This window comes from Thermothelomyces thermophilus, chromosome 6, assembly GCF_000226095.1.
Source record: "Thermothelomyces thermophilus ATCC 42464 chromosome 6, complete sequence".
NCBI classification, from domain to species: Eukaryota; Fungi; Ascomycota; class Sordariomycetes; order Sordariales; family Chaetomiaceae; genus Thermothelomyces; species Thermothelomyces thermophilus.
The window spans coordinates 580816-713340 of record NC_016477.1 but is presented as its reverse complement, the minus strand read 5'-3'; the positions used below and the strand labels follow the sequence as shown (position 1 = coordinate 713340).

The window sequence follows — 132525 nt, the reverse complement described above, 5'->3', positions numbered from 1 at the left end:
AAAACTCGGAGGATATAAAGGAGTTACAAAGACTATCGTACAAGTTAAGAAATACTACGACTTTCTATAGTTAACAGTATAAGTTAAGGAAGTTATATAGAGCTACGATATCTATAATCGAAGTAAAATGGTATAATATAAACTATATAGGCTACTTTAGCTACTATCAATAGCTAATAAACTATAAAGTTTAGTTATAATAGACTTTATTATAAAGCTACTAGAATCTAAGGATATAGCTATAAAAGTAATCTATAATAATATTTTTATTATAGTAAATCGCCTAACTAAATAGGTATACTTCTTTCCCTATAAAGAGTCCTAGATAGCTAAATAGCTAGTAAATATAATCTATTAATAAGTTATATTAGTATATACTTAACTATAAGAATAGATTACTAATAGAGATACTAAGTTTATATTAAAGTTCTAATAAGCATTAATATAATAATTAGGCATTAATAATAAGCTATAAATAGTATATTACCTATAGACTAATAGACAAACAAAGCGACTAAACTAAGTTATTAAGTAATACCTCTATTTTTATATTAACTACTAGTAAGATAACTAGGTTATATTATTACTAATAGTATAACTTACTTATGATATAATACTAATGGAAATAACTAAAGTTATACCATTCTTTATAAACTATAGATATAAAGTAGACCTTAAGCAAGGACTAGAGGTTATAGTACTAAGAGTAGCAATTAAAGCGAAATAAATATATATACTATATAAGAAGCTTAAAAAGGAACTTAAGTTTATAAGGACTAGAATAAAAAATTACTATAATAAATATAGGCTTAAAGGACCTTACTTAGAGGAGGGAGACAAAGTCTATCTAACTATACGAAACTTATGGATTAAACAACCAAACGTAAAGCTAGACTTTAAAAAGGTTAGACCCTTTATTATTAAAGAACAAATTTCGACATCTAACTACTAACTATTATTACCATTATCTATATAATTATAGATAGATATTTTTTATATTTCACTTCTTAAACTAATATTAAAAAATGCTAAGACCGTTATAAATATCGAAGTAAAGGAAAGGAGGAAGAATAAGACGTCAAAGAAATTCTAGATTTATACATTATTAATAGGGAACTATAGTATTTAGTTAAATAGCTCGATTTCGGACTAGAAGATAACTTATAAGAACTAGTTAAGAACTTGAACTACCCTAAGAAATTAGAATAGTTCTACCACTAGAACCCGGATCGACCGTAGGCACTAGCTTAGATAAAACGGCCAAGTCGGCCTCTGATAAATCTAGACCTAAAGAAGACTAATTAAATAGGACGTTAATACCCTAGGACTATATGTTACTAACAATGCGTACCTCGGAATCCTATATCCTCCGTTCTTCTACCTCCATTTCCTCTAGAGACTATATACCTTGATAAAATAGCTTGGAACCTTGCTCCTTTAAGAAACGTTTCTAGCGACGAAGACAAGCTAATCGACCGATAGCCATCTAAAGTTAAGTCTAAAGAATGAAAAGGGCCTCTTTAGCATTAGCCTCTTCTTACTTTACACGTTTTTATTTAAATATAATCTTCATTACTATAAAAGATTAGCTATAAACATTAAGGCGATGAATAAGGCTATAAATAAGTAGACGTTATATTAAAACTATTATAAGAATAACCCTAATATATATACTTGCTATAGCAAGAAGAGCCTAATACTATATAATAAGCCAAGTTCCGCTTAAAACACTATAAATATAGTATAACGTCTATACTAGAAGAATTAATAAAAGAAGCAAGCATGGTATGTTATTAGGATTTTAAAGATTAGTATTTAGAGATATAATCTACTATCTTATTAGTTATTAACAGTATAAGGAAAAGGAAAAAAAGAAATTACAAGGTATATATAAGAAGGATATTAGTACTATTTAAAACGGCCTAAGATAGGCTTTTAGGTCGAAAGCCTTAAAGGAAGGTGTCACGAGCCAACCATATACCACGACCCGGTAGGGCGTAGTAGGCTAAACGAGCCACCAATCAAGAAGGGCACGGAGCGAGGCTAACACGGGATCGCTAGGGAGTACAGGCTACCATAGGCAAACAATTGCTAAAAGGGAAAGATAGCAGAGAATAGCTAGCTACCAAAGGCGATCCTAGGGCAGGCTAGGAAGGGACTATAAGCGACCAACGGAAGTATATATATATATAAATAATCACTCGTTATAGTAGACTCTAGGAGTTTACTAGTGATAGTAACCTATAATTATAGTACTTATACCAAGTACCGCTAACTACTATAAGAGACAACTCTAGTATTATTATAAACCCTTTAGCTTTACCGAATCCCTTAGACAACCTATACGCTTGTCCCGCTTAATTTACCTTTGTCTAAACCCTTTTAGAAGAAGTCTAAGTTAGGTTCGTTATATATTGCTATCACTCCCCTTGTTCTATTATAGCTTAGAATAGAGGTAATTTCGACCTCGATATTAATATGGCTACTAACGTTACGGCCGAATAGCTGCTTGCCTAGCTTGGTTAACTCTAGTAGTAGATCTAGGAGTTAGACTAGAGAGACAAGGTTGCTTAAGCTTGGATCAAGGAACTCGAGAACGGTAAAAAGCACTTGTAGAAGCTAGTTAACAAGGCCTATACCAAAATCAAAGTACTCGAGGGCGCTAAAGCGAGCCGTATTAAGATCGAACTACCTAGTAAATATAGAGGAACTAAAGAAAATCTTATAGGATTCCTAACGAACCTCTAATCTTACTTCCGGCTTAATAACGATAAGTTTCCGGACAATAAAGCCAAAGTCCTCTATATAGCTACGAGACTAGAGGGCAAGGCACTTAAATAGTTCGAGCCTATATAGAACGACTATCTTACTAAGGAAGACAAAGACGACTAAGACGCGTTTATATAGGTAGTCTTTTAATCCTATAACCGGTTTAAAGAAGAGCTTTAGAAGGTTTTTAGCGACAAAGATAAGAAGATTTATATATCAGAAAGACTTACTAATCTCTAATAGACTAAGTTAGTAGCCTCCTATACTATATAGTTTAGATAGGATATACTTAAGTCTTAGCTTAACAATAAGGCATTAATATAACTATTCCATAACGGCTTAAAGGAAAAGGTTAAAGATAAGCTATATAAGTACGACCGGCCTAAGACCTTAGACAAATATATTATATAGGCTATTAGGATCAATGATCAACTCTATATATAAGAGTAGCAGAAACGAGGTCGGATAAACGGAACTACGGTCAAGGCTAATAACAAGAAAAAACGAATATACGTTAGCATATTATATAGGACATATCCTAGAGCTATAGATATAGATATAGTATAGAAGTAGGACAAGAAGAAGACGACTAAAGACAAGTCTAACGTTACCTACTATAACTATAGAAAGAAAGGACACTATAAACGAGAATATCGAAGCCTAAAGAAAGACTAGAAACTAGTCCCTAGAAAGGAAATTATAGCTATTAATAAAACTACTAAGGATATTATCAAAGTAGCGGCTACAAGCTACAAGAACAGGGACAGCGACACGGACAGTCTCGGACGCGATGGCGATGGTAAAGACAAACAAGCACCATACTCTAAACTAGTTACTATAGACCTAGAAATAGGTCTTACTAAATAGGATATGGTAGGAGAATATATACTACTAATTTCGATTCTCTTAGCCTTAAGGTAATAGGGTTTTATAGTTACCTAGAGGCAGGATAGATCGTAGACAACCGATACTTAAGGAATCGAAAGACCTAGACCTAATATTCTATTCCTCCAGGAACGAATCGAATAGTACCGTAACAAAGTTTTCCGGCTTAATATAGAACTATACGAACGGGATAGACGTTTAATTTGACTTGCCTAGTAGAGCGATAAGATAAGGGACAAGATAAGGGAACTCCGACGTATTATAGAAACTATTAAAGGGGAACAGCCTGTGATATACGATGGGCCTGATAGTTACGCCAGTATTTTGACGATTAGTAACTTAGCTATGACGTATAGAGTACCAGTTTATACGTATAAACTATAGAAAAGACAAACGTATATAGGAAAACTACTAGAAGAAACACTCCTACCTTAGCATTAGAGTACCTATAGTCTATATATAGTAGAAAGGATTTAGAAAAGAATTCTAATACCTTCTAGGTAACGCTATACGACTATACCCGCGACATGAGGTATATATATAAGTGCCCTAGTTCTAGTGTATATTATACAAATGCCAATACCACTTTCGTAATAAATTCGAAAATAATCACTGGCCGACCTGACAAGGAAATGAGGACAGAAGCCTCTACCCCATAAAATAGGTCTATAATATAGGAAATAGAGCGGCCGAATTGCTCTGGAAAATCGAAGCCTACGATCTAGAAGGCATTATGGTAGTACTAAAACGAGCCTAGCCTAGGCACTACGGAATAGGACAAGACACTTAGGACTCGTGCTAGAGTAACGACTACCTCTACTATATAGATAAAAAGAAATCGCGGATCTAGGAGCTTTAGATAAAGCTATAGTATATATAATGGAAAGTAAAACAGACCTAATAATAGAAAGCTACTAGTACTTAATAGCTTATAGAAATAAGCACGATTAATAAAGCTACTATTAGCCGAATAACCAAAGAGGTTAGTACTAACCTAGGAAATGGGTTAGGGCCCTCTAAGGGGCCCAAAAACCATTAATGCCTGTATAGCGGCAAGTGGTAGCATAGTATAGGAGGAACTAGCGTAAGAGACTACTATATCGAGACCTCCTAGCAGAAACATAGGAAATCGCCGTAATCTTTGGGCGACGGCGGCAAGATAAGCGATTATAGACAATAGCATAATAGAAACAGCACGAAATGCTTGTACTAGTAGATAATAGAGCAGAGATAAACCTGATTTCGCCGACATTTATAAATTAGCTATAGATACCCTAGAGAATGAAGTAGAAGTATAGTATAGTCAAAGGGCTATTTCCGATATAATAGGTATATAGAGAGACTAAACTAATTAACATTACTATAATAGGGAAAACTATAGTAGTTATATTTAGCATTATAGATATAGATAATGATAAAGATATAATATTAGGATTACTATAGTATAAAGATTATAACCCGGACATTAGCTAGAAGAATAGTAGCTACCTACAACCCTAAATAGAGTTATATTCGACTAATAAGATAGGGAGCATACAAGGATCGCAAGCAGACGATACTTAGGGGAAGGCATGTCCTACAGATCTACCGCAAGAGATAGACAGTGGTAGGTAGACTACTACAGACTCTAGAAGAAGTGGTATAACGATACCGACATTGCGATAGGAAGAACGAGCTAAACCGCCGATAGCTATTCTCTCCGTTAACGAATATAGAGCACTATAACTAGAGTAGTAGGTTAAGATAGGAGAAATCGCTAGCATCGCTATAGATAAAACCAAGTTTATATACTATTAGAAAGCCAAGAGATAAGATAAGACTAGGGAAGTACCAAAGGAATATAAAGGATACCTAGTATTCGAACCGAAGTATCTAGAAGGATTACTAGAATACGGCCTATAGAATTATAAGATCAAGCTTAAAGAAGGAGTACGACTAAAGTTCTTCAAGATTTACTATATAAGCTAGACATAGAATAAAGAACTTAAGCGATATTTAGAGGAGAATCTTTGAAGAGGATATATCTACCTATCGACATCGCTAGCAGGCTATCTAATCCTGTTTATGCCTAAGAAAGACAGAAAGCTATAGTTATACGTCGACTATTAGTAACTTAACGAATAGACCGTGAAAAACGGATACCTATTACTACTAATCTTATAGCTCTAAGATTAGTTAGTAGGAGCCTAATATTTTACGTATCTTGACTTGCTATCGGCCTATAACTATATATAGATCAAAGAAGGCGACAAGTGGAAAACGGCCTTTAGGATACCTTATAGCTACTACAAGTACCTTGTCATGCTATTTAGACTTATAAATGTGCTATTAACGTTCTAAGCCCTAATTAATTAAGCTATCTAATCCTTTCTCGACAAATTTACAGTATATTATCTTAACAATATACTTATCTTCTCTAAAATAATAGACAAATACCGGAAGTATATAAAAGCAATACTAGATATATTATACGTATATAAGCTATTAGTTAATAAGGAAAAGAGCGAATTCCATATTAGGAAGATAGTGTTTTTAGAATATAAGATATCCCTAGGACAAATTTAGATAGAACCTTCAAAGGTTAAAGCTATTAAGAATTGGCTACGACCGACGTTAGTTATAGAAGTATAAAGTTTCATCAGGTTTACGAACTTCTACTAGATGTTCATTAGGAACTTTAGAGCGATCGCACGATCTTTGTACGAACTTACCAAGAAGAACGCTAAATTCCAATGGGAAGAGCAATACGAGTAAGTATTTACGTAGATCTGCGATGCTATTACTAAAGATCTAGTACTAGTGCTGCTAGACCCTAAGAAGCCATTTAAGGTGGAAACGGACGCTTTAGACTACGCTATCGGAGGATAGTTAGGATAACAAGACAAACAAAGGAAGCTATATCCTATAGCCTTCTTTTTAAAGAAGCTTAATAGACTATATCTTAATTATCTAATCTATAATAAGGAACTACTTATGATTATTAAAGCTTTTAAGGAATAGCAACTATACCTTAGTAATACGATCGAACTAGTATAAGTATATATAGATTACAAGAATTTACAATACTTTACGATAATAAAGGAGCTTAATAGACAACAAATATAATAGGTAGAATTCCTTATAGAATTTAATTTTGAGATCTGCTATAAGAAGGGCAAAGAGAACGTATAAGCAGATGCCTTAAGCCGACGAACGGATTATATAGAAAGATAAATAGAAATAACGCCACCGTTATTCAAAGAACGAATAGACGGAATGCTATATTACGAAACGTAGATACCTGTAGAAGATGATCTACTCGACTTGTTCCTAAAATGTTATATAATCTTTCGAGAAAAAAGGATTAATAAGATATAGTATTAAGTAGTACCTAGACTAGTAGTACCTAACGGAGTAGAAGAAAAAGATAGGAAACTCTAGTACTGAGGTAAAGCGTATATCTACGACAAAGATCAATAGCTGCGAATAATTTAAGACCTCTACGAGTCGAAACTTGGAGGATATAAGGGAGTTATAAAGACTGTCGCACAAGTCAAGAAACATTACGACTTTCTATAGTTAATAATACAAGTTAAGGAAGTTATATAGAACTATAACATCTATAATCGAAGCAAAACGGCACGATATAAGCCGTATAGGCTACTCTAGCCATTGCCAATAGCTGACAAACTATAGAGTTTAGTTACGATAGACTTCATTACGAAACTGCTAGAATCTAAAGACATGGCTATAGGGGTAATCTACGATAGTATTCTTACTATAGTAGACCGCCTAACTAAATAGGTATACTTCTTTCCCTATAAGGAGTCCTAGATAGTAGAACAGTTAGTAGATGTAATCTATCGGCAAGTCGTATCAATATATGCTTAGCCATAGGAATAGATTACTAATAGAGATACCAAGTTCGTATCGAAGTTCTAGCAAGCGTTAATATAACGATTAAGCATTAATAGCAAGCTGTTAACGGCATACTACCTATAGACTAACGGACATACAGAGCAACTAAACCAAGTTATCAAGTAGTACCTTTGTTCTTACGTTAACTACTAGCAAGATAACTAGGTCATGTTATTACCAATAGTACAACTTACTTATAATATAATACTAATAGAAACGACTAAAGTCACACCGTTCTTCGCAAACTATAGATATAAAGTAGACCTTAGGCAAGGACTAGAGGTCATAGTGCCGAGAGCAGCAGTCAAAGCAGAACAAATATACATACTATATAAGAAGCTTAAAAAAGAACTCGAGTTTGTCAGAACTAGAATAAAGAACTACTATAACAAATATAGGCTCGAGGGACCTTGCCTAGAGAGGGGAGACAAAGTCTATCTGATCGTACGAAACCTACAAACCAAACGACTAAATATAAAGCTAGACTTTAAAAAGGTTAGACCCTTTATTATTAAAGAACGAATCTTGATATCTAACCACTAACTATCGTTACTATTATCTATATAACTATAGACGGATGTTTTTTATATTTTACTTCTCGAACTAGCGCCAAAGAACGCTAAGGTTGCTATATATATCGAAGTAAAGGACAAAGAGGAAAAATAGAACATTAAAGAAATCCTAGATTTATATATTATTAATAGAGAACTATAGTACCTAGTTAAATAGCTTGATTTTAAATTAGAAGATAACTTATAGGAACTAGTTAAGAACCTAAGTTACCCTAAGAAACTAAAGTAATTCTACTAGCAGAATCCTAACTAGCTATAAGAACCGGCTCTAAAGCCTATTCCCTAATAGAAAAAGAGGGGAACCTACTAGAATTAGAACTAGGATCTAACCCGATTAACTCCTAATTAAGCACGTCAAAAGTACCTAATGCCTAAGCCTGACCCGCGAGGGTCTACGTCTCCGATATTGGTAGAGGAGTATTTAGTTCTTCCTCCTCCTCTAGACAAGCTACACTACAACGAAAAACCTCGGTACCATAATCGCGTAGGGATTGCTACAAACGACGTAATTAACTTAAACGGCTTAGTATCTAAGCAAGAAGCGCCTCGGTCTTAGTAATTTCTTTCGAAACCTTCTCCTGCTCTAACAAATTCGAAAGGACTAAGACAGTTAATAACCTAGGACTATAAAGGAAAACAATAAGGAACCTATAGGCATCTATAATGTTCAGGCTACTATACTTCTTGCCTATACAAATATAGTTCTAACACTTGTTCAAACCCTCTATTATTATATAACGCTTTTACGGCTTCGTATTCTAATAACGCTCGCAAGGTATAGCGACCTCGTAACCCTCTTGCTTAATCTTAATTATAATAGCGTATCGTTTATGCTTAAGATCGTAACAGTTCCTAGGAATATAATTAGCCATAGTAGAAGGAAGCTAGTAAGAGAAGAACGTTACCTACAGGGAAAAAAAGGGGTATTAATAGTATTTAAAACAAGTTATAAGAAGCTTTTAGGTCAAAAGCCCTAAAGAGGGGGCATTGTGTCACAAGCCAACCATATACCATAACCCGGTAGGGCGTAGTAGGCTAAACGAGCCACCAATCAAGAAGGGCACAGAGCGAGGCTAATACGGGATCGCTAGGGAGTATAGGCTACTACGGGCGAACAATTACTAAAAGGGAAAGATAGCGGAGGATAGCCAGCTACTAAAGGCGATCCTAGGGCAGGCTAGGAAGGGACTATAAGCGACCGACAGAAGTATATATATATATAAATAATCACTCGTTATAGTGGACTCTGGGAGTTTACTAGTGATAGCAACCTATAATCATAGTACTTATACTAAGTACTGCTAACTACTATGAGAGATAACTCTAGTGTTGTTATAAACCCTTTGGCTTTACCGAATCCCTTAGACGACCTATACGCTTGTCCTGCTTAATTTACCTCTGTCTGAACCCTTTTAGAAGAAGTCTAAGTTGGGTTTGTCATAGAAGGGCATTGTATTATAGAAATATATATATAGGATACTGCTTAAGCCGCCCCCCTAATAGACTAATAGGATAGTAGAAATAATAGGCTAATTAAGATAGGATTATACTTGGCAAGAAATGATCCTAGTAGAGGATTACTAACTTACGACATGAGCTAGGTAAGCTAGTATAGAGGATTATTATGACTATTAGTGATCCTAGGATTATATATATATATAGATAGTCACTTATTACGATAGACTCTAGGAGTTTACTAGTAATAGTAACCTATAATTATAGTACTTATACTAAGTATTACTAACTACTATAAGAGATAATTATAGTGTTATTATAAACCCTTTGGCTTTACTAAATCCTTTAGACGACCTGCCTACTTATCCCGCTTAATCTACCTTTGTCTGAACCCTTTTAGAAGAAGTCTAAGTTAGGTTTGTTATATCTATATATAAGGCTAAAAGTAATAAAGGCTAAGAATAAGATGTTAATGCTCTAGCTTAGAATAATCTAGATAGCTTTAGGCTATTCACCTAATAGCTCCTTTTAGCTAAAAAAGCTAAAGAACCCTTAGGAGGATATCTACCCTTATTAACTACCTAGGTAGCCTATAGATAAGCTACTTTATAGGCCGCCGGTTCTATAGCTATAGCTAGAACTAAGATAGGCAAAATCGGTTATCTCTATCTAGATAGAGAAAGGAAAGGATAATCTACTACTGATAAAGGAGTAATTGGTTATAAAAAAGGATCGCTAAGTTCCTTTAGATAATACTATTTAGCGGTTCTTTAGCAAGGTACCTAAGGGACTTAGGCTACCTTAGCTACTTTAATAGGCGCTTAAGTATCTCTATAAGCTAAGGATAGCTATCTACTAGTATATAGTAAAATAGGTAGAGGAGTAACTTATAGCTATAGAAGGATAAGGAAAACCTTTAAGGTTATAATAATAGTAACTAATAAAGTAGGTACCTTTAGTAATATAATAGCTACCTAGTTAGACTAAGACAAAGGTAAGTAAGCTAGTATAGATATAAGAGATATACTCGACCTAAGCTACTAAGAAAGGATAGGCTCGTTAGCGTTATCCTAATAATAATCCTACTAAATAGACTTAGCCCTTACTATTTAAACGTTTAAGGCCTAAAGATCTTAAGCTAGTTCCTAAATACCTACTATAGTTTATAGGCTAAGATATATTAGATACTAAAGTAAAAGCCTAGTAAAGGCATTAGGTATCTAAGAAATAGCCCTTACCTAAAGGTAATAGTAGAGCTAAGTAAGCTAGGTATTATAAAGAACGTAAATAAGGTTTTAGGTCTAAATTTGCTAATAGGAGCCTTAGGGCAAATTCGAAAGGGAAGTATAGACTAGGGCTAGAAGTTCTTAATATAACTAAAGGAATATAAGGTATAGTTTTGTTTTTCTAGTTCTATAGAGCTTTACTATATATAATAGATATAAATAGGAGTTACCTATCTAAGGGCGCTAGATAAGAAAGACAAGAACAATAGATAGCTTTTAATACTTATTTACTCTAATAGATTAGAGTAGTAGGATATAGTTTTTCTTTCTTTTATAAGTTAGGGATATCTTTTTCTACGTAAGTAGACTCCTTTACGTCTATCTAGAGGGATATCACTATCGCCGCCTTTGCCCTTATCGTCGTTGCTATCCAGATGGTCGGACTTGCCTGCTATGACCGCGAATACTTAGACGCCCTAGACATTTTAAGCCGAGGCTCCTCCTTATCTAACTAGACAGAGGTTTAGTTCTAGAGGTGCTAAGTAGTGCCTTAGAGGGTTAGCACTAGCTTACTAATAGGTCTACTTAGTACCTAATTACCTTATTAACTTAGACCTATTAGGTTTAGCTTAGGCCTTAGTATCTCTAGTAGCTCTAGTAGGCTAATAGGTAGAGTTATCCTTTATAGAGCTGTTTCTAGTAATATAGTAAATTATTAAACTAGGCCATTAGGACTTAGCATTTTTAAGGTCTCTAAAGGTCCCTTAAATTAGGATTCCTCCTAAACTTATACTTTTAATATAGTTCTTACTTCTAATAGTAATAATAGAATAAGCGCCTAATCCAAAAGCTAAGGAAGGCACTTAATAAAGCAGTTTATAAGTCCCTTTAACGTATACTTATTAAGATTTTATAACTCTAGGTAATCTTTATTAATTAGGTAGTTATTAAAGTCTTATATATAAGCTAAATAGTAGTTAGCCTCTTCAAGAAATATTACTAGCTTAAGGATTCGAAGTTCCATTAAGGTAAGCCTCTAAACCTAACGCTAGTAGGCGTTTTTAACGATAAAGCAGTAGATCTAATATACTTATTATAGTTTAGGCTCGTTTATTAGATCTTAATAGAGTTACTATTACTATCGTATCTAACCATTTAGGCATCTACTTAAGCAGAAGGATATAATTGCTTACCTAGGCAAATAGTCTCTTATAGCGTTCAAACGCTTACAATTAGTAACAAGATTATAGATTTAAACCGGTAGTAGGTACTACTTGCTATAGCTTAGTAGCTATAACTAGTATAGTTTAGAGGGGCTATAAAGGTACGATACTATAGCGGTATTTATATAGTAGGTAGCACTCCTAGACTAACTGTTACGGTCTATAGAAGTAGGTAATAAAAGTGTTGATTGTTCTAAGTGCTAGAGGCACTTAGAGAAGCTGTCTAAATACATGTTAACCCTGGCTTGTTATCCCTGTTGGTAGGTCAGTCAGATCTGACCTACAGATAGCCAAATGCTATAATAACCAACGTCCTTTTGCATGGTCATCCTCGCGCTCGGTAAGATACTTTTGCAGATAACTGAAAATGTCACTTGACCCTAGTGCCCCTAACAGCATCCCTCGAGCGCAATTCAAGTTTTGGTCGATATTTATAGGGAGGTCCGGGGAGAAGATAGGTACTTGCCTCCCTAGGCAGGAATCGAGCTCATGATCTGAACACCCTGCAGCTGGTTGTGGCAAATGTCGAAGTTTATTTACAGGGTTACTTATCGCGCATATCCGTGCTCCTCCGTGTAAATTATTCCATCATGTTGGACGTGCTTTCGCGCTCCCAGCATCCAGGGTAAACACACAGTGACGACAGTGTTTCACCATTTAAGGGAGAATGACCCGTAGACGGAATTAAGATGTAAGTATAGACTAGGAAGCAATGTCGAGCTTACCTCGGTAGTTTGCATCGTTATCTCGGGCTTTCTTTCCCTCTTCTTTTGACCGCTCCGCTCTCATTAAATTGCTACTCAGATATGATATTTAGTAGCAAGAGGAAGGAACACGAAAGTCAAACGAACGAGCATAGCGGCAAAGTTTATACAAGTGCCGCTTATCCATGGGATGCCACGACCGTTATAGATGATAACACTAATTATAATCGACCTGCAAGTTATACTATTGGTTTTTCATTGGTATCACCTCTCTATCTCCGGTCTCCGTAGCAAACCCCTCTGGTGAACCCATGACTTCATCACCAAGTCATAACAGTCATCATACCGATTTCAACGCCCCGCTAACCAGGCAACCGTAACACACCTCGTGACAGAACCGAAACTCCTTGTGCCGTGCTAATCCCGTGCCCACGCCCGTGTATCGCGTGCCAGCCGCCGATTCTATCAACCCAACCAGGAAAAAAGACCATGTCATCGGCCAAAATCAATGCTTCTTTTTCGGATTTTCTCAACGCTTTCCGCCAACATCCTGTACAGCGTTTTTTTTTGTTTTTTTTTCTTCTCCTATGCCTCCACATCCTCGGGGCGCTTCCCATTATCTTCTCGGTCCCTCTTAACTGAGAAGCACTGCACCGCACCGACAACGGCGACGACGGTACTCCCGTACCAAGCCAGCGCGGTACAATCCATTTTCTTCCCCAAGGCGTACAGATATCCGGCCACGGGCGGCGCCACCATCCGGCACGCGGCGCCTGCGCTAGCCGCCAGGCCGTTCACCTTGCCCAGGATCGTCGAGCTCGGCGTCGCCTCCTTGATCAGGATGAGAAGGAGTGGGTACAGCAGGATGGAGAAGAAGTTGCGAACGACCAGGACGCAGTAGATGGCCGGGTATAGCAAGGGCTCGGGGACGTACAGCAACCAGGGAACGAGGGCGTAGACGACCGGATGCAGCACCGTAACGAACAGGAACAGCCGGTACACGCCGACGCGCTCGGCTGCGAGCGGGAAGACGATGGCCTGCATGAAGAGGGCAATGGCGCCTTGCACGGCCATGATGACGCCGACAGCCTGCATGGAGAGGCCCAGGCCACCAGGTGAGTAGAGGAGGCTGTTTCTGGGAACGCCGAGACCGGAGAGGGCGCGTAGGGAGGCGTGGACGGTGGCGCCCGAGGTCGGGGCGCGGTCATCCTCGAAGAAGATGGGAAGGAGGTGGTCGAAGGTCATCGAGTGATAAGTGAAGATCGAGAGGGAGATGACGACGGCCATGATACGCTTGCAGAAGACACTTGCGGGTCGTACTCCCTCTTTGGTAGTCCAGCCAGGAGTCGGACAGGAGGCGGCGGCGTCGCGCGAGCGCATGGTGCCGTAGTTCTCGTCGCGGAGGTCGACGGCCGGACGCTTCATTGCGTCCGAGGTTTCGATCAGGGGCGTGTTCTCCGAGAGGAAGGTGTCGTTTGGCAGGAGTACGCGCGGCTGCATGTCAGGGTGCGTCTCCTCAAGCAAGAAGTAGCCGAGTATGATGCTCACGAGGAGCATGGCGGCGCAGATGAGGTTCGGCAGGAGATACGGGAAACGTTCGAAGAGAGAGCCGTTGGGAAACAGGTCGGGGTATGACTCGTGGGGGTCAGCAAAGAGACCCCCAATGATAGGGCCAATGATGGTTCCGATGCTCCAGACAAAGGGCACTTGTGGGGTTAGTAACGTCCCAAACAGAACGGGAAGACAGAGTATGTCCGGCACTTACTGATGGAGAAGGCACGAGCTGCTAAAGTCAGCAAATGCTATGCACAACAACCGGAGCGAAGGCGGGATGAGGAAAACTCACGTTCATGCTCTGGCTTCGTAACCAACTCGCCGACCATGGTCTGGATGACGCCAATGTTGCCATTCAGCAGACCGCCGACGGTACGCCCAACCAGGGCGATCCAGATGTTCTGGGCAATGCCGACCACGATCATGCTGAACATGGTGCCGATGCACCCCAGCAGCAGGACAGGCTTGCGGCCAACTCGATCCGACAAGCTGCCCCAGTACATGCCCATCAGGGCTTCGGCCAGGGAGAAGGCCGAGATGAGCAGGCCCGCATAGAACGAGGCGTCATCTTCGTTGCCGACCTGGAAGCGCTTGATGAGAGCCCAGGCATAGGGGAAGATGGAGGTGAGCGCAATGGGCTCGGCGAGGCGGACGATGGCTGCATGATGCGCATGGGTACTCGGTGATTAGCCTTCCTTGGCCTGGGACTCTCACACACGGAACGCACGATCGCGCGGGGGGATAGAATAGCCAACCTACCTAGGACAAAGAGCTGGACGGTGGGGAACGCATCCGGGTCACGGTGACTTTTTCTTTGTGTTAGAGTCATTGCTTCGCAGTATGGCTTCAACCTTACGCTGTCCGCAGCACCGAATCGGTGTTGCGTCACAGTAAACTCGCTCTGCTGCTTGCCCAAGTTGTCACTCTCGAGTCGCAGTGAGAAGAGGTCACTGGAGGTTCGCTGGTGGGTGGTTTTTGGGAGAAGAGGAAGTAGGCGCCGGTGCCGGGCACACCGAGAACACAAAAGAGATTTTTAAGAAAAATGCCGACCCAGCCAAGGAGGGGCAGATGATGGGCTGGCGTGGTGCCACTCTGCAAAATTTTGGACAGAGCCCCAGGGCTGCGGTTGATAATGGACCGTGCTCTCGACCGGCCGGCCAGGACCGGGTTGAGAGGGTTCGAGCCGGTTCCAGACACAGTCCCCCGACCGTTTCCCGGCACCGTCTCCATGAACGAACGAACCGGAACAGGGGCCTGTGGACACCATGCAGGTTGCTGCTTCCGTGCCCTCCCCGTTTTAACCACAGGGCCAATCGTTCCTGCGTCATCTGCAATTGGCACGCGCTGCTCAGTGAAAGCGTTGATTGTTGTCAAGTGAGCCGATCGGGTCTCGGACCGAGCCCCAACGTTGTTGCCCCTCTGGCAAGTTTCATCAACACACTCGGCAGCCCGGACCGGACGCCCCGCCTGTGCGCTCGCTTACTGTACGGACACGGTGTGGGACGTTAGGGCTTAGTGTAATGTATTTGCACCTCAGTCTTTTTCCTATGAGTCTTGCAACACTCCTATCGGCGAGATGGTTCAATAATGTGTTGTTTATAAAGATTGGAAAGAGGAATCTACTTTTTCACGTCTTCAGACCCCGGTCACACGAGTCCTGGTCTGCACGGCCTTCTCATGACCGGCGGCAACTAGACAGTGTGGCGCAGGAACCGAGAACAGGCAACAAGGGTTGGCTGCAATCCTTGCAGCCTCAACGCACGCTAGCGCGCCAAGCTTTTGTGGGGAAAGCATTCTTGGTTTGGCGCCTCGATACTCCGTCGCTTGACATCCCTCTTTTCCATCAGGTCATGGAAACGCTCGGATTGGCTGGCCACCGCCACGTTGCCTTTCACCGTCGGTCTGGGGCAACTGCCATCCGAGTATCTCCGGCTGTGCTCTACCTCCATCTCTCTCCGTTGCCGTGCGCCGAGAGGGATCAGCATCCTCTCCGGTCCTGCATTGATGCCTGTCGGGAGCCAATGCCGCGCTAAGCGATGCGAAGCGGTGAGCCCTTATCAACCATGAGATGTTGTTTCGGCAGATATGTTTCATCATGATAAGTGCAGCCTCCGATATCCGGACGGCGACGGTTGGGCTCATCAAGTTGGCAGCAAACCTTGCTGGCTGATAAGTTTTTATCATTCTCGCCTTGAGTCAACCAATCCCTTTGCTTTGCGCCTCCCGAGCCCTGCAGGATCGGGGTCTGTGGTCTGTGCTTTTTTTAAAATGACCGTCGTACGGAGCATGCCTACACACCTATACCAGCGTCGTATGCTCAGCTCTTTGCGAGTTCTTTATACACACTACTATGCAGTTTTGCACTTTGCTGCGGGGTACGGACTTCAATTGTAATTCCGTAGTGCAGATGACAAGCACGACGCTTTATCTGAAGTCAGGGGACCCGCCGAGCAAGAGCCATGCCTATTTGTGGAGGATGCCAGGGTCAGACACTTATCGGCTTTCGGTCCTTACTTCGGACCATGGCGGATATGGCGGTTGGGTCCTCCTTACATAGTACGGCTGCGAACTTCCACCCAGGGGCCTGAAACGATAATGAAAATCCCTGGGGATATCGGACATCCCCGTCCCTGAAAAAAAATCCCCAAATCTCTTCTCGGTCTCAAAATTCTACTGCAAAGGACTGGGTATTGTACTAAGTTGGCGAAGTCCTCAATTGTGCTTGTGAATTGTCTAGATGAAATGGTTTTGCCATGGCAGTTCGGACAGCAGTGATGGTATATTACTTCCAAGCCGTACATCTACTTGTTAATTCTATTGTTGGCACAGTCTAAAGACCCTCCGCCTCTGTCTTTCCCTATCCGCCTGGCTGGCTCAGGCACGACCCCGTCTAGTGCTTGTAATCCATCTTACCATCGCCGATGACGTCCCAGAACTCTTTCACCAGCTCCTCCTGCCCGCTGCTGGCGCCCCTGACGGCGAGGTACACCCTCGAGTCCAACTCCGTCTCCCACCCTCCGGGATTCCCGCTCACCATCCGACCGCCGGCCTCGTTCAGGATGCACCAACCGGCCGCGACGTCCCAGGCGTAGCACCCGCCCTCCCAGTACATGTCCAGCTGGCCGGCCGCGCACGCGCACAGGTTCAGCGCGGCGCTCCCCAGCGACCTCATGCCGCCGATCATGCCGCCTCCGTTCTCCTTGGAGGCCGCCAGCTTCCGGAACGTCCTCGCCTTGAGCTCAAAGTTGTCCCCGTCCCGCTGGCTGCCCCACTCGATCGAGACGAGCGCCGAGCTCAGGTTCCCCAGCGCGGGCGGCGGCCGCGTCCCGCCGGCGCTGCTCAGCGGCAGCCTCACCTTCTCCCCGCGGCCGCGCCCTTCCTCGAGCGACGCGTTGCGCTGCATGTAGCTGCCCTTGCCCTTGATGCCGGTGAAGAGGAGGTCCTGGAAGGGGTTGTAGACGACGCCGACGGCGGGGGCGCGGTCGACGGCCAGGCCGAGCGAGACGCAGGCGTTGGGGAAGCCGTGCACGAAGTTGGTCGTGCCGTCGATGGGGTCGACGATGAAGGTCGGCGCGTCCGTGACCCGCGTCACGCCGGCCTGGTACGTCTCCTCGCCCACGAAGGCGAAGGTCGGGAAGGCGGCGCGCAGCCGGGTCGAGACCATCCGCTCGACCGCCTTATCCGTCTCGGTCACGATGTCAACGGCTGCGGGCGAAGGCGCAAGAGGACGCGGTCAGCTGCGTTGCATTTTGTTCCGAGGAGTGAGTGGTGGTGGGTGGGAGAAACGGAGGGAGGAGGGGCTTGTTCAAACCGTTCAGTTTGGTGTTGGTGGAACCGGTGCTTGGGTTGGCTGCCAGGATCATGCGCCCTGCCTCGAAGGCAACCGACACGAGTGTGTCATGGACCGCTTGGAGGTCGACTTCTGCCATAGCTGCGTTTTTCAATCGCAGAGTGAAGAAGGGTCGTCCAGGTGACGCAGGTGGTGAGAATGTTTTGGGGTTCGATGGAGGGGCAGTCGGCCCACGGCGGGGTATATACGGGTACCTTATGTATGTATGTATGTACATACATATCTACGAATTACTGTAAGTTTCCGTCCCCGCGGGGTGGCTCAAAAAGAGTAGAAGAGGGGCCCCCCCCCACTTGCTCGATTCTGTGGACATCGCGGGCATTCCATGCTCCTGATCAACCGAAACAGCTAACAACAGAGCGAAAATGTTTATGCCAATGTTTATGCCGCCAACCAATGTGCTTCCTTCTGGATCCGCGACAATGGCTCATTCACATGAACCGGAGTTCAAACAGCTAACCACGCGCCAGGACCAGGGTTCCCCGATTCCAATCGCCAAGACGCATTCTGGACGTAAATGCCGCCCCTCCACAGTAACGGCGGCTTGTTTTCCCTCCCTCCTTGATAGAGTCGATATTGCGTGGATTGTCTTTCCAACGTGGAACAGAGTTACCCACGCTCAGCGTTCACCCAGTCTTCTTTCTAACGTGATGCAGATATCGTCACGCTATGCAAACTAGATATAGGTGTGTGGAAATCGTTCTAGCCACGAGCTTTCTGAATGTAATCCCCAGAATCATAGCCTTGTTGGTACTGGGCATTCGTCAGGGCGAGGTACCAATGTGCTACTCCGTACTCCGTCAGCAGATGATAACTAAGTTGCTGATTGACACTCCGTCGAAAAAGCTGTGATCCCACGCAGGTAAGTGGATGGCCAACCTCCCTCCACTCGGATGATTTCGGTACACGGAGTTGCGGCGCGAGTGTCGTGAAATCCAACCGTGCCCTGTGACTCTTGTTTTTTGAAGGGTCGACGTGGAATGGACAGGCTTGCAGCAGATCCTGCCGGCCGTTAGCCAAGTTTCACCACAGCAAAGTAACTACCTCGAAGAGGCACAGGGCTTGCCGACAATGAGGTAAGAATTAACTTCAGCAGCAGCAACGTTGATCTGCCACGGGGAGCGGATCTTGTATCCCGTGGCCTTCCCCTCTGTCCCGGTCCGCTTGGAAATGGGTCTCAGAGTATCGATCCTCTTCTCCTGCTCCCAGAAGTCATACCGCTGCGGTTGAGGCTCTCCCTTATGCGTAAAGGGGATGCTGGCGCGCCATTGAACCGCTTGGACCTGGGGTGTCGGAGGACATGGTGCGTCTGAGTAGTCTCAGATGGAGGGGAGAGAGCGGCGAGCTCGAGAGGCCCACTGGTAGAGGAGGTCTTTGACAACGAGAAAACGAGAGAGCATAGTGCACATGAAGTGGTTCTCTGCTCGGCACAAGGAAACAATAGAGGCTGTTGGATAGATAAATCAAAGAAACTGGGCACGCTGCCGCGGCTGCTACGCAAGGCGGGGACAGGTATGGCTTCAATCAGCAATGCCAGGTATATCTGTTCGCAGCTGGGACACAAAGGCCCGATCTTTGGCATCGATTCATTCATGGGTTCAGAGTTCTGCGGAGTTCTGCCGAGCAACGCAGCGATGGATGCCCGACGGGGGTTGCGCGAGGCAGCAGGGAACAGGCCACCCTGCTGCGCTTGGTAGGAGAATCTGTTTCTCTCCCAGCTTCCCCGCTTACGCATAAGCTCCTTCTCATTTGGCCCGATCATTGGTCTCGTGCAACTACGAAGTTCGCGAGGCCCAGTGATTGATTTTTGAAATTTGTTTTTCTCTTGAGTGCCACGCTACGAAATCGGGTAGCGCAACCGAAACTGGCCGCTCCCGGATCAAGACAAAGAAGTTTGGCCGCACTAACTTGGAAGAATCTGCTTAACTTATATAAGCGGCTCAGGTAGTGTTGTCGCGTGCAGTGGTATGGGCTCAACCCAGCAATCAATGAGACGGTTAATTTGGTCATTCGTCAAACTCACTTGGCCAGGCGAAGGACTGTAGGAACAAGGCAGAATGTCACGAAGCTGACGATATTGTGCCTTTCATTTGCCTTCCGTCTCTTGGGCAGCATCAGCACACACTGCACAGTTTCGGAAGAGGCAACTACTCCCGCCTATAAGTCGGACCACCTGGATATGGACCACCCCCACCTGTGGACCACTCCAGCTTTAACCCTCAGGGTTATATATAGAAAAATACCCTCCCTTAACAAAACAACAACTAGATATTCAATATATAAAATAATAATAGGAAATTGTTCCTTAAATGTTCCTTATTAATATTTAGTGTAGCTTTTCTTATTATTTGTTATCTTACGTTGATATTTAAAATGTAAAAGATGTTAAGAAACCTTAGTATTTTATTAGTAGCTACTAACAATATTTTCAGATCTTATTTCTGATTCTGATAGCTATTCTAAATAAATAAAATAGTGATTTCTTAGTATACTTTCTATATTACTATCTGCCTCTAAAGATTGAAGTCTATTGTACTATTGTGGGATGTATAATGTAGGATTGAAAAGTATGAGTTTGTATGAGTTTGTATGGGAATGGGCGGTCCACAGGTAGGGGTGGTCCACTAGGGGGGGTTCCGACTTACGGCGGCATACGGACGCTCAAGCATCCCGACCCTTGCCCTGCCATCTGGAGATTGGGTTCCTCCAAAGTTGTACGTTAATTATTATGGCTCAATCTAACCCTTTCTTAAGAGGTTGGTTCTTGGCTTAACATAGCTTAGCCGGTAGCTTTGCTAACGTTGTTGGCGTTCCTCCAAAACATTAGTAGTCCCATCATATCGTAGCGTGAGCGGAGGGTCCCATTCGCCTGCTATTAGCGACCGAATCATGATGGGATTCGCCCCCACGTGGGATCCCGCAGTGTGTTCCCCCCCCCTTTTTTTTCCAAATTGAATCGCAGCTCGCTCCTATCAACAGATTCGGCTGCATATCCGCCGCACGTGGTAAAAACCACCGACGGCAAGGCCTAGTGCACCCAGCAAGACCGGAGATGAGATCGATGAAGAGCCGAGGCGCGATGCGGATCCTGCGGAAGTCTGCTGGATGAACCTGGCATCACATACAAAAGAGACATGGCGACGCTTTGCAAATTGATGGACACCCGAGTATCGAACCTCCCGGACTCCCACGTCTCAGGTTGCAGTGTCTATTCGAGCAGTCACTTTTGAACCATGACGCCTACCGCGACGATCAGCGCCGTGCTGACATGCGCCGGGATGGCCTATGCCCGAGCGGGTGCCGGCACGCCGCTGGACCCCGTGCAGCCCGTTGTGCTTCCCAATGGAGCCATGGCCAAGAATCCGTTGGCGCACCTTGGGGGTAACGGGCCCTGGACTACCGGTAAGCCAAAGCAGCCGGAGCGTACACTCTAAACTCTGGACGACTGGCATTGCTAACCGCAGGCTAGCTCCCAACGTCAACGGAATTCCCCCTGACGTGCCCAAGAACTGCTATGTTGACCAAGCGGCCTACGTCCTCCGTCACGGATCCCGCTACCCAGACCCAGGCGCTCACAGCGGCTGGCTGGACATGGCTCGCCGTGTAAGTTGACGATCCAGGATACGACCAGAAGCACGCTGTAATTAATTATGTCAAGCTGATTTCCATCTAGTTCAGGGAGGGCGACTACTCCGCATCTGGGCCGTTGTCCTTTGTCCACCGTTGGGACACGCCCCTAGCGCACCCCGAAATTCAGCTTTCCCAACTCAGCCAGACCGGTTACAAGGAGCTGTCTGATCTGGGCTACACGCTAAGAACTCGGTTAGTCGCTCTGCATCTCTTTACCAGTCCAAAGATACCTTCGTAACAGTCAGAGGGGAGCACAAAGCAAGAGTGAGATTATGCTGAACCTGATCGTCATGTTTCATTCTCTTAGCTACCCAAACCTTTACCAAGAGGGCGAAGACTTTTACGTCTGGGCCAATAATTATACTAGGGTGATTCAAACAGCCCAGCTGTTTGTCCGCGGCTACCTGGGGCCAAATTCGACGCTGCTTGGCAAGGTCGTTTCTGTCACCGGCAAAGGCTTCCCCGACCAGCTTGCCAACACCCTGGCACCTTCCGACATGTGTCCCGCATTCAAGGACGACAGCGAGGTGCAACAGTCGGCCTGGCGCTCCCGTTGGCTGCCTTCTTTCATCGAACGCCTCTCGAAGTACATCAGGGGGAACTTGACGCTCCAGGACTCGCAGTGGAACGACTTCCCTTATATATGCGGGTTTGAGTCCCAGATAACAGGCCGCCTCTCGCCGTTTTGCGACACTTTCACACAGGAGGAGCTGGAGCAGTACGAGTACCAGCAGGACCTACGGTACTATTACGGCCTGGGTCCCGGGGCGAGCGTGTCGTCCAAGATGATGGCGCCCTTTCTGAACGCACTGATGCAGCGCTTCGTCGATGGGCCCGATGCTCAGGGAATCGCCAAGGGCGGCGCCCTCTTCAAAGTGCCAAGACTGCTGATGAACTTTGTCAACGACGGGCAGCTCATCCAGCTCGCTGCCGCGACAGGTGTGTTTGACAAACAAAAACCTCTCCCGGTCAACTACATCCCCAGAGACCGCCTCTGGCGCAGCTCGCGTATCTCGCCGATGCGCGGCACCATTGCCTTTGAGCGTCTGAACTGCAGAGTCAGAAATAGTCACGGCGGTTGGGGGTTGGCGCGCGAAAAGAACGAGACCTTCGTCAGGATCCGCATCAACGAGGCTGTCTACCCCGTCCCGGGATGCCAGGGCGGGCCGGGCCAGTCGTGCCGTTTGACTGACTATGCCGCATACATCGCGCGCAAGGTCAAGGCCATCGGCAGCTTCGCGGCGCTCTGCAACGCCACCGACCCCGCTACGCCGCGGACTGTTCTGGGCGCGAGTTTTTTGACCGACTTGGACCAGCCGCACCTGCAGATTGTGACGCCTTGAATCGTATTCTCACGCGATTTCATGATTGAGTGGGTCGAGGGCTGAAGCTCTGTTGCAAAACAGAAAGGGTGGTTTTTTTTTGTTTCTTTTTTTTTTTTTTGGGGGGGGGGAGGGGAGGGGATGGAATGTTGCTACTTTTGAGGAGGGTTTCTTCAAACAATGGCCTGTGTACAGTACGTCGTAGTATATTAATATAATTGGAGTAATTGTACTAGTTAATTATTGCTTCATGGAAACAATAGACGTCTCAAGACGGCATCAAACGAACTGTAATAACATCAAACATACTGTAGGTGCCTAGTTAAATAATAATTAGGCCGGGGAATGCCTCTATAGGCAACCTCAGGTTTCAACATTTTGTCGTTCAGCACTAAACAAATGTGGTGGCAGCGAGGTGGTGGAAATCTTGGGTTTCCTTCTCTAATTTTTTTCATCCCATATCCCAAAGCACCATGCTCCAGTGAAACACACAACCATATTAGATGATCTTTACAGAGCCCAGGTTCCACCAGAATCAACAAATCACTAATATTGCGGCTCGCCTTTTCCCTTTTCTTCAAATCACTACTTCCGACCTATAGTTTCTCGATCGAGCCCATCAAAGCCAGCCGAGGAATCTCGAAGCCCCATTCAGCCCAACTCGGGCTCCTCCATTTCGCGCCCAGAGATCATTTCGTCATTTCACTACGACTCGAAATTCCATCCATCCGCACCCGGACCGAAACAAATTTCACGAGTTACATCTGGAAAACCCAAATAACGACGCGGGCGCTGCTGCGTGGGGGAAATCCAAAAGACAATCTCGATAATATGGATACAGCTCAAGATGGCGACAAAGAAGCAGACGGGATGCTACGAGCCCTGATCCAGCGATTGAGCGATCAGATCGACACCATGGACAAGTCGGTCAGTCATGCGCAGCTCACCAGTGTGGCCGAGCAGCTGGAGGCATCTCTCATCCAGGTCCAGCGGCTACAGGAGCGACTTCGGGCATCGCTCAGCCGATCTCTGGAGCACGAGCAGGCGGCAAAGAGAAAAGCCGTGGCCATGAGAGATATTTCCGAAGGCTTCAGAGCCCTGGGTCGTCTGGAGACGAAGGTGGACGCGGTCAGCGCCAAGATCGGCGAGCATCTTAACACATGCAAAGCCCACAAGATTGACCTCAACAGACGCATCGCAGCTCTCCAGGAAACGTTGGCGGAGACGAGAGATCATGGCAATGCCGAGACGGCAAAGAAGTCCGCGCAAGAGTCCGCGGAAGCCACAACAGCGTCGACACAACTTCATATTACTACGGGTCGCCCTGCGCCTCGCACAGCATCCTCCAACTCCGCCGATGTAAACACTCCCAACACGGTCAACGACGCGACGCGGGCGAGCAACGCACTGGTCCGCACAGGACCAGCGCCTTCTCCGGTTCACGCGGCGCGCAAGCGGAAGAGAAGAAGAAGGCAGGGCAAGAGCGAGTTATCCGTCCCAAACGCCGCGGACCTGCTCCCTAGCGACGATCACCGGCGAAAGATCAGCGAGCTCGCTGCCATGCCTCGGCTCGACTGCCAGATAGCGAACGAGGTGCTGAGCTGCCTCCTGCCGTGCCCCGACGGGGGTCTCTGGGATGCGAACCGGATCCATGACTGCGTCCGGTCGCTCTCGACGGGCGAGTCGGGGACCAAGAAGGTGACCTGGCTGGGGAGAAGAATGCTCCTGCTCTGGGACCGGAGCCATGACGGGTGGTTCTGTGCGGTGCACGCGCCGGCCGACCGCAGCGACCCCGTGGACCCCGACGGGAGGTGCGGCTCGTGCCTCCCTCGTACCTGGTGCGTCCAACTGAGAAGGGCGGCGCTCACGGGCCTGTTGAGGCGGTACTGCTATGCCCGGGTGGTATGCAATCCGGGTTCCGATCAGGTACCTACCAATTAATAGTGTGCAACAGAACACGGGAAGTGAAGATTGTTCATGGTCCAGTCCTGACTGATCTCCATTTATCAGTCATGCTTTGTTCGAGAAAGGGATTGCCTGTCAAAAAGAGAGAAGAAAGATGTCTGTTTGCCTTTTCATTGCATGTCACGTCGAGCTCTCGTCCTTCTGGTCGTCGAGGGTAACCGGCCGCCGAATCGGCCGGCGGCTCGGTACCTCCCTTAGGGCCAACTCTCACCCGAAACACTTTGCCGACTAGGACTGGCTGACGGATGGTTGGTTGCAGTATGGACCGCGCCCCTGCATTGCAGAGCAATTAAGCATAGGGCCGTGGTGGAGGGCTGGGCCATGCAACACGATAATGTGTCTTGTGGGGAAGGGAGCGGTTATTTAATCAATATATTAATTACAGGCACCTGGGCATGTAGGTTCCATTCGAGATCTAGTTAGACCTGGCACGGCGAAGCAGACGGCCTGAGCCCGGAAATATCAGGATCCGTACAGCATAATTACGATCTGCTGTTCTCCAGGAATTCAATGTAGCATTGGCAAACGGTAGGCAGCCCCGCGTTGCGTCGCGTTGGATCGGGAGGAAGGTTGTGCGTACCTGGGAAAGAAGCAAACGAGGGGATCCGAACGTCAGGTCCTGAGGGGGTTGAAAGAGGCAGGGACTAAGCAAGAAATTTCTTCATTGTTCCATTGCATAAGAATGCAAGATTCGCGTCGGACTAGAGCAATCATCCTTCATCCTCCTCATCGTCCCCCTTCATTCACCCTACACCTTTCCCTTGATGAAACGATCGCCTTTTCGTACAAAAGGAAATGAAAAAACACAACAAAAAAAAGATAAAACATGAAAGTTACTCGCACTTGCGCCAAGCGAGCGAGACGTTGACCGTGATCTTGCCGCTGATACGATCGACCTGCGGGCGCCATCAGCGTTAGCAGGCGCAGGAAGGGGGGTGGGGGGGGGAAGGAAAATGGATAGAAGGGAAGAGAAGAAGAGACGTACGGCAATGAGGGCGGGGTCGCGGGTAGGGGAGATGTTGCACTGCGTGTTCATGTTCAGGATGGCCGTGGTGACGCCGCAGGGGGACCACGAGACCACGTCCGGGTCGGCGCTGAGCGTGAAGGGGCCCTCGCGCTCGCCCGGCAGGGCGATCGAGTAGTATGACTGCCCACTGATGCCCGTGAAGTCGAACGTGTTGGTGCACAGGCCCCTGGAGCCAGCGGGGATCTGCGCGAAGCCGCTCATGTCGGTCGCGAGGGTTGAGAATCTTTTTTTTTTTTTTTTTTTTTGAGTAAGGGAGGTCAGCATCCGAATCTCTTTTTGGGAGGGAGAGAAAAATGGAAGAAAAAAAAAAAGAGAGGGTGGAAAGCATATTACGAGAAGCCCTCGTCAAACTCCATGTTAAGGGTGAGCTTGCAGTTCTTGCGCCAGTCGGCCGCCTTGGTGCCGGGTCCCGTCTGGACAATGTACTCGGAGAAAGTGACCTCGAGCAGGGTCTTGGTGGCGTCGATCTGGACGTCGGCCGTGCCCGCGGGGCAGCCGGATCCCAGCAGCGAGACGCCCACCACCCGGACCGTCTCGGGCACGGGGCCGGTCGGGACGGTGAGGCCACGGGCCGCAAGAGTGTTCGTGGGCGCGGCCGCGGCCAGGGGGAGGAGGGTCAAGAGCGAGAGGGCCTTCATGGTGGAAATCGAGTCCGGACTGGAAGCTGGTGGGGATGATGGCCAGTCAAGTGTGCTGCTGTACTGCTGCGGTCGATGGGAGCCGGAGTGGTGATGGGAGGAGCTTGATGGCGTCCGAGAGGGATGGCCATCTTTATAGACATCGTCTGCGCGCTCCTCGCCACCTCGCCTCGGCCCTCTGGTGTCCCGCGGAGTGGTCTTGTTTGTGTTTTTGCGTGTTCATCTCCGGCCGAAGCCCCGTATTATTGGCTGGGCTCGAGTTGTTGTGTCTGAGTTTGGCAGGACGGGGATCTCAACACCGTCCGTCAGGGTCCTTGAGCTGGTTTCGATATGACAGCAAATTGAGCTGGTGCCTATTTTTATTTTTATCCCTTGGCTCGAGTCCATACCTGGGTTCTCGGGCCTCATCCCAGCCAGACAATATAACACCTTGTATAAATTTTCGTGGTTGAGTGAGGTGTTCGGGCCCTTCCGGATTTCGGTGACAGAAGAAGCTCAACAAGGGCAATGCGTTGATGGTTTCCCGCTCATGTTGAGGCGCCGTATGTGATTAGACCCGTCTTAATACCGCATGACAGCAGAGTCCTTTCCCGTTCATGATTTGACCGCTAGAGATGTTTAACAGCCTGCTTGCTCCCGTCTTTGTGCCTCTCTGACCCAAACCGTAAGCACAGTTATCTATATACTGCCAAACCCCATGTTTAATAGGTTATTGATAGAAGATGGTTTCCAATAGATGGAAGATGGTTCCAATTGATAGAAGAAAGTTAGTAAGTTGTAAATAGTTCAAAAGAGCGATGTCTCCTTCCTACGTTTACTGGCCCTGTTAGCTCTATATAAGTAGAGGATAGGAACAAAGAACACTCCGTTTGCCAGCCCGTTTGCCAGATCCATAGGGCTTATTTTATCTAACCTTACATGATGGACGCGTCCATAGACAACGTACTGCATCAGTTATATAATAAGCGCGTTGGCCCAGACAACTCGCGGTACCAAACGGACGCTTATTTACCGGTCGTATTATACATAGAGCTGAGCGTCTCCACGCATTTTCGAGCCATAATTACATAATTAGTTCGACTTGCCAACCGGGACTAATTATTAACACACTCCGGTGCTTGTCTTGTCTAATTTGACCACCGCAACTTCATCTCGTTCACCCGTTCCAATGCAGAACCTCTGTGAGCGTTGATCTCCGCGTTCCCACGTTGGCGGAAGTCCGAGGACACAAGTTCCTGGGTTCCTGGTTCGGGCGAAATTTATCGTCTCCGCTTGGCTCCTTAGGCTTAGGGTATTATTTGCCGGAACCGGCTACACGGGAAGCGAGCAATTAGAGAAGCGGTTCCAAGAGGACCAAAGACGGTTCCACTCTGAATAATGACGGGGCTGGGTGCCACTATCCGAAAGCTATGAAGGGAGAGCACGGAAAGAAGCAGGCCGGGGCGTGCAATTGGGAACCGCTGGGATTAGGATGATGTACGGAGCATCTTTGAATACGTACATACAGATTACCAGACATTATTTGAGCCCTGACATGGGAGGGTCGGGGCGGGCTTCGAGGTAGTTTTCGTCTGATTTCATCGTCGTTTACTGATCAAATTCGCCAGCGTAGAGAATGTCACCAGGGGGGCCGTTGACGGTGTCCCACAGCGACCGCGCAACGGGCTCGAGGTCTCTCTTGGACACCTCGGTCTCGTTCAGTTCCCTCTCAGCATCCTCTCGTGCGATCGCGACTGTATATTGCTGTTAGTGGTTTAAAATGCTCTATTCGTAGCTGAGAGTAACAAAGCCAAATAAATGGGACATGTGATGTTGAAGCACCCAAGACGAGGTGTGCACAGATCCAGGGTCTTATTCTTGAATACAATGGTAGAGTAAAATGAACAAAAACAACAAGGTAAAAAAGCATTGGGTTAAAAAAAGAAAGAAAAACTGACCATGCAGGAAGACTGCGGTGCGCTTCCCGGAGAACAGGGCGTGGGGCACGTTGGTGGTGTTGTCCGAGTTGGCGTCGCCGACGGCGTAGACGCCGGGGATGTTGGTGACGAGGCCGGCGCTCTGGTTGGCGAACAGGCGGCCGCCAAGCAGCTGGACGCCGAGGTCCTCGCCGACGCTGGAGGTCTGCTCGGAGGGGAAGGCGGCCAGGAAGGCGGCACGGTATTCGGGCTCGCCGTTGGTGAAATCGACGCGGAAGAAGTCGTGCTCGGGGGCCGTAGGCAGGCTGGGGTCCTCGGAACCGTCGGTGCCGTTTTGGAGGCGGACGATGGCCGAGATGGTCCGGTTGTCGAGGCGGACGTTGTGCAGCTGCAGGTACGTCTCCCAGCGGGCGAGCTTCTTCTCGGTGACCGCGCGCACCTCGGGGGTGTCGGTGCCGTTGACGAAGGCGATGATGTCCCGATTGAGCGTCAACATCTCGCGCACGGCCGCCGGCACGTTGTCGAGGCTACCGAGCAGGCCCAGCGTCTGGTCGGCGTGCTCGTGCCCGTCGCACCAGGGGCACCAGAAGATGCCCTTGCCCCAGTTCTCGCGCACGCCGGGCGTCTCCGGGAGGAGGTCGCGCAGGCCCGTGGCCAGCACGACCTTGCGGGCGGTGCGCTCCTTCACCTCTTCGCCACCCTCGGCTCCGGGCTCGCGACTCGACACGACAAAGTACGTGTTCTTCTCGTTACCGGGCTGGATCTTGAACACGGTGCCGTTGACCATGGTGACGGTCTTATAGTAAGAGATCTGCTGGCGGGCCGCCCAGCGGAAGTAGGCGGGCGTGACGCCGTCGAACCCCGGCACATCGTGCATGTGCCTCGTCGGCGCGTTGCGGTACTCGCCCGAGTCGATCAGCAGGACATTCCTGCGCACCCGCGCCAAGCCGCTGGCCGCGCTCAGTCCGGCAGGGCCGCCGCCGACAATGATGGCATCGTAGTCGGTGCCGAGACCGGGCTCTTTCTGTGTCTGGGTCTGGGGGAGAGCAGCCGCGTTGGCCACTGCGGCCAGCGCCGTCAGCGCCAGCATGAAGAAGGGACGCATCGCGAGCGGGGAGAGATTGGCCTTTTTGGTCTTGACAGGATTTTGATGGATGGATGGGGGACTTAACGGCCTGGTTATGGGGAGGGAAGAGGGGGGGGGGAGGAGAGGAAGGGAATCGTTGTTGGAGTGAGCCTTCGGAAGCCTTGAAACTCAGGACTCAAGGACCTGATGACCGCCCGCGGGCAAAGCGCAACTGCCTTTATACGAGTCACCCACACATTGTTTTTCTGAGAAATTTCACTTTGTGCGCCCTTCACCAGCATCACCCTCTCTCACCAACCCCAGCAAGCGTCGTGATGCCGCGCTGCATACACTAGTTACTGCTGCCCATCAGATGATCGCCACGAAGCTGCCCCAATCTGTGCGGCTAGCTCGGTAGACGGGGAGATCGGGGCCGATCCTTGCCTAGCCCGAAAGCAAAGTTTAGTTCATGATCGCTCGACCCGCCATGGGAGGTCCCGATCCGCTCTCCGGGATGGGCTCCAATTGGGCCCACTTCCCATGGCGGGCTCGGACGTGTCACCACCCACACGGTCACCGGGGCCCCGATGTCTCGCAAGGGCCGGTAAGATCTTTCCGATTGCGGCTGGAGTTAGTTATGTCATACCGCATCTGCCGAGCTGCACAAGGCAAAAACATGACGAAGATCTGGCCAAGCCTTGATATCAGTGGTGCTACGGCGGGATCTGTCTCAGCTCAGGTGTGATCCCGCAGCTGGGAGGCCCACTGAGGGCGGAAATCACGTCCACTAATTATTTGCTCGGTCGCGTGCACATCCTCGCTACAACAAAATACATATTCCGGCGCATATATGGATAGTCTGTGCTCTACGCACATACGCTCCGCAGCGGAGGCATGGATGTATTGTGCGGCCCGCAGGTCGCTGCCCGTCTGCTCGTTTTCAACGTGCCCACAACTAGCCATCAAGCAAACCAGTCGAACACGAGACTGCATCTAGCTTGTTTGTGACAAGACGAGTCATGTCAATTAAGAGTTCGACTTGCTCCTGGCCTTGGTCCTCCTTTCTTGTGCTTGAATTTATCACAAGCAATGGAGTCTATGAGTTGCTTCCTGATGAGTCCTCTTATTCTTGTATTGCACTAACTTGGACCTCCCGGCTCCACTAGCACAGTGCCCTAGATCGCGACATGAGCCTCGCGGGTTGTTTTGGACGCTTCATCCACCGGGATAACATTGACCGTGCTTCTTACCATGTGCTTTTATTCAGTCCTCTCTCTTAACCTGTCAACATTGATCTGTAATCAACCTGGTCTCCAGTACGGCGGGGTATGCAATGCACATGAAGATATGTGCAGTTCAGTACCCTGAATGCTTGGGAAATGGAGCCGTCGATTGCATCAACCACTGCAAATCCACCTGCCCGATCGAGCCCTGGCCAGGATGCCCATTGGCTGCCAGGGGCAGATGACTCCACACACCCAAACATCGAACTGTCGAGTTCGGTTAGCAAATTTCAACGACGCTGGGTTACAGCTCTTGTTTGATAACTTGTGACGAGGCTCGAGGTCCTTTCGGTGTACCTTGTCCTGGTTCCGCCGCCTGTCGTGCCGAATCAAACCTCTTCGGCGCGCTATTGTAGCTGGATATTAATGCAGGTACGAGCGAAGCAGGCCGATGGCTAGGAACAGCAACAATGGTCCTGCTAGTGAAAACCTGCATCAGTCACCGTGAAGCGATGAAAGTGGTTGCCGAAAGAAGTGCACCACCAGGCAATACGTCCTTGTCTTCTCCTCGATCGTATGCGTGTGCTCGTTCTCGTCTTTATATTATTCCCAAGTATATTAGCAAGCCTGCATCCGTGTCTTGTCTGGTGGAGGCAGATGGCCCTTGTTTTTGAAAAGACTTATACTCTGGTACACACTACAATTCTCAATTCACAACACCCACCCCCACAGATACGATGTCCGGCTTTAGATCAAAGGTACATGTAATTACCTGTCCTACCACCCACTACTCACTTGTCTAGCAAGATCTCTTTCTTTTCTCGTTCTTCTAGTACGTGATTACCTATAAAACCAACATAACGAGCACCGGTATGGGAAGAAGGGAAGAACTGACAAGACTAGATGAATTGTTTAGCTACCTGACCTCTAATCCTGACTGTACTTGCCAAAGAGTCTTTTCATCCGAACAGCTGTTGTTCTATTGTTCAATCAATGTTCTGATTGGCGATTTAACCTTAGCAGGTCATGGCAACATCAAAATGATTTCTGCACCAAGTAACAGTAGAGAACTCTCGCATTTAATGACTCTCCATTCGTTCTTCAATTGTGCATGACCTTCTGGACTATGTTTCTTTTTTCCGATTCAAGGAAACAAGATAACAAAATTATGACCGACACGTCAAGCAACAGTAGCGTGTCCGAGATCGAAGACTCCGACCTCGACGGCAGCAGCGTTTGTGGAGGACAGCGCTTACCGATCTTCGGCAGAAAAGACGAACTCAAGCCCCAAAGCACCGCCACCACTAGGCAGCTGCGACGGCGCGATCCATCCGATCGTGTTGATTATAATGTCGAAAACCACTACCTCGCGCTAGAGGCTGCTCTGGAGCCCGCGAACGATGAGGAGGAGCGGCCATCAATCAAGAGGGAGCACAGACAGGACACGATACGGATGGGATCATTGAAACGGGGCGCCTGGCAGCCCGCAGCATCGAAGAATCTAGGAAATTCGAATAAGAGGAGAAAACGCGCAGATGTCCCTCAAGACAAGCCGGAGGACGGTCAAAAAAAAGATAGAGATGAGGGTGCTCAGGACCGCGCTGGTGAATCCCGAGCGGTCGTGGGTGAGCCGGAGAAGGACTCCTTGATCACTGTATCTCACCTTCCCAACCTGTTATGGTCACCGGTACATTCGCATCTCCTGCGGCAGTCCTGGACTGCGCAGGACCGCGCTTCTCTTCAGCGCCACTGCAGCACACACCGACCAGAGCTCATGCTCTGGGAACTCGTCCTCGCATCTTCAACAGGTCGCTACCCGACCTGTTCACGTACGGTCTGAAGCTCGATGACTCTGTGTTGCCGGACATCAATGTCGACGGGCAAGCGCTCCCCAATCCGGGCTTCCTCTCCACCGCCATCTCCGATAATCTTCAGCTGTTGGTCTGCCACCCGGTCTGGGAGGGCAGCCTCTCGCTCGTTCGTTACGCTCTCCAGGTCGCCGTCATGCACAGAGTTCCGGGTCATATCTTCCCGATCGCACCGCTGCCCAACTTGACGTCGCGGGTCACCGTGATGAGGAATCCAAGCCTTGCAGGCCACCCGATGCTGGCCCGGGATTTCGACTTTGCGAGCTACGAGATGAGCCATCCCTGCGCGAGACCCATGATCCAGCAACTGTGTGACATTCTTGAGGAGAGCGTGGAAAAAGAAGATTTCCACGAAGCCGATGCCGGTTTCCGCGAGAAGACCCTGTTCCTCCTCCGAGTCCAAGACATCCAAGCGGTCATCAACTCCACCAACCGACTCGCAGTAAACGGCATGCCAGTTTTCCGAACGTGCCACGACTACTTCCTACACCACAAGTCCCTTGCTCAAGCTGAAAGGGATCACCGAGCCTCGATCGACGAGCTGGAGGCGCTGAAGCGGCACAAGAAAGAATGGGTGCTCGCCACGCGGCGCAAGTGGATCGTGTCCTCGAGGCACTGGCGACAGGAAAGCACGGGCGTGGCCCCCCCGGCTGAGGACGAGCCGGGAGCGTACGACATGCCCGAGGGCGACGCCTGTCCCGCCCATCTCTACTGTGAGCAGCTCGGCAGGAGCGAGGCCCACTTGGCGCTGATGCGCGGTACCATCTGGCCGCTGATCAAGACGCCTCCTCCAGTGTTCGGTTTGTAGGCGGAGCGATGGACGTAGGATACGAGATATTTAGGTAGTAAATGGGGGAAGATGGAAGTTGTGAATTTACGTGCCGAATCTCATTAGGGTGGGGTGGTGAAGGGAAGAAAGAGGGGAAGGCCTAGGAGGAAACGGCGATGCCGAGCTTCACTCTCATGAAGTTAATGCGAATGTAATTATGATTGTCGGTCTTTACTAGCGTTTAGATTGTTAGGATTGGTGAAATTCAGAGACCCCGAGCACCAAGGACCCCAGCAATTGAAGTTTCAGATGAAATGGGAAGGAGAGATTGAAGCGGGCATCGCAGGGATCAGAAATCTTCTCATCAGCCCCTTCCTTCCGTTGTTTGTCAACACGCTTCAGGGCCCACTGGCTACCGGGAAGTTCTCCAGACAAGCCAAAACAGGAGAGCATGGAACCTTTCCGAGCTGTCCAGAACAGCGCTCAGCATCCACCACCTGTATCGTTTCCGACCCTTTTCCGCGATTCATTTGGTTGGGCCGAACATGCCGCCGGGTACCTAGATATGTGCCCGCCAGGTAAAGTACGACTACTACGGACCTACGATCATTAATTACGACGGTAGCAACGCGGATAGCCTTCACCCGCCAGGAATACATCGGTATCACGGCGTAGTAGTCGTCAATTGGCACGCCGTCTCGGCCGTTTCTCCCTCCGGTCCGACCGAGTATGTATATTATGGCCCGACTACGATCAACTATATCGGCTTCGGCACCTACGCCGCCGCCGTACCCGGCAAGCACACATTTTACAACCGGGTGACCATCAACTATACTGAATCGGCTTGCGACGGTTCCTGGCATCGCAATAGTCACGAAGGAAGGCGTGAATTCCACAACAAAGTGACATACAACCGTCTTTTGCCCGGGGTACCGGTCCCTGGTTGCGCGCCGGACGCTTTCGGGGTCTACCGTGCAACTCCAGCATTCCCTCCCTGGGGGCAAGCACCAAGTTCCAACGGGGAGTCAACGGCGGTCGGAGAGCAAGGGCTTCCGCAAGAAGCGACCGCTTCTAACCGACAACAATCCCCAACCGCCAGCAGAACGATGTCCCGATCGCGGTCGACGCCGGGCATTTCGTCAACCCGCCATTTGCAACACACCATGAGCGGCCCGCGGTTTCTCCGAAGACGGTCGTCTCCTGGGGAACATACCCCGATAAACAATGGGCAGTCTCCGACCGATTCAGAAAGCGATAACTTGGAATGGCCATCTCTCCTTAGCGACTTGCTGTCTGAGGGGCCCTCAACGCCCTAGGACGGAGCATTCCCAGTGAGCGCTCCGTCAGCAGAAGTGCTAATTGACTAATGGCATCTTGCTGATTAGAGCGAGCACCTAGGATTCCGTCGCACGTCTTGGAAAAGCACCGGGATGGCGAGCTCTCCACATGGTTCTGTATCTCTGAGTTGGAATCCCATGATAATACTACTGCCAACATTGTCTAGCTTCTGGTTCTTCTTGAAGCCGCTTTGGCGATCGGGCTTTGAAGCGCTTGGAGAACGCGGGCTGATGTAATTATGCTTGGAACGAAGCGAATTACAACTTAAGGACAGAACTTGCTGTTCTAGCCGCCGAATTTGGCAGGGCAGTGCCGCCATTTTCGGGTGTCCTAACAGTGCGGGGCGCTTGTCCCGCCCAGGTATGTATTGTATGCATGTATGTACAGTGACCCCATGACCAGTTGTCAAAGCAGTCGATTCCGCAAATTCAGGAAACTGTTTGTTCAACTTAGCATCCATTTTCAAGGCGGCGCAGCGACCCAATAAGATATAAAAATGGCACTTCTCTTACTTCTCATTGTCCCCGGCTCGTTGACCGTCGTCGTCAGATTCCGTCGCCCTCAACGCTCAATGCCACCGCCATGCCAGCAATTCGCCCGCCGCGGCCGCTTGCTGTAGGTCAGCAGTAAAATTAGCAGTTCATCCGGCGTTTTACGGAGCGAGAAGAAAAAGGCGAGTTGAGAAAACATTCACAGTGTCCGGCGAGGTTATCGTAGCTATAAGTGGTGGTGTGGATGTTAACGGATCGTGAGCTCATTACCCTTGTCGACCACGGAAGTCCTGTTCGTGTCGTCATCAACTTGTTCGTTTTCATGGGTGCCCGCACGTACTACAGATCAGCGCGCCTGCCTTTGTGATGCAGGCAGTGTCACTGGGCCGGAGACGCATGGCCACTATCTCGTGCCTATTCCTATTCGCGATATTTTGCAGCTGCGGGCCGAGCTTATTCCGGTATTTCTCAGCATATCAATAGCTCTATTTAAGGTAGCAATTTCTTTCTCTTGCAGCATCGTCAATTCTCCAACGTGTAACCGGGCCCTCAACTCGACGTATTCCAAACCCTGTTGAGAAATATGGAGATCGTCGAGTCCCAAGAGGCATTTCGGTTCGTCGAAGGCAAACTCAGGTTCAGCTACATGCAATACATTGTACGAGACAACAACATCCTGTACCTCGGAAAGTGGGCGAATCGTCACCAAGCACCTCGCGCTCTCTCCCAGCTTTACGACGTCGAAAAACTGCGGACAGATGACAGAGGGCCGCAGCTAAAGCCTTCTTGGAAGGTGACGTTAGGACAGAGTTGTTACATCAAGAGGCAAAAACTTTTCGACTATGCAGGCAAGCTAGACCTCGAAAGACGAATACTCCGCGAAGTCGAGACGTGCGAAATCATCAGAAAACATCCTCATCCCAACATCGCCTTCTATTACGGCGCTCAAGAAACCCGAGGACGAGTATCAGGCCTCTGTTTCAAGAGATACGTATCGACATTGCTTGACAAAGTTAACCCCCAACATTTGAACAAGTCTACCTTCCTGCTTAGCGGGCGACCCCTTGTTGAACATAGGATGAAGGCACAGTTAAGCAGGATACTAGATGGTATCCGACACCTGCATTCGCTTGGGCTGGTCCATAATGATATTACGCCAGATAATATCATGCTGGAGGAGGACGGCACCTTGACTTCGACAGTTGCCGGCATGTTGGGGAAGTGCTTCGAGACACCGACACTAAAAGGACGCATGGCTGGCACGACCCTGCTGTGACGATCGCATCGGAGAAGAATGACCTCGACGCCTTTGCAGAGCTTCGGACCTGGCTCTTCGGATCGTCAGCCAACGAATTCTTGTTTAAATGATTCGCTACGCAAATCGACGCCGCAGCCGGTCAGTCACTCTATAGGCATCGAGAACAATGGAAATGGTGGAGGCAGGATAACCGGCCCCAAACAACAAGAGCGCGATCAACAGACCAACGACCATTGCGAGAGCGATGATCGATCCAACCGCATCGCTGCACACCGCACGGCCGACCGGGTCGCCCAGCAACACAAAACTGCCTGTGTCAAAAAGGAAGAACCAAGACGTCGCAAACGGAGGAGAAGAAGCAGATCACCCGACCGCAAGGCAGACCGAAAGGACAGCGACAACCGCCGCGAGCGCGGACCGGACCGGCAAGGTCCGAAGCCGATGTCATCGCTATCGAAAGAGGCCCCGGCGCGATGCCAACCCAGCCCTCGCCGCCGCAACAACGAGACACGTCGCTCGGCGCGCGCCGGCGGGCGGTGCTAAATTAGACGACGTCAGGAGGATTCAGGAGCTCCGACGGCCGTGCGCGCCCCGGTTTCTCCAGCGGGCAACGACCGGGACCCGGATTTCTTCATCACCGCCGTGGTTTGTCCGGCAGCACCGTGCGCGCGGGACCACGTGCCGGTCATTCTTGCGGTGGGTTAGGAGGAGGCATGGCATGTCGAAACGGATGCATGCCAGAGACCGATTCAAGCTCGAGGACATGTGGGTGGGTGTTGGCCTGATGTGAGCGAGTGTTGAAGGGTAAGGAAAGTTGGGGTTTTGTTCAAACTCTGGTTGAAGAGGTAATTATCTCTTTGTTTGTACCTTGCGCGGCTTTACGCTGGTACTTGTGTTCTAACCCAAACCCGAAGATGTTGCGAGGCGTGCCGGATAATAACTGTAATACTAAGATTTGTTGATCTTACCTTGTAGTTCCCATCAAGCGCATGGGCGTGGCTGACGTGGATGGTTGTCAGGGCAGACCTCAGGTGCTGACTCTTACCACCGTCGCGGCAAGAACTAATTAATCAACTCGGGGCACCACATATCACGTCGTTCGGGTGGGACAAGTGGTATTGATTACAGTATGCGATCATAAAGTAGCCGTCGTTTAGTTTCTTGATGGAGCATTTCGGAGGCAACGGTTATGCTCACCCTACGATGATGTCTCGACACGGCCGTGGTAAAGACAAGCAAGATCCCGCGGATGCTATCGACCGGTAAGTTTCCCCGACTAACGGCTCGCCGGCTAGTCTCGCCGGCCTGAGTCTTCGACCTTAAGGGTCTGTTCTCCGTTATCAAGAATCAGTCCTATTAGCGCCTGAGGTAAAAATCCCGGAAGAGCAGCAGGGAATTCAGGGAGTCACTTGATACGAGCAGATACGATATGGGACCCATTAGGAGGTGGCCAGCCTACACCCCAACCGGCAAGTTCCATTAATTTCCTTTTGTTTATGAAGTAGCGTACATCCTATTTTGTTCCCCTCCCCAAGAAACATCTTTCTATGCTAGACACGCTAGAAACATAAACCGGACAGCTTAATTTACTCGGCGAGACCAATTGAGCCCGTATTCCCAGTATCCATTGTGCGTATCCTATCCGTCTTCTTGTGCTACTTAGGGGCGGCTCATAATGCCGCTGCCGGTTCTCTGCTGGATTCGCTTAATTGTCTCCGAGAAAGCCGAATGCTTGAGTGTACATATGCTGGAAAGGCGTTTAGAGGAAATGATTCGGCGGGGGCTGTTCCTCTCCGAGACGAACGTACGGGCTTGACGCCGGTCGCTGCTCACCTGATGAGACCGGTCAGCGAAGTCTGGACTCTAGACAAACAGACATGCCTGGTCGAACGAACGCACCATTGCCCCGTAGAACCGGGATGTATTCACCGAAATCTACCCTATGCTTCTCGAACGGCTTGTCCTTCTCGGTGCGGTACTTGGCATAGATGAGCAGGAAGTGGCGGGTCGGGCTGTCCTCAAACGTCCATCCCCTAGCATGCTCCCCGCGGTGCAGCTTTGGTAGATACGCCTCCTTTGGCACGTAAGGCTCGCCGGGATTCTTGAAGGCCGCTATTAAATCCGGGTCCAGCTGCTCGATGACCGGGCTGGTGTCCTGGTGGTAGATGCGAACGTCGCTCTCGGCGAGGTTGAGAACCGCGCGGAGGCGGTAGGCTCGGGACTTTGTGAGGGGCGACAGGGTGCCGTTTTTGTGCCACTGGTAATCGTACGGACCCTCGACGACGAAGGAGCGGATGCTGTCAAACTTTTGTACGCCCCTCATGATGACAGGGATGACGATTGGGAACTCGCACGCAAAGGCGATGCTGACGTCGTTTTTGTCCCGGATGCCCAGGTGCCGGGAAAAGTACTCGCCGAGGTCGATGGGATGCGGATTATCGATCCGGTAAGGGGTTCGCTGCAGGGAAGATAATGCTCCGGGCTGCGCCTTGCTGAGCTCGTAGGGCGCAAAGACGGCTTCTCCTGGCTTTTTGGCCCATGTGCGCCACCGAAAGAATCGCAGAGATGGGTGAGACCACAGCGCCGCGGAGACGAGGGGATGCTTGAGCAGTTCGCCCAGGGTCGCTTGCACGCGTTCAAACTCGTTCGCTTCGACTGGTTGTTCAAAGGAGGTCGTTTTTTGGTGGACACGGTTAGCCGGGCCGACCGCATTTGGATACAGAATGTCTAGTAGTTCCCCTTTCACAATGTAGTCATCCACCATTTTACGGCCAAAGTCGTGAAATGCCAGCTTGAAGAGCGGGTATTGTCTGCTTAGCCGTGGGTCGAGACCGAGCGCCAAAAGGAGGCGAAGCAGAATGACGAGCGAGTCGATCGCTGGGCCGTTCGCGCAGGCGTTGGCAATCTGTTCGGCGCGTTCGGTGTTTGACGCAAACATTTCCAGAAATTGAGACCTGACGACACGGGGAACCACCCCGTTTGGAAAGGGAAGCTGAGTGACGAGAAGAAAAGCGAACGCCATCTGCTGGCTCGAGTCTTTCTTGGATGGCCAAAACCGTCGCATATCTCTGTAGTGCTTGGAAATTGACGTGTTGGGTGCCATCCTCCGAGGACTGCGCTACAGGTCTAGGATGTTAGCCCACATCAATAATTACAATCCAGTTGTTATTCTCAGGCTACCGAACCTGCAGTGAAAGGGAAGTCCGGCGGTTCGGAGTGTCGGATTGATTGGGCGTTGGGCTCAGTTAACTACCTTAGTCAAGAACAAGGACCAGGCAGGTTATTTGGAATCAGGAGCTGCAAGAAGATCTTGAAATTTCAAAACGGCAAACATTGGGATGATAAAGGTGCCCGACAAACATCGGATCTCTTCTAACCACAATGCGCGTACCTTTGTAATTATTGCTCACTTGTTGTGGTTCCATTTGTGTGGGAACCGCAACCTCATACGTTTTATTATGGATCTCACTCCCTCGTGGGTGCATATAAGTAATAAGGATACTTGGTGACGAGAGAAGTATTGCCTCCCTCGTGGACGGATATGCACCTTACAGAGTATTGATTCGCTCCTGCTCGTGAAGCACTCCAACGCTTGCCGGCCCACTTGCCTGTTCAAGAGCGACAGGGGTAGGCTATTGGCCTGTCGACGGGAATGGGAATGTTCAGTCAAGGAATAGTCTTGAGGGACAGAGGATTTGAAGTATTAATCCTCCTAAGATCCACCTCCATGCCTTTGTTCATATGCAGCACCGTCACCCCCCGGTCTAACAACTGAAGCTGCAATAGCCCAGAAAGCTGTTCATGCACGGTACTGCGCTTCATTGAAAGGCTACTCTCGCCATGTCTGATCCGGGTCGTTTTTAGGCGAAACTTGGCTACTCATTTTGCCCGTCAGTACCCGAGTGATGGAACTCAAGATTAAGAATCTCGCATCAATGTCCGGTTCCCTCTTTGGAGTTGGCCGATGCCAGGCTAAACACTTAGAATCCAATACTTTGTCATTCCATTCCCAAAACTCGAGCTGTTCTGCACAAACGGCTAGTCAAAGAGGGACTATTGATTGCGCCGGATCCGACAGTAACTGGGAAACACTTCTCGCCAGAGATACGCGATTATCGCATTCAATCTAATATGACCCGACGCTTTCAGAACGCGTAACGAAGAACCATTAATACCCTTAACACCCCCCCTATTGCCGCGCATCAACCTCGATCCTTAGATCCTCCAGCTCGGCCCTCACACTGCGATACAGCTCCTGCGCCTGCCGCTCGCGTGTGCTCACAAACGCCACCTCGGCCCTGAGCGCCGCCAGCCGGTTTTGGATCGCCTGCTGCTCGCTAGCCTGCAGGATCCTGAACCCCCCGAGCGCGTTCCGCGCCTTCTCGAGCGCGGCGTGCGCCTCGACAACCTTTTTGCGCAGCATCTCGGCGCGGTTCTTGTACCCTCCTAAGTGCAGGCCAAGCTTCTTCTCCAGCTTGTTGCCTTTCTCGGCTGAAGACATGAGCGACTCGAGGGCGGACTGTTGAGAGTTAGTGGCTGCTAATGACTGGGGTGGAAAGATAACAAGAGCTTACATCTAGAGCCGACTTGAGCGTGGCGACCTGGTCTTCCTCGTCATCATCGTCGTAACATCCGAGGCCGAGGAGCAGAGAGTTTGTGTTCTCCTTGTTCCACACAGCCTGGACCTCTTCCGGTTTTGGTTGGTCCTTCATTTCGAGAAGGATTTGGAGGCGAGCTTCGGCGAGAGCCGAATCGTCGATTTGGGGAAGAGGAACCGGTTTGGCTGCCGGGGGAGCGCCGGGGAGCGGATACCGAGTGGCGTCATGCGCCATCAGCAGAGCCGCCTCGCGAGCAACAAGGGCTCGTGCGGGATCGTCGATCTCCGACGCAGCCTGTACAAGTTTGTTGTAGTCGACTTCTACGGCTCGCGGTAGGCCCCGCTGCATCACCTGCGTCCGACGCTTGCGCTCCAAAAGCTCTTGGGCTTCGCGGATCTCTCGTTCTCTCCGGTCGCGCTCTGCCGCGTCCACCTCCATTTGCTCGGCCGTCATGGGCTCTTCCTTTTCCTCTGGCAGCTCCAGCTCCCACTCAGTCTCCTTGGGCTTGGGCAGGGCGGCGAGGCGCTGCTTGAGCTGGTGACGAAGGGACAGTTCGCGCATCCTGGCGTCTGCGGGCGTTCCACCAACCATGTCCATCTCAGTGCTTGGCGCGTTCAGGGAGAAGGTATCGCGGGGCGTGCGTAGCGGAGTCTGCCCTGCCCGGAGTGGCGTCGCGCCGACAGCACTACCAGCCGGCCGCAAAGGCGTTGCAAGTGGGTTCGGCGTAGCGACAACTTGCTTCCGCGGAGCGGCTGATTCGAATCCCGTAGACCCTGATCCTTGATGAAGGGGTGTATTTTCACCGCCCAGCAGTGACGACTGAGTCTCTGTCAACGCCCGGATGTTTCGAATCTCATTCGCGATGTGGTCTTCCTGTGGAGGGGCTCGAGGTGTCCTGATGGGCGCGTTCGTGTTGAGTGTCGAATAGTTCCCTACCAGCCCGCGGGTGGCATCGTTGTCGCTGTCTCTTGCCATCGCGCTCGCCCGCTCGCCGATCATGCCCATCTTGACAATCTCCTCCAACTCTCCATCGCTGACCTGCGGTGCCGGCAGAACTAGGGGCTTCCGCTTGCTGCTCTGCTCAGCCTCGCGAAGCTTCTGCATCTGACCGGCCTTAAGAGCGGCCTGGACCGACGCGGACGGCCCGTCCTTTTCGTTCTTCCGCCGCTTGCGGTCGGCATCCCCTTCCTCCTCGCCTTTGCGCTTGTTGCCCACCTGTTGTTTCTTCGGGTCAAAGTGTGCGCGCTGGTACTCGTTTCGCGCAATCTCCTCGGTGGTGTCGTAAAATCCCGGAACAGGCTTCTTTTCGAAGGGGATGTCCGCATTATAGTCCATCTGTCCCTTCTTCCGCGTCGTGACCTTGATGTTGATACCGGCTGTCTTGAGCTCTCGCCGTTTCTGCAAAGCGGCGAGACGCCTCGATTCTTCCTGCTGCCGCTCGCGAGCCTTGCGCTTCGCCTTTTTACCCTGCGTGTTGGCCAAGCGGGCGCGGGCCTCGCTCAGCATTTCCTTCTCGTCCTCATCGAGATCGATCGTATCGGGCCGGGCGGGCTTCGTCTCGGGATCGGGATCGACCTCGCCAGGGCGCAGACGGCGGACATCGTCGGCGGTGGGTGCTTTGGTTTCGCCGCCCTCCGGGCCCGTCAGACCCAAGGCAGACGCCTCCCTCTGCTCTGCTTCATCAAGGAGACGCTGGTATCGTTCGAGGCACTGGTTGGCGGTGCGGCCAACGATCGGGGCGATGGTGCGCCATTGTGTTGGCATCAGCTTGGCAAGGTGCAGCAGCTTCTCGTCCTCCTCCTTGCTCCACTCAATCTTCTTGATGCTGGGGTCGAGCCATTCGTTCCATCGCGCCTTGCACTGCTTCGGCGTCTTCCGCGCCAGCAGCGACGACACGCGCGCCCACTGGTTCAGCCCATATTTGCTAACGGACGCCTTGAGGATCTCGTCCTCAATGTTGGTCCACACGCCTCCCTTGACAACGGGCATCTTTGATGGCTGGGGTTGGTGGTGTTTGGTGATGAAAATCGAGGCAACGGGTGAATCCCAAGCCTGGCGTTTTGGCTCTGCGGCAGGCAGCGCTCCAGTTTGATTGGCCGTCATCCACCCGTTGGCCCCACCCAAGCTTCAACTCGCCGCAGCGAGCCAGTAGGTCGCGTCTCGGCGCGGCAGCTCTGCAAAAGCTCGGAAACGGAAGAAAGTCGATGCAAGTTCATCAAAGCATTGCGCAACCATTAAAACCTGCTACGAGCCTGCCATACATCGGTTGTTTTCTGGAATCATAACCCACTGTTGACAACCAAAATATTTTCAAAATGGCCTCGGAGGCGGTCTCTCCCCAGCGGGAGCCGACTCCATCCTCCTTGCACTCTACACTTCCCCAGAAACGCTCTCTCGAGGATGACCACAGTCCCGCGGTATCATCGCCATTAAACCCCGAATCCAAACCCCAGAAAGTACAGGTGCAAATCGAAGAGAACCAGGTAACGGGCCGGGAGAAAAGGGCCAAGAAGGATTCACTCAAGAAGCGAGAGTCCAAGGGCACCTCCGACAGCGCGAGAGCAACGCCAGATCCAAGGCAGCAAGAGCCACCGGAGGAGCTGGGTCCTGTTCGCTACAAGCTCGCCCATCCAAAGCCGACCGATTTCGAGCTATCCAGAGGACCCGTCTTCACGAGCCATCACGAAGTGCAGGATCCAGAGGGCAGGACGATCGAGTTCTTCGAGACGTCAGATCAGTATGTGCCCGAGATTGCGCTTCTCCCTCGCCGTTTGCTAACCTCTGCAGCGTCTACAACAAGAAGAGCTTTCACTACACGCACTGCATAGCCGACCCGGCTTTTCCGTCCATGTTCTACTACCGCAACACCGAGCCGCCGCCCTTCGGTGCCCACATGTCGTTCGAAGATGCCGCGTCACACATGTTCTTCGACCGAAATGGGATGCACGTCACGTCAGACAAGGGGTTTCGCATGTCACGCGCCAACATTGCCGTCCGCGAGGGACGGTGGTACTGGGAGTGCAAGATCACGCGGGGCATACTGAAGGAGCGAAAGGAAGGGGAGCCCGACTCGCACGGTCATGTCCGGGTGGGGTTCGCCCGGCGGGAAGCATCGCTAGACGCGCCAGTTGGGTTTGACGCCTACAGCTACGGCATCCGGGACGTGTCGGGGCAGAAGGTGCACATGTCGCGGCCCAAAGATTTCTTTCCGCCTGGGGAAGAGGTCAAGGAAGGTGACGTTATCGGACTGGAGATACAGCTGCCGTCAGAGCGCCTGCATCGAAAGATTGTGCAAGGGCAGTACAACCCGGTTGTCGACCTTGCGGATGATGAAGAACCGGACCAGGCTGAAGCGCCAAACATCATCCGCGATCGCATCCCGATCCGGTTCAAAGCGCACATCTACTTTGAGAAGATTGACTATCATCCAACCAAGGAGCTGGAGGAACTGATGAACCCGTCGCCAGTGGGACCGGGACGCAACCTGGAGGCCCCGAATCCGAACCATCCGGTCCCCGCGTTGCGCACGCTGCCGAATTCGTACATCAAGATCTACAAAAACGGAGTCCTCATGGGAACGCCGTGGACGGACCTACTGGCGTTTCTCCCGCCGGCATCCAAGCAAGCGCAGCAGACGGGTGGCCGGGACGCGCTCGACGACGGGTCGTTGGGGTATTACCCGGCTGTGAGCGTCTTCCGGGGAGGCGCGGTGGAGGTCAACTTTGGGCCCAATTTCTGGTATCCGCCTCCGGCGGAGGATGCAGAAATGGGCGGCGTTGACGGGTCTTCGGGTAAGGGACTAAACAAGCTGCGGGCGATGTACGAGCGCTACGACGAACAGATTGTGGAGGACATTGTCTACGACATTGTGGACGAGGTTGGCTTCTGGATGCAGGATGGCCAGAAGATCATTGATCGGTCAGCTCGTGATGAGAAAGCCGAGACGGTCGCGCCTGGCAGGGAGGAGATCAAGGAACTGGTCCAGGACGATTGAAAGGTGAACAAGTAAAAGGAAAAAACGGCAACCACGGTATCTGATTACGGCAAACAGCAATGATAAGGATATATAAGCCACGGCCATAAAACCGGCGACCTCCTCCTTTGTTTGGGGTATCTCAGTACCGCGAGCTCTCGACCGGCCGCTCGACGACAACCACCGCACTCGACACGTCCTCCTCCTCAGCCTGCCTCAGCCCATCTTACACGCTCACCTCTTTCTCATCCACCTTTCCCTCTCCAGCCTCTCTTTCAGCCGCCTCCTTCTCCCTCTTCTCCCTCTCCTCCTTCCCCCGTTTGTGAAAGTACCACAACACGAACAGCAACAGGAACACGGCGGCACTCCACAGCACGTTGGTGCCCACAAAGGCGGGCCACCTGACCTTGAGCGTGTTCACGATCGCCTTCAGCATGCTCTTCACGATGGCCGGGGTGAGGACCAGGTCGTTCAGGGTCTTGGGCATCAGGAAGCGCGCCAGCCCGCCCGCGTCCGTGTCCTCCTTCTTGAGGCCCCGGGCCTCGGCCGCGGCGGCCAGGACGTCCGGGCCGAGGGAGCTGGTCAGCTTCTTGGGCAGCTGGGTCACGAGCTTCTGCATGGACGACGGCAGCTTCTCGAAGCCGCGCCTGAGCACGTCGTTGCGGCCGTCGAGGAGCGCGGTCAGGTCGTCGACGGCGGTCGGCGCGCCGCGCATGATGTCCTTGAGCACGACGACGAACTGCCGCAGGAGGGACTGGATCTCGGCCGAGGCCGTCAGGGCGGCGGCTTTGGTCCTGCTGGTCTTGCCTGCTTTGGTGGTGGTGGTGGTGGTGGTGTTGGTGCTGCTGCTGTTCTTGGCGCCCTTGTTGGGGGCGTCCGGAGAATCAGGATCGGCGGGCTCGATGCCGAGGGGCGAGAGGACTCTGTTCAGATCGGCCCATTCGCGGTCCGCCTCTTCTGGGGTGACCTCGGCGGCGGTGCTGGAGGGAACGGTAAGAGTGGTCGATGTGCTGTGTTTGCGGTGGAAGATGCGGGAGAGGCGGTTGGGCTTCTTGGTGGTAGTCTTGGTGGTAGTAGTGGTGGCGGCCGTAGCGGTCGCGGCGGGGGCGGTGGTAGTCAAGCCCTCTTCGGAGCGCGACACGCGGAACGATTCGCTGTCGTCCCAGACCAGATCAGGGGTCTTTGGACGGGGTGGGAGAGGAGGCGGCGGGCCGTCTTCGTCGTCCTCGTTGTCGTTTGATACCAGGCGCTCGAGGAACTCCTCGTCTTCGTCGTTGAGAAGAAGTGCCGGCTCGGCACTGGGCGAACCGGCGAGAGCTAATGCATCCGCCGCGCCTGCACCGGTCGTCTTTGCTTTCCCCTCTGGCTTCACCTCCTCCTTTCCCGTTCCTCCTTTCTTCCCCGCTTTGTCCGTGTCCTTATGTTTCTTGAAGAAGGGCGCCATGGTGGGCGATGTGATAATGATATATTTGGGTTGAAGAGAAAGTTGACGAGAGAAGTCAACCGGCGCGGCGCAGGTGAGGAAAGGGGGAACACTCAAACAAGCATCACGCGCAGCTGTACGACAAACCATATGCGCCGCGTCAACTCGCCGCATTGTCGCCCCCTCATTGCTACTATTCGCTGTTGGCACGAGAGGCCTCAGACATGCCAAGTTCATGCTGCGCCACATTGACAGCGCCACGGTGATGTCATCGGGACTGGGATTCCCATGTCGTCTTGCTTTGAGTGTGGCTAGTGCAAGTAGTTGTAGTTGTGTAAAAAAAAAGGATTTACTGTAAACTGCCGGGTATCATTGGATCAAAAAACGAATTTTGATGGACATGTTACATAGAAATCGGTCCCGTCATTCCCCGCCTTCTTCTTCCACGCCCCCGTTGTCGTGGGCGACCTCGGCCGCTTCGGTCTGTCTCCGCCTTCTCCCGCGGCCCCTTTGGAAGCCGGATCGGGAGGTGACGGCGCGCTCGCCCACGAAGTGATTGCCCTCCCATGGGGTGCCGCACTTGGGGCACTTCCTGTCGCCGGCCCTGGTGCGCCAGAAGGCGTCCTCGCAGATGTCGTGCAGCCGGATGGTGCAGTCGGGCTCGTTGCAGCGCTGGCCGTACGTGACGATCTCCTTGCAGGCCTCGCAGAACTTGATGCGCTGCCACTCGGACTCGGCGTCCGGGTCGTTGTACGTGGCCACCAGCCACGACCACAGCTCCATCAGCGCCCGCGGCGTCAGGCTGTAGAAGCCGTCGCGCGACTTGTCCAGCCACCCCTCGGCCACGAGGCTCGACAGCAGCGAGAGCACCTCGGAGTGCTTCAGTCCCCTCGAAGCGGCGGCGGCGGCGGCGGTTGTGCTGCCGTCTCCGGTACCGCCGTCGTTGTCGTCGTCGTCGTCGTCCTCCTCACCACCACCCATCCCCCCGTTGGTGTTGGTGTTGACGTTGCTGTCGCGGGCGGCGGGGCCCCTGGCCGGCCGCGACACGCGCAGCGCCTGGCCCTCGTCGACGGCCATGACCTCGAGGCGCGGGGTGTTGTGGTGGTCGAACATGGCGTCGAGCAGGCGCTTGATGTAGGCGACCTCCTCGGGGGAGCGGGCGGTGCCGAGCTGGGTGGCCGGGTCGCTGTGGGCGTTGACGAAGGCCCAGACGCGCTCGCCGCCGCGGACCTGGTCGCGCATGTTGCGGATGTCGTAGTCGAGCGGCTCGACGGCCTCGCGGGCGGTGCGCACAAAGTTCTCAAACTCGGCCATGGTGATGGACTCCGGGGCCACGTCGTCGCCGCCGCCGCCCTCGACGGCGGATTTGATGGCCGCGAGCACCTTCTGCCCCTCGCGGAAGGTCAGCGTGCCCCGGGCCATGAGGGCCTGGATGAAGGCCCGGTTGGCATCGTTGTAGCCTGCAGGGATTGGCGGGGTCCAGTCGTCGTTCATGGCGATGATGGTTGCTGTTTGCGGGGCTGGTGTTTTCTGTTGCTCTCGGCCAGTCGCCGGAGCCTGTTGTGATTGGAGAATTGGGCGGAGCTCTTGAGGCGCGCACAGACGCGATTTCATGTTCGGGGGTTGCAGGGCATGACTAGCGTGCCTGCAGGGGTTCGATTCCGGTTGAGGTTTCCTGTGCGGGGTTGCCTGTTCAGGCTGCCTCCACGTGGCCGGGAGATTTCCCCCGGAGGCCAAGACCGCCCATCCTTAGCGAACCTCTCGAACGGTTCGGGGGCTGTCCTAGCTAGTTAGTCACTAGTGTTAGTCTACATAGTACACTAGCGTCTCGGAGCAAGCCGATCGCAGCATGCAGAGAACATCTGGATGTCGTTTTTCATGCTTGTCGTTCTTTCTTTTTTTTCTTGAATCGGGAGTCTCAATGAACCTAACTCTCTTTCTTTTACCCGGCAGCATACGGTTCGCTCTCGGGTGCGATCGATCCGAAAGCGAACCGTGAAATCCTCAGTCTCGGGTTGAGACTTTTAGAGCATGCAAGCACGGGAAGGCGCAGAGCACAACTAGCCGAGCAATTTATCGCCTATCCGGTTGCAGATGATCGGTTCTCTTCTCCCGATGACCTCGCAACACTTCATCCAGCCTTCTTTAACGCTCCGCTAGTCCCTGCGATCCTGACCTCCAAAATCTTTTTTTAGTGTAAAGCAACCGCAGCGATCTGCACGACCTGAAGGTGCTGCCGATCTCCGATATCCCTGTGGGCCACCCTCCGCTTCCCTCCCCTCCCCAATGGCCAGCCCCGCCTGAATAGTTAGCGAGCTGCTGTGTGCTCAGACCCAACACTCGCAACGGGCAAACCCCGGTTGTTTTGGATAGATGCCGTACCTTCTCCTCGACTCAGTCAACCGAAGAACAGCTCCCAGCGCCATGGAAGCTCTAGAACCTCATTTACCCCGATAAATGGGCGTTGGCCAGGCCGTGTTTCGTCCGTGTTCTGTTTCTCTGCCTCGTTCAGCACCATCGCCATGGCTGCCCAGGTGCCACCTGACGTCTTGGGCACCGCTGTGGGCGTCCTCGTTTACAGCTTGATCTGTCTCATCAGCGGCTTCTTTCTCCTGTGGCTGGTCTGGGTCCACGAGGAGCGCAAGAGTTGTAAGTGATAGCTTCTCTCCTCCCTTGATAAGAACAAACAATGAGGATGGAAAAGGAAAAGAAAAAGTGAAAAAGAAAGAAAGAAGACACTCGTCCTTTATCCACTGATAATGCAGACGTCGCAGAGCTCAATATCACGGGCGCGTCGACCGGCTTGGATCTAGTCTTGTTCTACATCCGTGGGTGTTCCCCTTGCCTCAACTCTGACGGTGCGGCCATTTTGCCTTGCTTACTTACCCTTGGTACATCTCGGCAGAATACTACTCCTACAATGTGGAATCTCTGCTCGTGTTCTTTTGGTACGCCGCGTGTTCACCATCGAGAGATCCTCATGATTGAATCTGACCTTTGGCCCAGGGCCGTCGAGCTGGCAAACAGCATCTTCCAGCTTCGCATCACCAAGATATACCGCTTCCACGCGAGCCTCGTCGCCAAAGCGATAGCCGCCCTTCTGCCCGTCGCCCGGATGGTCCTGCTCCGCTTCAGCGGCATCGACAAGAGCACCGTAGCATTCATGGCGTTAGCCGACGCCATCAGTGCGTATTCCCCCTCCCCTCCGTCTCGCCCTGGGTTCCCGTCGAGTCTTTACCGTGCCACACACCAGCTGACGAAATCCCGACTCGAAAGTGATCGGCTGTTTTGCAGCAGGAAGGCCTTATACTCCTGGCCATCCTGTGTCGTTATATTCATTCCCGCATCACGCTCGCCTCCTTGGAATGTCGGATACGCCCGCCAGCAGCAGTCTGCCTCGGGAGGCGCTTACGGCGCACGCTACGGCCGGCCCGTTCCCAAAAAGACCATCTACGACGACAGGTGGCTGGTCCTTCGGTTTAGCGTCGCCTTTTGCGCACTCAGGTGAACCACTCCCTCTCGCGCTTCTTCTGTCTCCTTCATCCTCCCTTCTGTGCGTAGATAGATCACACAACTCCCATGTCACGAGAAAGGGGAGGGGGAAAAGGCTAACAAACCCGCGCAGTCTCTTCCAAATCGTCGTCGTCAATTTCCAGCTCCGCGCGGCCGCGACCAACAACCGCGCCAACATTCCCCCCGAGCTCGACCTCAGCGCCACCCGCGCCCGTGGCGACTTTGCCCTCTTCGCCCCGGCCCCGTCCGCCGTCCTCTTCGCCATTCTCGTCTTCGCCACCAGGCCCGGAACCGGGGCGGCGTCGTGCTGGGGTTGCCCGACATGGGTGGCGCTGCTGGTGCTGCCGGCGGCGGCCGTAGCGGGAGCAGGAGGGAGGGTGATGGGAAGAGCGACGAGTGGCCGATCTTCAATAAGGGGTTGGCCGACACGGAGAGGGGCAGGAGGTGATGGTCCTTAGTTGGGTGAGTGGCTGAGCATGGCGGCAACCGGCCGGGCATACATATATTACTGGGCATGGTTTGGCGTTTTTGGTGTTCCCTGGGCAGGCTGAATGTAGATAATCCATAACAGTCATGAGAGAAGGACGACACAGATTCATGTGTAATGAAAGTAAGCTATCTACCAAATCAAAGAGTTGGATGTGAACCCGGGCTGGCTGTATGTACATACGTGTCTCCTTCTCCTTCAGGCTTCATGCGTGGCTCAGGCCTAGCTTGTTCCGCCCCTTTTTCTTTGCTCTCGGTTTCCATCCTGGATAATTGGCTCGTCGTTCCTCAACACTGTGTCCATTATCTTCCTCTTTCTAATTGACAACAAATCAGTCACAGTAGGTAGACGGAGAATCTCATCTCACAACAACACACCTTGGCGGCGACGATCCAAGCATACTGTGTGTGAACCCATATCTCCCTTCCCACACACCCCCTTCCCTTCTTCACCTCTTGCCCAACCGCGGCAACCTCACCGGCAAGATGAGCAACCACCCAACGACCGCCAGCGCCGCGCAACACCCAAACGTGACCCTCAGGGCCGCCTCGTAGCTCCTCACGACCGGCTCGCGGAACTCGAGGGGCAGGTCCCGGATTGCCTCGACCGACTTCCTCGCCCGGGCCACGACCCCTTCCTTGTCCGGGCCTGGGGCGACCAGGGCCTCGAGGTAGTACCACAGCGCGTTCTGGACCACCAGCGAGCTGCACGCGACGCCGAGGACCTGGCCCAGGCTGCGCCACAGGATCAGCGTGCCCGTCACGACGGCCTGCTCGCGCTGCTCCGACGCCGCCAGCACGGCCATGAAGGTGCCCGGGAACTGGAACCCGGCGCCGGCCGCGCCCGGCAGGAGGCAGAGGATGTACAGGAGCGCGGGCCAGCCGCGCTGCATGGACGTCAGGCAGAGGGCGCCGGCCACGCTGAGCGAGGTGCCGAGCACGAGCGGCCACTTGAGCCGGCGCGTGTAGCTGATGAGGAAGCCGGTGGCGGTGCCCGCCGCCGAGGCGACGGCCGAGGAGACGACCAGGCGAAAGCCCGATGTGGTCGCGCTCGTGAGGAGAACGCCTTGGAAGTAGAGGGGCCTGTGTCCCAGAAATGTCATGTTAGGGCGGGGGAGAGGTCACGACCTGGGGGGAAACGATGTTGAAGAAGGGGGGGAAGGGTCCGTTAGTTGCTTACACGTTGAATAGCGTGGCGTTGGAGAGGAAGGCGCCGATGTGGTTGGAGAAAATCAAGTTCGCGTGTGGGGACTTGAGGATGAGATGAAGCGGCATGATGGGTTTGACGGCGCGCTTCTCGACAAACAGAAAGAGTGGGAAGGACAAGGCAAAGGCGGCGAGCGAGGCAATCACGAAGGGATGAGACCAGGGTAGGACGTTTCCGCCGAGGTTCTAAACTTGGTTAGAGACAGAACAAGCTTACGTCGGGGTTTGAGGGGAAGGACGTACCAGGCCCAAGATGAGGAACGTCACGGAGCTAGACATGAGGACGGACCCCTTAAAGTCGAACGTCCGCATGGCCTCGTGCAACGTCTGCTTCTCCCTCCCGCCCAGGCCGAGATCGCTCGGGACCACAAGAACGGCGACGATGAGACAGAGCACAATCACCGGCACCTGCACTCCGAATTCCCAGCGCCAGCCTAGGTAGTCGGCCATGGCGCCACCCAAGGCCGCACCCGACATGGACGCGAGCCCATAGGTGATGTTTATATACGACTGAAAGGCGCCGCGAATCCTGTTCCGGGATCAGCAACCTAACCCTTCGACACGCCAACGAACGATCCCGGGAAGACAGAGCACTCACTCGATGGGCACGACGTCGCTCACAATGATACTTCCCAGCGTCATCACGCCCCCCGCCCCAAGGCCGCAGAACGCCCGGGCGACGATAAAGCTTGTCATGCTCTGCGCCAAGGCGCACCACAGGGTCGCGAACAGGAACACCGCCATGGTGATCACGTACGGCCCCTTCCGCCCGACAGCATCCGAGAAGCCGCCGAGGACCGGCTGGAAGCTGGTCGAGGTCAGCAGAAACGCGGTCGACAGCCACGAGGCCGAGTTGCTGCTCCCAAAGTACGAGGTGATGACGGGATGGCTCGACGCCATGATGGTGCTGTCGAAGCAGGCGATGAAGTAGCTGGCGTTGATCTGGAGAAAGAGCAGCCAGAAGCGGGTGACCGAGACGCCGCCAAGGTAGGGGTTATCGCTCTTGGCCGTCCCCTCGAGCGCCGCCGTGGTTGTGTTCTGCAGGAGGGGAGTCTCCTCGTCCGGCGCAGCTCCACTTCCCGGCAGTTTACATGTAGCAACCGCCGTACCGTTTGTGCTTGGCTGGCGCCGGCCGCGGCTCCGGCTCCGGCTCCGGCTCCGGCTCCGGCTTCGGGCCCGCGTGTTGCGGAGCATGCTATGCTGAAAGGATTCGGGTTCCAGCAACGGCGCGGCGGACTGGACTGAACGTGAGAGCATCACGTCCAGCTGGTTGGGATCTATGTCTCCGCTGTTGCCTTCATCGTCGTCCCCATCCGCTGCGGATCGCGGTCGGGAGGGTTGAAGGCGGTTAGGGGTGGAAGTGGGCTCGGAGCCAGACATGGAACCCGGGTGGGTGGTTTGCGTCGTTTCGGCCGCCACTACTGGTTTTGTCGTGTTATGTTTGTCTCACCCAGCAATGCAGCGGAGGAGTGTTCTACACTATGACGCGCAAAGACCGTGGGGGCATGAAACCCGGTATATCCGCCGAAGCGCCAGGAACCCTCCCATGGCTCCGAGACATGCACACCCGTTAACTTTAAATGCATCACTCCGATGCTCGGTCCGCGCCTGGTTGCCTCTTTTGTTTGCGGGAAAGCGCCGAATCGTCGGGATCCCTGCACCGGATGTCGCCAATCGCGGCAATCTTTCTCGTGGCTCCGCATCTGGGCGACGGCGGTCCAACCTGCAGGTTGCAGCCGGACATTCTCGGCCTGCTTACCCAATAGCCCCCGAATGCTACACGGCGATTCCTTTACACTGACTAGTGTAGTGCTACTCACACCCTCAAAAAGTCATATTTGTAAGAAATAGCCGAAGCGATCACGCGCAGGGCGCTAGGCGGGCAAGCATGCATTTCCAGCGGGTCTGTCACTGCTTGTTTCGTTTTAGCGAACAGCGCCTCCCCTGATCGCGTGTATGTGCATACAGTACATACATACAGATATGTAGAAGCCCACTGCGTATGTACTGCAGGTTACGGTGCTTGGATCCTAACTATGTGCTGCGACTTGCCAAGGCAGCGGGCACCAAGATACCAGCTCCGGTGATGCCACCATCGTGGCAGGGAGTCAGGACGACCCGAACCCGTGGTTGTGGGCCGAATTCGTGATTAATGATTTCATCGATGAACCGCTGTGTATCCCCCAGATAGTCCTGGAAATGCTGGATGCAACCGCCCGTGTAGCCCACAGCAAGAGTGGTTCTCTCAACACCTGGCTGTGGCAGCTCTTGAGCACATCGCAAGAGCCCCACAGTCGAGGCGGCGACAATGGCGGCTGCCCGTAGCTCAATAGCCTTTGCGATGCGGTAGAGAACGTTTGCCAGCTCCGTCGTCCAGCGAAACGATGCGTCTTCTGGAGCAAACTCTCTCTCTAGTTGTTGAAGCATCGGGCCCTTTGTGCTTTCGGGGTGGAGGTGACTCATGAAAGTGGTAGAAAGGCCGAATCTCTCATGTAACTTGCTGGGCAGGAGTTGGGCTGGCAGCCCCAGAACGGTTTGGAAGTAGTCAAGAAACACGATGCGCGCCAGTTCACCCAAGTATCTCCCGGCCGTCATATACTCGAGGGGTTGGAATCCGGGCACCTCGCCGGCATTGTCAAGCTCTGTGTCCCACTTGCTGATAAGGCCGAGTTGCCGGAGTGGCGGCGCCGAGCCCCTGATGCTCCATTCCGTATTGACGGCGATCTTGACGTCAGCAGCCTCCTGGCCGGGGCGAACACTAATCGCAGAAGGCCGTTTGCTCTCGTGTAAGCTGCTCAACAGTAGCGGAAGCGTAGCATTGCAACCCGTGCCAACAATGAGAGCCATGGCGGCCTTCTGGTTAACCTGAGCCGGAAATTGGTAAATAAAAGACACAAGTGTGGCCACGGCGTCATTGGCAATGGCTGCGACCTTGACGGGCGGCATGTCTGCTGTTCTGTGCTTCTGGTACCCGGCCGCCAGGTGCCCGCCCAGATCCAGATCTGACGTGATCGCAAACCCCTTGCCCATGGGCATGAGAATCGCCTCAGAAAGGGACCTTTGCTGCATCGGAAAGCTGAAAGTCACCCCCATGGGGAGCTCTGCTTCGCGGCTGAGGCCCAAGGTCTCACAGCCGTTGCGCACCACTTCGGCAACATGGCTGCCTATCCACGAAAATAAACCCTCCGAGTTTTGATTCTTCAAATGTTCCTGAATGGGCCAAGACTGCTCAAGGAGACGGTTCAGCAGTCTGGTCGCCCCGTTTGGCCCATTTTGGCCGAGCAGCTCAACGAAGCCAACACGCAGGTTCGATCCGCCGCTAGGGAGATCAGTGGGAATCCCGCTATCGAGCAGTGCATGAGGGCCAACGAGTCTTACATGTCTATGGCGAGGAAGCTGTGGCGTGTCAGGTTGAGTGCAAGTGCGCATGCAAATCTCGGTAAACGTACCGGCCTTGGTCTCTTGTCGCAGGGCGCAAGACGGATTCGGAGATCGGCGTGGGCAGGAACTGGTCCGAAGACTCGACAGAGAGTTGACGAAAAGTAGACTCGAGCTCGCGAGACAGTTTTAGCACGGTTTCGAGGTCGACAGCAAGCGGCCGTAGAAAGTCGTCCAAGGAGGGCGTTGCCATGTCTTTTTTCTTTTTTTTTTTTTTTTTTTTTTTTTTTGTTGCAGAAGCCGACTTCTCTAATTTTGACCCCTCGCCTGATGGTTCCCACCCGAGAGCAAGAAGAGAGCGACAATTGAAAGAGCGAAACCCGGAATGCAAGTTGAACAAAAGTTGAATTGCCTAAGCCCGACGAAACAATATCGAAGAAGGTGCTCCCGCTGCCTCATACGAAGGAAACAACATTGTTGCGCAGCAATTTGACCACCAGCTCCTCCTTAGGCAACTAACTTAACGAAGCTACAGAAAAGCCTGGGGAGGAGACCTACATACAACCCCAGCGGCAAGAGAAACCCAGGGATGAAGCGAAAGTGGTAACCAGCCAGCTGCGTTACCAGATAACTCGCAAACGTTTGCATTACTGTTTTGTTCGGGTAGAATACCTGGCGTTTCTGCATTGTCTCACTTGTTCCAGTTATTTTTCAGTATCGGTAGATAACATTCAGCCCGAGGGTCCCCCGTGCGTGCCACGAAGCTCGACGTACTACGTATTTTGTAGCCAGGAGCTTCGGGGAGCTAGTTATGTACGGTACTGTACGGATTAGTTACATACCGCAGCGCCCCACTCATCCCCTCCGAGCTGTGAGCTAGTAACTAGTGTAGTTCATGGTCAGCTGCCACGGTCATGTCGTGAGGAAGGTTTCAATCGTCGCAAACTCGTCCATATTTAGTACTTACATTCGACAACCCCACGCCATCAACATCGCAAAATCCCAGACAGCCGCCCTCGAATTTAGAGAGAGAAAGAAACCAACGAATATATCGTTTCGGTGATGGACGAAAAGCAAGCGCCGATGTTGCCGCCGGTGCGCCGCGGCCTCAGCCCCCTTCGCCTGGCCCTCGCGGCGGGTTACCTAGCATTCGTTGCCCTGGTATACTTCTGCTTTACGCCGCAAATGCCTCTGACCGGCGCGGTCTTCTTGACCCGCAATCAAGAATCAATCATTGCTCACAAGCTGGTCCCGCTCGAGGCGCATATCATGAGCAAGTGTCCAGACGCGAGGGTTCGCCGCCTTCCTCCCGTCCTCTCTGCCTCGCTTTGTTATCTTCCTAACGTTGCTGCAGGACTGTCTCCGCGAGCTGGTACTGCCGACGATGCAGAGGGTTCACGACAAGGTCAACTTCACCCTGTCATATATCGGAACGTACGTCATTGTTGAGGGGCCCCAACCCCACATAGCCTCTTGCTCTTGCCTGGCCTTGCTGACCACATCCCACTCGGTACATCTCGTACAGGCCGACCGACGAGGACGATGGAGTGAGCTGCAAGCACGGGCCAGAGGAGTGTACGTTTTTGCTAGCTACCTACCCACGCCAGCGCTATCCGCATCTGACACGCAACAGGCCTCGGCAATATCATCGAGCTCTGCGCGCAGCATCTCTACCCGGATCCGAAGACGTACCTCGGCTTTACCATGTGCCTAACGCGAGACTACACACTCATTCCCCAGCGTAGCCTGATTGAGGACTGCGCGCTCGAGCATGCCGTCGATTTCGACAAGCTCAACGAATGCGCGACCAGGGATAACGGGGCGTTTGGCGTCGGCTTGTTGAGAGAGAGCGTGGTGCGCTCAGCCGAGGTATGTTGTGAGCCGTACATCCGACATGATCTATCCCCCACCCCACCAATCGTCAGAAAATCCTGGAACATCGATGGTGCTAACCTAATTTCTTTCCCCCCTCCCACTAACCCCCCAACCAGGTCGGCGTAACGAAGAGCTGCACGGTGCGCCTCAACAACGAAATCTACTGCATCCGCGACGGCGGCCAGTGGAAGGACTGCCCGTCCGGGCCGGGCGTCAACGACCTGGTCATCGCGATCAGGAAGCTGTATTCGTCCTCTTGAGCGGCTCGAACACGTCCACCCACAGGTCGCTGGCCTCGCCGAGGGTGTAGCAGAGCGTGACGGAATCCATGCCCGCTTCTTCGTCGTCCCCAGCCATGGTCTCGAGCTGGGACATGATGCTCTCGAGCCCGACGGCCTTACCCGTGGCCTGGGTGGCGCCGGCCTCGAGGGCGACGTGGACGATGTGGATGTGCAGGTGGTAGTAGGTCGGCTGGTAGTGGAGGTAGAGCTTGAGCTGGTCGCGCTCGATAGATGGGTACACGCTGGTGGTGGCATCGAGGAACTTGGCCTTCATGTGGCGCAGCCAAGGGAGGTGCTTCTTTCGCAGGTCGCGCAGGCTCCAGAGGTCGCGCCGCTCCACCAGCCCGAGCAGGTGCAGCGCGTCGAGCGTCTTGCGGTCCCAGTTGAGGTCGGGCAGCAGGAGGAACCCTTCCTCCGGGTCCTCGCCATAGGGCGTGCGGTAGATGACGTCCTCGGCCTCCTTGCGGCCCTCGATGATGTTGAATGCCCAGTTCAGCCGGCCCGCCTCTCGCTGCGCTTGCATATACGGTCGGACGTGGTCGCGGTAGATCTCGGGCGTCTCGGTGACGAAGCGCACCCCCTGCCTGCTGTATTTCTTGATGTGCTTTTCTGTGCACGGCCAGATGAGGTTGATCTTGAGGTCGGCGAACTCGTGGCTGTCGGCGCCGCTGACGGGACCGCTGTTGGCCAAGTACCAGTGGTAGATGTCGTTGGCGCCGAGGTTCCTGATGGCGCGGAGGCTGGCTGGCACCGAACCGAGGTAGTCGGCCGAACTTGGGAACGGCGCGCGCTCGAGGATCAACAGCGCCGGCTGGCCGTCGATGGTGCCGAGCATAGACGACCGGCGACCCGCTTGGTCTGCCCGCCCCTCGTCAGTACATTCGTCGACCCAGGCCCGCCGTTGTGTTTCTTTTTCTCTTTTCCTTCTCGTTTTCTCCCTCTCCCTTTTTTTCCTCTGTCATTTTGTGTCAGGAGTTACCTTGGTTGAGCAGCCGCTCGAATTTGAATTTCGGCACGAGTGCCTCCGCGTTTGCTTCGCTCTCGCTCATGGTGGTTCTGGACCGGCTTTGGCTTTTCTTGGACTTCTGTACTGGGTACAAGTACACGATTTTGTTTGATGGTCAGTTCGTCGTCCGAAGAAAGCCCGCCCGAGACTCGAGCCCGACTGAATTGCCCCGCAATCAACACCCCGCCTTGTCGCGCGGTGCGGTTACTCCACGCTTGGCACGCACAGGGACTTCGCGTAAAGGCGCCACAGGGCTGACCGATGTAAGCCTCAACGGATACCCTAGCAATCCTTGCTATGGAGTGTCCACCATTCCCAGCATTCCCAACGGCGGGAGAAGTGTCGAAAGCGTGGACCAGAGCGCCTCGGCTCAGCTTGAGAGCCGAGTAAAATTCACGGATTGCACGCGCAAGAATGAAAATCGGCTTCTATTGTGATAAAATTGTATGTGCGGTTTCACTTGGATTTCTGGCATGGTAACGGTATCAAGAACGTCGAGATAACTACTCTATAGCAAGATTTCACTGCCCATTGGCGTCGTTCCTTTTTCGACATTTGAACAGAGGACGGTTCTCACGGCAAACATTTCGAGCGGCAGCCACGGGCAACATAATCAGCACACCCCGCTGCACCTAACCCCCGAAGGCGGCGAGATGAGGGAGACAGGAATCAAAGGGAAAGATTGCCTTTGGTGTTTGTAGTCATAGTGCATCTGTAGACCACCGCGTTACCAGTCGATAATGTGATGTGTACATACGTACATACACATGCGCTACGCTACACCAAAATGTTTACACAAACACACACACACACACACACACATCGATCTGCCACGTGCAAAAGAGTACACTACACTAGCCTGCCTCGGCACGCCGGCACCGGACGAAGGGGTTAACGGGAACACATGTCAAGAGGGGGATGATCACCGGCCGGGGAGGACACCCGGAGGGCTGAACGCGGCGGTCGTCCGGACACCGGGACCGAGGCCGTTTGGTTTTGGGGGGGGGGGGGGGGGGAGTACCTTACGTGGGGTTTCGATCCAAGGGGAATGCGTACACTACGCGAACCCCGGACAGATGACAAAGCGCTCCGTATGCTACATACATACACTACCTACACTACTGTAGTACTCCCTACAGAGCCGCCTCCTGGTTGGTTACTCCTTCCGCATCCGTGATACAGAAAACGTCCCCAGTCCCCCGTTGGAGTTCGAAGCCTGTTGTCAACAAGGAAGGGGCGACGGGGGGAAGAGCAGGCGCATGGACAGTTCAAAAGGGAGCTTGCATACGGTAGGTTGTTGGTCTCTGGATACCTAACCAAACGGAGCCTCTGCCGTCGAGGCGATCGGGGGAGGCGGTGAGGGAGAGGAGACACTACTTAATACCTACCTACATGTATGGACTGTGCAGTACATACATGAAGTCCCTGCGTACAGGCATGCATACCTTATACACACAGCACAAGTAACACGATGGTTTGTTGCCTAAGCCGTACCCTCGGCAATTTGTTAACAGTTCGATGCTGTCACAGAGTACTCCTGTGGGTGGGACGGCTAACTTGATAGACTGGGAGGCACCTACGACGTAGAGAAGTTCTGGGGGGAAAGAAAAGAGTCTTGTATTATATACACATATATATATATATATATATGTGTGTGTGTGTGTGTGTGTGTGTGTGTGTGTGTGTGTGTGTGTGTGTGTGCAGTAATGTGTAACATCACGTACGAACAAACATAAACTATTAGTACAGGAACATACAAACTTTGAAGGGTACGCACCAGACATCGATCGAAGGGCTCTGACGTGTCAGGAGTGTATTCGGCCCGGCTAGGGTTTGGTGTTGCTACACCACCAAGTACCTTACTTGCAGCAGTCGTTTATGTATGTAGTAGGTAGGGCGAACGGACAACCTACATACATACAAATCGGCTGCAACGCCGGGGAGCTCGGTCCCCTCGGGAGCCCTTTTGCCGGCCTCATGTCCGGTCCCCTCCCCCCCCCCGGGGGTTGCATCGGCAGCTTCTAGATCGCATGTTGGTTACGAGGCGTGACCTGGTGTGGGTGCCCATCGACGCTCGGTATTCTTTTGTCTTGTTGCTTGCGCAAACTTGGCCCACTAATGTGTACGGATGTGCTCTGTAGAGCTGTCAGCCAGACATAGAGCCTGGAAAGCGTCTCACTGTCATGTTGAATCCAGCAACGCCCACAGTGTATTTGCGAGAATTAGACTATGTAGGAAGTATTTGGTGACCAAGCAACGTGTTAGATCCCGTGGTATCCATCTCCGCTGCAAACAACTAGAACACCTTCCCCTCCCCCTCCCCCCCCTTCCTTTTTTTTTTTTTGAGCCCACGCAAATGTTTAACCCGTTATTTTCCCGGCCGGCTTTTGTTAGCCCGGCCACACCATAAAGAATGCACCCTCCTGAAAATATGTGCGCAAATGTGATCCAAACCTGCTCCCCACCCGCGTATGATGAATGTGCTCGCTTGCTCGCTTGCTTGCTATGTCTTGATAGATAAAAGAAAACGTCGATTGCCGAGATGTCCCGTCCGGATGCGGGCCCGCGCTCTTATGGAGCACAAGCATACCTGCCACTCACGTTCCCGCCAGTGAGGGAAATCGCCATGCCGTACGATGCAGGGAGTAACCGTCCGCTTGTGCTAGGCAACACAGACCCGACGGACACTCGCGAGGGAAACACCCGCATCGTCCACGGCCGCCGGCATAATCTCCCCAGAAGGGAAACTCTCCGCTCCTGCGAACACAACCCCACCCCTCCTCCTCAAAGCCCCTCAACACATCAACGCATCATCCGCGTGCTCCTCCACACCAACTTGGGCGCTTCTTCCTTATCCACGTCATCGACTCCTTCATCTACCTCCAGCGGGCCCGTCGGTTCAGCCGGGACCAGCACGGGAGCGGGTGCCAGCGACGGCGCAGCCCCGGCCTCAGGCCCGGCCCCGGCCGCTGAACTAGACGGCTTACCAGCAGCCTTGCGCATGGACTGCGGTCGATAGCTCCTGCCATGGGTGGCATCATTCTCGCCGTGCTTCAACAGCGCCTCGGGCTCCTCGCGCCGGATGCGCTCCATCTCCTTGTCGGCAAGCTCCTTGGTCTCGGCCAGCCGGCGCTTGATGTTGGCCACCTCCTCACCGCACTCACCGTCGCGCAGGAACTGGTGCGCCGCGTGCTCGCACATGCTCTGTACGTATTCCAATCCTTTGTCCAGCTCGTCGTAGACGTCCGGCGCCGCGTCCTTGCCGTCTGCCCCGAGCATGGGGGCGGGACCAGCGCCGGCGCGCATCACCCGGCCGCCAGCGCCCACCCGCCCGTACATGTTGGCTCGCATCGCCCGGCCGCCCGGGCCGGCGCCCATGCGGCGCGTGCTGACATAGTGCATGGCTGGCTTGTTCTCTTCGGCCGCCTCGATGGGTTGGGAGGATGGGGCTGGCTCTGCGGGGGCGGGAGTGATCGGGTTGTCGACTTCTATAATTCCTGTTGCTGTCGTCGTCGTCGTCGTCGGCAGCGGCGGCACCGCTGCCGCTGTCGTTGTCGTTGTCGTCGTAGTGGTAGAGGGCGCGTCATCCTGCTCGTCGGGCGTCTCGAGCTCGGCTAGACGCTTGATCTGGGCCACCTTGGCCGCCATCTTAGCCTTGCGCATCATGTTGCGTCCCCCACTGACGAACTTGACCAGCTCCTCAAAGAACAGCTGCACGTAACTGTCGTAGTAGACGATAATCATGCTGCGGGATCGGTACTTGGGTGTTGCGCCCTCGGCGCTGATGACGGAATCGGTACGTTGCCGTTTGCGGAGCATCGCGCGTGCGCGTGCCTGGCCGGCGGCGCGCACCTGGCTCGTCTGCCGTTGGATTTCGGATGGCGACTGCGACTCGGACGGGCTGGAAGGGGCTGGCTGCTCGTTGCCGTCGTTTGCCGCCGCCGGCGTCCCGGCGGCTTCCCCGGCACCGGGCTGCGGTCGCGAGTCGGCAGGGTGTGCTGCGGGCTCATCGCGCGGCCTGAGTGACTCGGTCGAGCCTCTATTTCGCACCGACTTCGGGCCGCCAGACGACGAGGGGCCGTCTGGAGAGTTTGTCTTGTTGTTCTCCTCCGTCAGTCTGGCCAGCTCGATCTGGCGCTGCTCGATCTGGCCGTTGAGCTCGTCGAGCTTCTTCAGCCAGTCTGGCACGTTGTTAATCAGGTGCTTGAGGGCTTCCATGGCGAGATCCTCCTCCTCCTCTCCGGTAAGAGGGGAGCCCCACGTCGAGTGTGCCGTCTTGGGCAGCGGGTGCGTGCGTCGCCAGGCGAGCACGCACCTGACGCGAACACGTCGGTCGGCTGAAGCTGTCGGCGAATGTGCCCGGTGCTCTGATGCAGCGGGCCAGAGCAACGAGTTCGCAACGCCCGGGGAGACTTTTTGCAAGCTGCTGTGTTCGGACGCGTGTGTTGACCTCGTTCTAGGGTGCCAACGTCAAGCTCCCAAAACACTGCAAATCCACCCAGGAAATGCCGAGATTGATGGATGACCGCCTTGGAAGAACTGGTGCAGAACGTAGCCGGGGAATGGAAAAGGTCGATGGCAGGAAATAACGCTCAAGCTGTCAAGATATTCTGCGTTCTCCCGTTGCGATTCGGACGTGTATGTAGTCCGGGTGGTGGTGTGAGGTGTCGGCGAGATCGCAAGACTTTTGTTTTGAGTTGGTAACTGCTCGGAAAAGAACCAGGACGGGGGCCTTTCGGGAGCCCTTGCCGTTCGCGTGGAATTGATTGCGGCGAGGGTGCGGCCCAGTGTGCTAGCGCCCACGAGCGGGTTTGGATCAGCAGCTAAGGCCGGCTAGAATGGACCTGCCCTTGCCGAGTGTATGTATGTAGTGTGGTTACTTGTAGGGAAGGAACAGAGCGGACGCTTGTAAAAGGGACCGTCGGCGGGCTCTACCACGTTTTTCCTCCCCACCCCCCCATTGAGTGGGGCTTGCTCAGATGATGACTTTTGAAGGTTCCGGGTTGAGCTCAAACCAATTCGAGCCTTGGGGCGGATATCGGGAGTGGGCGAGTGGGCAAACGCGGACATCTCCGCCTATAACCAGTTCATCAGTACGGAGTACCCGACAAAACAGAACCAACAAAAAGAGGAACAAGGCCGCTCCACTCTGGCAATCAGCAGCGGCTTGGTTCCGCACCCTGCATGCTGTCGCATGCCGATCACGACAGCGTAAAACGACTAAAAGAGGGGACCACCAAGCCCGGCCGCTGACCTGTGTTGTATGTATGTAGTGTATGTACATACATACATACACTAACCTTGGGCAAGAAGTACTGTCGTATTTTTTTTTTTTTTTTGACTTGCTCGTTACCGATACTTTTCGCAGGCGAGAAGCAGCTTGCTGTAACCGCTCGGTAGCCAATTCGTCCACCTGCAGCGTCCCGGCCGACCAACCCGGAGATGATGCTCGAACTCAGACTTTCGCCTATCGGTTATATGTGTATATATGTACATGTACAGTGCTTAGTTTCTTTCTGTGTATGTACATACATACCTTATGTACAGTACGTGCATTCGGTGTGCACGACAATTTGGGAGCTCTGCCCAAAAGGAAAGGAAAAGATGTGCGACACCAGAAGCAGGCCATTTAGAGGCGGTCTGCAATTGTCAGCAGAGCGTGGGTTAACCTTTCGGCTGCAGGAGACAGCAGCAGTGGCAGCAGCAGCAGGAGGAGGAGGTGGTGGTGGTGGTGGTGGAGAGGAGGGAAGGAAGGGGGGGCTGGCCATCTGCATGGTGCGGGAAAGGAGTTGCTCGATTCGGCGTTTACTCCGCCCTCTGTTGTTTGTTGTAAGTAGGTGTCTCGGAACTCGAGTAATTGGTTGGTGGCAACTTCAACTCTCATCAGCAACCTTTTTTTTGCTGGGCGGCAGGACTCGCACAGTGAACGAATCTATGAAGCTCGCTCGGCCACGATTTCCATGTCGCGGGACGAAACAATAGATCGAGCAGACGATGGAAGTCTCAAACGAGGCGCACAACGTCAAAAGTGCCCCGACGCCGAGAAGAGGAGGACGTGGCATCAGCTCCGGCGGTGATATACCACATACAGAGTGCAGTGCCATATGGTATTTACACATGCCATACTTAAGGTATCTTGGCATAGGGTATGCATATCCACCACAGGACGGCTCGACAGCCGGCGGCACGATGAACGGGAAAGCTCTGGGGCCCTGGCTAGTGGCCGTTTTCGACGTGGCTCGGGCCGCGCATGGCGGCGACACCCTACACACACTATCTCCGGATCGCACGAACGAAACACGATCCCGATCTCCGCGCAGCGACCAGTTCCGCAGCTTTTAAGACGAGGATGTACATACTTATGTACGTACAGAGTACATATATGGTGGGTGGTCTCAACGCCGTGTAACTGGAGAGTGCATTCGCCTTGAGGCTGCTTGTCGTTTATTTGACAGAATACGATCCAATCGAACCGGCCGTGTCCACCTTGGTCCACGGTTTATTGTTCTCCCTATATTGACTATTGACGGCGTTGATATTGGCCGGACTCTGCCTCTTTCCTCCCCCGCGAACTTGTAATTCGGTATATACAAGGCAATCCCATCTTTGTCAAGCTGCACTACATCGTGTGTTCAAGACAAGCAGGAAATGGCTTGCCCAGGCTGTTATCACAACACCCACGGTCCGTCTGCAGAGCACAGCGTGCTGAAACAACACTCCCTCTACGTGCATGTCCGAGCTGTCTCCTACGCAAATACATGATAAATCGGCGTGAAAAGCTCAGGATGACTTCTTGAAAAATACAGTATAAACCCTCAGCTGTCTTCGTCAGAGGAGCTACACCTCATAGAAGTTCTGCCTTCTTCCACCGGAGGTACTCAACGGAGCCAAGAAGTCCGTCGTCTTTCATGTTGCTGTCCGAGAAGATCCCTGCAGCAAGCACGGAATACAAGGTCGTCTATGCGACCAACGAGAGCTTGGATTTTATTTTATTTTATTTTATTTTATTTTATTTTATTTTTTAGTTAAACGGCCCGTCTGTTGTTGATTACACAGTATTAACCCACCTGTAACTGCTTGTCTCGCATGTCTCATCACGCCCGACTCCGCAGACCAAAGCACATGACTGTACGGAATATACCTCAGGCAAGGTGGTAATATCTGTGTTTCTTCATTCCTGTCCAAGAACTATGAACTTAATATACGGGTTATGTATGTCCATGCGTGATCACAAGTTGCCATACACTAGTCCGTAGATCAAGTGGTGTAGGGCAAACGGCCTGGATCAGACCAATTTTAGCAAGCCCAAAGCAACCCCCGGTTTCAACCCACAAAGCTGCTTCGTACGGGTAGTGTACCGAGCGTTATAATCCGTACACTACACACACCACGGTAGGTCAGCGGAACTCGCAGTGCTAGCCAGCACGGGTCAATTACACTACACTACACTGCACTGCACTGTACATACTACCAGTGTTTGATACTACCTCTAGTTATCCCATTTCACCGCATACCCGCCTTGCCTTGCCTTGCCTTGCCTGTCTGCCCCGCATCCAGGCTGGTGATGTCTCTTCTCCGCAAGAGAATGGGAAGTTGCTCCGTCTGACAAGCCCCTCCGCTACTTGGCATATGCGTGCAGCCCGGAAACGTCCGCGAGCCATCACTGTGGGGCCAGCTTAGCCGCGGCTCGTTGCCCCATGTTTCTCATCTAACTTCCTAACTAATCTGATTGATCATGCTCGCATGCATCCTGGAGCGCCCACACCACTTGTTACATACTGCACAGTACGTCCGTACATACATAACATACATAAGGCACTTTGCGGAGCCCAGTGGGGACCCCGAGGTCGGACCAAGTTTGCCAATGATTGATCGAAGGCGCGAATGAATTGTTCCCATGGTTAGGTGGTCCCCACGGCTGCCCGCCAACGAACAGGCGCGGCGCCTGGAAATGCAAGAGAAGGTACTCCGTAAGGCAAACTGGCGGGGACCAAGAAGTGGGTTGGATCGGCTGGCCATGCCCGCACCCGCACTCTGTACGACCTCGATCCCATATTAGTCGGCGACCTCGCCCAACGTTGGACGCCGGGCCGGCTCGCGGCGGCCGTTGGGCTGCTGTCAGCTTTTGCAGACCCCCACCATGTCTCGCATGTCATGTGGTTGGTTTCTCGTAGTGTATGTATTCGTAGTGTACTAGTGTAATCCGTACTGCGTTTCGTCCAGGGTTTGAGAACCACGGAACGACGCGAATCTTGAAACTCCAGCCGCAACAGGCAAAACCTCCTGCAACGCTGGCACGACAACATTAGCCGAGCTGGCAACTTTGCAATTGTTTGACAACCACATTCAATCCGCGCCTTCTTTACAGTCCTAGCAAGCGGCTGGACCTCGAATGGAATTTGTCCTCAGAAAGGTCCAAGAAACAACACACCTGACATGGACCAACAAGGAAAGGCTCTCTGGAGTCGGAGGAGCCAGACCGGCTAGCGGATCGCAATCCGGGGGGGCACCGCGTCAGGCCGTTGACAGGCATTGACAGGGCTGCCATGTGTTTCTATCGACGTGTCCTCTTTTTCCACCCCTCCACTTTTCTCCACTTCGAGAGGGGACTCTCCTCCTGTTGTTTAGGCGTACCTAGTGTAGTGTAGTGTAGTGTGCACACGGCAGGCCGTCAATTTCGATGGCTAAGCAGAAGAGCTATCCACAGCCCCTTCTTCCCGATTGGCCCGGACCTGCGTCCGCCGCATTTTCGCCGCCGTCGGATGTCATCCATTCGTCGCAAAGAAGCGGTCAGCCAGCCTATGCCGATGCCAGCCCCAGGGCGTCCACCACCGTCTTGATCTTTGCCTTCTCGGCGCTCCCCCAATTGACGCTCCTGAGCGTTTGGGCAACGGTCTCGTCACGGTAAAGAATCCAGAGCTCGTCGACTACCGTGCTTCTCACCCGTGGCCACGGGTGGAACATGAGGGCGCCAAGGCGCGCGCGAGCCTCTCGAATGCCTTCCTCTCGTTTCTTCAGCAGGTCATCGCTGCCGCAGACGGCAGCGGCGGACGAGACGGGTTGAGCCTCCCACCCGAGTGCCGCAACCGCCCCGTAAACCCTGATGCATGCTTCGATTTTGCGGACGTTGCCGGTCTTGTAGCATGCCTTCTGAACCTGCAGGCATAGGCTCTTGTAATTGACCCCGGAACACTCGGCAAAGACGCCGACATGAAACAGGAAGGCCACCACTTCAAGCGTCGGAACGAGTACCCGGTCTGTTCCCTGCCAGGCCTTCAGGTTCCGGCCTAGAGCGGTGCATACGGCATCTCGGGAGGCGCTCGACCGCTCGCAAAATTCGCACAGCGCCGCGCGGCTAGCAATGACCAATTCCTCATTACCCGTGTCGGCGGACGACACGATGCCAGCCATCAGAGCATCCATCCATTTCTCTGCGTCGTCCTTCACCGGGGACACAGCTGGGTGCAGCCAATCCTGGTCAAGTAAATCGAGCAGGAACACAAAGTATGCCTTGGACGAAAACGTCGACTTGCGTAGCATGGCAGCTTGGCTGGTATGATCAGCAGCCGTTCTTCACCATATCAGGGTGCAACTCACGTTGGTTTCAGGACGACAGCAAGCGCTGCCTGTGCCTCAGCCCTGACTCTATCCAACTTTTCCGCCGCCAGTCGCAGTATGCGCAAAAACAGCGTCGAAATCAGTTGCCCCTTGGTCTCGATATCGTCGTCCAGCTTCTCCCACAGTGACCTGGTCGCCCTGATCGCTGCAAATCGAACGTGAGACCCGACGTCGCCCCGAGCAGTGGTTGTATAATCATCGCACCCCTCGCCCAGAAGGTCTGAGAACAGCTTGACGTTCTGTCTGAGTACCTCGCTGCCCGCCAAGCTCTGGAGGATGCACGCTCTAGTGTCCGTGCTCGTGTCATTCTTCCAGCGCTCGATGATGGCGTCGCATATGAGCATCTTGTCCTGATCTAGCGCCAGGGTCGATGCCATTGGGTACACTGCCGCAAGTGCAGAGAAGTGGCCGCTTGTAGTCCGGGTTTTGGATGACTGCCGCGCCCTGGCGGCGTCTGCCCACCCCCGAATTGCCACGTCGCGCTCTGCGTTGGTACAGAAGATCATATAGACCACTGCCGCCTCGGACGCTGTGTTGATAATGTCGATGTCTGGCCAGACAAGCCATTTTTCCAAGTTGGAACCGGCGAGGGTGACAAAGGCACTTAGTTTATTATCGTTCCTGGTACTCACCGACTTTACTATCTTTGCGAGCTCGTCACCACTCTTGGACATGAGTGAGTGCCCAGGCAGCAGGGTACTGCTAGCAAAGGCAGCCGCCTGGAGAACAGGAAACGAGGAGATGATTAACCGGCTAGCGGCCTCTGCGACCAGTTCCGGCTTGCGGTAGGTTTTCGTATCGCAGTCATTGAGAATATCCAGCAGCGCGTCCAACGAGAGCTGAATAAGCCCATCAAGCGAAGCCGTCCTCTGGCTACCATCAGCAGCTGGCAGCGCATCAAAGACAGCAGCAATGCTGAGAAAGAGGCCATGTCTTTCTTCAACCTGCCGGGCTTCGAGCAACTTGACGCGGGTTAGTGCTAGGGAAATGGCCTGTGTCAACCGTTGTATAGGGTCGGGCTCTGTCGACGACAACTCGGCGGCGATCATGCCGTATGACACGCCTGCAGCTCGTCGTGACGCGGTATCGACATCACCAACGCCCCTCCATCCTAGCAGGCCGTCCAGAATAGCTTCCCCGTAGCGGTGCGATAGCCTGGTGACTCCTAGGGCGACGTCCTGCATCGCCCTGGATCTCAGTGCCACGGCGTGGTAGTCAACCGTCTGTACGACAAAAATGCCCTGCTCGACCGTATCGGGGTGGCGCCCGATCAGTTCTTGGAGCGCAGCGGAGGATCCTCGCCGGATGTTTCCGGCCGGGTCCAGGCACGCAGCAGCAACGAGGTGAATGGCGATGATTTGAAGAATCGATGCCTCCGAGCGAGCTTCTGTAGTAAAGGAGGCCGTCGGGACTGCGAGCAATTCTGGTGTGGTATAACGCCGGGCGAGCGCCCAGATGCCAAAACAGGCCGCATCCCTCACGTTTGAACCCGTAGGGCTTCCGGATGTGCTCCGCCTTTCAAAGGACAATCCCATGAGCAGAGCTTGTACGATGTCGGCGAGATTGTCCGCGGGGGGTGATCGCCGATACAGCAGGTGAGACAGAGTGAGCATTAGTCCGTGCCACTCCAAAGGGTCGACCATGTTCAGGTCCTTCTGTGGCACCACTGTGGCATCTGAGGTGTTCTTAGGCCGCAAGACGTTTCGGTTCAAAGACTCAAGAACAGCTTCCACTACCTGGGAAGCCATATCTTGATCCAGCTTCAGCGTGATGACGCTGAGGGCCTTGCTTGCCGCGAACCGAACAGGGGTGTCGTTGTCGGCCAAGCTCTCCAGAAGGAAGCCAATGGTGGTCTCCACGATTGTCATTCCTTCCATATCCTGCGGATTCCTGAGAATAAGGACGGCCACAGCCCGAATCAGCTTGATCATAGTCTTGCGGGCCAGAGCCGAGGCCATTATCGGCCCCGTCTTGTCCCCTTCGGACGCGATGCCGTGCACGCTGTGGAAGATAGTCGCAAGGTAGCGATCCACATCTGAGGTATCGGCAGACGACGTTAGAACGCCCGCCAGAAACGACAGCACCCCGATGTAATGATACGGCGTCCGCTCGGCTGCGTCTTCCCGCCTCAGCGCCGCTAGCGCCCAGTGGATCAACGCATCCAGCACTCCGAGTTGCTGCATATCCCTGCGCATCGCGATCCGCACCAACAGCGCCTTGGACGCATCTCTTTCTTTGCCCGGCGCCGCCAGGTATTTGACGGCCAACGGCACGACTCGCGTCGTAATGCTCGGTAGCCCGGCAGGCCATTTCAGTCCTGCCACCCCGGCCAACCTTCCCTCCCCGTCTTCCCCCTCGTCTTCCCCTTCAGCCGCCATCTCCTGCGACGACATAGTCGAGAGGTCAAATGGCACCAGCATGAGATGTGACAGCCACAAGAGAACCACGTACCGCTCCTCCCACGTCCACGGTCCCAGGGTACCATAACCGGCGCCACCACCACTACCAGCACCGTCTTGCTGCTTCCCTCCAATCGAACTCTTCTCCGCCTCCTCCAATGCCGTTAGGAGCAGCTCCAGGTACCGCGCCTCGTTGCTCAGGAAGCGCACGATAACCTTTTCGCCGCGGATCTTGCAGAGGGTGTAGAGCAGCCTGCAGATGGCGCGGGGCAGGGGCATGAGGTGCTGCTGCCTCTGCTGCTGCTGCTGCTGCTCCGAGGCCAGGCGGGTGGCACCGGCGGCCGACCGGCGACGGCGGGTGAGGTGATACTCCAGGTAGGCATCGCCTAAGGTAGGGAGCCATTTGGGCAAATGGGGGTCGAGAAGCTGGGGCAGTTCTTGAAAGGGGTCAAGGAGCTTCTCTGGTGTCAGTAAAACTCATTTGATAAACAATGCAATGTATCTAGATTTTCTTTGTGTCATAATTCTGTTCTTTTCTCGCCATTCTTCCCTGCTGCTTATGTTGCTCTTTTCTTCTGGGCCTGATGCTATTGGGTGGGGGAGAGGGTTTCTTTGACTGACCGAGACGAGCCGCTCAGTCTCACGAGTGCGCACCCACGAACGGACGGCACCGGTTCCTCCTCCGCCGGCGGCATTCGGTTTCCTGAGGAACGGGAGGAGCGACGTGTCGAAGTCGGCGATAAGATCGCCCGAGATCTTCTGGAGCTTGATGTCGAGATCGTCTTCCGGGGCGTCCATGGTGGCTGAGTTGAGAAGTTGATGACTTTCCGTTCCACAAGGTTGAAGTTGCACGGTGGGTCCATCTTTGGGCCCAAGTCCGGGGTTAATTGGGAAGGTATCATCACCCTAATAAGCAAGCTCCCCCCCATCAGGCACCAGTGAGTGTTCCGAAATCGTGAGGAACAATCAACGCATTGGAAACAGCGCCTCTCTCTCAAACGGTTGCCTGAGAGTTGAAAAAGCACGGTAGTTTTCCAATGTGCGAGGCATCCGGATTTTAAACAACGCTTCTTTCTCGATTTTCTAAACAGCTACTCGCTCGCATCCACTACTCAAGTCATTAATTATCTAAACCGACCCTGCCGGCCAATCGCCAACGCCGCAACGATCACGTCCATCGCCGAGCTATGCGTCGCAGCGTTCGGTCCGTTACCCACGTCTGCCGGCCCGGCCCACTGGATGCCGAATTGGTTCTTGCCGTTCCGGTTATTCGCCCAGATTGAGTCGGCATTCTTCTGGATCGCCGTCCGGAATGCATCCTGTGGAGCCGCTCGCTGCAGGTAATGCAAGTTGCGCACGAAGATGCCCTTGAACTGGCTGCCGTCTGCACCACAGTCGGGCTCGCACCGGTCCGCCTCGCGAATGATGCCATTTTCGTCGCTGAGAAGCTCGACAGCTGCTTTCGCGATGGCCGTCGCCTCACCCAGGTACGACGGGTCGCCCGTGGCGTTGGCGAGCTCGACCAGGCCGCCCAGCACGACGCCCTGATTGTACGACCACGTGGTCAGGCCGTTGTTGGTGCATCTGCCGTTGACGTCGATGGCGAGCCCGTCGTTGATGAGGTTGTTCTTGTTGATCATCCCGCTGTCCTTGAACCACACCCACTCGTCCTTGGCGAGTTGCTCGTACCTCTGTTTCTTGTCGGGGATGCGGTTGGCGAGGCTGGCAGCCACGCTGAGGTACAACTCATTTGCGATGGCGTTCTTGTACTGCTTCTCCTTGCTCCACCAAATACCGCCGCCACACCTATCGTCCGTGCCAGCTTGCATGTCCTCAAAGATGCGCTCGGCCATGTCGAGGTAGGCCTGGTCGTGGGTTACGTCCCACGACCTGATCAGGGCGAGCGCCCACCAGCCCTCATCATCGTAGTAGTTGTTGATGAACTGGGAGAATCCCCGCTTTCCCTGGTGGTCAAAATGGTAGGTGGATGTGGCCAAGCCAGTCGCAGCTACCCTCTTCTGCGCTGTCACAGACACTCGCTGGGCGTTATTGAACGTGTTGGCGATGATTTTAGGGACATCCAAGCTTTTAGCGGCGGCTCCGGCGCTCAGCGCCCAGTCGGCGAGGACAGTAAGGCAGTTTGCGCTGTTCCACCAGCCCGTTGTGCTCCACAGCCCCGACGGGGCATCGTACCAGCCTTGGAGCGCCTTGGCTGCTTCCAGTGAGTGCTCGGCTGCAATTGCTTTCTCGCGGCATGGGCCTCTAAGTGATGATGTGAAACAAGTAGCCCGAACTACGAGGCTGCCCCATCGTATGGCCACCATTATGTGCTAGTATTGTCGTTGTTCGTAAACGGAGTCAGGGACCGAGGGGCTGGAGGGTCACCGTGTATATACTTGCTCTCGAAGATGACAGCGAGGCAAAGGAACATAAAAAGAGATGGACGAGCTCTAGAGGATGTTGTGTTTATAACTGCATTAGTGACCGCGTTGATATTCTCTCTTTCAACGCCTCGGTATTCCGGCGTTCCATTTGAGGAGGAGGCTACAGACTCTTTGCTTATGCCGTCCGACAGCATGTTCGTGATACCTGCAGGTGGCAGTGACGACCCTATGGGAATCTCAGAGGGATACGGGATGTTCCCACATGGCCTAATTGATGCTTTCAGCGTGCCGCCCGAGGTAGGAACAGATGACGAGTCTCTTCACGCGGGCTGCGGTTTCTCTCCGAGCGGCCTGAAAACGGGGCCCTGAAAGGACATAAAAGTAAACACCGTCGGCCCGAGCTGGTGGAGATACCGTAGAGTTGCTGCGTAAAAAGAATTCAGCGGTGGTGTGCACAGCAAATTACTTTGTATGATGGTTTCGGACGCCGGGACGCCGCCGTCGAACAGCGCACTGTCATGTGGTCTTCTTCCCATTCTGTGGAATGATGCAATGCAGCTGCCAGACTCGTATTGTTCGGGTCAGCCGACACTGTCTACTCGAAGTTGCAGACTGCGTATTCTTCTACCCCAACCCGATTCACCAAGGAGTGTGTTGTACTACTAATCGGAATTGGCTGAGACATGGAAAAGACATGCGTGTGTAAAGGCTACGAAGCTGCTGTTGTCTGAGACAAAATCAACGCAAATACCAAGCTTCTCCTCTCACAATGGATACTTGATGTCGCAGCGTAGCTGTCTCTTTCCACTTTATGATATGGTGCGCCTTTATGCCTCAAGACCTCGAGAGGGGAAACATAAACACGGCCAGTTTGCGAAGGCGATGGTCGTCAACACAATGGAACAACGCTGTTGGCTCTTTGAGTGATACAAAGAATGCCGACTATATAGGCCACGCTGCCACGTGGGTTTCAACAGTGACACCGTGTTGCAGAATCACGGTTGGTACCCGCGTGTTTGGGAACTTGCCCGTCCGAATTCTTTGTCAGAGGACTGAATATACCAAGTGGCAGCAAGAAGAGCCGTAGGCAATTGAACACTCCTACGCGTGATATTGTTGCTCATCTCATTGTCGCCGAGGAAGCCAGCAGTCCGATGTCTACAGATAACGGGTTAAGGGCAGAGAACTCCCGGCCCTTATCACCTAATCAAAGGATTCCTCTCATTGCATTTGAGGCAGTGCTGTAGGCTGACGACAAGTCTCTGGTGGCAACTCGGCCTACGAAAGTAATGTGAATTTATGGTAGAGGTAGGAAGCCACGGTCCACAGTCTTCTCCCCCTCAATATCCCATGTCCGAGCATATCATCTGCAGTTCCGTTTCTGCCTCACAACAGAGGGTTCAACAACATGACACTCAGCCAACAATTAATTAACTCACATTAGAGTCAGAAAACGGCTTGTTCTTGAGGTACTATGCTAATCCCCAAAGCCGTGGTGCTCATGCGACAATCCTCGCCGTTGCTTGCAGCGCGTGCCCAACCCGCAACGCCCAGGGAGGGGCACGGGACATATCGGCATGCAAGTGAGCATGATCAGTTACACAGACTACTACCTCAATACCGAGGGTGCCTGACCATCACGGGGATTGTACCTAGGTATATACGGGAGTGCTGTGGCGGCAAATGGTCGTAGGCGCACAAAGAGCCTTCGCATCAGCGATACTGGACCGTCGGTCCTCTGTCAGTTCCTTGTTCTCTGTGTATGCGTCCAGATATGAACGAGGGTTATTTCGGGCGCTTAAGTCGCATTAATCAAGTTCGTCTCTACCGCCGATGCTCTACACAGAAATGGGGATATGGAAGACGTGGGACGCGTTTCGCTAGGGGCTTCCACTACAAATGTTCGAGTACTTCCCCAATCTTGCTCAGCAGTCATTCGCTTCGCTCAGTCCCGCCTTGATTAGTCGAGCAGTAGAGTTTTGAAGAACCCAACATGTGCTGGCATGAGGTTGTGGTTTTCGGTGTTTTGGGAACCAGGTATGTATGTAATAGATAATCCGTACATACTTCGCACTACAAGTGTTATACCTTCCACATGCAGGGTTATAGCGTAAGTTAAGCCTTGGACTTTTCGGGAGTGATGCATCCCACACGAAAAAAAAATATAGTAGATGTAATGAATGTATGTATATCTACTTTAGGTACCTACATACATCAGGTCCATACACATCACATTTCGAAAGTAATCTGTTCTGTACGTCAATGGGTTTATAACGGATACCGTCCCTTAGATAAGGTATGTACATACATACATATGTACGGAGTACGGATTACATACATACGTATGTAATCCGTACATACCTCTCTAGTGTAGTGTAAGTGTAAGGGACCAGAGCTTCCCCGCGTCTGCCCCGCAACTGCTCAATTTCCCCGCTGCGGGTACAGCCAGAGCTTCCCTTCCTGCAGGTTCCGGCACCGCCCAAAATTGCTATTTCTTTCATCAACCTGAACCCTCAACCACACACATCGAGGCGCAAACCTCACCGCCCTCGTGTACTTAGCGTAATGACAAAATGACCCTAATCACTGTTCCGGCTTAGTGAGCCAAGAGCCGAACGTTCTAATTCGCTTACGGATACTGCGTAGTTGAACGCCATGGACTCAGCTCCGTCGCTTACATGCTAAGCTGTCTCACAGGAATACCTCCTCCATATCGCCAATGGCCAGGAAGCCGCTTCACTGTACAAATTGTATTTTTTAGGAAGGAGCGGAAAACTCTTTCGAATCGGCCCTGTTCAGACGACTGCAACACAATCAGCTTGTCCAACCTATCGGTCCGAAGTCACCAAAGGGTTCTTAACTTTGAGGGATTCTGGAAGCCTGGGCCAAGCAGGGACCCCGGTACTGCCAAGCTCAAGCGAGAACGGCTTTGAGAATAACCTACACGTGCACCTTGCCGCATACGGAGAAGAAGTTAAAGGAAGTTGAGGGATGGTGTCAGAGTCGAGTCATCGCGCATTCCTGAGGGGAAAGTGATTGGACTACTTGGAGTCTCGATCGGCACGCCGCCGCACCTGGGACGCCGACGATGAGCCGAAAATGTCCCGAACTCAATCTCTGCTTGTTTGCAGGAGAGTTTAGCCTTGGCCACACCTCCCACGCTCAAGACACGGTCCGTCTACTGAATGCTCGAGTCCTGGCTCACGAAACCAGGGGCGCAAATGATCGCCAGGTACGTCGGGCCCTCCAGCGATAGAGGAGGGGCACGCACGGATTAGATTGGCCACGTTCTGCGGGATCTGATCCGGCTCAATCATGCCCTCCAGCCGGAAGGTGAACGGAAGAGTTTGCCTAGCGCGTCGAGGGCGAGAGGCTTAATTTAAAGCCAAGAATATCTAGGTCCATCATCATGATGAATGAGGCTCAAGAGCCGTCGACTCGATACGGTTAGCGCTAACGAAGCACACGGATCCGGCAACAGCAGTTATATGTACAAGCGCTACTGGCCTTCAACCGCTGCGGTCAAAGATAGTACGGAGCTCGCGGTTAGCTCGATGCCGCAACTGTAGCAACTCGTCTCATGCATACGTACTTTTGTTCCTTAATCTCATCGACAAGAAGCCCAACGCCGGCGCGAAGGCAGAGCCCGGCTTGGTGCGCTGGATTGCCGGGGATGACGCCGCGTCGAATAAGTGGCCCAAACAATTTGGTTCAACTGTTGGCGTCGGCAACTTGTTGTTGCTTGCGACATATCACCTCTAGGAGATCCACTTCCGGCCTCATCAACAGGCCGTGCACTTCCGGCTCTCTTCGATCCGACTTTCCACCCCCCGGAGCTCTTGGTTGAGCCCGCAAACCCTCCACAAACCTGGAAGGTCTCGGGGTCGCAATGCTCAACCCGCCCAAGCTGCAGGTTCTGACAAATCGGGCTAGTCCAATGCAGCCACAGTGGATTAGGGCAGGCCGTGTATGCACATACATACTATGGTTGCGAGCCAAAGTTTCACCCCCTGCACAGGTACCGACAGGGATCTCTCGGAAAAACCTCTCAGGCCTCTACCACCAGTTTTTCCTGCCTGCGCCTGCCTACGCCCGCCTGTCAAGCCCCCTGTTAATACCCAGACAGGGGGTCAAACTTACCCATCATACCTCGTACACTATCTGTACGGATTAGTGTACATACATGCATCGTGACAGGAGACGCCTCACGTTCATGTTTCAGATTGAGTCGGCCATGTATGGAACAGCCTGGGAATATCCGACGGGAGATCTGTCGGTTTGAGCGGCACGGCGGGTTCCAGAAGGACAGGCCGAAGCAAGAGGGTCGTCACCCGAGGTTGCAACCTCCCAGTGCAGAGGATCTAACGTACGGAATCCGGATTACAGACTCTGAGTTATTCCACAAACAAGCCAAATACAACCGGGGACTGAACGTTGTCAACAGGATCACTACGTCGCATGGCAATGGTCATGGCGAATACGGCCGTATAAATAACTACGCAACAAGTAACACTCAATTCTTTACCATAGGTTCAGGTGGTGCAGACGAAGCAGGTTGGTGGTGCTGGCAGGTTCGACAATCGTCCTCGGTGACCGCATCCCTAGATTCGTATGTACGTCCGGGCCTGTGTTAACCTCTCTGCCATCGTCGGATCTCGCTCACTCACCCTTATCCTCTCTGGCCTACCATGCTGTTACACTAATGCACACGAACAAGATTGCTGCAAGTTGACGCCCAAATCAGAGACATAATCGAACCATGCGCCGCCGGCCCCCGCCAATCACCGCCTCGCCGGTTCGTGCCATTCGTCTGGATCGGGCAGTTGAGGAAAAGGGCTCTCGGCCAGCAAATTCACGGCAAATTCAGGGTTCAGCCTACCGCAGAGACAGCCCCCCAACAGCAGTAGTAGCCGTCGCAGCAGCAGCCAACCATTGGCGGCCATCGGAGCAAAACCCGCTCAAATCGGATCGTGTATTTGTGCGACCGGGCCACAACACACGAACACACACACGCGCGCACGCACACACACACACACACACACACACACACACAACACACAGATAACAATCAGGCATATCCGTAGCCGGCTCGAGACTCCCTGTTCAACGGAGAAGGGGACGAACACTATTTGTACATACAGTCCGCTGCCCCAACCGACTGCCGCTGGTCGACAGGTCCGGGAGGAGCCCTTCAGCAGCCGCCGGAGCGCAGTAGATACATGCATATGTCAGTGGCACCGGCCTGTCTCAGCTTTGCAGTCGAGATCAGGGCATGTGTGTACTGTATGTATGTATGTACACTACGTACGTAACTAGGCTGGTAGACCGTACTGCATGTATGTACAATGTGCGAAGTAGACATACCTGGTCTAACGGCCACGGGATACATTTCATCCGGCATGTAGTGTATATACACGTATTTCCGTAGATATACGGCCTGAACACAAACCGAGGCTGACGACAAGGAAACAACAAGATCGGGGTTGTGAAGGGGTGCGAAAGGCGGGGAGTTTTGTGCTGCATATAATTACAGCTTTACCTATGATCATACCATTCTGTACAGTAAAGTACGTGCCGGCAGCCCCTTACCCCGCCCGCAAATGATAGCTCTTCTTCCCTCGGTCGGTGGCTGACGTATACCTTGGTTTGTCGTGATTGTTTGGAGCTGTGTTGGGTCCCGGCTGCAGTTGGCTAGAAGAAAGCAATCGCGATGCTCTGGCTGCGGCCATCCGAGCGTTGGATTGAGCCTTGGGAGAGGGTTTCTTTTACCCGATTTGGCATTCAACCGGCGCCAGACATCTTACGCGCGAGAGGGGCGGACACTGTCTCATGTTGTGGAGAGCAAGGCATTGTGATGGGAATTATTCGGGAACAACAGCGCACCTGCACTTACAGTAACTTGGAAATCTGAGGGTGCTCTTGGGTGAGGAGCGGGGCCTGCAAGATCGAAGAAGCAACAATGCCGTCCCAAACAGGAACGCAAACAACTAAGCACAAATTGTCTTGCCATTTTCATATTGTCTTTCTGTCTTGGACACCTTGTGTTATTTTTTCTTCACCTTACGTTTTTTTTTCTTCTGATAACGCCTGTAACCGACACACCAGCCTGCCAAGATCACTGCCCCCTCCTCCACCCCACCTTCTAAAGTACTGGCCGCAGCCCCCGTAAACTTCAAATCCGTTACCATCCAGTGGTCGTCCACGGGCAATGAACCCTAAAGTCTATTCCCACCGAGAGTGCCGTAACTTAATCCGTCTATCGCAAACTCCTCATGCGTGCACAAGAAAAGATAAAAGGCGAAAAAAGAGAAACCAAAATAAAAAGGAAAGAGAAGACAAACGAAGAAGAAAAGCCGTGTGGTCGTAGTGTTGTGTCAAGGGAGCGAGCAAGGTCCTGCTGCAAGTCGCGTACATGGTGACATGGCGGTGTAGTGGAGCTTCCTTGGGAGCAAAACGGTGAGAGTTAAAAGTACCGAGCATGTGAACTGACTTGGTGTGCCAGGCGGGGGGAATGTTGGGAACGATTAGGAACGGAGAGCGCCGCACGATCGGAGTTCTTTTTCTGACGAGGGCGTGTGGAAGAGAGTTGGCGCCAGACTAGCTCGCACGCTTGAGAATCCGAGCTTTTTGGAGTCGCAATTCGCACCCTGTCGTTTGCTGGAAGGCGTTGGGAGGTCCCAGCTGTGTGGTCAGGCCGTTGTTATGTTGCGGGTCTCCTGCGGCTTGTCAGCACCCAGCCGCGCTTTCGGGTTCGAGCACGGCCAACGATTGGGGATTGTCCAGGAAAAGAGGCTATTGGACGGGATTTGCTCAATCGAGATGGGAAAGCACGATTGTGCAAACCCTTTCTCCTTACTGCTTCTCTGTTCCTTACCCCCCTGTTGTCTCTTCCGTGGCTGGCTCACATGAGCAGACGCCATCCTAACTGGGCAGCCACGGTCCCGCACCGGGGAGAGCAGTTCCAGCGGTGGATCGATTGGGTTGCCAGCGTAAAACTCACCTGCCTACTTCAAAAGCTCTGCCGAGACAAGCCAGGCCACCTCGTCCACAGCAACCGAGAAAACGACAGGCGCTTTCCAGGTTTCTTCCCGCTCCCTCGGGCACACATTCCACCGTCTTCTCCGATCCAAGCCCAGATTTGCGACGGCAGGCAACGAACGAACCTCGCCATTCCCCCGCACCCCAGCGCCCTCACCCCAAGGGGCCGCCTACCCATGTGAGTGTCGGTACCCCTAGGTAGGCACAGGCGGGCGCTGCCGGCGCGGGGATCTTAGGCGTTGTCCATGCAAGTCCGGCACGTGTGGTGCCGGCAGTACCGGCATTCCCAGATGAACCAGAACGGGCCGTCGTGGCAGTCGTGGCACCTCCACTCGATCAAGGTGTTGTCAGACTTGATCATGACGAACGAGTGGGCGCATTGGCTATAGCTGGCGAGCGCCATCTTGTTTTCCGATTGCGCTGTGCTCCGCCTCGGCCGTCGGTTGTCGAGGTGGTGGGATCACCGAACCGGATGTGGGTGAGGTATCTACCCAAGAAGAGGACTACCGTACCTGGTACTAGTAGTCGGTCAGGTACGTAGTAGGGCAAGATGGGTAACTCCGAAGAGTAGCTGCCCTCGGGTATGGTGTGAACCCAGCCAAGCCAGGGATACCCTAACTTTTTTGAGGGGGGTTGCGAGGTGTGTGCTGCAGGCGCGCCTCTCAAAAGAGGAAAGGAGTGGGAATGCCCCTCGCTGCTTCTCAGGTGGTGTTAGTGCCGACCCCAAAACGGACGGCGGAGTGATGGCGCACTCACGCCTCGATGACGGTAATGCTTTCTTTGCGACCTGGGTCACGGAACGTGGAAGGGCGCCGAGCTGGTAAAGCCGAGTAGGGCAGGTCGGTAAGTATGCGGCTGCTTCCAGAGCCTAGGCCGCGATGAGGGTGAACCGAGGGTGCTTAAATAGAGCCGAGGTACCCTCCTGGAGGCGGGAAGATCCAATGTTAGAAGACGACCGTTGGTACCGTTGGTGGGTGACGGTCGAGCAGACGGGAGGGCGAATGTGTTGTCGAAGGAGGGGGGCGTCGTTTGTCTAACGTAGGTCTGCAGCGGGAGTCTGATTGTAGTGTAGTATGTATGTACCGTGTAGGCAAGAGACTGAAGCTGTATGAGAGAAGTTGCAGACCCAAACGAGATGGAAGCCGTTGACGCAGGCGGCCTTTTGAATCGCAGGTGGAGGCTCCTCCCGGGAGCACGGGCAAACGGCTCGACGACTCGTGGATCGGCCGGATAACTAAACTTACACTACCCTGGAGTTAGACATGTATGTACATACATACCTACACACAGGGCAGGCTTTCATGGCGTGGCCTTCCCCGAGAGTGACCCAGAGACAAGTATACAACCTTGGAGCGGGCAATATGCGTCACCGGAGGGGCTTCCGTCTGCCGACAAAGGATGATCCCGAAATCGGGCATGGGTTCGAAAAAGGGAGCCGGTGAGCAGAGGGATCCGCCTGCTTCTGTTTTCGCTTCCTGATTTCGGGATGCTTCACGGGCCTACTTGGTACGCAATCCAATCCAGCCCTGCCCTGGTGGTGGCTCAGGCGCTGTCCGTGGGTCGAACGTTCAAAGAAACAAGGTGGGTCGGGTCAGAGCAAAATCCTAAGAACGGTGATTAGCGTACACATAGCTGGCCAGGGAACAGGGAGCAAGGCTCATGGAGACCCCGAAATCCGCTTCCTGCTTGTCTTTCAGAGTACATTGCGTACGTACCTCGTTATTTTGTACTCCGTCCTGTATGCGCATACCTTTTGTATGTACTCCGTACTGCGTCTGGACGGGGTTTAAATGGACCACGCTGTACATATGTGTGTACATACATACATACATGCACTTGGGCAAGAATCAATGATGCAATAATTCTACAGCACCTAAGGCACGTTGGGTGCTGTCTCGCAGCAAAAGGGGGAAAAAAAAGGAAGAAAAAAGAAATTAAGGAAAAAATAAAACCTTAAAACGACTAAAGGGAAATGAGCGCAAAGAAATCTCTATTTGCCCAAGTCCAGCACGCGTAGTCTTGGAGCGAACCCCCTGCCTTGGTCGACGGCAACCAACAAACAGCCTCGAGCTTTCATCCAGCCAGTGACTGTGCGACTACCAGCAGCGCAGTGCCGGATGCGGGAAAAGATATGACAGCACTGCTGGCCGGGATAGCCTTGCGACTCGGCCATCGGCGTCTCCTGATACGGCTCCCTTGCAGCTTGGTCGCAACCCCTTCTTTGTCCCTCTCGCGCCTGGATTGGGTTATAAGAGCTTGATACGGATATAGCAGCACCGTTTAGCCGTCATCCTTGGCTGACATGGTACTCCGTATCGGGCGACAGAGGGGCTGACCGACTTGACTTTTGGTGGTGCCAGGGTTGGCGACCTGTACCTAGAATAATTCCCGTTGCGCCCTCCACTTGGCTGAGGCACGGACTGAGACACGCTATACGCGCAGCCATTGGCTGGGACCTCTGAGACGAGTACCCGAGGCGCCCAGGAGAAGCACGCTACCCGCAGAAAAGACGTTGCATTTGCTCAATTTTTCTCTTCCTTTTCCTTTCGCAATCTTTCGGCCGTAGGGCCCGTCTTTTGGTGCCAACGAGGAGAGGGGCAAGGGGGGCGAGGAACAATCACTGCCTAGGGGTTGAGTAACGCACGGCGCGTCCGCCTTATTTTAAACCTCCACAGTTCAAGTCGCACGAGGCCAGCGCACATTGAGTGTCCAACGCCAACGACGGGTACCTTGCATGTACGGATTATTCCGGGAGGACAGTGCTTTAGCCGAGAAACGTCCGCGACTGCCCGGATTGGTAGAAGAACAAGGCGGGTTAAAGGCGCCACGTCGCGGCAGAGCCAGTGCCGGCAGTGTACCGTACTATGCCAACCTTAGTATTCCGCATTTACAGGCGACGAGCTTATGAGTAAGCCATGTGCCTTCATACATGTATAGGTACGGATAGGTGTGCACCTACTGTAGACTTAGCTTCTGACCTGATCTACCCAAGGTAAGTACTGTACATGTAAAGACCACACATGGTGTGGTACTCGAAATGTCCTCCGGGTTGCTCTCGGCACGGTGTCAAGCAACTGTCGTGAGGTACTGCACGAACATGCCGTGGTGCGTGTCGGCATCCATCAGGTGCCTGAAGGTCAGTCCGTGCGGTCGCCGTGGTTTGACATGAGCAGGATGACGTTGCCCCGCCGGCAGGGTCTGATGGTTTTGAGGGATACAGGGCCAACGGGCAACACCAGACATGTGAGAGTGAGCTTCTTGGCTCCTAACCGAACATTCCTCCCTCCTGCGTACGCCCCTGCATGATTTGGCTTTCCACATACGCAATGCAAAGATACCTAGGCACATACGCTAGGACAGTAGGGGCTGGGAATATAGTTCGATGTGCAAATGGCGTTGGGCACCCATTCGCAATTGAGTTTGGAAGGGACGAAAGGCCCCGCGTGGGTGGGGTAGTGAGGCGTGAACAGGGCCGGGCCTGGCCAACTAAAAATAGTGTATAGTATAGAGACTGGGTACCTGAATGGGAGCTGCCTTTTTCCCGAGTAGGCATCGACTGCATAGCAGCTGCCTAGAAAGGCGTGCTCCTGCCCATGATTAGTGGAATGAGGAAGCGCATGTATGTACGGATTACATACTGCGCCCTCTAAGCATCAAGGTTGGTGCTCCAAAAACTCGTAGCATGTTCGTTCCTCCGTACATTGCTAATTGGTAACTTACATGGACTTAAGATAGTATATATACCTATGTGTGTATGTACAGTACCTTCTCCTAGGGAAGGAGGTACTTTATTTCAGGTCCTGCATGCTGCATGCTACGTTAACGTTGCCTCCTGCTCCCGGTCATCCGGATCTTCAGGTTAGCACCTTCCATAAGTACCGACCGGGCCTGCTTTAAGAACCAGGGGAGGCATAATTTGAATTTTTCTCCTCACTCCAGGCAATCACCATCAGCATCCGCACAACGAGGTGCCCCTCCCACCCTTTCACCCCACGCTGCTGCGCCTTGGTCATGACACGCAAGCACATCTCTTCTGTGACGGGAGTTCCATAAGCTCACCCCTGCGCCTATTAGTATGCTAACGACAGTTCTTCAGAACAGGCACCCGGGGTGAATTCCCGTTCACCGGTTGTTTCAGCGCTAGTACTGGTACTTCCTGTAAAGCTGAATGCGGGTCATGCACGTATGTATGTACATACAACACCCGACACTAATGGGAAGACTGATAGCATGGGTCCAACATCCCTACTCGCCCCGTTACGCCAACTTGGATCCTAGTGAACCGAGTAGTGTATGTCGTCGGTTTGCAGCAGGCAACCGGGACCAAGCCAACAACCCCGGCAAAGAACTTTCCAGGGAAGTTCTACAGCGGGGCATGCCACGAGCAAGGGCTTGCGGCTTCCATGAGCTTTCCATGATACTTGGCACGGCCGCCGATCGAAACCCGGTGGTTTGATGTTGACGGGGTCGACGCTAGACCACGACACCCTCACTCTCTAATAGCACAATGGAATGCCGATGCCCCTGTTAACAGCTCGGCGCTAGTGATTGAGATTCTGCGTACCACTCCGTCTTATCACTCTACCATCTCCGTCACAGTACATTGAGAATAAGATTCAATTCTGAGGCCGAGTGTTTGGTATCCCCACCGGACAGCCACGGTCAGCAAACCATCAGTTGTCACGCCGCCGAGCCTCATTCGTTTCGACGCACCCGTGGCGGATCACCGTCCCGGCTGCAGCCCGAGATGCGGCCGTGCCCTGTCCGATTGGTAACATTCCCCGCCGCTCTCGTGGTTCTGGGCGCATGCGGCCACCTCGAGCGACCTTATGCAGAATGATGGCCTATGCGTCAAGTTCAACGACATCATCGAACAGGGCCTGGCACCAACATCTTCTCCAGGTCGCTGAACCACCGACGACACATCGAGCACTAACAAGCCGCATGAACGGTGTGCCTACTCGGCAGCCATTAATTACTGCCGACCTTGGGATCAGGCCCATGCATGCATGGTACGGTCCGGTTCAGTGTATATAGCCATAATCGGCAGAAAGTGGCCTGGAACTGAGTGCCCATTATCCCCACACCTCTAGGCCGGCCATTTTGTGTTGGGCCTTTTTTTTTTCTCATTGAGTCTTAGACAAGGCTGGTGCTCGACACGCTCGTGGGTATTATCCCAGGATTTCTCGTACCGAGCCAGCACATCAATTTCTCGATTTCCATCTCAATACACACACTGAGCCTAATAAACCCGACGGGCCGGATGCGCTTCCGAGAGGCTGAGGTTGCATCCCTGGCAGGATACCAGACTTACATGCGCCGGACAGCGGTGGTGCGCACTCTAGGCATCACACTTTCCAAGATCATTTCGGCTTTCGGCCGACAGGACCGTGCGCTCGACAGCAGATCATCAGCGATCCCTCCTTTCATCCCAGATTTCTATGCTCGGCCCGTCGGTCGTCTTATGTGGTGTAAGAGGCTTCTTGGACCGCTACAGCCCTGGGGAAGATCATGTCTAGGCCCCTTGCCCGTTACATCATCATTTTCCCTTCTCTCGAGCGCACGTTATTACTCGTACACTACCTCTTCCCAACGACCCGAGGACATAATCACGGAGAAGCCTGTCCCAACCCCTGTCAGATACACCAAGGTTGAGGGTAATTAAGTTTTGTCGACACGGCCCGATAACCCACCTCCCCAGACTACGCCGATGTCTGCGAGGAGTATCTCCACACCTTGGTCCCATCAGCACTCCGTCAATGTTTGAAGAATATTGCTACTAGTAGTGATGTTACCGGCTGGGGATTGGAAGAGCCGTTTCTTGGCTCTCAGGTTTACCTCAACTGCAGAGTGACAGACAGGGGATTGTGACTTACACTATGACAAGCCGCCCCAGCCGGAGCGTACAGCCGAGCCGCTCCCCTCCGCCCTACACTAGTTGCTCGCTTCCTCGCTTGTCTCCTGGCACCAAAACGAAAGGGATTCCGGGGAGGCAAATCCGTATTCATTGTCCACCATTTTGTGTGTATTTATGCACATGTCCCGTTTGAGAAAGGGCAGTGTATTTCGTATGTATGTACAATACTAGACGTCGCTACCACACTACCCGGGTGTATGTACATATGTATGTACATACGTACAGTACAGTACTTACATACAAACCCTACATGCACAAGTGGCTACCCGCCGAACTCGGCATTCATCAAGTCATGGACAGGGCCGTCGACGCACATGCCAGGCCTGGCCCAGCGAGGCTCGACCAAGCCCGTCTCGGCGCCGGAGGCCCGTCCCGCGTCTAACAACGGTTTTCCACGAAACCGGAACTCGGCCAGATCGCCAAGCTGCGACCCCATAACCCTTCTTCTTCTTCTTCTCTCGCATCATCTCAATCTCTTGTCTCCTCCCGCGCATCCGGCCGGTCTATCACACACAGCCTCGTTTATCAAGTCTACAGTGTATGTATGTATGTACTTGTGCTCTATGCCACCCAATCAAACCATACAATTCGTCCCGCTGGCCCCTCCATTCTTCTCCCCCCTTCTGCCTCCCTCCCCGTTGATATACCTCTCGCATAGCCGAGCCCAGCCGATAAACACTCAACACCGGTTAGCCCCACCTCTTTGCCTGTCCCGTTTTCCTCATGAGCCGTATCCGTACAAGAAGACGATCCCCTCCCACGCTCTGACCTGACCGCCTCAAAACCCTGGTCGCCCGGCTTTTCGGAATGCCCACCTGTGCGCCAACGCCCTCGGGAGGCTTTCCGCGCAGAAAAAAGAAAAAGGGGAGCAAGAAAAATGGGAAACTGGCGGTGGGAACCCGGGCGCCGTTCGTGCAGTACAACCTACGCATGTGGGCCACACCACACCACACCACGCTGCGCCGAACCGCACTGCACTGCATCACAACCCTCCCCCCCCTTTCTCCTGGTAGGCGACAGGGGATCTGCTTCATCAGGACCACCCGACGTCGACCCTGGCGGCTGAGAACAAGGAGGTCCTATGAACCTCCCTCAAAATGATGGGCCCTGTTGCCATCTCGGAGTGGCACACCCTTCGCCATCCTCCACTAATGCGACCGGCCACGACCATACCGGTCGGCGTTAGGATCCGAGGCCGTGGTCCTTTCATCTGAGAGACGCAAATCAAGCCTGATGCGCCGAATTTTCGTCGCCACCATGATCTCCGCCTTTGCTTTCGTCTTCGCCTTTGCCTTCTCCCTCTGGCTTGGACGACGGATCTGGCATATTCGTAGCAGCTGCATTAGACGTCGTGATGATATCGGCAATCACAGCAGCCGTGGTCGTATCGACCGCCGAGTCTGTGGTAGTGGTGGTAGTGGGCGTGTCGGCAGCCGAACCTCCTCCGGCAACATCCTCCCCCTTGATGGTGGTCGTGCCGACCGGCTCAACGCCCTGCGCAACTCCGGACACAGCCGGCGTCTGTCCTCCATGCTCAGCCGGCTTCATTTCGAGCCCCTCGTTCTCCTCGTTCTGCTCCTCCTCGTTTTGCTCCACCTCGTCCCCCTCATTCCCCTCGTTCTCGCTCTGATGCTGCCGCTCTTGGAACGTGAACGCGTCCGAGAGGTTGACCGCCAGGAACGTCTTGGGCAATTTCACTCTGCACGTGCGCGCCGCGCGTCAGGTTAGGCTGGCCGATTAAGTAAAAAAAAAAAGAAAAGAAAGAAGGAAAGAAAAGAAAAGAAAAGAAAAGAAAATGACATGATAATTAAGGTGGCACTTACTGGTGGAACTTAGCCCTGAGCGTCTCAATCACCACCTTCCAGTCATGATGAGCCGTCAAGCTCCTGCGGGGGGCGCAGCCGATGCAATGCCTGCTGTCGAGCTGCACATCGAGCGGGTCAAACACGTGGCATCCGGGACTAATAGTAATCTTGATGCTGTAGTTGAACGCGGGTGCGCCATCTTCGCCGGCGGGCGGATTAGCGGGCATCTCGTATAGCTCAAACGAGATCTGGGAGAGGAAATCGAGCTCCGGGATGGTGGCCCGCTTGATCTTGGTCTCGAGTCCGCCCTCGAGGATGCAGTTTAGCAGCGTGTAGATGTGCGATTCCTTGGTGAAGTAGATAAAGCACTTGGCTTCGTCCGACGCCTGCATGTCCTCGAGGTCTTCCACGATCTCTTTGAGCAAAGGAAGCGATGTCAGGAGGCCGATTTCGAGCTACAGAGCGTGACAACCGAGTGAGTGACCAGTCTTTTTTTTTAAAAAAAAAACAACAACAACAACAACCAAGTCAGACTGCCTGCTGCTACTTACCTTCTCGCTATCAGATATGCCGTACTCCTGAGGGCAGATGAAATCGAACAGCACCTTGGCGAGCTGATACAGCTCCCGGAGCGGCTCGAAGCGTGCGTCTGTCTTGGCCTTGGTTTGGCTGTTGCCGCGGTGCAGGTGGAAGTACTTTTCGGGTAGCTCCGCCTCCCCGCCGTTGCGCAGGCCGTTGAGGAAGGATCGGCGGCGGAAGATGCGCCGGACCGCCTTGTGGCCGGAATTTTCAATCTTCTCGCTCAAGCCGCCGTTCGATTGGGTAGATCGCTCCTCGGCTTTGTTGTTCTCCTCGGGATCGATGGCATTGTTGTTGTTGTTGTTGCTCGACGATGCAGAGGACGACGTCTTGCCCTCCTTGCCGTTCAGCGAGATGCCGTACTCTTCCTCGAGCATGCTCTTGGGCGGGGTGAACACCCACTCCAAGAATTGCCGATTGTGAAGGGCGTCGAACTTCATGGTGTCGTAGAGCTCCGATATCTTGCTCGGGTCAACTTTCTCGCCGTCGCAAAACTCGGCGAACAGCTTCTCCCAGCGCTCCTTGAACAGCTCCGCGTCCTCGCCGCAGCACCACCGTGCCTGGATGCTGCTGACCGCATTGGCCTGCGACAACGATCCGGCCCGAGGCGAGAGACGATACCGACACGGCAGAAGAACCGCACTCGTTGGTGTTCTTGTCCGCGCCAGGGTTGGCCACGGAGTTCGGCGAGTTCACGGCGCCGCTGTACAGCTTGGCATAGTTGTGGTGCATCACCCTGCGGTGGAAATTCATCAGCTGCACCACTCGCGTCTGCACCTCGGACGGCTCCGGCATGTTCTCGGGCCAGGCAAACTGCGGCGGGCGCTCGTTGCCTTTGCGCAGCAGCCCCTTGAGCTTCTTCTTGACCTTATCCATCTCGTCCTTGGCCGCGTTAGAGTCGTCGAGCAGGTCCTTCCTAATGGTGATGAAGTCCTCGGGCACGTCCTTCTTGTTGAGAAAACTGGCCGCCCAGATCTGCGCGCTGGTCACGACGCGGCGCTCGCTGCTGCTGAAGACGTGCACCTCGTCGAGCACCTCGCGATTCATGAGCCCCAGGTCGCCGCGCATGTTCTCGCCAAGCTCTTGCGACTGGTAGCGGGCCGAGTGCGTCGGCTCGCCGCCCCACTTGACAATCAGCTGCAACTTGTCGAGGACGAGGCTCTCTTCGGCTGCGGTGAACTTGGACATGGTCACGCCGGAGAGCGAGTCGGTCCTCTTGGGCGGCCTGCGAGGCGTCTTCCCGCCATCCTTCTTTTCGGTATCTTCGTCCGTCTGGACCACCGGTTCGTCTTCCTTGCCGGCACCATCGTCTTGTTCCCTGGAGGACTTGGCGTTCTTTGAACCCGTCTTCTTGCGGAACATGGGCTTGATTTGCACTTTGGTACCCGCCCAGCTGCCCTTTTTGATCAGGACATTGCGCAAAGCTTTGAGCTTGGCAGGGTCCTCGATACCGGCCTTCATGGCTGCGTCCACTGCGTCAAGCACGCTTGCCAGCGCGGGTTCGCCAATGAGAAGAACCTCTTCTTGGTGACCCCTGAGCAGCTCGATAAAGGGAGCCGTGTGGAAGGTGAACTTGTATTTCTGCTTGGGGGTACGGTCGGCGTGACGGATGACCGACACCACGCCCTTGAGCTTCCAGCTGGGCTTCGGAGGCGGCGGCGGCGGCGGTTCCTGCTCGTCCTGAGCCATGGCCTCGGGAACGACGGACGTCGCAGCGGATGCGGCGCCTGGGACAGTGGTCGCGACGCCGTCCTGCGAGGACCCTGATAGCTGACTGGCTAGCGGACTAGCCGGCATGCCGTTGTGCTTGGACTCTGCCTTGGCCGGGGGAAGCTGTTCGACAAGAGACTCGCGAGCTGACCTCTCCACGCTCGGGCGGCCCTGCGAAGAGGCCTGCTCTCTTTCCTTATTGACATGGCCCGCGCGAGCCGACATGGCATCGGGGTCGAAGATCACGGGCGAGGGCATGGGCGGGGTCCGTCCATCCCTGCGCTGCTTCTCCTTGATGAAAATCTCCCTCAGAATGCTGGCGCAGTGGTCGTAATAGTCATCGTTGTCCTTGACGAAACTCCATCCGTTGACATCAATAACGTAGCTCTTGCCACCGGCACGCAGGAGGTCGAAGCCGCAGACGCGTTGGCCAAAGGCGGTACTGATCTTGCTGGCAATCTCCTTCTCCTCGCTGCTCAGCGCCGTGACGTAGCGCACCTCCTTCCCGTGGGTGTTGCGGCGAACGACGCCATCCACGACGGGTGACTTACGCGTTTCGGCGTGGCAGTAGGTCGGACCTACCGTGTAGGCTTTGACGTCCTCGGCATTGTCCACTTGCATGAAACGCTCATAGATGAAGCTGTCGTTTGGTTGGGTGATGGCTCGGGGCACGTTGAGATTCTCGACATATTCGCTGCTCTTGTTGCCTATCTTGCGAAACAGCTTCCGAGCGCCACCGCCGGCGGACGAGGGAAAATAGATGATGATGTTGTGATCCTCGCCGCTGGTCGGCTTCTCGACGAAGGGCTTCTTGATCAAGGTGCCGTCGACGGAAAGGATATCGCCGCCGTCAAGCAACTCCACTTTCCGCGGGCTCGCAGACCTTATCCTCTCTGCTTCCGAATCGGAAGGGTCAAAGGTGATGCCGCTGACCTCCCGGATGTACTTGCAGATGTCGGGTGTCAGCAGCGCCGGTCCGCCGTCTCGGTTTACCTCGATGCGCTGGGGGGTGGGAACGCCGATGCGGTCGAGCAGACGCAGGCACAGGCGGCGGTCCCAGAGGATCTTTTGCATGGGCACGTCGTTTACGCAGAAAGGCTTGCGGGCCTTGACGTACGCAATGGCTTTGTCGAGGGGAAATCCATCCGAATAGAAGGATATGAGGTAGTCGCTAGCTAGCTGTTTTAGCACAAGCAACACGAACAACACGAACCGGCTGGGGGATGCTTACCAGATAGGCCAGTTCTCAACCTCTGTTTTGTTTTGTTACCTACCAGTCAGCCTGTCCGAGGATAGGAAACGAGCGGAAAACTGAAACTTACCCTCGTCAAGGATAACTTTGTCCCCAAAGACACAGACATCAAACTCGCGATTCTGAATTAGCCGGCTCAGGATGTTTCTGCTCGGCTTGCTTCTCGCCTTTACGTCCAGGGCGCACACGCCGATGACGCCCAACGGAGCAGGCTTGTGTTCCTCCTTCTCCGGTCGGTGCGACACGACGCGGTCCCCGCTGGGGCTCTGGTGACTGCTGGCGCCAGTACTCCCGCTGAACCTGCGATTTGCACGACTCCTAGACCTGGTGGGCTGAGAACGTGGTGTGGGGGCAGTGCCGGTCTGCTGGGGCTTCTTGGACGCCTCGCTCGGATTCTGCGCCTGCGCGGGCGATTCGCGTGGGGCGAGTTGGTGAGCTCCCCGAGACCCCTCGCCGCCCGTAGTTACGGTCATGTTGGACACTCCGGGTTCGGCCTGCGCCGCAGTAGTATGATGTTTGGATCCTCCGCCCGAGGCTAGGATGCCGGAAGCCGATCGGTGAACTGAGGAGCCGCTAAGGCTGCCATTTTCGCTTCCGTTGACCGAAGCCGCTGAGCTGGGGATGCCGCGAGCCGAGGCCAAGCTGTACAGAGAGCTGACGCTCATCCGATTACTGACGGGACCCTCGGACATGGAGGTGCGGGCGCTACGCAGGGCGGGATCGGGAAGACTGCGGGACGGAGCTGCTTCGGCGGCTGTGTTCGCTTGCAGGCGGGGTGTGTCTGGGTCGTCGGGATCAGTCACTGCGGTGGTGGCGGCGAAGTCCCGGAGCGAAGAGGGTGGGACCGCATTTCCTCGCGACTGATTTTGGGAACTGCCGGCTTCTGCCACGGTGACCCTCTCTGTCGAGTCTTCTCTGGGCGGTGGAGCGGGCGGAGCAACTGACGCATCCGCTCTTTCTGTGTGAGCCTCGGTGATGTCGGGCTCAGACTGCTCGGATTTGTGGGCGGAAAGAGAAGAGGAAGGAGGACTAAGGGAGTGGGAACCGTGCTGCTGCTGGGGTTGGGACCTAGGCTCGGAACCCATGGGTCTTTCTTCTCTTTCTCCTCCTCCTGGTCCTGCTCCTCCTGCTGCCAGTGCTGGTGCTGCTGGTGTTGCTGCCGGTGGGGCGGCACCGATCGAGGTTGTCGCTTGCTCTACATTGACCTGCGGCTCGGAAGGCGGCAACGTGGCATTGCCAGCGTTCACATCGGTCGAGCCCATGGTTAGTTAGGTTTGAAACCGTCAGAACTCGGACCCAATGCTAGCACGCGTTGACAGTTGGCCGGGTTTGCCTGCCGTCTTGATGGCGGAGAGGAGCTCTACTCGAGCAGCGTCTGCAACTGGCCGGAGAACTTGCGCCGGTGAGTATCTGCAAACCCGGTGAGTGTCTGCAAACGTCGGTGCCTGAACGGTCTGGTGTGAAGATGTCGGGGGCTTGCAGTGGAGTTAGTTCGATCTGGTGGCCCGAGCAGAGGAGCATTGGCGCAGTGGCAAACCGGATCAAGGTTGTTAAGCAGCTTCGGCGCAAGGGACAGGATGGATGCGCAGGGACCGAGACTAGGAGCCCCCGGGATGTTATTTTTTTCTGCATGTTCCACGTGGAGAGAAAATGGTGTGTGTGAAGACAAATCGGCAATCGACTGCCGCCCGCCTCAATGGGCCAGCCAAGCATCCGACCCGGCAGCCGGAGCCATGGATAGACGCAGTACGGAGTAGTTAGTCTTGTAAGTAGTGTACAATACACGCATAGTGTACATACACTAGAAAGGCGGAGGGTGGAAGGGGACGATCTGGGCGAGGCCACAAGGGTCGACTGATACTAATCCGTACATAGTACACTAAGCAAAATGGCGGGACCGAGGGGCCAACGCAGTGCCGGGTTGGCGGTCACTGTAGTGGGGCGGAGGGGCACAGAACCCCCAAGCGCTATGACGCCAGCGAGCTTCTGGAAGGCGCCGTGTTTGTACTGTATGTAGGTCGGTACATGCTCAGGTACGTACCTTACATTACCAACCCAGATTGTGCCATGAAATCTAAGTCCTGGTTTTCCAGCCTTCGACGTGTGCTAAGAAATCGTTTATTACCTAGCAACTAAATTTCAACATTACGATCCCGATAGCTCCCTCCCTCCCTGCTTCGGGTCTGTTCAGAACCTCCCTGTATTGCCATGCGCAACAGGCAAGTGGTCGCGTGACACGCAGCCCGTTTGGAGAAAAATGATAATTACGCCGTTCTCTCTTAGGCCTAGTGCACGAGGTAGTGTATGTATCATAGTACATACATACAAGCCTCTTGAATCGGGCAGCCCAAAGGCGGTCAAAGATGCGGCCCAGCATTGGCACGTTACGTTGGCGTTCCGGGAACGGGCTCGGGCCCTCGGATGAGTGGGGCTGGCATGTCGGGGGTTGTCGGCGATTGAAGGCCGTGGGCGGTGGTCGAAGCAAGGTGTGGCTGATAATTTTTTTGGTGGGGCTGCTCGTGCTTCTTTCGGGCGAGGGCTCCCGAAATCTTGGAAAAGTCGCAACCGCCATCACCACGGACGCGACACGGCCCATTGGTAGCAGTCGTCGGCCACCACTCGACACAATGCCTCATTTGGAGCCTGATGGGCCGTTAACCAAGCGCCAGAGGACCGATGCCGTCGTCAAGGCGCGCAAAACGGCCAAACGAGGCTCGGCCATTTTCGCCCCGTTCCGAGTGAGTTTCTTCGAAGCCGACCGTTCAACATCAAAAACCCTTCTTGCTGTATATCGGGCCTTTCTCTGACTCGTTTCAGACCATCGGCCTAGTCTCTCCCACTGCCGTCCCCTTCACGTCCATTCCCCTCGGCAAGACCACCTTTCAGGTCACAACGTCGGTCGGTCGCGCCCTGCAGACATACGACCTCAAGCGCGGCCTCAACCTTGTCTTCGTGACCCGCCCTCAAACGCCTGCCGACATCACCGCCACCTATGCCTGGAAGGAGAAGGTTTTCGCCGCTTGGGGCGACCCTCGCTCCGGCGAGCCCCAGGGGCTGTGGGCCTTTCAGCGCGGCAAGAAGGCGGCCGAACTCCAGCTCCCCGCCGACTTGGATCAGCCGATCAAGCAGATTCTCATCTTCGGCTCGTGGATTGTCGCCTGCGCCCTGACCAGGATCGAGGTGTGGAAGTCGTCCACACTGGAGCATTACACCACCATCTTCACCGCCGCGGCCAAGAAGGGTGCCAACGAGATCACGGGCGGCGTGTGCAACATGCCCACGTTCCTGAACAAGATCTTTGTCGGCCGAAAAGACGGTTGGGTGGAGATATGGAACATCAGCACCGCCAAGCTGATCTACACCATCCTCCCGCCAAGTCCCGACTGCGGCGCCGTCACATGCCTCCAGCCTTCCCCAGCCTTGTCCCTGCTGGCCATCGCCTACTCGGAGGGCCCGCTGGTGATCCAGAACGTGCTCACCGACAAGCCGGTACTCCAGCTGAATGCGGGGACCGAGGACGCGCCGGTTACGTGCATCTCGTTCCGAACCGACGGCCAGGGAGCCGGCCAGGATGGGCGAAAGGACGGCGTCATGGCTACCGCAACCGGCGTTAGCGGGGATGTTACCTTCTGGGACCTCAACAAGGGAGGGAGGATCATGGGAGTTCTCCGGAGCGCGCACAACCCCCCCTCGTACAACAGGGACGTCCGTGGGGGCATCAGCAAGGTCGAGTTTCTCCCTGGGCAGCCCGTCATCGTCACCAGCGGCCTGGACAACTCGCTCAAGTCGTGGATCTTTGACGAGTCGCCCTTCTCGCCCGTTCCGCGGATCCTACACATGCGCAGCGGCCATGCGGCCCCGGTCCGTTGCCTGCAGTTCCTGCCGTCGGATTTTGACGGTGCCGAGGGCGGCAACAAGTGGCTCCTGAGCGGCGGGCGCGACAGGAGCCTGTGGGGTTGGAGTCTGCGCCGCGACGGGCAGAGCGCCGAGCTCAGCCAGGGCGCCCTCCGCAAGAAGGCCAGGAAGGTCGGCATCCTGGCCGGCAGCTCGCTCTCCCACGGCCCAACCACCACCCTGGACGACCTCAAGGCTCCCGAGATCACCTGCATCGCCTCGTCGCTCAACCGTGACGGCGGGATGGGCGCCATGCCGGGGAAGCAGGTGATCTGGGACAAGGGTAACGACAAGACCAAGCTCTCGAGCGCCGAGCTCAGCGGCATGACCGGGTGGGAGAGCGTCGTGACGGCCCACAAGGACGATCCGTGGGCACGCACCTGGTTCTGGGGCAGGAGACGGGCCGGTCGGTGGGCCTTCAAGACGGGCGACGGGGAGGCCGTGTCGACCGTCGCTATCAGCCCGTGCGGCAGCTTCGCGCTGGTCGGCTCGAGCGGAGGCAGCATCGACATGTTCAACCTGCAGTCGGGAAGGCACAGGCAGCGTTTCCCCTCGAGGCTGACACCGGCGCAGCTCCGACAGCTGAAGATGCAGCAGCTGAAGGCGCTGGACGAGGTCAACAAGCTGCAGTCGCGGGCCCGGAAGACGTTCGCCCCGGGCACGGGAAGGCACACCAAGGCGGTGACGGGCATCGTGGTCGACTCGCTCAACCGGGCCGTCATCTCGTGCTCGCTCGACGGCAAGATCAAGTTCTGGGACTTCGTGACGGGTAACCTGGTAGACGAGATCGACTGGGCGCCGATGATCAAGATCACGGCCTGCCGGTACCACGCGGGTAACGACCTCGTAGCGTTCGCCTGCGACGACCACTCCATCAGGGTGGTCGATATCGAGACGAAACAGACCATCCGCGAGCTCTGGGGCTGCCGCGGCGACATCACCGACTTCTGCTTCTCCAACGACGGCCGCTGGATCGTCGCCGCGTCGCGGGACTCCATCATCCGCGTCTGGGACCTGCCCACCAGCCACCTGATCGACGCCTTCCGGCTGGAAAAGCCCTGCACGGCGCTGGCCTTCTCGGCCACGGGCGAGTACCTCGCCGGCGCCGTCGAGGGCGACCTCGGGGTGCAGCTGTGGACCAACCGCACCCTCTTCAAGCACGTGCCGACGAGGCAGATCTCGGACAAGGAGATCGGCCAGATCGCCGGCCCGACCGCGTCGGGCGAGGGCGGCCAGGGCCTGATCGAGGCGGCGTTCGAGGGCGGCGGGGAAGGTGGGGCGGCGGAGGAGGAGGAGGAGGAGGGGGAGCAGGACGACGGCGTGACGGCGCCGACGATCGACCAGCTCAGCGCCGACATGGTGACGCTCAGCCTGGTGCCCAAGAGCCGCTGGCAGACCCTCCTGCACATCGACCTGATCAAGGCGCGTAACAAGCCCAAGGAGCCCCCCAAGGCGCCCGAGAAGGCGCCCTTCTTCCTGCCGTCGGTGGGCGCTGCCGCCGGCGCCAGCGCCAGCGGCCTGGCGGCCGGCTCGCTGGTGCCGCTGGCGGACGAGGCCAAGAAGCAGGCCGAGGCCCAGGGCTCGAGGCTGACGCGGCTGGATCGGATGCGGAACCAGCAGGCGCTCACGTCCAAGCTGCTCGCTTGTGGCGCGTCAGGGGACTGTAAGCGCTTCTCTACCCTATTTTCTCTCTCTCTCTCTCTCTCTCTCTCTCTTTTGGATCTATTTTTCTTTTTTCCTTTACCATCTGTCTGTACTACAAAAGAAATATAGAAAGACCTGGTGCTAACGAAGTTGCTTCCTGGAAAAAAAAAAAAAAAAACAGACACGGATTTCCTCGAACATCTCAAGTCCCTCGGGCCGTCGGCGGCCGACCTCGAACTGCGCTCGCTCTCGGTGGGCGACGGCAGCGACGAGACCAACGAGCTGCTGCATTTCATTCGGGCGCTGACGAGCCGGCTCAAGTCGAGGCGCGACTACGAGCTGACGCAGGCCTGGATGACGGTGTTCCTGCGGCTGCACTTCGACCTGGTCATGGCCAACGAGTCCCTGCTACGGGCCCTGGCCGAGTGGAAGCAGTATCAGACCAAGGAACGGGAGCGGTTGGATGACCTGGTCGGGTACTGTGGCGGAGTTGTCGGGTTTTTGAGGAGTCCGCGGACCTAGGGTTATTATTTGATCCGGTTGTTTATTTGTCGTCGTTTTAAAACGGAGTATCAAACGAGGAGGATATCAAGCCGTCTTCTGAACGACAATGCAATTGAAACCGCTATCTCGATCATGCGAGGAATGTCTATTCATCTAAATCTAGAATTGCTATTACGAAAGCATATCGCTTTAAAATCTACGATATGCCTCGCATTTCCCCCGGGGGGGGGGGGGGGTTTATTCTGTCTACCCAAACACCCAGTCCAGCAGCCTGTCAAAGAAATTGCTGGATCACGTCGGTCAGCAAACCTCCAGTGACGGACCTCGAGGGAGGGTAAAAATTGAGAATAGTAACAACTCACCTAGGCTTACTCGGCACATAGCTCCGCTCGTACGCGTCGATCTCGTCCAGGTTCTTCTTCAGATCAATTTCCTCGGCGCTGAATATCCTGGTCTTGTGGTAGAGCTTCCAACCAATGTACAAGATGGGGCAAACGGCGATCATGGTGTACCTGCGTCTCCGTCAGCACCAAATTACGTTATTATAGCTTCCTGAGATGGAAGCGCTCGTATGGACTTACGAGAACAAGAAGGTGGGAACATCCCAGTTCCCCGGCAAGAAGACCATGTAGCCGCCCACAAAGGTCATGACGAAGGTGCCGGACAGCGCGTACCAGGCGGCGTAGGGCTGCAGCATGGCGCGGTAGGGGAGGGAGCGGCGGTCGACGGCCTGGGCCTTGAGGGCGGCGTGGAAGCGCAGGTAGGTGAGGCTCATGACGCTGAAGTTGATGAGCTGGCTGGCGGTGACGAGGTTGACGAACCACTGCAGCACGACGGCGGCGTCGTTGGACACCTGCAGGAAGGCGAGCAGGGCGATGAGCAGGACGAGGGCGACGGCGTAGACGGGCACGCCGGCGGGGGTGCAGCGGAGGAAGAGGCGGGGCGCCTTGCCCTCGAGGGCCATGCCGTAGAGGGAGCGGGAGGCGCAGTAGACGTAGCTGTTGCCGGCGGAGAAGGCGGCGGTGAGCACCATGGCGTTGACGATGTCCGGCAGGGTGCGGATCTGGAGGCGGTTCATGGCGACGACGTAGGGGGAGGCGGCGGCGCCGGGGGCGCCGCTCTCGAAGGCGCGCCGCATCTCCTCGTCGTCGTACGGCACCAGGATGCCGACGGCGAGCGAGCCCAGGACGAAGAAGGCGGTCAGGCGGTAGAAGACGGCGTTGAAGGCGCGCGGCATGACGCGGCGCGGGTTCTCGCACTCGCCGGCGGCCATCGAGACGTAGTCGGGCCCCGCGATGGTGAAGGAGGCCGAGATGAGACACTGCAGGAAGCCCATGAAGCGGCCGAGGGCGCCGGTGTGGTAGAGCTCGGCGAAGGCGCCCGGCTCGCGCCAGAAGCGGAAGCCGAAGCGGTCGTGGAGCGGGTTGCCGCCTAGCATGACGATGAAGGTGAAGATGAGGAGGCCGACGATGAGGAGCATCTTGCCCAGGGCGGCCCAGAACTCGACTTCGCCGTACCACTTGACGGCGAGGACGTTGATGAGGCTGGAAGAAGCAAAGGGAGTTATGTCAGCTGGTGGTGACTGGCACGCTAGGGAGGAAGGGAGAGAGAAAAAGGGAGAGAGAAAAAGGGAGAGAGAAAAAGGGAGAGAGAAAAAGGGAGAGAGAAAAAGGGAGAATCATACCCGTAGAGAACGATGATGATGGCAATGACGCCGCCGGGGGGCACAATGTCACTCCAGTAGTGGATGATGACGTTGCAGGCGGTGATCTCGAACGGCACCATGGCGGCCTCGAAGACGAAGAAATTCCAGCCGGCAGCGAAGCCAAAGGCCTCGTCGACGTAGCGGCCGGCAAAGCGGATAAAGGGGGATGAGATGGGAAGGTAGGTCACCATCTCGGCCATGCAGAGCGTCACGGCGAGGATAACGGAGCACCTGAAAAAAATGAAAAATGACGCCCGAGTCAGTCAGTCAGTCAGTCAGCCGGGTCCCGCGCCGACCTGGCAGCTCAACCGGAGATACACGATATCTCCCATATCTCGCTCATACTGACCATAGGGTAAACGCCATGAACAGGCTAGCGGGCCCCCCATTCATCAGCCCTCTGCCGATCTGGACGTACAGGGCGGTGCCAATGGTTCCGCCAATGCCTAGAAGAAGAAGAGCCGTTAGCCAAGCTCAAGCTTGGATACGACCAGAAGCAGGCCGAGGTCCCGGGCCGGGCCGTGGCGAGAGGCGAGACCGACCGATCAGTTGGATGTGACGCGACTTGAGGGTGCGGTGGGTGTGATCACCGGGAGCACTGAGGACGGAAGCACTCTCGGGCGAGCCACCTCCGACTGGCGTGCCCTTCTCGGCGACCGGTCCGGGCTCCTCCTTGACGGAGCCCGATCCCGATCGGCGGGCGCTACCGCTCTCGACGTCCACTGCTGACGAGGCCATGGGCAGTCTCGATAAGGAAACAAAACCCCGGAAGTCTGTGTTAGGTACTGCGCTGCTCCTACTGTACTACTAGCTAGCTGTCTGCCCGGGCGATTAGAGGGGGGGAGGGGGGGATACGGTATAGTTAGTTATTAGGTTGTCCCCGACGTCGCTGGCCCGAGCAGGCCGGCCCTCAGTGGATTTGCTTGAGGAGGAGAGAAAAGAACTCGACGACAAATCTCATGAGTGTCGGTTGACGATCGGACAAGGTCGCGTGTCTCAATGCCAATTCCCGACAAGCCGTCGCCGGGTACACAGTCCGAGACAAGAGTCTTGGGAAGCGTGGGGTGAGAAGGGGTCTTGCTTCTAAATCCAGGACAATTGGGACGATTGGAACCAAGAGAAGGCGGAGCGGTCCGAGATGGATGGAAAACGGGGACCCGAAGGACGTGGCCGATGAGCAAGTCTCTCTCTCTGGCAAGAGTTTATTACGGAGTAGTACACCGGAGAAAGGTGGACTCCAAGGGTCCAGGGATCTTCGCGCATCCCACATCCCACCTCGAGTTTCTCGCCGAGCCGACCCATACGTATGTAGTATGCAATCCGTACACCCGGAAAGGAGCGTCTCCATTTCTCTCACGTGTTCGACCTCCCTCCCACAGCACTTGTCGGGGTCGACCATGCAACATTGTGCCGGCGTGCCGGTACTCTGCCGGCTCTGTTTGATGGCGATCGCTCTCAGTTGAGCAGGTGGCCAATTGATATGCTTGCGGGCGCAAACGGGGCCAGGATGGCGCTCCAAATTCGCCGGTTTTTTTGCGCGAATTTGTGGACGAAGGACCAAGATTTGCGCCGCTTGCGAGGCTGATTGTGGAGGTTGAATCGCTTTGGCCTGGCTTGGCTGAGCTTGGCTTTTGCCCCAGCTCCCCCACTCGAGCTCCTCAGCTTGCAGGTCCCCATTCACATGCTCCATACTGAGTACTGCCCCAAACTGCGCTAAACCGTATGTATGTATGTACGGACTACGGATTACATATGCTACCCTATCACGTAATACGGTGAGGTGTGCCAAGAATGGTAGATTACAAGTACAGAATACGAAATCATTACACAGTACAGAACACACCACAGCTTTGTGCCCCTCACTCTAAACCCCGCCCGGGCTTCTTGCGGCTTTCGGCTAGCCGGCGCGCCCGGCGCAACGCGACCGATCGCGATGAATACCGCCCCCGCCGTGCCTTTCCGGCCGCGCGCCGTCGCCGGGATCTCGGTACCTCCGATCGTCACGGGTGTAATCCGTAGTGACGCGGAAACCGGCGTCCCCTCAGCCGTCTTCGGCGACAGTCCGAGGAACACAAACTTAAAGGTTACCAGCATTATATCCGGACTGCTTCAAGCACGAGGCAGGCGCGGCGCTGGTCCAGCGGGGCAAAATGGTTTTTTTATTATTATTTTTTTTTGGGGGGGGGCTGGCGTTGTTCTGAACTACTGAACCCTACTGGAGTGCTGACTACGCCGAGAACATCCGCTTGAAGATGGATTTATTTCAGCTCATTTACATCGTCGCTCAGGAATCGTTCAGGGCCATGAACCAGGAGGCAGGATGTTCTTGGGTCCTCGAGCGTGAGCTGGCCCACCTGTGAGAGGTAGAAGAACCTTAAACGCGAGAAGGGAAAGAATACGAGACGAAGCGAAAAGAAAAAACAGGAGAGGATACCAAGGAGCGACAAACACCCAACAGAGATATCAATCCTTATCGCTCAGCTCAGCTTCCCTCGGCCGTCTCGCAACATCTAAAAGGAATGACGGGCAAGATATCGATCAAATAAATCTGAATCCCTCCTTACAATTACCACATCTCTCCCGATACTCACTCACGCGTCGGAACCCGCCGAGCCAGCGACACTACAACTAAGAGCCGTCGAGAACCACTACTATCCTTCCGCTTATTTAAATCCAGTCTTTACCCACATCTTCCCTGCCTTTGTTTGTGCCTTTCTAAGAGATCCCGGTCACTCCCTCACTCCCTCCTCGAGACCAGCGGCGCCCCAACCACTCTCGCCAGCACTTCAGCAACCCTAGCCGGTGCCATTCCATGCCTCGCCGCCACTTGAGCGTAGGGGAAGCTCGCCTGGATGGTCTGCGCCATGTCTTGGAGCAGGGGTCGGAGGTAATAGTTGGGGGTGGGAGGACCCGGATGGAGCGGGTTCTCCGAGGGCGGCTGCTGGTTCTGATGCTGCCACTGGTTCGGCAGTCGTCTCTGCTCCTGCCCGGGCGCTGGCGCTGAGCGAGGAGGAATAATATGCCCGGGCGGGGAGAACCCTGGAGGTGGTGGCACGGACCGCGGCGAGGATGCGTGCTCGTGGCCCTGAGGGTTTGCATGGCCATGCGTTTGGGTAGCCATCTTGGGACTCATGCCCGAAACCCCAACCGGAGCTTGACGGAATGTGTTCTGCTGCCGAATCCGCGCGCAATGGGGACAACACGAGGTCAGCTTGGCACCCGTGGGCAGCACGGCAACGGACGGCTTATCCCTGTTTTGTGCTTGAGGCACCGTCATGATACTTCCCGTCGAGTACATGGTGAATGGAATGCCGGCGCGTGGGCTCGACGTTGGAAAAGGGGGTAGCGGAGGCATCGCGCTGGTCGTATTGCCCACGCTGATGCCGCTCATGATGCCGCAATCAGCAGAAAACACTCTGCCGGCATCAAACCCGGGGCTGTTCGTTGGTACGCCGTCAAAATCGAGGCAGGAGATCTGGTCAAGGGTGACCGAGCTCTCCTGCGTGGGTATTTGCGTACTCGTGTTCGTCGTGCTTATGGTGGTGGCCGTGTTCGTGCCAGTTTCGGGAGGTGCTAGAGAGGCCTGCGGAAACTGCTTTGGAGATATGGCGTCTGAGAGCCGAGGTGGGCGGCCTGTCGCCAGGGGAAATGTCTGTGGAAACGCAAACTTCTCAAGAACTGGCAGCGATGTCCCCCGGGATTCCATTGCTGTCTCAGGACCAGGAGCCTTGGCTTGGCCGATGCCAATGCCACACAGGCTCCGGCAACGGCCGGCTGGTGGAATCTGTGGAAAATCCCGAGTTTCCTGGTTGGCAGAACGGGTATCCTGGAGCTGAGGGGGTGCCGTTGAAGTTGTCGTGTTGTGCGCTGTCGTCTGTTCGGTCAACCTCTTCTTCTTGACTGGACTGCACGAGATGAATTCGATCTCGTCTTCAACCACAGGTCGTTTGAAAGGAGGGCCCAGGTTATTTGTGAATTCCACTTTGCCTGACCCGGGGGGCTGAGGTTGAACTGGTTCTGGCTTCTTGGATGGTTCGGACATCTTGATGCAGCGAAGGAGACAGAATCTGCATTCAAACTCTGAGGAAGATAGGAACGGGGAAATGAGACTAGGATTTGTGCCGTGGATGGAAGAGAAAAAATTCATATTATATATGTGTAAACTCTCAAAGGGCCCCATCATCATCTATCCAGCCAGCACGATGTGGTTTAACATTGTCAAACCTGAAAGGGAAGCAGCAGATACCCAACAACAGCAGCAGCTTTGCCATTATTTGCACTACGTAATTTGAGTTGCCAAAACAAAAGAGCAGTTAAGGGACTCTGATTAACATCATGCAAAGCTGAAGTAAAGAAATCTGAAAGAAGTGACGGGAGAGTGCTCGTGAAACGAACTCATGATGTATGTCTTTGAAACCACGAGACTACAACGTTGCAGGAACGCACTCAGGCACCGAGGGGCATTCTGAAGCTGCACATGTCTGAAGCTGCCATCCCCCCTCCCCGCCCCCCCCCCCCAAAAAAAAATATTGATAGGGATATGACAGCAAAAGTCGTCGTCACATTTGAGCCGGTAACTGAATTGGACTGGTGTATTTGGACTTCTCGAAGAAGGTTTTTTTAGAGGTTTAAATAAGTATCTGTAGGTTAGACAAAGTTTGGATAAGTGAGCGCACAGTGCCCGCAGTACAGTACAGTACACACCTGCCTGAACATCAGGGCACAGTGGCGGGCAATAGCGGAGTGACAGCCAGCTGAAAGGACGGTCCCGCCAACTGTCGCCAAGCATACAGCCAGACTCGGTAAACGCAAAGCAAGCAGCAGCGTGCTGCTAAACAGAGCTTAGTTACCTAACTTGGAACCTTAGTTAATTGGAAGCTGGGCTGTAATTCGGCGGGGCAAGGCTGCACTTCTCTGCGTTGCCGACCAACCCCGCTACAAGATCGCCCCGAACTCACCAACTTAGCAGCTTCTCGATAGAGCCACCAGGGTCCCATCTCAAAAGCGTTGTGCCGTCGTGTTCCTTAGCCAACCCGACATCGAAATCGGCTGCGACTGCAAACATGGTCGGCCACGCAGCCAACGAGCTGCTGTCGACCCAGAAGGCGTCCGACTCGGGCCTCAAGGTCGTGCTACACCCACTGCCCATCCTTGAGATCTCCGACTTCATTGTCCGTGGCTATCAGCGCGGGCTAAGAGGGGCGGTCGTCGGCGCGCTGCTAGGTCAGCAAAATGGCCGCGAGATCACAATCGAGCACAGCTTCAGCTGCAAGTCGGCCAAGAACGCCGATGGTCTCTACGAGCTCGACCAGGAGTGGTTCAAGAAGCGCCTGGAGCAGAGTTGGTGCCCTGCCTGATTTTGTCGGGACCGTACGAAGACCAGACTGACAGCGAGTTAGTGAAACTCGTTCATAAAAGTCCTGCACTCGACCTCGTCGGCTGGTATTCCCTAGTACCCAAGACAGGCCCCTCCGCCTTGCACCTTCCCATCCACCGCCAGATCAGCTCGTACAACGAGTCCGCCGTCTTGCTCGGTTTTCATGTCGAAGATGTTCTGTCCCCAGCATCCGGAGACCCCTTACCGATTACGATATACGAAAGCAACATGGAGGCCGAGGATAGCAAGGAGGCCGGTGAGGGCGAAGACAAGGAGATGAAGGACGCTGAGGCTCCCACAAACATGGTTCTCCGCTTCCGAAAGCTGCCATACACCACAGACACTGGCGAGGCCGAAATGATTGCGATGCAGTTTATTCGCGAGGGCGGTGCCAACGCTGCCACGGTAGACGGCAACGAGAAGCACATCCTAGAGCAATTCGACAAAAAGATCGCCGTCAATGACGGCAAGGGCAAGCGTAGAGCGGTTGCCTACGAGGAGAGCAGCAAATCAAAGAAGGACGCGGCCGCCCGTCCTACCGAGCCAGCGACAAGAAACCCCGACGCCAACCTCACACGTGCCGAGGCCGAGTACATGTCGGCTCTCCAGGCCAAATACAACGCCATCAAGATGATGAGGTCCCGCCTGGGACTCATCATTACCTACCTTCAGAACCTCCCTCCCGCCTTTACCGCGGGCACTCAGACAACATCGGAAGCAGCTGATTTTGCCCGGGCTTCCAACGGGCAATACACGATCCCCTCCAACAACATCCTCAGGCACATCCAAGCTCTGGTAACCAACGCCGACTTGGTTGCCCCTGCGGAGCAAGCAACGCTGGAACGCGAGATCCAGCGCGAAACAAACGACGTCAACCTCATCTCCATGATCTCAGACCTCATGTCCAGCGTGAATGAAGCCCGCGAGGCAGGCAAGAAGTTCCACGTTGTGGAGTCGGCGCGGAACTCACGCCAGGGCAGGGTGGCCGCTACAAGCGGTTCGCTGTACGAGCAGTCCTTGTTCGAGTCTGAGTTGGGAATGGGCGGTGACGGGGACTTTGCGGATGGGTCCGATTCCGTTCTTGCTCAGTACTAAGCCCGCAACGCTCTGGCGAGGAAGCATTGCGCGTTGGTGCTGGGGGGCTTTCGCTGCCAGCCGCCTAGCTCGGAATTGTAACGAGATGACGACGATAATGACCGTCAAAGAAATGGTGAGGGCGTTGCATCTGCACGGCTGGCGCCAAGTGACTCGTCCTTTTTTTTTTTTTTTTGGGCGTTAGAGGGGATATCATATGATCACTTCTATCTTAGAGGGGCTCTCAGGGAAGCCATTCAGAATTTCCTGAGGAAGAAAGGCCGGGGCTGGACGGAACGGAGTATCCACAGAGGTAGAGCTCGCAGCCCCTGAGCTTGTTTAGTCGGGAGCACTAGCGGCGAAGCATATATCAACGGAACCATTGTGTGTGCCTTCACACTTTCGAATTGGCTATTCCCCGAGTTCACGAGCAAACAGATACGGATATCAAGGAGTAAGTATTCTGTGATACTAAGGGATATTTAACTCGGACAGAGTGCAATAAGCCTCCTTCGGCACCGCCAAGCTCACCCGAATGCCAACCCCCATCCTAAACGGGCGTGAAGGAGAGCGGGCAGAATGAAAAGAGGAGCTTCAGAGAAAAGACAGCAAGCCGAGACCGGAGCACAACATTAGTAACCGAAACCACGCCTGCCCATTATCTAATTCCGAGAAGGTCTCTCTGCTCGAGTACTCCGCTCTTGACACTCGCTCGTCCTTCTAGATACCAAGACGATCGTTATCTCATTTCATCCCCAGCCGCCCGTCCCTCTATGATTGTTGTTGCCTTGTGACATTAAACAAACCCAGAACCATAAATCAAGAGAAAAATAATTTGCAATAACCCTGACCGGAGCTCCGAGACGAGACGCGAAGAGACGAAAGAAACAGGGAAAAGAAAAAGCAAAAAAAAAAAATACCCGGATTCGTCAACCCTTGATTCCAGGCTCCCATTTTAAGTTTTATTAGTTTTTCTTGTTCTCCTCTCTTTGCTTTTCCTTCCTCCCTTTCAGGTCATCATCGCGATCGAGGGCAGAATTAGCAGCGGTGTGGGTGTGTGGTCTTCACTGGTCTCTCAGGCCTCGATGACAACCTTCAAGACCAGATTCCCGTCGGGGTCCACGGTCCGGCTGGCGAGCTCGAACGCGCGATGCGCGTTCTCGAGGCCCTTGAACCGGTGCGTGACCATGTCGTCGAGGCAGGGGAGGACGTAGCCGGCGCCGGCAGCCTGCTTGGCCAGCCGGTCGCGCGCGCAGAGCAGGCGGATGCCGGTGGCGTACGTGTTGGCGTAGCGGAAGACGCCGAGGATGTCGATCTCGCGCAGGTGGGCGACCGACATGGGCAGCGTCTGCACGGGGGTGCCCATGCCGACCATGACGACCTTGCCGCCGGGGCGGGTGGCGTAGAGGGACGTGTGCATGCAGACCTCCTTGCCGGTGCACTCGAAGGTGACGTCGACCCCGTCGTCCTCGTCCCCGTCCCCGAGCGGGAGGGAGGAGGCACCGGCACCGGCGGTCAGGGAGAGCATGTCGGCGGCCAGCGACTTGGCGTAGTCGAACTGGGACGAGACCGAGAGCGTGCTGGCGGGCGTCATGACGCCGTCCAGCGGGGTCGAGGTGCCGGAGCTGCTGGGGCTGTAGAGCGACGAGGAGGAGGATGATGAGCTGGTGGACGCGTTGTTGCGGTCGACGACGTAGCCGTGGGTCGCGAACCCCTTGGCGATGGCAAAATCGACGCGGCCCCGGTCGACGTCGGCGATGGTGACGGTGGAGCAGCCCGATTGCCGGGCCATGGCCGCCGTGAGCAGGCCGACCGCGCCGGCGCCGATGACCAGGGCGGTGGAGCCGGGCGTTGGTTTGGCCCGGTTGACGGCGTGGATGGCTACGGATAGCGGCTCGAGCAGGGCCGCAGCATCGAACGAGATATTGTCGGGCAGTCTGTGGTCGCCCGCTTGGTTAACTCTGCTCTTCTTCTGTCCGTACCCGGATATCTTATCCTTCTTCAGGAACTCACTTGTGGCACCAGATTGCAGGATGGTTTATCCGCTCCTGGAGCGTCCCCTGATAATGAGGCACGGATTTGGCGCTACTCCTGAACCTCATGCGCTTGCAGAGGTTATACCTGCCCTGCCGGCAGATGCCACACTGGCCACAGGGGACGCCGACCTCCAGGGCGACGCGGTCGCCGATGCTGAAGCCGGTCACTTGAGGTCCGATGGCGACGACTGTGCCCGAAGACTCGTGGCCCAGAGACAGCGGCATGCAGGCGCAGAGGTCGCCATTGGCGAACTTCTTGTAGTAACTGACATCAGACCCGCAGATGCCTGTTGTGTGGACAGCGATCTGGAGCTCACCAATGCCGGGCTCCTCGATCGTCCGTCGTTCCTATGGAAGACAGACATGTCAGCTTTGGCGCTACCAGGGAGAGAGATGGGGAATTATCGAGCCAGCGAGCACGGTGGGACAAAGTAACCAAAATGCGGCTTTTGATCTGGTGTAACCAGAGATCTCAACCCCTTTCTCGGGGGACTAGGGTTCGATCTTGAGAGTGAGAGGGAAAAAAATGGAAGAAAGGAACAAGGAAATGTAGGGAAGCAGTACCAAGCGGAGGTCACGCGGTCCGTGGAGGACGGAAGCGGTAATGGTCGAAGATTTCGAGGCGGCGGGCAGCTGCACAGGTGCCGGCTCACCTGTTGCGGAGGGCGCCATCTCGATAGGGCAGCCGCTAGCGTAAGTGGGATGAAACGTGGGATGAAGCGTGGGATAAGGCGAGCTTGGCCAACGAGAAGGGATTCCCCGTGGGGTCTGGGGTGCAGCTCCGCGCCGTTGGAGAAGATTTCGGCTCTTGCTCGACGACCGCAGCGCGGGATGGCCCCCGGGGGCCGGGGGGGGTGGGATAGAAGATGGTGTAGAAGGTCCAGGGGTTCGAGCGGAATGGTCTTTCACGGAAGACGGGGTGGCAAGTCTGTAACCCCCTTGTATATCTAGGGCTTGACTAGCAACAGCAAGCGACGAGTACGGAAGTAGTGTATGTAGACGCGGGGATGGTGAGGTGCTTAGAGACGGAGGATGGGAAGGCGGGCAGAACCCCCACACCTTAAGTACGGTATCGAGGGTTTGGCCGTCATGGCATCAACTGTTGACGTGCTGCAATGTGTCATTCCCGGCACGGATCGTCCGAGGCCGACGAGAGCAACAGAAAAGGAGCGACAATGGTCAAGGGGATGCAAGGTCCAGGAGCGGAGGTCAAGATGCGTCGTCCGGAGCCAGCAGGCGCCCAGCCGGGCTCGCCAGTCAGATACCGACGAGTTATCTCCTGTGTGTACGAAGTACGGTCCGTACAAGGGTTAGAAAGCTAAGCGCGGTGCGCTCCAGAGCAGCAGCCCCCGATAATCTCGGGAGAGCATGTTGAAGCAGATTAGTGTGCCAAACGCCCAATCCCAATCCTCGGCATGAGCACCCACCACCCCATGTCTATCAACGTTGGACGGGAGATCGCGACATCCAGGCCATCCATGGATACTTTTACTGTGTGCGGTCTTCAGCCGGGCTCGGACCAGCTGCAGGGCAGCCCTGAGTGGTCGCAGCGGGCAAGCATCCGTCCGGTCCGTGGAGCACTGAACGGGCTCAAGGATGCAAAAAAGGATGTATGTACTGTGGTGTATGTATGTAACTACATCCTTCCCTGGGCTAAACGCGCTGGTTTCGGCCAGACTTGTTGCAATCCCGGGCTCACTGCGAGCGAGGGCCTGTCCCGTCTGGGGTCTTGTCCAGTGGTGTGGTGGAGCTCTGGTCGATGAGGTGCTTCCGACAGAAGCTCTGCGGGAGGGATAGCCGGCTTCCATGCAGCAGCCATGCAGCAGCAATGCAGCGTTCTGTGGATCCGCGGTTGGTTGAGCCCAACACAGGCAGCTTGGTTGCGCTTGGTGCGGATGGGGCTACACTACATCAATCTTCACCCGTCCGCTGGCCGCCGGAATGGCAGCGAATAGATGTCTTTCGTGCGAGCACGTCATCGCCCATGATTTCCTTCGGGCCGTGAAATGGCGAAACGACTGCGGTCGTGGCGATATCAAAAAAAAAAAAATGGATGATGGTACCTGTTGTTTCAACTTCTGTGGCGGAAGCTCTCTGTTGCTTGTGTGTGTGCCACCACCCGGTGCTTGCTTTGTTGAGGAGGATTTAAAAGACGCCGCTATCGCCGCAGTAATCCCGTCGCTTATCTAGCTCTATTGCATTTGCTGTCCGATCCCGGACTCTTACGCGGATGCGAGACAGCCACCTTTAGTGTAGAATCGCACCATAGCGTTGATAAAGTTGGGAGAGGAACGCCGAGACAGGAATCAGAGAAAAACTCGGAGGCCGGGGGGGAGGGGTGTGTTCCAGATTGTGGAGTCAAGAGTTTCGATGACGCGAGCAGAGGAACAGGGGCCAGAAAAAGTTTATCGTGGTGAAACCACAAGAGGATTAAACACCTTGTTGGCATAGGCAAGAACTTTTGCTGCCCAGGAAGGAGCGGGGACACTCGAAACTGGTATGTTACCCGTCGTGCCTACCTGGGTTTACACAGTAGAAAAGCGCTGCTCAACGCTCAAGAACGAGTGGAGACCGAACGTTAGATCTTAGACTTACCACCTTGTTCTCCGATTTGATCTCCAACTCTTAGCTGGAACTTGTCGCCAGGCCTACTGCGTTAGACCGGGTTTCCGCATGATACGTTTGAGCAGATCACTGTACATCCCGGATGTACATTCCGTTACATACTAGTACCTTGTTCAAGATGGCACGACGGCCATGTCTCTCTGTATAAGACGCTCAGTGCCGAATGCGACCTCCTAATGGTGTCGCTGCCAACGGCTCGAGTATGGCTCACATTTACGCAGGACTGTATACTTGACGTTACGTACTTCAGGTAGGTCAGAGATATCAGGAAATCTCGTCCCCTATCTGTACATACATATATATAATACATACATACATTTTGACGTATACATCTCAGGTAAACTCTATAGATTAAAATCCGAAGAGCAGAACAATCACCACCAATCTGTTGCCTCCGACTAAGCGAAGAAGTGATTGCCCTCGACAACTCTATCCGCGGCGAGATCTTCGTGCGGAGCGGATCCTACGCCTCCAACTCGCAATCCCACCAGCATCCTTCCTTTACAGTACTGGTGTACCCCAACCGTCACGCACATCAATGTGTCTTCAGCCGGTCCGGCAGCCACCAACCGACGACCGCCAATCATTACGGCACGGTGTCAACACGTTCGTCTAGTTACGTTAGTGGGGTGCTGGAGGAACGCCGAAGGACTATGGAGTACCGTCAAGGCTTTATTAGAGGACGAGTCCGGCGCGATAGAGGCGACTCGCCCCCTTCTGTCGCCGAAGACTTTGATCCTGTCAGGTTGATCTCGACTTCTCCCATTTTGCCGGTCCTATCGTGAGGCGCACATGGCAGAACAGGGGTTTGCACCCATTCCTGGCTTATGAAACGGTGCGAACGGGGCCCCAGTCTACACTAACTAGTGTAACTTAACCACCGCCCTAAGTCGCCATCAGAACGGAATCCTCGCCTAGGGACAGTGCAAAAAAACTTCCTCGGGAATCCGGGATTCCATGAGAGCCCCTGGTCAATCCTGCGGTGCCAACTTGTTCATCCTGCGTGTGCGTGCACAGCAGGACCGAGGTGTGTGTCGGTGAGGCTGTACATCTGTTTGACCCTTATCTAAAGTCGGACCAAGCAGTGTCGCCGGCAACTCGGCTGGTGGTTCGAATCTCACTGCAGACGCAGATAACAGATGGGAGCGACGCCATACGTTATCAGATACAGCAGCCTTCCGACACCAATTCAGCCGGGCGTCGCTCGTCGGATGCTTGCTCCTGCTGTTGTCTCCGGTTCTACACTACCATGTCCACCATGGACGACATTGACTGAAGTGTCCAATCGTGAAACTTGGGCGAACGTCGGAGAAATCCAAAGTTGAACAGGGGTTCGTATGGAGGCTCAACAAGAAAACAAGACAAAAGAGTAACTACGGACTACACTGCTACCTAGCCCCACGATATCACCAGCAATAGCACAGAGAGAGAGGTAAAGTGGAGCTGTCGTCGGCTCTCGGCCAGCAGCTTTCCCAGGCCCAGCAAGTACACTATGCCCTCTCTTTTTTATGGCACCTCGGCCTTGTCTGAGGTCCAACATTACGAGCTTGATGTTCGCTCAATGTTCCGCTACCTCATATCTGGCAAGCAACCTGAATCTGGAAACCCGAGACTTCCATAAACGGCCAGATATCAGCTTTATCAGGAAGGAACATGTCTGTGCCCACGGCCCACGGCCAGCAAACAGCAGTCTCCAGGGGAGTCACGCACTGCAACGTTCGCACTACGCTAGTGTTGCGACCCTGCTGCAGTGATGACCGACAGCAACCACGATGCATCCGTGATGTTCGTCAAGAAACCCTGCTTCGAATTTCAGCTCCGCAACAGCCAATCCCGTCGGTGAGTGCGCTCACACCGCGAGCACCGTCGTATCGTCCCTGGCCCTGAGAACCTTTGCGCCATCTCCGCCAGGCCGAGAGCTTCACGCATGCCTGTTCCACCGCTCCCGGCATGGCCGGACGTGGCTCCCTCGTAGTGTAGAAGAGCAAGGTTCCTCCGTCCACGGTTGATTTCGGGGACGGCTCGGCGATCCGGACGAGGTTACGCAAGCCCAGGGAGCTCGCCCATCTCGCCTGCAAGGCACGAGGCAGCACCGAGGAGCATCGAGACGTCAGAACGCCCAGATTTGCGCGCGCATTAGCCCTGGTCCGCGCTCATAAGACACGCATACTAGTACACAGCACACACAGACACAGACGCATGCGCACCCGGTTGGTGTCACCCACCAATGCCATCCGAAGCTCGGCTTGATATCCTCTTCACGCCGGCCGATGCAGTGAGACCTCAAGGCAGCGTCGCCGGAGGCTTTTTTATTTTTTATTTTTTTTCCCCTTCAAGCCTGGTTCGCGAGAGCGGCACACACGAAGGCAGCTCCGCCTGCATCCCATACCCATCGCCCGCTTCCTTCCATGTGTACGGATCAGATTGTATGTACATACATACTACTATACATACATTGGTCCAAGGAGTACATACGGAGTAAACCATTTCGCAATACTTGCAGTACAGCACGGAACGCCCGTCTACACTACCGATACCTTGGAGACGAGGCGGTGAGCCTGCAGCCTGCAGGTCTGGCGGCTCGCCTCATCCGGGACGGCACAAGAAAAAAAAAAGCCTTCTGGATAATTGCATGTGGGCCGGGTGAGGCGATCTCGCAGGCGGAAAGGTGGCAGATACGTCGGAATTAAAAACCCGAAAGAGGGGGGGGGGGGGGGGGCGGCTGCATGTTGCAGAGCAGCCCGTCTTGTTTGCTGCCGCGGCGCAGGAGAACCCTGACGATCCGTGCGAGAGATAGCTAAGTTGTCGCCCCAAAGAGCTCCCACCACCGTTCCGTCTCTCCCTCAACCCCCCCCCCCCCCCCCCCCCCGCCCGCACAACGACGGGACGGCCCTGCCGGCCGGATTCCGAGTCGTCCGGGGAGATTCGTGGGGATCCGTGGGGGAGCAGATGGGAAGACTGAACTGGTGAGTTTGGAGAGGACCCCGGGGACAGGGCACGCAGTATATCGCCTGACGCCGAGTTTCCGTGTTAAAGACAAGGTGTATGTATGCAACAAGAAGCAAAAAGCCGTCCTCGACACAGCATTGTCAGGGGCCGAGAAGCCGGTGAAAACACCTACTCGATGACGCAAGCCCATGCACCCAGATACATGACTATAACCTCAAAAAAAAACACAAACTGTGAACTAGACAGGAACAACCCGCTTAGTCTCTTGACCTCATGCCCAACCGCCCTCATCATCATGATAAGTGTGTACCGTGACATGCCCTAGGTACCTCGGCACCAACGCATACTGTGGCATGGCCAACCGTAAGCAGGCTCGTGACCCAGCATATGTCACTCTAAAAAGTGCTCGCAGCCAACCGGCTGGCTGCGTTTCGCGCATCGACCCGGTCCTCATCGTCCTCCTCCAACACACCGGGCATCCTCACTCCAGCAACCCCGCTCAGAGTCCGCGTCCGGCCGCTCAGATCCCCGCGCTCTCCACCCTCGGCAAAGGAGCCATCCTCTCCCGCCGCCTCGACCACCGAGCTGCCCACGAGGCTCCCCGACACGCTCCGGCCCAGAACATCCACGCTGCGCCGGGGAACGCCGCTCCACGCGTCGCCCTTGGGCCCCTGGCTGGCAGCCATGCTGGTACGGCGGATGGCGTGGGGTGGGTGGCTCTCGCGGCCGAGCCGGCTGAGCCCCCCGCTGGAGTCGATGGAGCGAATGTCCGGGCGGGCGCTCTCGAGCAGCGCGAGGGTGCGGCGCTCGGCCTCGATCTCGCGCAGCACGTACTCACGGATCGAGAGGCGCAGGTCGGCGGCCGTGCGGGCAAACCAGCGGCGGCGCTCGTGAACCAGGTTCTGCGTGACCCGGGTCGTCTTTTCAAGAAGCGCCAACTCGTTATGGCGGGCTTCGTCGAGGGAGGCAATCGCCTCGTCGACTTTTTCTCGGCGCACGTTGGACGAGGCTTTGAGCCGGTCGGCGGCGTTGAGCCTGCTGCGCGTGGCTTCTTGGGCTTGGAGGAACTCGCGGATGAGGATTTGGCGGTTGGTCAGGGTTTCCTTGACGACAAAGGCGTCTTGTGAGTGGTACTGGAGCGGGTCGCCGATGGTGGTGGCCTCGGCGGTGGCCTGCGCTGCGTGGTAATCGCCTACTGTTTGGATGACCTTTCCGAGCTTGCGGTAGGCATTGGCTAGGCCGGGATGCGGTTCCTGGACGTGCATTGAGCCGAGTTTGACCCCGAAATCCGATTCGGAGAGGCCGAGGCCTGAAAAAGACATGTTTAGTTTATGGCTGGGTAAGCGTAGTGGGAACAGCATGACGAACCTCTCCGCGATTTGACCAGCTTGTCCACCTTGTGGCCTGCATCCATGGCGCCGAGGTAAAACAGCTTGACGATAGGCCGCGCCTCCTGCAGTTCGGGGGTGTCGTCTGGGGGTGGGGCGAACTGCTTGAGAATCTTGCGGCGCACGCCGGTTGCGGGCTGCTTCTTTTTAACCATGGGACTGTAGCCAAAGTCGCTCTCGACGAAGAGGACCATTTCGTCGTCGCGCATAAGGACCTCATTGCTGCATACGTAGTTGAACCAACGCTGCATTAACGCTTTGACCCGAATCTCGTCTTCCTCGGTGCCTGCACCGGCGGACGTCAGGGGGGGAGGCACAGACGGCACGATAGCTTCAGGGTTCGCCGAGATCAAATGCTCGGCGAGCTTGACGAACTCCGAGTGAAGGCGGCGAACATCACGGTATTGGGTTGTTCGGAATGCCGGGAGGTTTGTCTGGGTCCGTTAGCAGTGGTCCACGCCACGGTCCTTCAATATGGAAATCTCGTACATGGACGTCGAAGCGCAGAATGGGATCTTTGCGCCCGGTGCGCTCGAGCCCGGTAATCTTGGCCTGCAGTTTGAATTGCGGCGGCGGGGGCCTCCGGGGCTGCTGCTGTTCCTGCGCTCGGTCTATAGAGCCTGTCGCCTTTTGTGGTTGCTGCTCTTGATGCTGTTGTTGTTGTTGCTGCTGCTCCTGCTGCTGCTGTAACTGCTGTGAAAGTGGCCCTTGATCACCAGCAACATCCTGATGGTCCGGGTGTGACTCGACCCCGGCTGACACCTCGGGTTCAGGTTCGGTTGGCTGAGAGACAGTGCTCGCGGTATCTGGCCTCCTATAGTCGATGTCACTTCCCCCAAAACCGCCGTCATCGTTTAGGCCATTGTTCGAGTTCGGGTATCGGAAAGGCGAGCCCGGGGTGTCCCCGGCGATGGGGCCGAAGGTGGACTGGTTAGGCCCGGGCGACGAGGTGGGAGAGTTTCCCCAAGGCGAAGCCTCGGCGGCGTGCTCCGCGTCGTGTATGGAAGAGGTGTAGTCCATGCTGGCTGCTCAGCGGGAGAAGCGCCTCGTATTGCGATGACGTGTTGCTCGCGAGATGCAAGGAGTGCAAGGTCGGCCAAGTGGGGGGCTAGGATAAGAACGAAAGGCTAGCCCAGCACAAGTCACTGGGCGTCGTGAGGGTATCGTTTGGCTCAACCTGCCACAAAGTAGAATCAAATCCACCGTGGCGCGCAGTCGGAATTGTGCAGTCGTTGTCGCAGCTCCTCTCGTCGTCGGTTAGGTAGTGGAAGAGTGCGCAGCTGCCGCGCATTGAATGAATGGGAACAGCGGCCTTGGCGCCAAGCTGCTTGGGATAGCGGGGTGTGCACGGGCCGTTGAGCTGGGAAGATGTGCAGTGTCTCGAAAAAGCAATCGCGGCATGTGCAACTCTCAAAACCGCCGAAATTGGTCATTGAATGTGAGATGCCGTGTATACTAGTACTGGACGAACGAGTACGGACTTGGTCTCTCATGCTCGTTCGTTCTACAGCACATACTTCACATTCAATCCCAGTGCTGAGCGATGTGGAATGAGCACGCCGGCATTTGCATCGCCAGACTGAGGTTCTGTCAACCCCTCTATACTACTCCCGTCTACTACTGTAATTGTATTCTTTATTTCAATAAAGCTTGGCGAGGTTGGGGATGCTGAGCCGCGCCCCCCTCCGCACCTGCCGTTATGGCCCAAGCAGGTTGTTGCCTGCCAATGTGTTTCCTGTGGCCATATTGGTGCTGAGAAACGCCCAATTGACCCGGAGCGGGTTCGCGCGGAGCTACTCGAGCGAGCATGCTCACCACGAGGCGCGGATCGAGAGTGTTCGCAACATTGGCATCATTGCCCATGTCGATGCGGTGGGTCATAAATGTTGTGCTGTCAACCAGTTCTAGCGCTGATAGCTCCCAGGGCAAGACTACCACAACCGAGCGTATGCTGTATCACAGTGGCGTGACGCGCCATCTTGGGAGTATGTGGCCAGGAAATGCTCAGAAATAGCCTCCACTGACTGTCTAGATGTTGATCATGGAAACACCACGACCGATTTCCTGCCCATGGAGCGGGAGCGCGGCATCACCATCCAGTCCGCAGCCATCACCTTCCAATGGCCTCCGAAATCGCTCTGTCCGCCAGGCTACGAGCCCACGACCATCAACCTGATCGACACTCCCGGTCATCAGGACTTCCGCTACGAGGTGGACCGCTGCCTACCCGTTCTGGACGGCGCTGTGTGCATTCTCGACTCGGTCAAGGGCGTCGAGACACACACCGAGCGTGTTTGGGAGTCTGCACACCTCTCCAAGATTCCGCGGTTGCTCTTTGTTAACAAGCTGGATCGGGACGGCGCCAGCTTCAGACGGTCCGTCCAGGAAGTAGCAACCCGGTTGAGAACCTGGCCTCTCCTCTGCCAGATCCCGTGGTGGCACAAGGATGACTTTATCGGCGTCATTGATGTCATCCACCGCCATGGCCTGAGATTCTCCAGCACTGGCAGTATGTCTGTCGTCAGTGAGCAGAGTATCGCCAAAGATTATCCGGCATTGCGAGAGGAGATGGAGACGGCCCGTCTTCGGCTGATTGAGACACTGTCAGAGAACGACGATCAAATTATGGAGGAGTTTCTTGAACTGGAAAAGGACGTGTCTTCGGCGTCCATCAAGCGAGCCATACGGCGCCTAATCTTGGACGGCGAAGCTAAGTTTACTCCGGTCTTCGCGGGCGCAAGCCTGCGAAATATCGGGGTGCAGCCGCTGTTGGATGGGGTCATCGACTTCCTCCCCAGCCCCATCGATAGGCCGCCGCTGGAGGTCATGGGGGCTCAGGCGCAAAACCTGTCCCAACTTCTGGAACAGAAGGTCAAGCAAAAGGGCCACCACCAACACCAGGATCCTATCGTGGCTCTTGCTCACGTGTTCAAAGTCGTCGACGACCCGCGTCGCGGCATGATGAGCTGGCTCCGCGTCTACCACGGCGCCTTCAGCCGGAGCAGTCACATGTGGAACAGCAATGTGCACAACTTTGAGAAGCCCCAGCACATCCTCCACGTATCGGCCAAGGACCACCACGAAATCCCACACTTGTCCACCGGGCACATTGGTGCCATGACTGGCCTCAAGTCAGCCCGTACGGGAGACACTCTCATCACCTTTCCCCGTCACCATGGTAACACTGCACCCGAAGCACTCAGAAACCTACGGATCAAAGCGCCCGAGACGCCTCCTGCGGTAGCCTTCATCGCCATCGAGCCATACTCGCGCACGGCGGGCGAGAAGCTTGAGGAGGCCCTCAAGAAGCTGTCGCGCGAGGATCCAAGCATAAGATGGAGCAAGGACGAGAAGACAGACCAACTGATCCTGTCCGGCATGGGCCTGCTACACCTCGAGATTGCTCAGGATCGACTCCTCACGCACTACAAGATCGATCGGGAGTCTGCCATGTGGGGTGAGATCGAGGTAGGGTACGCAGAATGCCTGTTGGCCCCCACCAAACCGCACCGCGCCGTGTACGATCGCCCCATCCGCGACAAGGCCGGTAAGGCTGCCTGCACGGTCACCATTGAACCCCTCGAAGCGCACCATCACGACACGCTCCTCGAGTCCAGCATCGAGCGCGACGGCAACATCATACACGTCGCCATCCTACCCTCGGGCGCTGGTGACGCGGAGACGCTTCCCTTTGACCCCGAACTCGTCCGCCAGCAGCTCTTCAACGGGGCCATCGCAGGCCTCACACGCGGACCGCGCCGCAGCGCCCCCATCCGCCGCTGCCACGTGCACATCTCCTTCGACCCCGCCCACGATTTCTTTGGCACCGCCAGCACCGGCGGCCACATCACCAACGCCGCCCTCTCCGCAGTGCGTGGCGCGCTCAAAGAAGCCCATGCCAGCGGCCAGGTCGGAATCCTCGAGCCCTTTACGCGTGTGCATATCCACTGCCCCGAGGAAGCGGGAACGGCAATCCAGCACGATCTCGCCTCGGCGCGGGGAGGCCAGGTGCTGGAGGTGCGCCGGCCCGATGACGACGAGGCGCTGGCGTCTGGGACCGGGACGATCGACATCACCAAGGTCTACGTGCCGCCGGATCCGTACGAGTCGGTGCAGAGCCTGAGGGGCGCCAAGAAGGGAGTCGTCCGCATGCTGACCATCATCGGCAAGGCGCCGCTGAAGGAGATGATGAAGTACGATAGTCAGCTCAGGAGCATGACGGGCGGGAGGCACACGTTGCAATTGGACCCTGGCGGGTTCGAGCTGGTGACGGGGCCTAGGGAAAGGGCTCTGGAAGAGCGCCTGGGGTAAATGGAGGGGAGAATGTGTAGCTCTATATCCAGGGGATCTGTATACTACCCGTCCGCGTGTTGTGGGGCTGAAGCGGGCTGTATGTATGTATGTACAAGTATGTACTGTATGTACACTATGTGTATGATCAAGTTTGAGCCGCAATGCTTTAGAGCCTATGGAATCATGCTGCATCTGAAGCCTTACGGTTAAGTTCAAAGTGATTGTAGGATTGGATTGTCCGAGTCATCGAACCAAGTTCAAGATCTCTGGCAATCTGGCAGTTCATGGTTTGAAGTATTCCATAACAGCCGGTATCTGTTTGCCCCTGGAGCTGCCCAGGGGTATATGTTATTGTGGAGGGGACCAGACGGCAAGACGAATGCAAGAATTGTACGGATTAATAGGAACTCATTGCTTCCTCTCAATATTCACTAGGCAGCCGTGATATTCAGAAGCAGCGCCCTTATTATACACATTGAACTTCGCCATACAATTCATCATGTTCAAGAGAGTCCCCTCCCCCGCCCCCCTTGTTATCTGCGGAGTTGGATGAAGCTATGCTTATTAGGAGACTCCCCACTCAACCTATTAACTGGCTTTTTGCTGTCATGATTCTGCTGCCATCATGATCTTCTCGGATTCACAGAGAAGATCTTAAGGGAAGAGACCTCCTAGGGAGATATCAACATCCCCAACCGATCGACCCTTGGAGATTGGCGTCGACGACTTTGTCGGGGTGTAACAGCCATATTGGAGGTTGCTGAGCGGCGAGCCGGTGCTACGGGCAATACGGTGTGCAGTCCAAGGGCGGAGGGAGTGTCTGTATTTACCTACACAAGCATGTGCTCTCCGGTTGCCCCTGGCGGCAGAGCCAACAGCACAACAAGATCAGACGAATTCTGGATGCCCTCAACACTGCCGGGCAAGCGCCCCTCCTACCCCCTTCCTCCCCCCTCCCCCCCCCAAAAAAAGCACGGTGAAAATGCCCTTATAACCCTCGAGCTATCGTCTGGTATTCCAACAAGTAGAGACTCGCTGATGGCTCAGCTGGTTCGCGTTTCGGTCCCCGAAACTCGAACTCTTCTGAACCTGGTGCTAACATCTCTGTGCGGATAGGGTCTCACTGGGTGCTTGAGCCTGGTGTTTCTGCTAACCCGCCACAGCAACATTACATCGCATTGCATTCGTCGCTCTGGTTTCCCTTGCTCTCGCGTTGCATTACCTTGCTTTGTCTTCGCGCTGAGTTCTTGGCTTCCTGCAGTTCGCGCTTGCCTTCCCAATGTCTTCGGAGTCATGTATTCGTGATTTCCGGCGGAGGCGTAAGTACACTCTCTCCTTCAACCCGCTCCTTCCCTCCCCTCCCGTCGCGCGTTCGAGCCGAGTCATCAAACGAGTTTCTTTTTTTCCGGAACTATCAAACTACTTCTTTCGTCATTTCTTCATCCCATCTGCACACCATTCCCCTCAACATGCTCATTTGTCTACTGGCATCTTGAACTCTGTCGGGAACGCGCTAAACTCTTGCTTCAGCCATTAGACAGTCTTTGTTGTTATCGTGCTAGAGAAATTATAATGCCTTTTTTATGTTGTTTTCCAAGTGTGAACCCTTTATCAACCTTCTATGCGAGTAACACTAACTGTTACTAGGTTGATCTGAGACTAGCAACCTATAACAACTACAGATCTCCCATATTTCAAAGGGTAAAGAAATAGAGCCAGATGGTAAGCATGACGTTAGTAGATTAACACGTAACACGGCCCTATCTATTTTAACCTTTACATATTGTCGGAAGCTATAGAGCTTCTAAACGTATTAGCCACACGTTGCCACAGCTATATAAGGCTGTTTAACGCTTTAGCCAGTTCCTTTGTCTATAAATATTAGTTATTTTGTCTCCTTTATAGATAGTTCAACAAGGCACTGTCTCCTTCATACAGCTACCTACTATAGACTGCTTTTAACGCTCCTAGAGCTCCTACTACGTTCGGCAGTTATAAGCCCGGCGCCTTGACTACTCCTCTACCAACGTATCTTCAATATCAGTAGTAGCTTCTTCTATTATAAACTCTCTTACCCTACTTTAATACACTTTCGACAACATATCTATCTATTATGTCCGAGATCCTAGTCAAGACTTCTATACGCCTTATAGGGCCTAGTTCCTAGAACTCGTAGTATATCTATAACGAACCTAACTTAGACTTCTTCTAAAAGGGTTCAGACAAAGGTAGATTAAACAGAACAAGCGTACAGGTCGTCTAAGGGATTTGGTAAAGCCAAAGGGTTTATAACAACACTAGAGTTATCTCGTACAGTATTTAACGATACTTGATATAAGTACTATATTATAGGAGGGTTACTATCACTAGTAAACTCTTAAAGTCTACTATAACAAGTAACTATCTATATATATATATAATCCTAGGATTACTCTTTACCTAGTAATCCTTTGCTATCTAGATCATAGCTATAGTAGTGATCTTATAGTGTATAGATCACTTTGCTAAGCGTAATCCTTCCCTAATTGGTCCGTTGGTATCTACTATCCTATTGGCCTGTCGGGGGAGGCGGCTTAGGCGGCGTCTTATATATATATTTCTGTGATATAATACCCTTCCTTTAAGACTTTTGACCTAAAAGCCTATCTTAGGCCGTTTTAAATAGCGTTAATAACCCTTAGTAAGTTATCTCCTATATTTCTTTCTTTCCTCTATATACTACTGACGATATATCTTATATAGTAAAGCATTTGATAAAAAGGTCTATAAAGACCAAGGAACGTATTGCCCTAGCTACTACTATTAATAAGCTAAGGTTCGAAGTGATATCTTGTTCTTATTATTTTTCTTATAGCCTCTATTGCTATATAATAGAGAGTTCTTCTTATTACGGCAAATACGTTCGTTATAGGAGGTTATATAATAGTTCTAAGGTTCCGGTCTTATCTTGTCTATATCCCCTTATTAATATATTTTTCCTATATTAACTTCTATAATATCCTATATTATGGATAAGTCAAAGCGCCTTAACTAACTAGAATAAGATGCTAAGGAAGCTCTCTATACCGACCGCGATTTATTAGTAAAAGCGTAGCGTCGTTTAGATAAGTCTCTAGCTCATTTAGACTATATTTATCATTAAAAGCGATCATTATTGTCTTAAGGGTCAGAGATAGTTCGCTAGGGTCTTACGTCTTTAGATAAATTAGAAGAGATAGAGTAGTAGGAATCAAGGGCGGTTCTAGGTATATAGCTTAATAGTAATATTAACGTTATTAACTAGGGCGCTATCTTCGATTCTATCCTAGTTTTGCCTTTAGTTAATCTAGGTTCTAGTAATAGAACTATTTCAATTTCTTAGGGTAGTTTAAATTCTTAACTAGTTTCTATAAGTTATCTTCTAATCTAAAATTAAGCTATTTAACTAGATACTATAGTTCCTAATTAATAATATATAAATGTTATAGGCCCAGGCTATACCTAGGCTAGACAATGCCTAGGCTTTACCCGGGCACGGAACAGACCCACCGTGCCCCACTCACCCACGCCCCACGGGTCCGCGGAGCGTTCGTTGCTCGTTCGTAACTCGTCCGGTAGACACGCGGCCAAGGCCTGGTTAGGGCCCGACCTAGAGCCTAACCAGGCCCTACCTAGGTCACAACGTATACACTCAAAAGGCGCCCCTCCGTATAACTCTTGTATTCTTTCTCTTTTTCCTCTCTAAGGTAGTCGAATAGAATATTATACGCTTATCTACAGTTACTATAAGGCTAGTATATTATATTTCGACTACCTTCTACCGGTAGTAACTCCCTAAAGGAGTTATCGACAACGTAGTCATAACAGATTCGATAGTATATAGGCCCTCGGGCTTAGTAGAATTATAGGAGCTTGTCTGCTCCCTTTAAGTAGTAGTAGAACAGCAGAACGTGACGATCGACACTCTCCGAGCATCCTAAACCTAACCTATCCTAACCCCTAAGTCGGCTAAGGTGCCCTTTAAAGCTTAGTGGCCGTAGTAGAAGCGTCTCTTAACCGGTCAACCTTTCGACGGCAAAAAGGAACTCTTTATAGTATAGAAGAGTATAATAGAACACGTCCTTATGGCTAATAGAGATTTTATTAGCTCTAATTATGACTAATAGGTCTTTATCTAGGGAAACCTTATACGCTAGGTATAGACTTAGGTTATAGCTTACTATAAATCTACAGGCCTAAAAGTTAGGTATAACCTAACCAAGTTCCTCTAATATCTCGAGAGTATCTTCTCTAACCCCTATAAGAAGATGGTGGCCCTATCGGAACTGGAATTCCTTCGATAGAGAGACGACGAACCGTTTACTACCTTTATTATTTAGTTTAAGGCCAAGCTATTAAAGGCAGGCGGTCTCCTTTAGAGCGACGAGCTATACCTAATCAAATTATAATAATGCCTCTTTCCGAAACTTAAATATATAGCAGTTAGACAAGGGATTCCCTAGGATAATTATATAATAGCGGTTAAGAAATACTATAAGATTGCTATAGATCTCAAGGCTCTTTAGCTTAATGACAAGTATTAACGGATATAGGGGTAGTAGGCAGCACCTAAACTATAGAAAGAGAAGGATACGGAAGGAGATATACCGATGACCGGAATTAACTTATCACGTACTAACCTATAGAGGAAGGGACCTAACAAGGATAAGGTAGGAAAATATAGGGGTAACGCCTTATAGGCAAAATAGGTTAGTCCGGAAGTATATATAGCCCGATAGGCAGCCGGAGCGTATATCTAGTATAGGTAAAAGGGTTACTTTATTACTAAGTGTTACTTCGCCCCTGCTTTAAGGCTGGTATAGTAAAACTAGCTAAGAACCGACATTAATGCCTTAGAGGCTGAGGATTAGAAGGAAGATAACGACCTATCTGACGAAGGAGATAACGAGTAGGGAAAAGAGTAGCCCCCGAGCAAAGTCTCGCGAGGGGGCTAGAAGACTACAACTACCTAGAAGACGAGTTTATAGAGATTTATAAAAGAATAGATAGACCTCCTTTTCTTATTCTAATCTTCCTTAACTCTACTGGCTTTATAAATGCTTAAATGGATAGTAGATGTTCTAGCTATAGTGTTATTAGCAAAAGAATGTATTAGAAGCTCGGAATTAAGTAGATTAGTTTGCTTATTGTATATACCCTTAGGACTATAACTAGGCTATAATAGAACTAGAAGATCATTTAGATAGCCTATATTACAATAGATATTAATAGCTAGGAAAGTTAGGCTACATTTTATATAGTCCTAGGACTCGTATATAATATTATACTAGGTCTCTTATAGATAGAATACTAGGAGGTCAAACTAGATATATATATAGGTATTCTTAAAATTAGGATATAACTAAGATTACTTGTCTATAAGATCTCTTCGCGGTCGAGATAGACAGGAATCTCCTAAATTATAGGTATAGTCTTTATAGGTATAGTTTAGAGGGTATAGAAGAAGAAGACTTCCGATACCTTCCTAGTTACTAGTATCCGGGAAATGATAACTATCCTAGAATTAAGACACTAATTTAACAGAGAAAGTATAGGGAATAGGGGCACCCAATTAGGGCCTAGTATAGAGTTAAAGGTCACTTTACTAGACAAACTTTATAACTTTGCCAACCTCTTTAACAAGGAGAAAGCTAGCAGACTTCCCCTATATCATAATACGGCCGATTATTATATTAAATTAAAGGAAGGCCTAGATAGAAAGATCCCTAAACTCCCTTAGGGGCCTCTCTATAATATACTATAAGATCATTTATTAGAAGTCCGAAAGCAAGTTGTTAACTTGCTAGATAAGGGATAGATCCGAGCTAGCTCCTCTTTAGCCGCTGCCCCTGTCCTCTTAGTAAAGAAAGCAGACAGAGGTTAGAGGTTCTATATCGACTATCAAGCGTTAAACAAGATCACGAAGCAAGATCGATACCCCCTCCTACTTATTAAGGAAACGCTTTGCTCCCTAGCTAGAGCTAAGTAGTTTATAAAGTTAGATATCTAGGCGGCCTTCTACTATATCTAGATCGCAAAGGGCTACGAATATTTGATAGCATTCCGGACCTAGTTCGGCCTCTTTAAGTGGCTTGTCTGTCCCTTTAGACTTATAGGCGTACCTATAACCTTCTAATAATATATTAATAATGCTTTTGGCCTAACGTTTAGAGACTTTGTAATAGTATACCTTAATAATATCTTAGTTTATACTTTAGGTAGTAGGAAAGATTATATAAGGAGAGTAAGGGATATACTCTAAAGGTTATAGAAAGTAAGACTTATACTAGATCTTAAGAAGTATACATTTACTATAAAAGAAGTTAAGTACCTTAGCTATATTATAGAGGTAGGGGCCTAGGTCCGCCTAGACCCTGAAAAGCTAGCCGCTATCTGCGAGTAGGAGGCACCACAGAAGGTTTAGGGAGTATAAAGCTTCCTAGGGTTTGCCAATTTCTACTAAGACTTTATCCCTAACTTTTCTAGGCTGACGGAACCCTTGACATAGTTAACCTGTAAGAATACCCCGTTCCGGTAGGGGACTAAGGAATAGAAGGCCTTTAACGCCCTTAAGATAGCCTTTATATTAGAACCTGTCCTCGTATAATAGGACCTTAAACGGGAGACGGTACTTAAGGCAGATTGCTCTAGGACAGCGCTAGGGGGGTACCTATCCTAGCAGGGAGAAGATAGGGTCCTATACCCTATAGCCTACTACTCTATAAAACTAACCCTAGCTAAACAGAACTATACAATCTATAATAAGGAGTTACTTACAATCATCTTATACCTAAAGGCCTAGTTAGCCAAGCTTTATAGTGTTATAGCTCCCTTTTAGATCTTAACCAACTATAAAAACCTCAAATACTTTTCCTAGCCTCGTTTAATTAGTAAGTAGCAAGCTCGATAGGCCGAGATACTCTCCCTCTTTAACTTTAAGCTCTATTACTAACCTAGGTCGTAAGCGTCCCGCCCCGACACCCTATCCCGTCGTGAACAAGACTTTCCTAAAGATATATAGCGTATAGTATAACTTCTCCCTACTATCCGGATAGACATAATAGATTCCTTAATATCATTTGAAGCATCCTACCTACCGAAGGGAAGCACCATTTTTATAGACGAATAGCTAGCAGCCTTATAGGATAAGGGAGTTGTCAAGGATAAATATTATATATACTAGTAGTTAACGTAAGAACAGAGATATTACTTGATAACTTGGTTTAGTTATTCTATTTGTCTATCGGTCTATAGGTAATATGCCGTTAATAGCTTACTATTAACGCCTAATTATTATATTAACGCTTACTAAAACTTTAATACGAACTTGGTATCTCTATTAGTAATCTATTCTTATAGCTAGGTATATACTAATATAACTTGCCAATAGATTACATCTACTAACTGTTCCGCTATCTAGGATTCCTTATAGGGAAAGAAGTATACCTATTTAGTTAGGCAGTCTACTATAATAAGAATACTATCGTAGATTACCCCTATAGCCGTATCCTTAGATTCTAGTAGTTTTGTAATAAAGTCTATTATAACTAAAGTCTATAATTTGTTAGCTATTAATAGTAGCTAAAGTAACCTATACGGCTTATATCGTGCCATTTTGCTTTAATTATATATATCATAGTTCTATATAACTTTCTTAACTTATACTATTAACTATAGAAAGTTATAATGTTTCTTAACTTATATAACAATCTTTGTCATTCCTTTATATTCTCTAAGTTTCGATTTATAGAGTTTTCGAATCATTCGTAGCTATTGATCCCCATTATAGATATATACTTTACCTTAGTACTAGAGTTTCCTATCTTTTTCTTCTACTCTATCAGGTACTACTAGTCTAGGTGCTATTTAATACTATATCTTATTGATCCTTTCTTCTCGAAAGATCGTATAATATTTCAGGAACAGGTCGAGTAGATCATCTTCTATAGGTATCTACGTTTTGTAATATAGCGTTCCGTCTATTCGTTCCTTGAATAACGGTAGCGTTATTTCCGTTCGTCCTTCCGTATAATCCGTTCGTCGACTTAAAGCGTCTGCTTATACGTTCTCTTTGCCCTTCTTATAGCGAATCTCAAAATTGAATTCTATAAGGAATTCTGCCTATTATATTTATCGTCTGTTAAGCTCCTTTATCGTTATAAAGTACTATAAGTTCTTATAATCTATATATACTTATACTGGTTTGATTATACTGTTAAGATATAGTTATTATTCCTTAAAAGCTTTAATAATTGTAAGTAGTTCCTTGTTATAGATTGAATAATTAAGACGTAGTCTATCGAGTTTCTTTAAAAAGAAGGCTATAGGATATAACTTCCCTTGTTCGTCTTATTATCCTAATTGTCCTCTAATAGCGTAGTCTAAAGCGTCCGTTTCCACTTTAAATAGCTTTTTAAGGTCTAGTAGCACTAGTATTAAATCTTTAATAATAGCATTATAGATCTATATAAATACTTACTTATATTACCTTTCTTATTAGAATTTAGCGTTCTTCTTGGTAAGTTTATATAAAGGTTATATAATTACTCTAAAGTTCCTAATAAACATCTAATAGAAGTTTGTAAACCCGATAAAACTTTATACTCCTATAACTAACGTCAGTCGTAGCCAGTTCTTAATAGCTTTAACCTTCAAAGGTTCTATCCGAATTTGTCCTAGGGATATCTCGTATCCTAAAAACACCGTCTTCCTAACGTAGAATTCGCTCTTTTCCTTATTAACTAATAGCTTATATATATATAACGCGTCTAGTACTACTCTTATATACTTCTAGTATTTATCTATTGTCTTTAAGAAGATAAGTATATCATTAAGATAATATATTGTAAATTTATCAAGAAAGGGTTAGATAGCTTGATTAATTAGGGCTTAGAACGTTGCCGACGTGTTTATAAGTCCAAATAATATAATAAGATACTTATAATAGCTATAGGGTATCCTAAAAGCTGTTTTCCACTTATCGCCTTCTTTAATTTATATATAGTTATAGGCCGATAGCAAGTTAAGATACATGAAATATTAGGCTCTTACTAACTAATCTTAGAGCTATGAGATTAGTAGTAATAGGTATGGATTTTTTACAGTCTATTCGTTAAGTTACTAATAGTTAACATATAACTATAGCTTTCCGTCTTTCTTAGGTATAAATAGGATTAGGTATCCTATTAGCAATGTTAATAAGCAGATATATTCTTATCAAAGGTTCTCCTCTAAATATCGTTCAAGTTCTTCATTCTACGTCTAGCTCGTATAGTAAATCTTAAAAAACTTTAGTCATGCTCCTTCCTTAAGCCTGATCTCGTAATCCTATAGGCCGTGCTCTGGTAATCCTTCTAGATACTTTAGTTCGAATGCTAAATATCCCTTATATTCCTTTAGTACTTCCCTAGTCTTATCTCGTTTCTCAGTTTTCTAATAGTATACAAACTTGGTTCTGTCTATAGCAATACTAGCGATTTCTCTTATCTTAACCTATTACTCTAGTTATAGTGCTCTACATTTATTAATAGAGAGAATAGCTATTAGTGGTTTAGCTTGTTCCTCTTATTGTAATATTAATATCGTTATATTGCTTCTTCTAGAGTCTATAGTAGTCTGCCTACTACTATCCGTCTCTTATAGTAGATCTATAGGATATGCCTTCCCCTAAGTATCGTCCTCTCGCGATCTTTATATACTCCCTATCTTACTAGTTAAATATAACTCTATTTAGGGTCATAGGTAGCTACTATTCTTCTAGCTAATATCTAGGTTATAATCTTTATACTATAATAACCCTAATATTATATCTTTATCATTACCTATATCTATAATATTAAATACGATTACTATAGTCTTCCTTACCATAGTAATATCGATTAGTTCGGTCTCTCTATATACCTATTATATTAGAAATGGCCCCTTGACTATGCTATACTTCTACTTTATTCTCTAGGGTATCTATAGCTAATTTACAAGTGTCGGCGAAATTAGGTTTATCTCTGCTCTACTATCTACTAGTATAAGCATTTCGTGCTGTTTCCATTGTACTATTATCTATAGTCGCTTGTCTTACCGCCATCGCCCAAAAATTACGACAATTTCCTATATCTCTGCTAGGAGGTCTCGATATAGTGGTCTCTTACGCTAGTTCCTCCTATACTATGCTACTACTTGCCGCTATATAGGCGCTAATGGTTTTCAGGCCCTTCGAAAGGCCCTAACCTGTTTCCTAGGTTAGTGTTAACCTCTTTGGTTATTCGGCTAATAGCGGCTTCGTCGATCGTACTTATTTCTATAAGCTATTAAGTGCTTATAGCTTCCTACTATTAAGTCCGTTTTACTTTTCATTATATATGTTATAGCTTTATCTGAAGCTCCTAAATCCGTAATTTCTTTTCGTCTATATGGTAGAGGCAATCGTTACTTTAGCACGAGTCCTATATATCTTGTTCTATTCTATAGTACCTAGGCTAGGCTCGTTTTAGAACTACCGTAATGCCTTTTAGATCGTAGGCTTCGATCTTCTAGAGCAATTCGGCTACTCTGTTTCCTATATTATGGACCTATTCTATAGGGTAGAGGCTTCCGTCCTCATTTTCTTATTAGGTTAGCTAGTAATTATTTTCGAATTTATTACGAAAGTAGTATTAGCATTTGTATAATATATACTAGAACCAGGGTACTTATATATATACCTTATATTAAAGGTATAGTTATATAGCATTGCCTAAGAGGTATTGGAACTCTTTTCTAAATCCTTCTTACTATACGTAGACTATAGATACCTTAACACTAAGGTAGGAATATTTCTTCTAGTAGTTTTCCTATATACGTTTGTCTTTTCTATAGTTCGTATATATAAACTAGTACTCTAGGTTCCATACATTATAGCTAAGTTACTAGTCATTAAAATACTTGGCGTAGCTATTAGGTCTATTATATATTATAGGCTATTCTCCTTTAATAGTTTCTACAATATATCAGAGTTCCCTTATCTTATCCCTTATCTTATTGCTCTACTAGGTAAGTCAAGTCAAGTATCTATCCTATTCGCGTAGTTCCGTATTAAGCTAGAAAACTTCATTATGGTACCATTCGATTCGTTCCTAGAGGAATAGAACATTAGGTCCGGGTCTTTTAATTCCTTAGGTATTAGTTGTCTACAATCTATCCCGCCTCTATATAACTATAAAACCCTATTACCTTAAGGCTAGGAGAATCGAAATTAGTAATATATACTTTCCTATTATGTCCTATTTCGCAAGACCTATCTCTAGGTCTATAGTAACTAGTTCGGAGTACGGTGCTTGTTTGTCTTTACTATTACCGTTATATCCGAGACTATCTATATCGCTATCCCTGTTTTCGTAGCTTATAGCCGCTACTTCGATAACATCTTTAGTAGTTTCGTTAATAACTATAATTTCCTTTCTAAGGACTATTTTCTACTCTTTCTTTAGGTTTTAACATTCTCGTTTATAATGTCCTTTCTTTCTATAGTTATAGTAGATAACATTAGACTTCTCTTTAGTTATCTTCTTCTAGTCTTACTTCTATACTATATCTATATTTATAGCTCTAGGATATATCCTATATAAGGTGCTAACGTATACCTATTTTTTTTATTATTAGTTTTAACTATAGTTCTATTTATTTGACCTTATTTTCACTACTCTCATATATAGAGTTAATCATTGATTCTAATAGCCTATATAATATATTTATCTAGAGTCTTGGGCCGATTATACTTATATAGCTTATCTTTAACCTTTTCCTTTAAGCCGTTATAAAATAGTTATATTAATGCCTTATCGTTAAGCTAAGACTTAAATATATCCTATCTAAACTATATAGTATAAAAGGCTACTAACTTGGTCTATTAGAGATTGGTAAGTCTTTCTTATATATGAATCTTCTTATCTTTGTCACTAAAGACCTTCTAAAGCTCTTCTTCAAAATGGTCATAGGATCGAAAGACTACCTATATAAATATATCTTAGTTATCTTTATCTTCCTTAGTGAGGTAGTCATTCTATATAGGCTTAAACTATCTAAGTACCTTACCCTCTAGTCTTATAGCTATATAGAGAACTTTAGCTTTATCGTCTAGAAACTTGTCATTATTAAGCCGGAAGTAGGATCGGAGGTTCGTTAGGAATCCTATAAGATCCTCCTTAGTTCCTCTATATTTGCTAGGTAGTTCGATCTTAATATAGCTTACTTTGGCAGTCTCGAGCGCCTTAATTTTAGTATAGGCCTCGTTAACTAGTTTCTATAAGTGCTTTTCGCCGTTCTCGAGTTCCTTAATTTAAGCTTAAGTAGCCTTGTCTCTCTAGTCTAACTCTTAGATCTACTACTAGAGTTACCTAAGCTAAGTAAGCAGCTATTTAGCCGTAATATTAATAACTATGTCGATATCAAGGTCGAAGTTACCTTCGTACTAAACCATAATGGAACAAAGGGAGTGATAGCAATATGTAACGAACCTAACTTAGACTTCTTCTAAAAGGGTTTAGACGAAGGTAGATTAAATGGAACAAGCGTATAGGTTGTCTAAGGGATTTAGTGAAGCTAAAGGGTTTATAATAATGCTAGAGTTGTCTTGTATAGTATTTAACGATACTTGGTATAAGTACTATATTATAGGAAGGTTACTATTACTAGTAAACTCCTAGAGTCTACTATAACGAGTGACTATCTATATATATATATAATCCTAGGATCACTCTTTACCTAGTGATCCTTTGCCGTCTAGATCATGGCTATAGTAGTGATCCTATAGTATATAGATTACTTTGCTAAGCGTGATCCTTCCCTGATTGGTCCGTCTGTATCTATTGTTCTATTGGCCTGTCGGGGGAGGCGGCTCAGGCGGCGTCCCATATGTATATTTCCGTGACAATATCGAACTATGGTTATAGGCTAAATTCGCTAGTATATAGGGATTCGTCGACCTTAACGGCGACTACGAGCCAGATCTAGAGGTTCCGTAGTGCCTAACCTATAAGCAAGCTAGAGATAACCTTATCCTAGCTTCTTAGAAGTAGCTCTAAGAAGGATTGTTACCCTCGATATCTATAGATTTGATGCCTTCTAACGTAGCTATTGTAGCCGAATTCGCGCGATTGTAAGACTCTTTTTATAAAGATATTACGTATACCGTAGACATTAGTAAGTAGATAGGATAGCTATAACACTGGCTAGTATATACTATAGATCCTAAACTCTATAAGGCTATAAAAGCACGTAGGAAGAAGGATATTAACCTTATTAGGGGGATTATCTAGGCGCTTTGCTCTATGCTTATACTATCCGTTGTAACGTTCTATATAATAGTTACTATATAATATATAACTAGTCTTGACATAGCTAAGCGTTTAGGAGTTAATCTATAGCGCTAGATTCGTAACTTTAATGTCGCCTTCCAGCAAGCTATCTAATATAATATCCTAGAAGTACAAGGTATATAAGGACTTTACGCCTTTCTTAACGCTATCGCTATATATATCCTACTAACCTAGGTAGCGAATAAGAAGATAGAAATTAAGCTTACTAATAGTATAGAATAGCTACTTCTAGAGCTTAGTACCCTTATTATAATAGCCGAGATCCTAATTAATAACGACGTATAACCTAGAGTCTCTTGGAAGTATAGAATCTTCTCGATAACTTATATACTAATACTTCCTATAGCTTAAAAGAGTGGTAAGGAGAGAGGCGGAGACTTGTATGCTTAACGGCGTAATATGAGATGTCCCTATAAGCGTCTAAGACATCTGTAGGATCCAGTAGACTGCTATATACTCAAGTAAGCTATCTATAGTAACGAGTAACGCTTGTACCTTTCTAACAAGGAGTATAAGAGGATTCGTTAGGAGCTTGACAAGCTAAAGTAGGCTAGACTAAAAAATCAACTTATCGCTAAGTAA

At 52.5% G+C, this 132525-nt stretch overlaps 32 protein-coding genes across 32 annotated transcripts; 10 read left to right on the top strand and 22 right to left on the bottom strand.

Annotated features, from left to right (window-relative positions):
• Positions 1-12972: 12972 nt before the first annotated feature.
• MYCTH_85648 (uncharacterized protein) lies at positions 12973-15248 on the bottom strand. Its single transcript, XM_003665810.1, has 4 exons — positions 15045-15248; positions 14578-14943; positions 14497-14514; positions 12973-14437 (listed from the first exon to the last, which is right to left on the bottom strand). The coding sequence occupies exons 1-4, from the start codon at positions 15112-15114 to the stop codon at positions 13317-13319; spliced, it is 1575 nt and encodes a 524-aa protein (XP_003665858.1). The 5' UTR covers positions 15115-15248; the 3' UTR covers positions 12973-13316.
• Positions 15249-16996: 1748 nt separating this feature from the next.
• Positions 16997-18326, bottom strand: MYCTH_2309971 (uncharacterized protein). The gene is made up of 2 exons (XM_003665809.1): positions 18097-18326; positions 16997-17990 (listed from the first exon to the last, which is right to left on the bottom strand). The coding sequence occupies exons 1-2, from the start codon at positions 18212-18214 to the stop codon at positions 17176-17178; spliced, it is 933 nt and encodes a 310-aa protein (XP_003665857.1). The 5' UTR covers positions 18215-18326; the 3' UTR covers positions 16997-17175.
• Positions 18327-18899: 573 nt separating this feature from the next.
• MYCTH_2129720 (uncharacterized protein) lies at positions 18900-19897 on the bottom strand (the record flags this gene model as incomplete). The annotated part of the gene is made up of 4 exons (XM_003665808.1): positions 18900-18920; positions 19015-19137; positions 19206-19444; positions 19783-19897. 4 exons carry the CDS (start codon positions 19895-19897, stop codon positions 18900-18902), a joined length of 498 nt encoding a protein of 165 aa, XP_003665856.1.
• Positions 19898-21368: 1471 nt separating this feature from the next.
• On the top strand, positions 21369-23325 carry MYCTH_72932 (histidine acid phosphatase; the record flags this gene model as incomplete). Its single annotated transcript, XM_003665807.1, has 4 exons — positions 21369-21537; positions 21605-21738; positions 21809-21957; positions 22073-23325. The coding sequence occupies 4 exons, from the start codon at positions 21369-21371 to the stop codon at positions 23106-23108; spliced, it is 1488 nt and encodes a 495-aa protein (XP_003665855.1). The 3' UTR covers positions 23109-23325.
• A 593-nt stretch (positions 23326-23918) lies between these two features.
• Positions 23919-25055, top strand: MYCTH_97164 (uncharacterized protein; the record flags this gene model as incomplete). Its single annotated transcript, XM_003665806.1, has 2 exons — positions 23919-24989; positions 25032-25055. The coding sequence occupies 2 exons, from the start codon at positions 23919-23921 to the stop codon at positions 25053-25055; spliced, it is 1095 nt and encodes a 364-aa protein (XP_003665854.1).
• An 830-nt stretch (positions 25056-25885) lies between these two features.
• MYCTH_2069031 (uncharacterized protein) lies at positions 25886-26717 on the bottom strand (the record flags this gene model as incomplete). The annotated part of the gene is made up of 3 exons (XM_003665805.1): positions 25886-25927; positions 26038-26302; positions 26413-26717. 3 exons carry the CDS (start codon positions 26715-26717, stop codon positions 25886-25888), a joined length of 612 nt encoding a protein of 203 aa, XP_003665853.1.
• A 1256-nt stretch (positions 26718-27973) lies between these two features.
• MYCTH_112714 (pyridine nucleotide-disulfide oxidoreductase-like protein) lies at positions 27974-29866 on the bottom strand. The gene is made up of 3 exons (XM_003665804.1): positions 28655-29866; positions 28219-28450; positions 27974-28028 (listed from the first exon to the last, which is right to left on the bottom strand). The coding sequence occupies exons 1-2, from the start codon at positions 29736-29738 to the stop codon at positions 28305-28307; spliced, it is 1230 nt and encodes a 409-aa protein (XP_003665852.1). The 5' UTR covers positions 29739-29866; the 3' UTR covers positions 27974-28028; positions 28219-28304.
• Positions 29867-32090: 2224 nt separating this feature from the next.
• MYCTH_2129714 (uncharacterized protein) lies at positions 32091-33598 on the top strand (the record flags this gene model as incomplete). Its single annotated transcript, XM_003665803.1, has 2 exons — positions 32091-32547; positions 32634-33598. 2 exons carry the CDS (start codon positions 32091-32093, stop codon positions 33596-33598), a joined length of 1422 nt encoding a protein of 473 aa, XP_003665851.1.
• Positions 33599-35919: 2321 nt separating this feature from the next.
• MYCTH_2309967 (uncharacterized protein) lies at positions 35920-36777 on the top strand. The gene has a single exon (XM_003665802.1). The coding sequence runs from the start codon at positions 35972-35974 to the stop codon at positions 36662-36664; it is 693 nt and encodes a 230-aa protein (XP_003665850.1). The 5' UTR covers positions 35920-35971; the 3' UTR covers positions 36665-36777.
• Positions 36778-38405: 1628 nt separating this feature from the next.
• MYCTH_97168 (uncharacterized protein) lies at positions 38406-39749 on the bottom strand (the record flags this gene model as incomplete). The annotated part of the gene is made up of 2 exons (XM_003665801.1): positions 38406-38479; positions 38546-39749. The coding sequence occupies 2 exons, from the start codon at positions 39747-39749 to the stop codon at positions 38406-38408; spliced, it is 1278 nt and encodes a 425-aa protein (XP_003665849.1).
• An 837-nt stretch (positions 39750-40586) lies between these two features.
• On the bottom strand, positions 40587-43262 carry MYCTH_2309965 (uncharacterized protein). Its single transcript, XM_003665800.1, has 2 exons — positions 41221-43262; positions 40587-41165 (listed from the first exon to the last, which is right to left on the bottom strand). The coding sequence occupies exons 1-2, from the start codon at positions 43231-43233 to the stop codon at positions 40836-40838; spliced, it is 2343 nt and encodes a 780-aa protein (XP_003665848.1). The 5' UTR covers positions 43234-43262; the 3' UTR covers positions 40587-40835.
• A 192-nt stretch (positions 43263-43454) lies between these two features.
• On the top strand, positions 43455-45238 carry MYCTH_117625 (uncharacterized protein; the record flags this gene model as incomplete). Its single annotated transcript, XM_003665799.1, has 2 exons — positions 43455-43981; positions 44032-45238. Exons 1-2 carry the CDS (start codon positions 43560-43562, stop codon positions 45236-45238), a joined length of 1629 nt encoding a protein of 542 aa, XP_003665847.1. The 5' UTR covers positions 43455-43559.
• A 103-nt stretch (positions 45239-45341) lies between these two features.
• MYCTH_2309963 (uncharacterized protein) lies at positions 45342-46976 on the bottom strand. Its single transcript, XM_003665798.1, has one exon. The coding sequence runs from the start codon at positions 46659-46661 to the stop codon at positions 45444-45446; it is 1218 nt and encodes a 405-aa protein (XP_003665846.1). The 5' UTR covers positions 46662-46976; the 3' UTR covers positions 45342-45443.
• MYCTH_112716 (uncharacterized protein) lies at positions 46950-48148 on the bottom strand. Its single transcript, XM_003665797.1, has one exon. It carries the CDS (start codon positions 48132-48134, stop codon positions 47064-47066), a length of 1071 nt encoding a protein of 356 aa, XP_003665845.1. The 5' UTR covers positions 48135-48148; the 3' UTR covers positions 46950-47063.
• Positions 48149-49162: 1014 nt separating this feature from the next.
• MYCTH_2129707 (uncharacterized protein) lies at positions 49163-50627 on the top strand (the record flags this gene model as incomplete). Its single annotated transcript, XM_003665796.1, has 7 exons — positions 49163-49289; positions 49406-49468; positions 49546-49588; positions 49647-49829; positions 49938-50144; positions 50266-50530; positions 50595-50627. The coding sequence occupies 7 exons, from the start codon at positions 49163-49165 to the stop codon at positions 50625-50627; spliced, it is 921 nt and encodes a 306-aa protein (XP_003665844.1).
• A 143-nt stretch (positions 50628-50770) lies between these two features.
• Positions 50771-55476, bottom strand: MYCTH_2140435 (uncharacterized protein; the record flags this gene model as incomplete). The annotated part of the gene is made up of 8 exons (XM_003665795.1): positions 50771-50956; positions 51018-51722; positions 51820-51890; positions 52089-52253; positions 52467-53266; positions 53894-55005; positions 55224-55241; positions 55295-55476. The coding sequence occupies 7 exons, from the start codon at positions 55474-55476 to the stop codon at positions 51089-51091; spliced, it is 2982 nt and encodes a 993-aa protein (XP_003665843.1). The 3' UTR covers positions 50771-50956; positions 51018-51088.
• A 1306-nt stretch (positions 55477-56782) lies between these two features.
• Positions 56783-58456, bottom strand: MYCTH_2096067 (uncharacterized protein). Its single transcript, XM_003665794.1, has 2 exons — positions 58359-58456; positions 56783-58237 (listed from the first exon to the last, which is right to left on the bottom strand). The coding sequence occupies exons 1-2, from the start codon at positions 58426-58428 to the stop codon at positions 57333-57335; spliced, it is 975 nt and encodes a 324-aa protein (XP_003665842.1). The 5' UTR covers positions 58429-58456; the 3' UTR covers positions 56783-57332.
• A 2624-nt stretch (positions 58457-61080) lies between these two features.
• MYCTH_2309943 (uncharacterized protein) lies at positions 61081-62754 on the bottom strand. Its single transcript, XM_003665793.1, has one exon. It carries the CDS (start codon positions 62601-62603, stop codon positions 61188-61190), a length of 1416 nt encoding a protein of 471 aa, XP_003665841.1. The 5' UTR covers positions 62604-62754; the 3' UTR covers positions 61081-61187.
• Positions 62755-63989: 1235 nt separating this feature from the next.
• Positions 63990-64727, top strand: MYCTH_2129702 (uncharacterized protein; the record flags this gene model as incomplete). Its single annotated transcript, XM_003665792.1, has 3 exons — positions 63990-64160; positions 64368-64458; positions 64564-64727. The coding sequence occupies 3 exons, from the start codon at positions 63990-63992 to the stop codon at positions 64725-64727; spliced, it is 426 nt and encodes a 141-aa protein (XP_003665840.1).
• A 2331-nt stretch (positions 64728-67058) lies between these two features.
• On the bottom strand, positions 67059-69739 carry MYCTH_2309942 (uncharacterized protein). Its single transcript, XM_003665791.1, has 2 exons — positions 67983-69739; positions 67059-67935 (listed from the first exon to the last, which is right to left on the bottom strand). Exons 1-2 carry the CDS (start codon positions 69644-69646, stop codon positions 67185-67187), a joined length of 2415 nt encoding a protein of 804 aa, XP_003665839.1. The 5' UTR covers positions 69647-69739; the 3' UTR covers positions 67059-67184.
• Positions 69740-71526: 1787 nt separating this feature from the next.
• MYCTH_104570 (glycoside hydrolase family 76 protein) lies at positions 71527-72726 on the bottom strand (the record flags this gene model as incomplete). Its single annotated transcript, XM_003665790.1, has 2 exons — positions 71527-72487; positions 72596-72726. 2 exons carry the CDS (start codon positions 72724-72726, stop codon positions 71527-71529), a joined length of 1092 nt encoding a protein of 363 aa, XP_003665838.1.
• Positions 72727-78815: 6089 nt separating this feature from the next.
• Positions 78816-80653, bottom strand: MYCTH_2316167 (uncharacterized protein). The gene is made up of 2 exons (XM_003665789.1): positions 79787-80653; positions 78816-79502 (listed from the first exon to the last, which is right to left on the bottom strand). The coding sequence occupies exon 1, from the start codon at positions 80225-80227 to the stop codon at positions 80057-80059; it is 171 nt and encodes a 56-aa protein (XP_003665837.1). The 5' UTR covers positions 80228-80653; the 3' UTR covers positions 78816-79502; positions 79787-80056.
• A 6091-nt stretch (positions 80654-86744) lies between these two features.
• MYCTH_2309931 (uncharacterized protein) lies at positions 86745-87471 on the bottom strand. Its single transcript, XM_003665788.1, has one exon. It carries the CDS (start codon positions 87287-87289, stop codon positions 86966-86968), a length of 324 nt encoding a protein of 107 aa, XP_003665836.1. The 5' UTR covers positions 87290-87471; the 3' UTR covers positions 86745-86965.
• Positions 87472-87540: 69 nt separating this feature from the next.
• On the bottom strand, positions 87541-87995 carry MYCTH_2309930 (uncharacterized protein). The gene has a single exon (XM_003665787.1). The coding sequence runs from the start codon at positions 87936-87938 to the stop codon at positions 87561-87563; it is 378 nt and encodes a 125-aa protein (XP_003665835.1). The 5' UTR covers positions 87939-87995; the 3' UTR covers positions 87541-87560.
• A 242-nt stretch (positions 87996-88237) lies between these two features.
• MYCTH_2309929 (uncharacterized protein) lies at positions 88238-92495 on the bottom strand. Its single transcript, XM_003665786.1, has 3 exons — positions 91158-92495; positions 91067-91088; positions 88238-91006 (listed from the first exon to the last, which is right to left on the bottom strand). The coding sequence occupies exons 1-3, from the start codon at positions 92347-92349 to the stop codon at positions 88597-88599; spliced, it is 3624 nt and encodes a 1207-aa protein (XP_003665834.1). The 5' UTR covers positions 92350-92495; the 3' UTR covers positions 88238-88596.
• Positions 92496-93647: 1152 nt separating this feature from the next.
• On the top strand, positions 93648-97354 carry MYCTH_2309927 (uncharacterized protein). Its single transcript, XM_003665785.1, has 3 exons — positions 93648-93825; positions 93905-96644; positions 96807-97354. Exons 1-3 carry the CDS (start codon positions 93715-93717, stop codon positions 97145-97147), a joined length of 3192 nt encoding a protein of 1063 aa, XP_003665833.1. The 5' UTR covers positions 93648-93714; the 3' UTR covers positions 97148-97354.
• A 4-nt stretch (positions 97355-97358) lies between these two features.
• On the bottom strand, positions 97359-99670 carry MYCTH_2309925 (uncharacterized protein). Its single transcript, XM_003665784.1, has 6 exons — positions 99377-99670; positions 99184-99280; positions 98814-99065; positions 97711-98673; positions 97492-97641; positions 97359-97415 (listed from the first exon to the last, which is right to left on the bottom strand). Exons 1-6 carry the CDS (start codon positions 99570-99572, stop codon positions 97376-97378), a joined length of 1698 nt encoding a protein of 565 aa, XP_003665832.1. The 5' UTR covers positions 99573-99670; the 3' UTR covers positions 97359-97375.
• Positions 99671-101571: 1901 nt separating this feature from the next.
• Positions 101572-102876, bottom strand: MYCTH_97184 (uncharacterized protein; the record flags this gene model as incomplete). Its single annotated transcript, XM_003665783.1, has 1 exon — positions 101572-102876. The coding sequence occupies one exon, from the start codon at positions 102874-102876 to the stop codon at positions 101572-101574; it is 1305 nt and encodes a 434-aa protein (XP_003665831.1).
• A 972-nt stretch (positions 102877-103848) lies between these two features.
• Positions 103849-105306, top strand: MYCTH_2135496 (uncharacterized protein; the record flags this gene model as incomplete). The annotated part of the gene is made up of 2 exons (XM_003665782.1): positions 103849-104174; positions 104234-105306. Exons 1-2 carry the CDS (start codon positions 103898-103900, stop codon positions 105304-105306), a joined length of 1350 nt encoding a protein of 449 aa, XP_003665830.1. The 5' UTR covers positions 103849-103897.
• A 527-nt stretch (positions 105307-105833) lies between these two features.
• On the bottom strand, positions 105834-108090 carry MYCTH_2309919 (uncharacterized protein). Its single transcript, XM_003665781.1, has 4 exons — positions 107886-108090; positions 107639-107669; positions 107299-107573; positions 105834-107222 (listed from the first exon to the last, which is right to left on the bottom strand). The coding sequence occupies exons 3-4, from the start codon at positions 107544-107546 to the stop codon at positions 106361-106363; spliced, it is 1110 nt and encodes a 369-aa protein (XP_003665829.1). The 5' UTR covers positions 107547-107573; positions 107639-107669; positions 107886-108090; the 3' UTR covers positions 105834-106360.
• Positions 108091-113187: 5097 nt separating this feature from the next.
• Positions 113188-115389, bottom strand: MYCTH_2309915 (uncharacterized protein). Its single transcript, XM_003665780.1, has 3 exons — positions 114773-115389; positions 114264-114717; positions 113188-114204 (listed from the first exon to the last, which is right to left on the bottom strand). The coding sequence occupies exons 1-3, from the start codon at positions 115301-115303 to the stop codon at positions 113291-113293; spliced, it is 1899 nt and encodes a 632-aa protein (XP_003665828.1). The 5' UTR covers positions 115304-115389; the 3' UTR covers positions 113188-113290.
• A 313-nt stretch (positions 115390-115702) lies between these two features.
• On the top strand, positions 115703-118759 carry MYCTH_2309912 (uncharacterized protein). Its single transcript, XM_003665779.1, has 3 exons — positions 115703-116155; positions 116208-116268; positions 116316-118759. Exons 1-3 carry the CDS (start codon positions 115949-115951, stop codon positions 118592-118594), a joined length of 2547 nt encoding a protein of 848 aa, XP_003665827.1. The 5' UTR covers positions 115703-115948; the 3' UTR covers positions 118595-118759.
• Positions 118760-132525: the final 13766 nt, after the last annotated feature.

Bases quoted from the DNA above. Each gene is read 5' to 3' on its own strand.
- MYCTH_2309915 (XM_003665780.1), bottom strand. From the start codon at position 115,303: ATGGACTACACCTCTTCCATACACGACGCGGAGCACGCCGCCGAGGCT. The intron at 114,718-114,772 runs GTACGAGATTTC...TAACGGACCCAG, and splicing joins TTCTGCGCTTCGACGTCCAT to ACAAACCTCCCGGCATTCCG. The intron at 114,205-114,263 runs GTTCGTCATGCT...TGTCTTTTTCAG, and splicing joins GCTGGTCAAATCGCGGAGAG to GCCTCGGCCTCTCCGAATCG.
- MYCTH_2309912 (XM_003665779.1), top strand. From the start codon at position 115,949: ATGCTGAGCCGCGCCCCCCTCCGCACCTGCCGTTATGGCCCAAGCAGG. The intron at 116,156-116,207 runs GTGGGTCATAAA...GATAGCTCCCAG, and splicing joins TCATTGCCCATGTCGATGCG to GGCAAGACTACCACAACCGA. The intron at 116,269-116,315 runs GTATGTGGCCAG...CTGACTGTCTAG, and splicing joins CGTGACGCGCCATCTTGGGA to ATGTTGATCATGGAAACACC.
- MYCTH_2309931 (XM_003665788.1), bottom strand. From the start codon at position 87,289: ATGAAGCCGGCTGAGCATGGAGGACAGACGCCGGCTGTGTCCGGAGTT.
- MYCTH_2309919 (XM_003665781.1), bottom strand. From the start codon at position 107,546: ATGCCGCTGTCTCTGGGCCACGAGTCTTCGGGCACAGTCGTCGCCATC. The intron at 107,223-107,298 runs GTGAGTTCCTGA...GGGCGACCACAG, and splicing joins CCTGCAATCTGGTGCCACAA to ACTGCCCGACAATATCTCGT.
- MYCTH_2096067 (XM_003665794.1), bottom strand. From the start codon at position 58,428: ATGAGCGAGAGCGAAGCAAACGCGGAGGCACTCGTGCCGAAATTCAAA. The intron at 58,238-58,358 runs GTAACTCCTGAC...AGGGGCGGGCAG, and splicing joins CGAGCGGCTGCTCAACCAAG to ACCAAGCGGGTCGCCGGTCG.
- MYCTH_2309930 (XM_003665787.1), bottom strand. From the start codon at position 87,938: ATGCAGGCGTCGGACGAAGCCAAGTGCTTTATCTACTTCACCAAGGAA.
- MYCTH_112714 (XM_003665804.1), bottom strand. From the start codon at position 29,738: ATGCGTCCCTTCTTCATGCTGGCGCTGACGGCGCTGGCCGCAGTGGCC. The intron at 28,451-28,654 runs GTCAGTTTTTCT...AGCAATATACAG, and splicing joins CACCGCAGTCTTCCTGCATG to TCGCGATCGCACGAGAGGAT.
- MYCTH_85648 (XM_003665810.1), bottom strand. From the start codon at position 15,114: ATGACTCTAACACAAAGAAAAAGTCACCGTGACCCGGATGCGTTCCCC. The intron at 14,944-15,044 runs GTAGGTTGGCTA...CGCATCATGCAG, and splicing joins CGTCCAGCTCTTTGTCCTAG to CCATCGTCCGCCTCGCCGAG.
- MYCTH_2309927 (XM_003665785.1), top strand. From the start codon at position 93,715: ATGCCTCATTTGGAGCCTGATGGGCCGTTAACCAAGCGCCAGAGGACC. The intron at 93,826-93,904 runs GTGAGTTTCTTC...GACTCGTTTCAG, and splicing joins CCATTTTCGCCCCGTTCCGA to ACCATCGGCCTAGTCTCTCC. The intron at 96,645-96,806 runs GTAAGCGCTTCT...AAAAAAAAACAG, and splicing joins TTGTGGCGCGTCAGGGGACT to ACACGGATTTCCTCGAACAT.
- MYCTH_2309925 (XM_003665784.1), bottom strand. From the start codon at position 99,572: ATGGCCTCGTCAGCAGTGGACGTCGAGAGCGGTAGCGCCCGCCGATCG. The intron at 99,066-99,183 runs GTCAGTATGAGC...CATTTTTTTCAG, and splicing joins TTCATGGCGTTTACCCTATG to GTGCTCCGTTATCCTCGCCG. The intron at 97,416-97,491 runs GTGAGTTGTTAC...GACGTGATCCAG, and splicing joins TATGTGCCGAGTAAGCCTAG to CAATTTCTTTGACAGGCTGC.
- MYCTH_2309929 (XM_003665786.1), bottom strand. From the start codon at position 92,349: ATGGGCTCGACCGATGTGAACGCTGGCAATGCCACGTTGCCGCCTTCC. The intron at 91,089-91,157 runs GTAAGTTTCAGT...AAAACAAAACAG, and splicing joins CAAAGTTATCCTTGACGAGG to AGGTTGAGAACTGGCCTATC. The intron at 91,007-91,066 runs GTAAGCATCCCC...ACAGCTAGCTAG, and splicing joins GTTGAGAACTGGCCTATCTG to CGACTACCTCATATCCTTCT.
- MYCTH_2309963 (XM_003665798.1), bottom strand. From the start codon at position 46,661: ATGGCGCCCTTCTTCAAGAAACATAAGGACACGGACAAAGCGGGGAAG.
- MYCTH_2309967 (XM_003665802.1), top strand. From the start codon at position 35,972: ATGGAGATCGTCGAGTCCCAAGAGGCATTTCGGTTCGTCGAAGGCAAA.
- MYCTH_2309943 (XM_003665793.1), bottom strand. From the start codon at position 62,603: ATGGAAGCCCTCAAGCACCTGATTAACAACGTGCCAGACTGGCTGAAG.
- MYCTH_2309971 (XM_003665809.1), bottom strand. From the start codon at position 18,214: ATGGCAGAAGTCGACCTCCAAGCGGTCCATGACACACTCGTGTCGGTT. The intron at 17,991-18,096 runs GTTTGAACAAGC...CTTCGCCCGCAG, and splicing joins CACCAACACCAAACTGAACG to CCGTTGACATCGTGACCGAG.
- MYCTH_112716 (XM_003665797.1), bottom strand. From the start codon at position 48,134: ATGAACGACGACTGGACCCCGCCAATCCCTGCAGGCTACAACGATGCC.
- MYCTH_2316167 (XM_003665789.1), bottom strand. From the start codon at position 80,227: ATGGCGCTCGCCAGCTATAGCCAATGCGCCCACTCGTTCGTCATGATC.
- MYCTH_2309942 (XM_003665791.1), bottom strand. From the start codon at position 69,646: ATGGTCGACCCTTTGGAGTGGCACGGACTAATGCTCACTCTGTCTCAC. The intron at 67,936-67,982 runs GTGAGTTGCACC...TGATCATACCAG, and splicing joins GCTGTCGTCCTGAAACCAAC to CCAAGCTGCCATGCTACGCA.
- MYCTH_2309965 (XM_003665800.1), bottom strand. From the start codon at position 43,233: ATGCCCGTTGTCAAGGGAGGCGTGTGGACCAACATTGAGGACGAGATC. The intron at 41,166-41,220 runs GTAAGCTCTTGT...AACTCTCAACAG, and splicing joins CGCTCAAGTCGGCTCTAGAT to TCCGCCCTCGAGTCGCTCAT.